Here is a 121,896-nt window from a genome sequence, read left to right as displayed (position 1 = left end):
GGGCAAGTCAATCGCGTCGCCGAGCTTCTAGGCAACTTTTTTGAGTGTTTGTGCTTGAATCACAACTGAGGAAGCTAAGAGATGCCCAAATCTCGATTTTTACCCTGAATCTGGACCCTGGGAACTGCATTAACCTTTTTATACAGGAGTATAGGAGTGGCCACGCGTCAAGGGGGCAAAAGGTTGGCCTTCATCGGCACCATCATGACCTACCAAAAGTTACTTACCCTGATATCAGGTTCTGTGCCATTTTCGTCGCTTTTTCTTGCCTTTAAAAGAGTTGATTTTTCGACTCTCCGGCACTCCTTCGGCCTTCCTCAGGTCGCATACCCTGAGCTGAGGTCTGTAATTTATAGTGCTCTTTTGGGAGATGCTAATTACACAACAATTGACTTGTTGCCTATTTTTCCGACTACGTCAGTTCGCCTAACCCTGAATTTTCTTTCAGTGTATTTTAAAATTATTATTTGATTGAAAGAATTTACACAATTTATGCCCTATTTGTATAGAAGTTCATTTAAGGTGGTTTTTATTATATTTGTTCCAGCTGTATCTAAAAAAGTTAAGGAATTTGTTTTTGTAAAGTGGCAAGCAAACTTCATTACATTATTGGGAAGAATTTATATAAATAAAGATTTTAAGACATATACACGTGATGAGTATAAAATAAATATAAATTATTCCAAGATAAAATTCCTCTTTGTGGCAAGAACTTCTGACAATGAGGGTTGAAATAAGCAATTTCTGGAATGAATTTTGGTTTAGAAAATTGTTACTTTCTGCCGTCGCTGAAATCTCACCTCAGTTTAAGAGTCGGAATCTCCTCTCTGGATTATTTTGTTGTTTCAAGAACATATTGTTCGAAGCGAATGAGATGCTCGTCAAACACCTTGTTAGTTAACTTGAGCTCTGAATTTGATGCAGAAAATAATCAAATTTGGTCCCATTTCGTCTTCCTAATTGCATCCTTACCTTCTAATATGGCTCTTAATATTTGTTCCCTCTCTGCTTCTGAATGGTCAGGATTTGGTTCATTCTTATTCGGAATGGCAGTATTTAAGAGCCTTCGAAATCTGTCTTGTATGACTTTGGTAAAAGTTAAATTTTTTTCTTTGATTAATTTAATAAATAAAGTTACTTGCGATGTTGATTGGACTCGCCTCTACCGGGCGAACCAAATTTTGTGCCTCGTCAGGCCTTGGAGAAGATGAGAATGAAGATGATGCACCAGCATCGGAAGTCGAATCCCTTTGGCTTTGAGCTCTATATTCGGCTAAAAAGTAGAATATATATATATATATATATTATAATATATATATATATATATATATATATATATATATATTATACCGATTTTAGGGCCTGTCATTACAATCAAGTTTCCAAGAAACACAAATAAGTCAAAGCCCTCGAAATAAAGAATCAATTTTCGAATTCTTACGGCTGCTCTTGTGTAAATTAATAAAACTGGCTCCGGACCTCCATCCTTACCTCGTTGCTGAGATGTTTGTGATAATATCATACTGCGGAATAAGCCGGAACAAAAATACATTTTTTTGATCAGGAATATAAAGAAATTATGTTTCAGACTCACTTTTCGCAGGGTTCAATCATGCTCTTCACCGTGTTGAGAAGGCCAAGTAAATCGGAATTGATGACTTGATTCCTATTTGCATTATCTGCCATTTTCCTCGGGAACAAAGCTCAAACTGACGTTTCTACTACGGCTGAAAGCAACAAAATGTGGCTGCTGAAATTTATGGGAATCCCTTGGTGTGGTACCAACAGCAGTAGAAATTTAAAAACAGCTCATTTTCAATAATATTGTTCGCTTAACGATTATTAACTCCTAATCGTACCACAAGGGATTTCAATTAAATTGCCAAACACTCTAATAATATTATTTACTATATACACAAAGTTATCTCATATTTACTCTCGAAACTCGAAAGTCCTCAACATCCTTTGAATCAATGATATTTTCAACAGAGGATATTTTTAATCATTGTGCAGTGAGCTGCGTTTCATGTAGATATTAATTATCTCCTCTAATCAATTATAAAATTTAAAATTATCAGAATTCAAGAATTAAATAAGGTGAAAAATAAAACAGTGCATGGGTTCATTTTTAAACTATTACTTTATTAGAAATAATTTACAAAATTTATGCTCTATTTATTGAGTAGTTCATTTAAGTCAGTTTTAGTGTATTTGTTGGGACTGCATAATAAATTCACATGAAAATATTCTATAAATAAAGAATTTAGACATGTACACGTGATTGTTATGAAATAAATAGAATTTTGTTAAAGATAAAAATTCCTGAAGGGTCGAACTAAGACATTCCTGGATTTTTTTAGAATTTTCTTTTCTCCTGTGCGGCCGAAATCTCACCTCAATTGAATAGAGTCGGAAATTATTTTCTCAATTGGATTACTGTGTTAAATTATGTACATGCCAAAAGACAAATAAAAATTATTATTATTATTATAACCAGCAGCATCACTGCCACGGCTCCCGCGATAGCTATTTTTTGTCTTGTGCGGCCAGGATTTGGTACGTTTTTAGTTGCGGCAGTCGAGACGTTCGCATCCAAGAGCAGGTTACCCGCATCTTTGTCTGCTTCGTTTTTCGTACCGGCAGCCGCGTCTTCATCGGAGCTCAATTCAGGATCTAAAAATTTAATTGTTTTTTGATATTTTCCGTTTCTTTGATTGCAATGAATAAAAATATAATTACTTTTGGGCTGAGCGTCATTCTCGGGCTGGCCCTCCGAAATTTCGCCATCTTCGTCCTTCATCATTGAAATGATGCGGTTCAAACTATGGAGTAAAAATATAAAATTTCATTAGTATAATTTAAAAAAAAAATCTCGGTTTACACTCACCGTGCTTGGCAATTTTTCACCATGCGTACATCGCATCTCGCATTGTCGCTTTGACATTCGGGCTCGTCGTCAATGTTCTTTCCTGACATTTTTCTTCAGGAACAAATATCGCAACTTTGCCTAAACTGATGTTTCTACTACGACTGAACGCAACAATCTATGACTGCTGGAATTTATACATATTTTCAATAGAGGATATTTTTTGTCCATTGTAAAAGTGAAATGAATGTATAATTAAAGTTGGTCGTGTCAGAAATAATCCTGAAAGAGCACCAGGAGGGTAACTTCTGCGGAGTTCTGTCCTGCGGCCCGAATTAATGCCTGGCTACGCCAAGGTTGCAACTTAATTTCTAGTTAAAAAATTCAAATTCTTGAATAATTAATCAGCCAGATCACTCCAGACTAAGTTGCAATTCACATTTTTTACGATAGATTGCGTCTAGGGCTGCGAATTTTAGACGATTGACTATTTTTTTCTAAGCTTCAGATCATATTGTGGGGCAATCGAATGAGCACGAATCATGCAATTTTTAAACCACACTTTAAATCTGAATTTTAGACAATTTTTTCGGCCAAAATAGTCGACTATTTTTAGACTGTTTCTGAAAGCAAATTAGTCGGTTTTAGATCGTTTTTGTCAATTTAGATGGTTTCATTTTTCATTGTTTCCTTCGCGTTTATTTTATGTATATCATACAAATTCATGTTTAAATTGTGTATTATTGATTCAAAGGATAATGAGGAGTTTCGAGAGTAACTTTGTATATAGTAAATAATATAATTAGAGTGTTTGGCAATTTAATTGAAATCCCTTGTAGTGCCATTAAGAGTTAATAATCGTTAAGCGAACAATATTATTGAAAATGAGGTGTTTTTCAATTTCTACTGCTGTTGGTACCATACCAAGGGATTCACATCAATTTCAGCAGCCAGATTTTGTTGTTTTCAGCCGTAGTAGAAACATCAGGTTGAGCTTCGTTCCTGAGGAAAATGGCAGATAATGGAAATAAGTATCAAATCATCATTTCCGATTTACTTGGCCTTCTCAACACGGTGAAGAGCATAATTGAACCCTGCGAAAAGTGAGTCTGAACCACAATTTCTTTAAATTCCTGATCAAAAATTGTATTTTTGTTCCAGATTATTCCGCATTAGGATATTATCACAACAATATTCTCAGCAACGAGGTAAGGATGCGGAGCTCAGGAGCCAGTTTTATTAAATTATACAAGAGCAGCCGTCAGAATTCGAAAATTGATTCTTTATTTCGAGGGCTTTGACTTATTTGTGTTTCTTAAAAACTTGATTGTAATGACAAGCCCTAAAATCGGTTTGAAATTTCTCTTCAAAGTGTTACTTTTTTAGGCGAATGTACAGCTCAAAGGCGAAGGCGTAGTAGGAGTGCTTCATCCTCGACCTCATCCTCGACCTCATCCTCTCCAAGGCCTGACGAGGCACAAAATTTGGTTCGCCCGTTAGAGGCGAGTCCAACCAACATCGCAAGTAATGTTATTTATTAAATTAATCAAAGAAAAAAATTAACTTTTACCAAAGTCATACAAGACAGATTTCGAAGGCTCTTGAATCAGAATGAACCAAATCCTGACAATTCAGAAGAAGAGTTGGAACAAATATTAGGCATATTAGGTGGTAAGGATGCGATTAGGAAGATGAAATGGGACCAAATTTGATTATTTTCCGCATCCAATTCAGAACTCAGGTTAATGGAGAGGGCGATTTGCGACTCAATCATTCTCTGGAGACGACATATTCGTGAAACAACAAAATAATCCAGAGAGGAAATTCCGACTCTCAAACTGAGGTGAGATTTCAGCGACGGGAGAAAATAACAATTTTCTAAACCAAAATTCGTTCCAGGAATTGGTTATTTCAACCCTCAGAAGGTCTTGCCACAAAGAGGAATTTTATCTTGGAATAATTTATTTTATTCTCATCACGTGTATATGTCTTAAAATCTTTATTTATATAAAATCTTCCCAATAATGTAATGAAGTTTGCTTGCCACTTTACAAAAACAAATTCCTAAACTCTTTTAGATACAGTCAGAACAAATATAATAAAAACCACCTTAAATGAACTTCTATACAAATAGGGCATAAATTATGTAAATTCTTTCTATAAAGTAATAATTTAAAAATACACTGAAAAAAATTCAGGCCTAGGAAAAATATACTCCTGCATAAAAAGGTTAACGCAGTTCCCAGGGTCCAGATTCAGGGTAAAAATCGAGAATTGAGCATCTCTTAGCTTCCTTAGTTGTGATTCAAGCACGAACACTCAAAAAAGTTGCCTAGAAGCTCGGCGACGCGCATGACGTGCCCATTTTGCACCTGCTCGTTTGGTGCCGAGAGTGGAAAAAAACAAAATTTCAAAAAATCACATTTTTCATCTTTTAAGTTGTTTTTCCTCCTTGGATTTTGATCGGATTGGGTCGTAATTGGTCTCAAAAGAAGCGAAGATAAATTTCACACATTTTTCTATTGCGTTTTAGAAAAAAATTACCCTGGACCTGAGCAGTTCCTGAAAAAAGGGCAACTGACGTGAACCTAGAGTAAAAAAATCCGAGGACTTTAATACTCGGCTATGTTTGACAACCATTCGATACCTGTTCACCGTGATTGTTCGAAAAAATCCAGAGCTCATTAAGATAACTAAGCAAAAAATTCAAAAATTCGACTGTTCGGTTTTTGCAATGAAAAAAAATTGCTTAAAACTTGGCAAATAGTCCGACTTTTAAAAACCATAGTAGAACTTGTTCAGGGGCTTCGAAAGAGATGCGTCGGGATCCCTCCCGTCCTACCCAGGCCCCAAAAATAGAGTTTCGAAATGTCCAAAATCGCTTTTTTACATAGTGACAAAAATGAATTTTCTTCAACAACAAAATTAAAAACAAACAATAAAGCATGAATTATTTTAATAAATTTCACAATAAATAGGGCGTAAATTATTTAAATAAATTGGAATTTAAATTTGCTCAGTACTTTTGATAAACGTCCTTGCGAATGCTGAAATACTATTTTTCACAGGTCTTTCTTTTCAAACCGAAACAGATCGAGGATTTTAATAAGTTTCTAGATTTGACAAAGGGAACAAATAGTGTGGAAAGAATCTTTGGAAAATTCAAAGCTTTTCCACAGAAATTTTGTAAAATTTTTGAATTTCCTCCTCGGAAAATTTCATAATTCTTGCAAGAATTGCTAAAAAGTTTGACATATTTATCGCAAAAGAGAATAAATAAATTCCAAAAGCGGCGCATTTCTCAAGAAGTAGAAGAAGCATAAATTCCTGGCATTTCAGCCTCAAGAAAAGACCACACTTTTGTATACGCAGCAAAGAACGTGGAATAATTCTTTGAATTTCTCGAATGTGTGGCGAACTGATGTCAGGGCAGCGCGCGGAGCGAGCAGCCAGATTGTTGCGTTCAGCCGAAGTGGAAACATCAGTTTGAAAAAGTCACAATATTTGTTCCTAAAGGAAAAATGGCAGGTGATGGACTTAGTTATCAAATCATCATTTCCGATTTAATTAGCCTGCTCAACACGGTAGAGAGCATGATGAGACTCGGCGAAGAGTGAGTCTGAACCAAAATTTATTTATGTTCATTCCTCATCACAAATTTCTTTTGGTTTTCAAGCAGATACCGTATGGCATTACAAACATCTCTGCAACAAGGTAACATTGGAGCAACTTCTATTATTTTTAAACCAATTTTCCCTTCAATTTGGCAGTATCTCTGGCCCAATGGCCTCGTTCAAATTTATTCAAGCAAGAAAAAATTCTGTAAATTGTACTCAAGAGCCATAGGAATTTGAGAATAAATTCTTTCAGGGGCTTGAGTTTTGACTTTTTTGTGAATCATGGAAACTTAATTGAAATTTAATTAGGCATTTCATCACATATTAAATAAGAATAAATCTTAAAAGTAACTTTTTTATATGTTTTACTTTTTTAGCCGGGTCTGAAGCTCGGAGCCAAGCAGGTTCGTCGTCCTCAACCTCTACTCCTCGAAGAACAAACAAAGCACAAAATTTGGATCGCTCTGTAGACGTGATTCGAATGAATATTGAAAGTAATTTTATTTATTAAGTTAATCAAAGAAAACACTTAACTTTTGCCAAAGTCATTCTAGAAAGATTTGAAAGGATGTTGAGTACTGCAGTCGCGAATCACGATGAGCCAAATCCTGGTCTCTCAGAAGCAAAGAAGGAAAATGACGAGGGGCCAAAAGCAGCCATGAAAGGTAGATAAGAATTTGCGAGATTTATTAAAAATGATGAGATATGGGAGAAACTCTGGCTACTAGCCTGATTGTCGTCAAAACTTGTATCCATGAGGATTACAAAATTCCGTAAATTCTTTAAATTGAACAAGTGCCTTTAGAAATATTATCGATTCTTTCAGGGACTTTATGAAGTTTTAACTAACTTATTTGTGATTCGTTGAAACTTTAATGTCATAAAACAACTATCCAAATCAGAGTAAAATTTGATTTTGGCTTTCAATTAAAGAAATTTATTTATTTGCCTTAAAAGGATCGGTCTTGGAGAATTTAAGGTTGAGGATAGACCAGCTTGGCAAGTTGAGCACCTTTCACTTTGGATTTCAACCTTGCCTGTGAAAGATCCTGCTCAACTTCCCAAGCTGGTCTATCCTCAACCTTAAATTCTCCAAGACCAAGTGGGGCACAAAATTTGGATTACACGCACCAGGCAAATCCATCCGACACCGAAAGTAATTTTGTCATAGAAATATTTTTTTTCAAAACATTGTTTACCAAAAGAAAAAATATATTGATTGCGATTTATAACATTTCTAAATTATTTTTTAAGGACCTGGATTGAGCTCATTGTCAGCTGCCGAACCAGCTGCCGCTGCTCCGAGTCAGAATGAACCAAATCCTGGCCCTTTACTAGCAGCGATGGAACACATATTAGGAATATTAGAAGGTAAGGATGCAATTAGCAAGATGAAATTGGACCAAAATTGATTATTTTCTGCAACCAATTCAGAGCTCAGGCTATTGAAGAAGGCGATTTGCGATTTTATCATTCTCTTGACAAAATGTATTCGTGAAAGAAGAAAATAATCCAGAGAGGAAAGTCCGACTCTTAAAAACTGAGGTGAGATTCAGCGACGGAGAAAATAACAATTTTCTAAATCAAAATTCTTTCCAGGAATTGCTAATTTCGACCCTCAGAAGTTCTTGCCACGAAGAGATATTTTTATCTTTTACAAAATTATATTAATTTTATATCAATCACGTGTATATGTCTAAATTCTTTTTTTATAGAACATTTTCTTGTAAAATAAGAAGAAGTTTGCTTGTCAGTTTACAACAGCAAACTTCTTCATATTTTTTATGCAGTCTAAACAAATACACTAAAACTGTCTTCAATGAACTACTCAATAAAAAAGGCATACATTTTGTAAATTATTTCTAATGAAGTAAGAGTTTAAAAATGAACCCATGCAGAGTTTTATTTTTCACCTTATTTAAAAACTTAATTTTTAAATGCTTGAATTCTGATAATTTTAAATTTTATAATTGATTAGAGGAGATAATTAATATCTACATGAAACGCAGCTCTCTGCACAATGATCAAAAATATTATTGATTCGAACGATAATGAGGAGTTTCGAGAGTAAATAAGAGATACCTTTTTGTATATAGTAAATAATATTATTAGAGTGTTTGGCAATTTAATTGAAATCCCTTGTGGTACGATTAGGAGTTAATAATCGTTAAGCGAACAATATTATTGAAAATGAGCTGTTTTTAAATTTCTACTGCTGTTGGTACCACACCAAGGGATTCCCATAAATTTCAGCAGCCACATTTTGTTGCTTTCAGCCGTAGTAGAAACGTCAGTTTGAGCTTTGTTCCCGAGGAAAATGGCAGATAATGCAAATAGGAATCAAGTCATCAATTCCGATTTACTTGGCCTTCTCAACACGGTGAAGAGCATGATTGAACCCTGCGAAAAGTGAGTATCTGAACCATAATTTCTAAAAATTCCTGATCAAAAAATGTATTTTTGTTCCGGCTTATTCCGCAGTATGATATTATCACAAACATCTCAGCAACGAGGTAAGGATGGAGGTCCGGAGCCAGTTTTATTAATTTACACAAGAGCAGCTGTAAGAATTCAAAAATAGATTCTTTATTTGTGTTTCTTGGAAACTTGATTGTAATGACAGGCCGTAAAATCGGTATAATATATATATTCTACTTTTTAGCCGAATATAGAGCTCAAAGCCAAAGGGATTCGACTTCCGATGCTGGTGCATCATCTTCATTCTCATCTTCTCCAAGGCCTGACGAGGCACAAAATTTGGTTCGCCCGGTAGAGGCGAGTCCAATCAACTTCGCAAGTAATTTTATTTATTAAATTAATCAAAGAAAACAATTTTAACCTTTACAAAGTCATACAAGACAGATTTCGAAGGCTCTTAAATACTGCCATTCCGAATCAGAATGAACCAAATCCTGACCATTCAGAAGCAGAGAGGGAACAAATATTAAGAGCCACATTAGAAGGTAAGGATGCAATTAGGAAGACGAAATGGGACCAAATTTGATTATTTTCTGCATCAAATTCAGAGCTCAGGTTAACTAACAAGGTGTTTGACGAGCATCTCATTCGCTTCGAACAATATGTTCTTGAAACAACAAAATAATCCAGACAGGAAATTCCGACTCTTAAACTGAGGTGAGATTTCAGCGACGGCAGAAAGTAACAATTTTCTAAACCAAAATTCATTCCAGGAATTGCTTATTTCAGCCCTCAGAAGTGGTTGCCAAAAGGCGGAGGAATTTTATCTTGGAATAATTTATTTTATACTACTCACGTGTATGTGTCTTAAAATCTTTATTTATATAAAATCTTCCTAATGTAATGAAGTTTGCTTGCCACTTTACAAAAACAAATTCCTTAACTGCTATTTTTAGATACAGTCAGAACAAATATAATAAAAACCAACTTAAATGAACTTTTATACAAATAGGGCATAAATTATGTAAATTAATTCAATAAAATAATAATTTAAAAATACACTGAAAAAAATTCAGGGTTAGGCGAACAGACGTAGTCGGAAAAATAGGCAACAAGTCAATTGTAGTGTAATTAGCATCTCCCAAAACAGCACTATAAATTAAAGACAGTGTGGAAAGAATCTTTGGAAAATTCAAAGCTTTTCCACAGAAATTTGGTAAAATTTTTGAATTTCCCACTCGGAAAATTGCATAATTCTTGCAAGAATTGCTAAAATGTTTGACATATTTATCGCAAAAGAGAAGAAATAAATTCCAAAAGCGGTGCATTTTGCTCGACAACTAGAAGCAGAGAAAATTCGTTTCATTCCGGCCTCCAGAAAAGACTACACTTTTGTATCCGCAGCAAAGAACGTGGAATAATTCTTTGAATTTCTCGAATGTGTGGCGAACTGATGTCAGGGCAGCGTGCGGAGCGAGCAGCCAGATTGTTGCGTTCAGCCGCAGTGGAAACATCAGTTTGAAAAAGTCGCAATATTTGTTCCTAAAGGAAAAATGGCAGGTGATAAACTTAGGTTTCAACTCCTCATTTCCGATTTAATGGGCCTGCTCAACATGGTAATGGGCATGATTAGTATCTCCGAAGAGTGAGTCTGAACCAAAATTTATTTAAGTTCATTCCTCATCACAAATTTCTTTTGGTTTTCAAGCAGATACCGTAGGGAATTACAAGCATCTCTGCAAGAAGGTAACATTGGAGCAACTTCTATTATTTTTAAACCAATTTTCCCTTAAATTTGGCCGTATTTCTGGCCCAATTGCCTCGTTCAAATTTATTCAAGCAAGAAAAAAATTCTGTAAATTGTACACAAGAGCCGTAGGAATTTGAGAATAAATTCATCAGGGGCTTTAGTATTGACTCTTTTGTGAATCGTGGAAACGTTATTAAAATGTAATTGGGCTTAATCAAATATGAATACATATTAAAAGTAACTTTTTTATATGTTATAATTTTTTAGCCAGCTCTGAAGCTCAGAGCCAAAGCGGTTCAACTTCCCAAGCTGGTGCGTCCTCCTCAACCTCTACTCCTCGAAGAACAAACGAAGCACAAAATTTGGATCGCCCGGTAGACGTGATTCGAAAGAACATTAAAAGTAATTTTATTTATTAAAATAATCAAAGAAAACACTAAACTTTTGCTAAAGTTTTTCAAGAAAGATTTGAAAGGATCTTGAGTACTGCAGACGCAAATCAGGATGGTGAACCAAATCCTGGTCTCTCAGAAGCAAAGAAGGAAAATGACGAGGGGCCAAAAGCAGCCATGAAAGGTAGATAAGAATTTGCGAGATTTATTCAAAAAGATGAGATATGCGAGAAACTCTGGCTACTAGCCTGATTGTCGTCAAAACTTGTATCCATGAGGATTACAAAATTCCGTAAATTCTTTAAATTGAACAAGTGCCTTTAGAAATATTATCGATTCTTTCAGGCACTGTATGAAGTTTTAGCTAACTTATTTGTGATTCTTGGAAACTTTAATGTCATAAAACAACTTTCCAAATCAGAGTAAAATTTGATTTTGGCTTTCAATTAAAGAAATTTATTTGTTTCCCTTAAAAGGATCTTTTAGAGGCAAGGTTGAAATCCAAAGTGAAAGGTGCTCAACTTCCCAAGCTGGTCCATCCTCAACCTTAAATTCTCCAAGACAAAGCGAGGCACAAAATTTGGATGACACGCACGAGGCAAATCCATCCGACACCGAAAGTAATTTATTTTATTAATTTTGTCATAGAAAGATTTTTTTTTCAAAACATTGTTTACCAGAAGAAAAAATATATTGATTGCGATTTATAACATTTGTTAAATTATATTTTTAGGACCTGGATTGAGGTCATTGTCAGCTGCCGAACCAGAACCAGCTGCCGCTCCTCCGAATCAGAATGAACCAAATCCACAAGCAGAGATGGAAGAATTATTAGGCCTATTAGAAGGTAAGGATGCGATTAGAAAGATGAAATGGCACCAAAATCTTATATTTTCTGCATCCAATTCAGATCTCAGGTTAATTAAGACGAAGATTAGCTACCATATCGTTCTCTGGAGACAATATATTCTTTTATCAACAAAATAATCCAGAGAGGAAATTCCGACTCTTAAACTGAGGTGAGATTTCTCAGCGACGGGAGAAAATAAAAAATTTCTAGACCAAAATTCATTCCCGGAATTGCTTATTTCAACCCTCAGAAGTGGTTGCCAAAAGGCGGAGGAATTTTATCTTGGAATAATTTTTTTATACTATTCACGTGTATATGTCTAAATTCTCTATTGATAGAATATTTTCATGTGAAATGAAGAAGTTTGCTTGTCAGTTTGCAACAGCAAACTTCTACCCATTTTTTATACAGTCACAACAAATTCAGTAAAACTGACTCGAATGAATTGCTCAATGAATAGAGCATAAATTTTGTAAAATATTTCATTGAAGTAATAGTTCAAAAATGCACCCATGCAGTGTTTATTTTTCACCTTATTTCATTCTTGAATTCTGATAATTTTAAATTGTATAATTGATTAGAGGAGATAATTTAAATACAACAGGAAATACAGCTCTCTGCACACTGATCAAAAATTAATATCCTCCATTGAAAATATTATCAAGAGAATAAATTTGTTTTGTTCCTATCGATGACGTAACTTTGTATGTAGGAAATAATATAATTGGAGTGTTAGGCAATTTTAATGTGAAGCACTTGTGGTATATACCATTAGGAAATCAGCTATCGTTAAGCGAACAATATTATTGAAAATGAAGTGTTTTTAAATTTCTACATACTGTTGTTGCAAGGGATTCACATTAAATTCCAGCAGTCAGATTGTTGCGTTCAGTCGTTGTAGAAACATCAGTTTAGGTAAAGTTGAGGTTCGTTCCCGAGGAAAAATGGCAGATAAGGGAAATAGGTACTACGAAATTCTTATCCTGCTCGACTGCACAAAGCGCTTGTTAGGTACCTGCGAAGAGTGAGTTGGAACCAAAATTTATTTGAATTCCTGATCAAAAAATTTCTTTTCGCTGCAGCTTGATCAAGAGATTAGAAATATCTCAGCAGCAAGGTAAGGCTTTCTCAGTTTTATTATTTTTAAGCCAATTTTCCAATTGATTTTAAACCGAATCACATCAAACATTTATTCTAGGAAGAAAATTTTCTTCTCTTTTTAAACTGTACCAGAGCCAAAAAGGAATTTGAAAATAGATTCTTTCAAGGGCATACGGTTTAAATTATTTTAGATTCTTGGAAACTTAATATTGCATTACTTAAATCGGTTTGAAATTTTTTTTAGGCATTTAATTAGCAATTAATTCTGAATTATACTTTTAAAGCCGAGTCTGAAGATCAAAGCCAAAGGGATCAGACTTCCCAAGATAGTGCATCCTCAACTTCTGCAAGAACAGAAGAGGAACAATATTTGGATCGTTCGGAGGAGGAAAATCTATCGGACACAGAAAGTAATTATTTTTTTGTTAAATTAATCTTAAGATAATGTTTTATTCCTAAACAATTATTTATTATTATTTAGGATCGACATTGAGCTCAGCTGCCGCACCAGAACAGGATGACGAACCAAATCCTGACCATTCAGAAGCACAGAAGGAACAACTTTTAGCCATGCGTAAGAATGAGATTAGGAAGATAAAAGGGGACAACAAATTTATTATTTTCTGCACAAAATTCAGAACGCTGGAATCATCGGATGAGGTCTCTCCACGCAGCCCGTTACTGGCAACAATATTCATGAAACAACTCAATAATCCAGAAAGCAAATTCCGACTCGGATGACTTTATACAGCGACAACAAATATAAAAATAAGTATTACTTTGAATGAACTTCTTAATAAATAGGGCATAAATTATTTCAATGAAGTAATATTTTAAAAAATACGCCCATGCAGGGTTTTAATTTCACCTTTTTTCAAATGCTCGAACTTATTGCTTCTCTTAATATTTTAAATTGTATTATTGATTAGAGGAGATAATTAAAATCTCTGGGAACTGAACAACTCAATTATTAATTTCATTTTTAAAAATTAATCGAAAGATTAATATGATATTTTTTGTCATCACTTCGATATAGCAACAGTATTAGTCATTTCCTTTTCGTTTAATGTGAAGAAATTCGAGAGGCGCAATATTCAATAATGGCGCCACGCCGCGCATCGTGTGATTTTGAAGACAAGCAGCCGTTAATGGAGGCGTAATTAGCTGCGGTTTCTTGACGCTAATTAAATTTCTGAATTATTTTAGTCGCGCTATATGAGTAGCAGGAGAGGGAGCGGCGTAATTATAGCACTCTCTAACATTAGAAAGCAGCTTTGGTTTAAGCTCAACGCCAGCCGTATCACTTTACTCGCGGCTAATTATTTTGAGCAACACTTCACCTCCCCCAAAAGCGTATCACGCCCCGAAACGATTTGCTAAAGTCAAAATAGGACATTTGCGACAACATTTTTATAATTTTCTTGGCAGATTTCAATTCCTCTCGTCGACACCTGTCCATTAACATCTGAACCCTTTTAGGGAAACTCTTTGTTGTGAAATAAATTAGATTTTCAAGTAAGGAGACATTCCCAGTAAGGTAATTTTGGCTTCAAATGAATCCTAAGGGAAGAATTCTTGCATTGTTTGTAGTCTAATTGCAGCTAAAGAGTTGGTTTATTGATTTATAATCACAGAAACAGTGAAAAGTTTCATCAAACCGATTTAATTGCGAAAGAAAGACGGAAATCATCAAGAATTCTTTGCTGGAAGAATCCTCGACGCTGATTGGCTGACGACGCGCATGTCAGCATCTCCCGCGCAATTCACAACGCAAATTAGGCACCAAACATCGGTAGCAGAATGCTAAAGCGTCTTACAAGAGGCATTTAACATGAAATTCTTTTGGCGGGAAAAGGCGTTTTGTACATATGGTGTCAATTGAAAATTATTTGAATTGTAGGATGCAATAAACAGTTTGTTTAAACAATTTGCAATATTAAAAAAGGTCCTTGCTACATACAAAATTAGAATTTTTCAAATTTTCTTAAAAATTTCATGCATTTCCAGGATTTTGCAGTATCAATCTTCTTTAAATAATTGAACACTAAATGGAAGTTTTTCAAATGAAATTTTAGTTTTTTTTGTTCAGCTCGTCTTTTGCAAAGTTTCTAAACTGTTTTGTTTATTTTAATAGCAACATTTCCCTCTTCCCATCCTCCCATATCATATTAAACGCGAAAAAGAGCCGTGAGAAACTGAGAAGCGTGCAGCATGTGATCCCGACGGCGCCGAGAGCAATTGCGGCAAGTGCGCCTCATTACCATTACAGCCCCATCTCCGCGCACAAATTATTTTCTCACCCCGTTCACGACCAGCAACCCCATCTGGGTGTTTAGCGGGGAAAATGCGTTTGCTGCCCTGGCTGGGAGCGCCTCGTGGCGTGGAAAAGTCGAGGCTGAAGCTGGCTGGAGCGAAGCGAGGAGGCGTGCGTGGGCTGGAAATCGGAGCAGTGTCTGCCAGAGAAAAATAATGAGCAGCTCTCGAGACTGTCGGCGGGACGGGATCCGGTGGCTCAGACCATAAATCACGTTTGATAATTATTTTTCGCCATCCAGCCAGCCAGCCAGTCAGCTTTGATCAGACTAAATTGGTTTTGCCAGCCGCGAAAATCCCTCTTTTATTCAATCATCACGTCGCGCAGGAAAAAAGCAAAGAAAGAACAATCTCCACTGGCTTGTTACAGCAATCAGTTTGATGGAAGGAAAATGTCTGTTTTCACTCACTGAAATATTATCCGAATTTTATGAAAGAGAGAGAAAGAGCCTTTTATTTTTTGCGTAGGCAACCGGCGCGGCACACGTGGCGAGCGGGTTGCCTGCCTACCTCCGTGTTGACCCGCATCCACTTGACAGGACAAGACGAAAATAATGCCTCTCCAGAAGTTAAACGAGCACCGCGCGGGCCGAATTCACTAGGCGTCTGGTAGAAAGTTATAAAATTGGCTTGGAAAATTAATCAGCACCAGCTGATTACGCTGGTAATTGGCGAATCGACCGTTAGATGGCACATCAGACTAACGGAAATGTAACAAATTACGCGGGAATTAAATTATTAGATCGGCACGCCTCTTTTTCGACGCATCTGATTAGCCACCATTATTTCGACGCCATATTGAATTCTGACCGGCGGGAAAACCAACACAGATCGCAACTTGGCCTCCAGTGGGAATTACGACTGCGCAGAAGGTTCTAATTCAGATCACGCATGCGCAGTGAAGAGTTTCGGCCTCTCTGTGAGATTTAAAAGCGATCTGAACACACTGCGCACGCTTGAGATGCGCACAAGTTTACTGCGCAGCTTCGATTCGGAGAGGGTTGTTATTGGAACAGAGAAACGCATTTTGCACAGTAAATTAAACTTTATTAATTCTTTGTCCATCATCATTTCGGTAATTAATGTTATTGGTATTGGCGCATTAATCGGCACAAGACAATTTTGTGTGTGTGTGTGTGTGTGTGAGTTATACGCGTGTGTGTGTAGGTGTGTGTTTTCACAATAACATAAATCGGAGGTACACTGAGGATAGAAGAAGAGATATGCTGTAAATCGCAGGATATGTGCCAGGCTGATATTTATAATTATAATATGCCGCGTTACTTGGTTAGGGATATGCGAGGAGCAAAGATCAGTGCGGTGGGTGATCGAGGTATTGCGGTCGAACCAAGTGGATATGCCAGGTGAAAGAGGGATAGTTTATTTTCGCACGCAGAGACGCAGAGTAGTGCATTGAAATAGAGAGAGAGAGCGAGAGAGAGAGAGAGAGAGAGAGATAGGATTATTGATCAATCTGTAGGTTGTGCGCCAACGGCACCAACAGGTGGCAGTTCCATCGTGCCCCAAAGTGAAATAATTGTCTGTAATTCTGATGCAGCGTTGTTATTATTATTGTTTCGCGTCACTTAACATAGCGGGTGGGTATAATAATTGTCTGCATTAGTATGTGTAATTGACATATTACTTGAAAAAGGCCAGCCTAGAATTTTTATACGTTTCCTCTTATTTTTTTTGTTCATTAAATATATATATTTATATGTGTATGCGTACAATTCAATTTATTATTTTTGTTTGTCTCTGTGTATTATTTTAAGATGTTCCGGCCTGCCACGGTTTCTCGAGCACCACCATTATTTCGAAACAATTTCGACAGAATATCGGGCGTCAACTAAGCCTACGTAGTGAGAAAGAATCTTTAAATGCAACAACAGAAATGGCGAACGGCTGCGGGGCTCGATTTTCGAAGGTTTTATTTTCGGTCAATCGGAGCGGAGCAGCGCAATGTGTGTGTGTGTGTTTGTGTGAGAGAGGGTGGGTGCGGGGATAAAAATAGAGTAATCATAGATAACAGTTAGTGTTACAATGTGTGTATATATATGTTAATAATTATATCTTATCACCCGTTGTAAATCTGCATCTGGTATTTCTCTGTCAGTGATGGTTTATTGGTGGCAATACATGCGAGTACGACACATACCTTACATGCTAGTGCTTATATCCATATTTTAAACGCTACTTATGATACATTTTACAATTCTTTAGTGTGTGTGTGTGTGTGTGATGTGTTGTATTGTCATAGATTCTCGACACGTTCTCCGATCTGCGGACAGGAGTCCCGTGCGTCCCGTCCGCAGAGCGGCACTCTTCAAAGGACAATCATATAATATGTATAATTGCGTGTGTGTGTATATATTATATATAATATAGCAAGTTCCAAAAAGTCGACATGGGGCTGGCTGGCTGTGTGAGTGAGTGAGTGTGTGTTTTTAAGAATAAATCGCGGTTAGTACAATTATTGTCACCATGCAATTCTGGCCAATTCGTCGTCGTCGTCCTAGTTTTTTTAAAAATACAAATTCGCGCGCCTTTTGTTCTTCATCTTCTTGTTTCTTTTTTATTATTGTCTAGTAAAAATACCATTTTTGTTTCAGCATATTATTTTGGCGTTTGAGTGGATTATTTTTTTTATTTTTTTTTGGAAGCCTCGTGAGTGTGTGAGTGAGTGTGTTGCGCTTCAAGCAGGCGGGCGGGAGCTGCGGGGGCGGGCGCGGGAGCAGCCGCCGCGACGCGCCGAGTCGAAACGGCTCAAGCGATTCGGCGCGTCGCGCGATTCGGAAACACAAAACGCGGGTTCAGCCTCAAACTATGCGGAACGGAAGGCGGAAGGGTGCGGGTGCGGCGGCTGCCACCCCGCTGGCTCACCTCGTCGGGCTGGCAGCCCCGCAGCCGCGGCGCCGACTCTCTCGTGCAAAATCGTCGCTTCCCGCGCCCGCGCCGATTAATTAATTAATTGTTAAATTTTAATTACGCGCGCGCAACGCCGGCCGTGCTTGTCGCACCTCGCGCGACGGGAGCGCCTCGGCAACCTCGCACCGCGCGGTGCGGCGTTGCCAGGCCGCTAATGGCGGGAAACGAGGGTGTTTCTCTTTCTTCTTAAAAACGGGGCCGAATCGCGGAATCCTCTCCGGAACGCCTAATGAGCGAGTGTTGAGTTGCGTCGGTCGCTGGATGCCGAAGAGAGGGTTGCAGAGGGGGTCGATGCTGCCGGTGCAGGGGCGGCGGGGAGGGCCACCTGGCTGGACCACGCACCCAGCTGGCCGGGCTCTAGCGGCGTACGATGCCACGATCCGAACTCATCGCTCTCTGAAACAGTTAGTAAACAGAAAATCGTCAGTTTGATTCCATACGGAGGTTATTTTTTTATTTTTATGAGTCAGTTTTTTTCCATTAAGGCACAATTCTTTCTTGATTTTGTTTGTTTACGCCCGAGGGCTAAAATAGTTGCTGAAAAATACGAAAATCTGTTAAATATTGTCACCTACAGATGGCGCCACTGCATATTTTTTGTAAATTATTAAATTTTAAGGCTTTCTCCGCTGTGATTTCAGACTTAAATCCAGTCACTCTGCATTCTTTACTTAATATGCTTTCTTTCAACGTGCAGAAAACCAAAATTGGTTCGGCAAATCGCCGTAGAGTCGGGAAAAACTATTTATTGAAATATAAAATCTTTTCCAACGTTTTTACGGCGAATAGCTGGACTGATTTTGGTTTTCAGCACGTCAAAAGAAAGCAAATTAAGTTAAGAATGCACAATTACCAGGATTGAGTCTGAAATCGCAGCTGAAGTGGATTAAAATTAAATTTTTTACCAAAGTATACGGTGGCGCCATCTGTTTACGGTTTTGTATTAAACGGGTTTTTAGCTTGATTTCGATCCCTCTCATCGCGATCTATCCAAAGGTGTGTGAATTTAGAGGAAAAATCCCTTAAATTGTGAACTAAATCGTTGTTTTACAGTAGGGAGACAAAAATGAAATGACAAGTCGCTAATAAAATTCAAGTGAAGGTTGCGAGGATTTATTTCCTGATTTTTTAACGCTAAACTTTAATTAGAAAAATATTTGGTTACGTGGATCAAAATTTTTTAAGTGTTTATCACCTGAATTTTTCGTAATTAGTAAATTGAAGTCCACCACCATGGAAAAAGCAATATAAAATGAGCAAAAATTACCTGTAAAATTTGAATTCGCTTCGATCAGACACGAAATTCGCATTAGCCCTTTGTAACGACGGTGCTTTGACGTTTTGCGAGGGCGCGCGAGCAATTTCGGACCGAGAGAGAAAGCGGTGGCCTGCTGTTAATCCGCAAACTTTAAACTGGGCTCGGCTGAAAAGCATAAAAGTAAATGAAATGGCTTTAGTGCCGTGCCGTGCGCCGGCGAAAGCGCAATAAAAGCGGGCCAAAATGCGGCTTTGTCTGCTCGCAATTCTCTCTCAGGTGGACATTTTTACAGCGTGGGCGTCCGCCGCCCGCGAGCCCCGAATTCTCCGGCGCATCTTTGAAATTTTCCGCAGTGCCTCGCTCGCCCGCTCGCAGGCCAATTTTCCCAGAAGCGAACGAACGAACGAACTTGGCAGCAGTGAAAGAGCTTCCTGGAAAAGCAGATCGTGTTTTTCTTTTTCGGTTTTTATTTTTTCGAATGCGAGGCGTCGGCATCTGCGTGCTGCGAGAGCCTAATGAAGCGTTGATGCAACAAATGATTGCGTGGGCGTTGTTGGCTGCCACGCAACTACCCCTCGCCTCGCCTCGCCACCAGCCACCCTCCACGCGGCGAAATATATACGTGCGGATTCATTTGAAATCGATTTATCCCGCTCCCACCCTTACTACAGGCTCGAAATTCTTTCATAAGGGGTCCTCATTCTTTTCCTTGAATTTAATTTGATTTTGCGAAAAAGGGATTAATTTATTTAAATCGAATTTCTAGAGTTGATTCGTTTGATAGAAATGTGAATTCTACCGAGAAATTGATGCGTTGCAACGCGAAAAAGTGGGTTTTCAAGTCAGAACCTTCATCTGACTCATAGAGGAATTAAAATAAATAAAATTAAAATGTTTTAAACTACGCAGATTTTGAGGCGGAGGCAACAAAGGTACCTTAAAGACGCAGAATTTCCCGGTGAGTGTGAAAAAGTTTGATTTTTCACTCTACAACCCATAGGAGTCGAGTTATTAATTTTCTAAGTCAAAAAACCACTATTTTTGTGACATTTCAAACTTTTGTTTTCGGGGTCCAGGCGGGGTCCTATGGGCCGGACGGCGCCGATTCAGGTACCAATCGATGCCCCTTAGTGGGGCGCATCAACTTGTGGGCAATTTTCTAAAATCTAAATATTTTTCGAATTTTTACGAATTTTTTTCGGTCCATTTATTGAAAAAGTTAAAATTTTGGTTTTAATTTAATTTAAATTCGTCCGTTTATCCGATCATCGACCAAGACCCCTCATCGGACAGGTCTTGTGCTGGGCTTTTATCTGGAATACGCTAACGACCTTTTTCAGGGTAATCCCACCTGAGATCCGCTCCAAAGCTGGTTTTAAATGTTTTTTCTGTACTTTTGAGCACATTTGGCGCTTCTTGGCAACGATTTTTTACCCTTTCCTATCTCCCACCTTCCTCAGGTTGCACCCATCTGAGGGCCCGATGGGCCCAAAGGGTGCGATTTTGCCGTATTTTTTAGAAACTCGGGTTTCAATTTAGAATAATGTGTTTTTTCGCCCCAAAATCTCTAATTTTAAGCACTTTTGGCCAGATTTGGATTCCTTTTGAATATTTTTGAGTTTTTCTAGGGTTTAAAACCAATCCAGGGGGTGAGTTTTGGTTAATAATTAAATTTTGCTGAATTAAACCGTCATTGGTGTCGTTTTTAATGTTTTCCACCCCTAAAAAATCAAATCTGAGGTCAATTTAAAGTTTAACTTGCTTCCTTCAGCTCTACATGACCTTGTCTGAAGCTGTTGGAGCAATTCCGGCGTGATTTTTGTCTCCAAAAAATTGGAAATTTATCGCTTTCTCTGATTTCCAATAAATAAATCAGATTTTAACGTATTTCAAGGGTAGTTCCGGGGGTGTATCGGATTTACGCGCAGCGATCGCATCAATCAAGGGGAAACAAAACCAAAGTTGCTGTCTGAGCAGGGAGGAGGTTGGCATGGAAATAAATATGGCCATCAATCAGCCACACATCCCGACACACGCACGAAACGCACCTGTTGGTTCGTCGGTCGCCTGTAGATTGCGCATGCCGCCGCCCGGCAACCCCGCAATCAATTCCAAATTCCAAATCAAATTGATTAGCAGGCAAGCCAGCTAACTGACACTGACAACAATAAGATGTTGCCGCGGTGGAGATTGAATTTCGGTTTATTTTCAGACAGGGAAAGCTATCCAATTAATTGACGAAAAGGGGTTTTTTCCTCCAAGCTAAGATTAAAAGCATGTTTTTTATTTTTATTTTTGAAAGCGACAATTTGATTTACAGTTTGCGTCACGACGGCGACGACGACGGTGACGGCGGCCTTTGTTCCGGCGCTCGCCTGAAAAAAGAGCGACTTCCTAATATCCAGCAACGCGCACACAACACAGACGTTTCTGTTTGTACCGAAATTTCCTCTTTTATTTCAGAACAGAAAACGATGTGCTCGCAAATGGCGCACCAGCTGACGCGCCTCTGCTTCTTCTTCTTCTTCTTCTCATTTTAATGAATTTCTTTTGCAGAACAAAAAACGGCAGAGCGTGGGCGGCGAAACACGAATTTCCATTTCCCTAAACAACAACTGTCAAAACAATTGCATTTATTATACTGTTGTGCTTGGGCAAATTGCTTTTGGTGGCGCGCGTCAGAGGAATCAAATCCACTTATGGTGTGCCGGCGTCGGTGACGAGAGCCACATATTGATCGCGCGCGCGAGAGAGAGAGGCAGACAGGTAGGTATTCGCAGCACGTTCGCCCTCGAGTGCAGCAGGTGTGCCTGATCTCGAGAACCATTAATTCTCATGCTAATTATGCCGGCTTTTCTTTCCTTCAAAGCCGACTGGCTTACTGCATGGGGTGCCAGAGAGAGAGAGAGAGAGAGAGAGAGAGAGAGAGAGAGAGAGCTGACTCCGACTGCTCAAACTTTGTGTAAACTCACAATCAGCGCAGCTCCTTCTTAATTTAGATAGCCTTGTAAAAGGGGAGAAACTTCTACTCAAGATCCTCCTCAATCTTATGCTAATAAGATAACAGATTTTTATTCATGACGATAAGAGGTTGAACATTGAAAAGAGCGAGTTTTGTTGTCTTTTATTAAAATTAAATTGTTGAATGGGATAAAAAACTTGTTCCACAATTTGCAATAACAAAAATATTTTTTTTTTTTTTTTACTTAAAATTTCCAGCGCTTGACCTGTCCAACAGCGTTTTAGGAAAAAATTTACGCTGCTACTCACGTAAATTTTGGCTTTAAATGAATCCTAAGGAACCCTTGGAACCAATAAATCAACATCCCTTCTATTTTAATAAAGAAAAAAGGGCACGAGAGTTGGTACAGCGTGGTTGCCGCAAAGTTGGGAAAGAAATCATGCAGAAATCGTGAGGCAGCGAGGCGTGCATAAATGCTTTTCAAAGTTTGTGCCTGCTCAAAGGTGGCGGGCGGAACGGCTCAAAGTTTGAAGCCGATCATTGTCCCCCATCTGCAAAACCGCTCTTTGATGTTCGTCCGGTGATCTGCGAAACCGCGATTCGGGACGCGGTTGCAACGCTGCGGTTCGATCAACAAGTTAGATCGGCGGAAAGACGTTTGCGCCGGGTATATTTATAGACAGGTCTGCTGGTTCATTTGTTGTCTCTCAGTCAGACGTGTGGCGAATCTCGCATTTCAGCACGACTTTCATTTGGTCGGCTTCGCAAAGCAAACGCAGTTTCACAAAAAGGCTGACAAGAGCAAATTTGCATTATTTTTCTTCTCTATGTGCGCGTCTGTGTCTGTGCCGCCGAATAAAATCAAGAGAAAGAGAGAGAATGGCAGACCGACGTCCATTCACTCATGCAGACGCGCGCTTGTTAATTAGTGGCTCGTCATCCTTTCTCATTCATTCTTTCGCTCGTTCGTTGGTTTGAATCAAAGTTGGACGGGTTATTATTCTCACACAAAAGCAGGCTGATGCTTCTTTCCTACAGCACAGGATGAGGTTCACAGTCAAACAATCACGGATTAGGCGCATTGTGTTTGTGCGAACAGCTGAAATTCGCTCTATTTTGCGTCTCATTGACTTTGAAAGCAAGAGGAAATTTATTCACATTGTCATTTCTGACAGTTCAAATCACTTTTATTTTGAATCAACGGAGGCCGGGTTGCGATCTGTGTTGGTTTCCCGCGTGTCAGAAGTCAATATGGCGTCGAAATAATGGAGGCCAATCAGGAGACAGTCCAGCGGCCAATCAGAAGCGTCGAAAAAGGGGCGTGCCAACCTAATAATTTAATTCCCGCGTATTTTGTTACATTTCCATCAGCCTGATGTGCCATCTAACGGTCGATTCGCCAATTACCGGGCTAATCAGCAGTAAGAAAAGATATAATATAAAAAAATATTAATTTATTTTCATGATAAACATATAAAGTTCTGTAATAAAGCTAAAGACTGGCCAAGAGGAAATAAAATCTTTTATTTACGACGAACGGACAGCATCAAGTAATTTGCCAATGTCCAAAATTGAATTCGAAAAAGTTGGTGGCCTCGGATTTGAATGAAGGGCCGGCAACTTTGGCCGATATTACGTGCGATACAGTGCAGCTGCCGAGCGAGCGGGGCACAAAGGCGAGAGCAACTTTCTTCGCCGGGCGGGCGGGCGATATTATTATCGCAAGTTTATCCCGGCCGGGTATTAAAAGTTGGGACGTGATCTGCTTGCTGCTCTCGGGGATATGCTGGCTGGTGGTGCCGAGCTTCTGCCTTCTGCCGGTAATTGGCGTAATTCAATCTGCATCGATCGCCGCCTACGGAAATATGACTGAACTTTGTCTTTGCGCGAAGCCTCTCCGCACTTCTTTTCATTAAATCAGCGCGAGGGCGAGAGGCGTGGGTGTCCCTATCATCGCCACCGCATGCAAGATTATATTTTCTATGTCACTCATGTAGGCGTCGCGGCAGAATTAATTTCAAGAATTATATTGCAAAGATATTAGCTTTAAATTCACTCCAAAGCCCAAAACCTTACTGAAAAATTGTTAGACAGTCGAGTCAAACAGTTGATTCAGCGATTTTGGTCTGAAAATCTAGCAAAAAAGCCAAAAGAACGCCGCCGAACAATCAGAGAAGGGGGCGTGAGACTCTGATTCGCCTAAGATCGAGACAGTAGCGCCACAGCGACAGTTAGATGAGGTTAACTGCTGGCTACCTCCTCTGGCTGTCGCTGTGGCGCTGCTGTCTTGATCTCAAGCTAATCGGAGAACCACGCGCCTCCTCTCTGATTGGTCTTTTAAAAATAAAAAGCCAAAATTATAGTTTTCAGTGATGAAAATATCGTCTTACGGACCTCTATTTCACTTAAATGTGTAATTTTGCTCAAGCAAAGCATTCACATTATTATTTTCCCAATGAGAAGCCGTTCCTGTTAGTACCTGATTGATGCAAATCGAAAATCTGGCAGACCCCCGTGCCCGTGGGCGTTTCGTGGAAGCACCTGGACAGAGTGGGCAGCGTGGACGAACACAAACATTCGGGACTCGAGGTGCAAGTCTGCTCGAGCACGGTGGCACATGGAGGAGGAATCTCGTCCTCGAGCACCTCGTCAGACGAGGGCGACGTCTCTTCTTCCGCGCTCTGAATCACACATTTCATCAGCCTCGGCGTTATCAGTTGCAAGGCTGGAGGCAGCAGCTTTTTGTCAAGCAGGCGGTTGTTTATTGAAAGCTAGGCATTTATCTTTATTTATTTATTAACAACATGCTGTTCTGCAGTTTGGTTTAGCCACACTCCCAGGTGGTTTATGGATTAAGCGAGTTTTATATATGTTCTCCGAGAGGACATACGAAGCAAAGCTTTTGGATCAGCCCAATTTACGGTCTGGTGCGACATTTTAATCTCAGGGGCACCGCAGGCCTTTCCGTGGTCGCTGGCTTAGTCGATGATTCCCAGTTCCGACAAAAACGGGCAGTTACAACCGTTTATTTTTTTAAAAAAGAAATAAATAATTGGTTTTCCTCCTTGTGGAGCGTAAAGAGAGTCTTTGACGAAGTTTCTGAGCACACCAATCGATTCCTGAGGGTCGAATTAGGTAAAGTGGACGTTTTTTCTGACCAAAAAGTGCAGCGCGACGTGCGAACTTTTTTCCCGCCAAAACAATATGAACGAATTTGCGAGAATTGCGCATGCGTCAGAGCTGGTTTGAGCACTTGCAGAGAAACTACCTGTGCGAATTAATTCTTTGTCACATCCAGCCAGCTCTGACGCATGCGCAGTCCTCGCAAATACGTTAATTTTGTTTTGGCGGGAAAAAAGTTCGCACGTCGCGCTGTACTTTTTTAACGGAAAAAAGATCCAATATACCTAATTCGACCCTCAGGAATCGATTGGCGTGCTCAGAATCTTTGACAAAGACGGTCTTATAGGATTATTTTTGCTACCGGTTGGAAAGCCATAATTTACAAACGAGAACATTTAATACGGCGAGAGTCTAAAATTAGAATTGCAAACTAGCGATCTAATTAATCAGGAAGGAAGCTGTAAGACAAGTGGCTCAAGACCGCACATGACGGATCTGGATCGATTACGGGCCGCCGACAACCAATAATATTCATTGAAGGCGGTTTGCGCGGCGGCGGCTTTAATTACGACTCGTCGGCCTGCTCTCGCTTGGCTGGTATTCGAGCGAAACTGGCTGGGATGCACCCCCGGGGGTGGGTTGGCAGGCAAAGCGACGACGGGTTCAAAGTTGGACCGTTTGTCAGCCGGCAAAACGGTCTCGTAATTATACAAGGATGAGGCCGAGCGCGCGTGTGTGTTCGTTCCGACTTCAAAGACTAATGAAATTCTGTCGCAAAAATAATGGCCGCCAAGCTCATTCATGTGACTGGCGCTGAATGGAGCAGTGGCTCGGCGCTGGCCGCGTGCCAACTTCTTCTCTGCTCTCCTTCGGACAAACTGTGCAGCTTCTTATCAGCCCGGCCCTCCCTGCCAGCGAAAAAAGGCTCTCAATCGCTAATCGATTCGGGCCTGAATGAAAACGCGCGCCTTTTTCCAGCCGGATCGATATTTATTCCACAATGGGAGCGCCGCTTTTTATATATGTGAGGCTGGCTTCATTATTTGTCGGGGTTTCAGCTCGAGATAGCGTACGTCTATTTTGACACTACTTTTTCAGCTTTGCGACTCGAGAGCCTTTTCAAAGTGGGGCCGAAAAAGTGTTTTCGCACATCTGTTGAAGAAGGAGAATGCTGGAGGGCGGCAAAATCATTTCCAAGCGTCAGCACCACAATTGATTCTCGCGACTATGTTTGCTCAATAGAAAGCAAAGCAGCAGGCTTGTATTTCCTTTTCCTCTTTCTTGACACACACAAGCCTTAAGCCTTTTTCACAAGCATTTTCGTTCGTTTTATCAGGTTTTCAGTTTTTAGCATTTCAATCAGGAAAATAAAATTATTCAATAGCGAGCGAGCGCAGCCTCAGGCTTTTATATGCGAAGGCGTTTAAGAAGGAAATGTACGGCTCAGCTCTTTATTGCGTTAAAGCTCGTAAGCCCCACATAAAAATCATAAAAATGTCCTTTTACTGGCTCTAGAAAAAGGATGGGGATGCAAATTTTCTTTTAGAGCAGAAATTTCCGCAAGCAACAAGCTTTTCTTTTAAATTCGCCTTGAGAAAAGCCAGCAATAAGTTTTAAGATAGCAATTTCAGATTCAAGTCTGCGTTCTAGAGTTAAAAATTTCATTTACCGCGATTTAGCATTTTAAGAATGCACAGAAACAGTAGCAGAGTTGAATTTGAAAGTGCAAGTATCTGGAAATTGTAAATCAACAGTGGCGCCATCTGTTGAGGGCTTCGGAACACTTAAAGACCGTCTTTGACGAAGTTTCTGAGCCCACCAATCGATTCCTGAGGGTTGAATTAGCTAAAGTGGCCATTTTTTCCGTTAAAAACGTCCAGTTTGACGTGTGAACTTTTTTCCCGCCAAAACAATATGAATGTGAGAAGTGCGCATGCGTCAGAGCTGGATTGAGCACTTGCAGAGAGACCACCTGTACGACTGACTTCTTTGTCACTTCCAGCCAGCTCTGACGCATGCGCACATTCTCGGATTCATATTGTTTTGGCGGGAAAAAAATTCACAAGTCGCGCTGCACTTTTTTAACGGAAAAAATATCCACTTCGCCTAATTGGACCCTCAGGAATCGATTGGTGAGCTCAGAAACTTCGTCAGAGATGATCTTGAAGGGTTTACGCAACTGGTGAATTTGATTTATGTAATTAAAAAAAGGGGGGCCTACCGTGTCTGACGCGAAAGGGAAAGTGCTGCTGGCCTCTGCCGAGGAAGCGGCCTGCGCGCTGCCCTGCTTGGTGCGCGGCGACGCTTTGTACACGCGCTGCCCCTTGGTGACGGACGACCGCTGCTTGGCCGCCTTGGCCGACAGCCGCACCGGTGCCATCTCCTCCTCGACCGGCGCGTACATTTCAGGCGGGTACGCTTCCTCCGTGAATCCTGCCTCGCTCGTCTCGTCCAGCCGTCCGGCGGCCGGCGCTAGAACGTCCGGGAACGAGAGCACGCCCCGGACGCGCGCCGGCTCCTCCTGCTTTCCGTAACGGAACGATCCGTAGGCGCCGTCGTCCTCACCGGCTGGTGGTAAGCTCACTACCTGCGAAGTCAGATTGGATTGCTTTAAAAAATGATCATTAAAACAGCGGAATAATCTCTACTTGCCGCTTACGAGTTCTTCTGTCGATTTACGAGCGTAGGAACGCATTAAAAGTTGATTTAAATCGAAAAAAATATGGTTGAAAATACAAAACTCGGAAAAATCAAGACGAATTCTTTGTTTAGAAAATCCTCGATGCTGATTGGCTGCACGCAACCAATCAACGCTAATGTCAGCAGCTCCCACGCAATTAACAACAAAACTATTGTTTGGTTGCTAGGCAACCGGCCAACCGCGGGAGCTGCAGCTTCTAATTATTGTAAGAATTATTCTTGTTGTAATCGCTTTAACATCCGATTTCCATGCAATTAAATCGGTTTAAATCAGTTTTTATTGCATTTCTGTGATACTAAATCGGTAAAAAAAATCTTTAGCGGAAATTAGAGACCAAACAATCGAAATTTGGCTCATCAAAATAGAAAAGTAAACAACGTCGAAACAGCAGATATCGGCCGCATAAGAGGGGGGCGTAACCGAGGGGCGAACTTGGCCGCTCATAGGGGGTGTGGTGCGCACTAAAATTGTATTCCCTCGGTTACGCCCCCCTCTTCAGCTGTTTTTACGCCGAATCTTACGATTTCACGCACATAATACCACGTAATCATTTTAATTTTGATTGATCTGTCTCACCATTTGGCCGTAGTTCTGCAGCGTGGGGTCGTCGGTGAGGCGTTGCTGCAATTCGCGTGCGCGCTCGGCGCGGACAATGTCCTTGAGCTGCTGGAAGCTGCCAGCCTGCGGCACGAGCGAGCCGTCGGAGCCCGTGTAGCGCAGGGTCTTGCGTGAGCCGCCGGAGCGACTCGAGCCGAACATCCTGGCCGTCAGCTCCTCGAAGGCGCGCGTGCGCGGCGAGTCGAAGCTCCGGGCCGAGCCTGGGGGCGGTGTGTGCACGATTTTTCCGTAGACCGGCCGCTGCCTGCGTCCGACGCTGCCGGTCGACGCGGTCTTGGTGCGAGCGCCGACGCTGCGCAGCGTGCCGGGGTACGGCTCCCACACGTTGTAGACGAACGGGTCGCGGTACTGCGGAATCTCGTTGGTCACCTCGGAGGCGCGCGCCTGGCGCTTCGAGAAGCGCCACATGGCGCGCAGCTGCTCGCAAGACGGCTCGTTGTACCGTTTGCCGCTCTCGGCAGGCACGAACTCGGCACCGAGTTTGCGGTACTCCTTCGCCTCGCCACCTCCGCAGATCACCGAGAGCGCTAGCAGAGCCAGCAGACTCCACTCCAACGGCCGATGCATTTATTTGCGCGTGCTGCTCTGCGGTGCTTTGGTGCTCTTAGCTGTCAACACACACAAAAATCACAAATTAATAATTAAATTCGATCAATACAGGGAGACATTTGAATATTATTTAAATTTTGGACGCAATAATAACAAAATATTCCAATTTTTCCACTTTCCTCCAAAATTTGCGCTGCTACTTAAGTAATTTGGCTTCAAATGCATCCGAAGGGGTCAGCTCATGCATTGTTTGCGGTCTAATTGAAGCTAAAGAGTTGGTTTATTGATTTATAATTACAGAAACAATGAAAATTTTCATTTAATTGCGAAAGGAAAGACGGAAATTATCAAGAATCCTTGGCTTGAAGTATTAATTCTCGACGCTGATTGGCTGACAACGCGCATGTCAGCATCTCCCGCGCAATTCAGAACGCATGTAAGCTGTTGCTAGGCAACCGCGGGAGCTGTTGACAAGCGTGTTGCGTCGGCCAATCAGCGTCCAGGATTCTTCCAGCAAAGAATTTTCTGATTTCCGTCTTTTAAATCGGTTTTAATCGACTTTTTATGAATTTCTGCGATTACAAATCAATGAATCAACTCTTTAGCTTCAAAATTAGGCACCAAACATCGGTAGCAGAATGGCAAGCGTCTTAAAAGAGGCATTTAACATGCAATTTTTTTGGCGGGAAATGGCGTTTGGTCTAATTTCCATAACCATTAAAGAATTGCGCTGGATTTGAGACTCTTTCAGTGAAATAAAAATCCTTATTTCTCTTTCTGTATATGATACCAAGAGTTTTGATGATGATAAGATGTAAAAAGATGAAAATTGCTCTTGTAGGGGCTACCACAGCGTGGCGCCACCGTCCAGCTGCAGCCGCTAGTGCAGTGAAAAAGTCAGACAATTCGTGCCGTGTGCATTCGACGTGACAATCAATTCCGCCAAGCGTGTGATACTCGTCTCCGACAGTTTTCTCAATAATTTGAACCCTCCCAAGGGGTAAGTTAATCAAAAACTTAATTAAGTGTTCAATCCAACATTCAGTGATCAAATCAATGTCAATTAAATACTATGTTCAGTCATTAAATGCTATTAATTCGCGATATTAGATGTATGTAATTCGGCGCCATATTAAATTCAGTATGTAATAATAATAATTCAAAATGTATAATTAATTCTTGAGCTAATTTGTAAATTCCAACAATCAAACTAATTGTAATTTATTTATTATTGTGATTCCTAAGACTGATTTTTATTGTAATTTTCCAGTTCAAGTGCGGAGTGAATAAATCTCCAATTCAACAAGAGACGAGTGTTTAATTTGGCTTCACGACACCCCAAAGTGGTGACCACCCGACGTTCTCAACATGCAGAACAACATTGACTTGGGGCAAGACAAGACGGAGGACGAGCTCGCTGCGGCCGAACAACTAATTCGAATGGTCCAGTCAGCTGCAAACCTGGTCAACAACCAGGGGACTAGCGCTGCTAGTTCCTCTCGTCGCTCCTGGGACTTTCCTGTGCCACCCTTCAACGGAACCCGCCTGGACACATACTTCGCCATGCTCGAGCGACGCTTCGCCAGCTTCGGGATCCAGGACGAGGACACCAAGTACATGGTACTTTGTGATGCCGTATTCAATTACGACAAGCTACCTGAGTCAGTCAACAAATGGATTATCACGCAGCCAACCAATGCACCATACACAACTCTCAAACAGTCCATCATGGAGTCGCTGAAGCCCTCCAACTACACAGTCATCAAGGCTAAGATGCTGACCGAGGTCTGGGACACCAACATGCTCCCATCCGAGTTCTTACAGCGTCTCCGTACTCATGCCGACGAGGAGACGGCTAAGAGCAGTATCTACCTGGCTGACCTCGCCAATGTGTGGCTTTGTGCGCTACCCAAAGCCTGGCAGCCGAGCCTGGCTAGTGTGGCGGCTGGCGATATTGACGTAGCCGCTAAGACTGCAGATAATATTCATCGCTTTTCAAGTATGGATGCTGCTAAGTCTCCTGGCTCCCAACCACCAGGCATTTTCGCTACCGCCGCCCAGCCCAACATACCTGAAGTCTCTGCTGTCAGTAACAATGCTGGAAAAATTGACCCATCTGTTGCCGCGCTCATCGAGGTCGTCAACAAGCTGATGGCAAGACTCGACTCAGACCATCAAGGCAGGCAACAATTCAGAGGAAATAGCCGAGGACGTGGATACGGTCGTGGCCGAGGCCGACCACGCAGCCGATCACCAGCCGAGCTGATGCATGAGCCTGACCTCTGCATCTACCATCATAAATACACCATGGAAGCCCGCCGCTGTGTTCCTGCCTGTAAGTACCATAAACAGTTTTTGGCCGTGCAGAAGATGGCGGAGGAAGAAGGCAAGCCGGAAAACGCCCCCGGGGAGGGCAAGTAGAGGCGATTGCCCAGCCCCCCAAACCAACCAAGCCTCGCCGTTTGTTCATTGTTGACCCAGCCACCAGCTACAAGCTATTGGTTGATACGGGCGCCGACCTGAGTGTTCTGCCACGCAGCCTGCTTCCCCAGTTTGTGACTGAGTCTAGCTTCAAGCTCGCTGCTGCCAACGACGAGCCCATCCGTACCTATGGTTATCACACTCTCACCCTTTCCCTTGGCCTGCGCCGTGACTTTGAGTGGGTGTTTGTTGTTGCGGATGTGACCAGCGCCATTCTTGGAGCAGACTTTCTTGCCCATCACAAGTTAGCAGTGCATTTAGACGATATGGTGCTCGAAGACAAGGTGACCGGACTAAAAACTCCTGGAGTTATTAGTGACCGTGAATTGCCTGTTGTGAAAGTGGTGGATTCAACAAATAAATTTTTCCTCTTGCTGCAACAGTACCCTGAGCTGTTTAAATCTACTACACACCGAATTGCTGTGAAACACGATACTGTGCATACAATTACGACTACGGACGGACCTCCTGAAAATGACCGATTTCGCCGATTGGCGCCCGACAAACTCGCCGCAGCCAAGAAACTTTTCCAAGAGATGGAAGATCATGGTATTGCGGTGCGAGGCCAGAGTTCCTGGGCTTCCCCCCTTCATATGGTTGCCAAGAAGGACGGTACTCTGCGGCCAGTCGGGGACTACCGCAAGCTCAATGCTCGCACCGTCCCAGATAAATACCCTATGCGTCATCTTCATGACTGCAGCGCCTCCCTTTTTGGATGTCGTGTCTTCTCCATCATTGATCTGTCGAAGGCTTATATGCAAATTCCAGTGGACCCAAAAGACGTCCATAAAACCGCGGTGACGACACCATTCGGTCTGTTCCTTTTCCCGATGATGCCGTTTGGGTTGAAGAACGCCGGTGCCACGTTTCAGCGGTTCATGGATCAAGTGCTTCAGAACATGCCTTTTGCCTTCGTGTTCGTTGACGACGTGCTGGTCGCGTCCCCGGACGAAGAAACGCACAAGACTCATTTGCAGCAAGTATTCGAACAGTTATCCAAACATGGTCTGGTGGTTAACGCTGAAAAGTGCATCCTTGGCGCGCCCACCGTCCATTTCCTTGGCTACGAGGTGTCTGCACTTGGTTTGCGGCCATTGCCTGACCGCATTCAAGCCATTGCAGATTACCCCGTCCCTAAAACGCGAGAAGATCTGTCGAGATTCCTCGGAATGGTGAACTTTTATCATCGCTTTTTGCCCAGCATCGCTGCCCACCTTGCTGCTCTCCATGTCTTCCTCGCTGGTCCACGCAAGCCAAAGAAAACCCCCATCCAATGGTGCAAAGAGGCCGACAAGTCCTTCCAGGAAGTGAAGCAAGCTATGGCCAACGCAGTCTGTCTGGCGCATCCCAAACTTGACGCACCACTTGCCCTCGTCACCGACGCTAGTGGCGTAGCTATCGGTGGCGTGGTGCAGCAGTTGGTTGACGACATCTGGCAGCCACTCTCTTTCTTCAGCCGCAAACTGAGCCCTGCTGAGCGGAAGTACTCAACGTACGACCGCGAGTTGCTTGCCATCGTCTGCGCCATCAAGAAATTTAAATATTTGGTCGAAGGAAGAAATTTTTCCATCTTTACGGACCAGAAGCCGCTCGTGGAGATGTTCACAGCCAACAAGACAGACCGCCATCCTCGCCAGGAGAGGCACATTCAATTTGTGAGCGAATTCTCCACTGACATCCAATACGTTCCTGGCAGCGCCAACGTCGTGGCGGACGCTTTGTCGCGCATCGAAGAGGTGACAGCGCAGCCCTTCACCTTTGCAGCCATCGCTCGTGCCCAGCTGGACGACGCAGAACTCGAGAAGTACAAGGAGCCAACCAGCCCTCTCACCCTGCGCCTCTACCCTGTGGAAGGTTCACCTGACCTGACCATTTGGTGCGACGTCACGACTCACCAAGCTCGCCCATTTGTGCCTGAGCAGCTGCGACGACAAGCGTTCGACTCCCTTCACGACCTCGCTCATCCAGGTATTAAATCCACAGTCAGACTCGTTTCAGACCGGTTTGTGTGGCCTAGCATGCAGAAAGAGTGCCGCCAATGGGCCCGCTCTTGTCTCTCTTGCCAGAAAGCAAAGGTCACGCGCCATACCAAGGCGCCATTGCATCAGTTTCCGCCCACGACAGAACGTTTTTCCGTGGTGCACATCGACCTCATTGGCCCCCTTCCGCCGTCTGAAGACTTTAAATATTGCCTGACCATGGTGGATCGTCTAACTCGCTGGCCTGAAGTCACCCCTCTGAAGTCCATCACCGCCGAAGACGTCATTCGCGCGTTTAAAGACTCTTGGATCAGTCGTTTCGGAGTGCCGAAGACGGTGGTGTGCGATCAAGGCCGGCAGTTTACTTCCCAAAAATTCCAGCAGTTCGCAGAGCTCGCAGGAATTGACGTCCACTACACTAACAGTTATCACCCCCAAGCGAATGGAATGGTGGAAAGGTTCCACAGGACCCTGAAGGCAGCCCTGACTTGTCACAAGACTCCCTGGTCCATGGCCTTAACACCAGTTCTACTTGGACTGCGCTCAGTGTTGAAAGAAGACCTAGGCGGATCCCCAGCCCAGTTCGTCTTCGGTGAAGCTATTCGGCTGCCAGGCGAATTTTTTGTTCCCCCCAAAAATGAACTTTCACCTTCAGAATTGCTTTCCAAGTTGCAGGCCCACACCAAGAAAATTTGCCCCATGCCAGCGTCCCACCACGGTGTTCCTTCCTGTTTTGTTCACCCGGAGTTGGCCAATTGCACGCATTGTTTCCTTCGAGTAGACGCGGCGCGACCTGCACTCACCCAGCCCTACTCTGGACCACACAAAGTATTGGAGAGAGGCCCTAAGACGTTCATTTTGGAGGTGAATGGCAAGCAGAAGTCGGTGTCAATTGACAGGCTCAAGCCGGCATTCGTCCTCGCTGCCCAGCTTCCCGAGCCAGCTCCAGCAGCACCTCGACTCATCCGTTTGGCCCCACGACGACCTCTCGCCGAGCCAGCAGCCGAGCCAGCTGAGCAACCTGAGATGCCACCTGAGCAACCTGAGGTGCCACCTGAGCAACCTGAGATGCCACCTGAGCAACCTGAACAACCTGAGATGCCACCTGAGCAACCAGCAGACCAACCTGACCCACAACCAGCACTAGTCGAGCAGCAGCCGACAGCAACCGCACCGACGAGCCGGTCGACCGACCAGGCGCCACAGCAGCCGGTCCGAACGACAAGATCAGGTCGTCAAGTGCGCTTCCCTGCCAGATTTGTGTCCTACCAAACTTCCAGTTTGTCGGAGGGGACTCCTGTAGGGGCTACCACAGCGTGGCGCCACCGTCCAGCTGCAGCCGCTAGTGCAGTGAAAAAGTCAGACAATTCGTGCCGTGTGCATTCGACGTGACAATCAATTCCGCCAAGCGTGTGATACTCGTCTCCGACAGTTTTCTCAATAATTTGAACCCTCCCAAGGGGTAAGTTAATCAAAAACTTAATTAAGTGTTCAATCCAACATTCAGTGATCAAATCAATGTCAATTAAATACTATGTTCAGTCATTAAATGCTATTAATTCGCGATATTAGATGTATGTAATTCGGCGCCATATTAAATTCAGTATGTAATAATAATAATTCAAAATGTATAATTAATTCTTGAGCTAATTTGTAAATTCCAACAATCAAACTAATTGTAATTTATTTATTATTGTGATTCCTAAGACTGATTTTTATTGTAATTTTCCAGTTCAAGTGCGGAGTGAATAAATCTCCAATTCAACAAGAGACGAGTGTTTAATTTGGCTTCACGACACCCCAAACTCTCTTAAGAAGTTTCCAGAAATAAAACAGGGAGTGGAGTGCCTATTATAGCTCGACTTCCCTTTTATCTCATGATCAGAGAAGTAGCTCTATATTCTATCTACTTTCCTTGAGTGCAACTATATTTAGAACAGCTATTCTGGTTTAATCCAGAAGTGTTTATTTTCCTTCAAGCCCCTTTGTAGTGCTACTTTTCATCTCATTTTTTTGACTAAGAAATGTAGGAAAACGGATTTCTTTTCCTTCCTCTGTTATCATCAGCAAAAAATGGGAGGGACGAGAGAAATAATTTTATTTTGATCAATCCTGAAAAATTTTCGGAGTAGGAACCGTAAAGGTTTTAGTCGGTTTTTTGAAACATATTTCTATCCCAATTGACACAATTTCCCATTTAAATTTTGCATTTTTCCAATGTGTTCTGTATAAACGTTAAAATTTCATTTCCTTGACGAACAGGAATGCTCCAAAAATACTAAAAATTCAAAATAAAAAACTCACTAAGGGCAGAATATTGCACAATAATTAATTTTGTTTTTATACCATTGAGAAATATTTCACTTTTATATCAGTAAATTAAATAATATCAATTTCCTTATTTTTTAACCCTGATTTTTGGACTGCAATCATATTAATCACATGCAGTGGCTGAGAGGCGAAGCGGCTCATTCACGAAGAGAGCGCTCCGGGAATTTTGGTAAACACACGCAGCCACTTAGCGCAGCCACAGGTGGATGAGGAATAATCGCGTAAACTAGGCGCAGAATGAGAGGCGAAGGGGGGCGCACCCGGCCACTTAGGCGCCGGCCGCTTGGCTGTGTGTGTGTGCATACATATATGTGGGGGTGCAACACTCACTCTCGGCCGGCAATAAAACCAACTTGAGCTTCGCCCACTGAGTGAGCGAACTCTCGAGTGTACACTGCTCTCTCGGCCTTCGCACAGACGAGATCCTTGCAGCAATAAAAGTGGAGAGTGAGAACGCAGCAGCATTGACATCATTTCTCTTCTCGCTGCGCCACGAGAACCGACAACCCACCCCCCGGCCCTCCTGTATGTGTGTGCAGTGCGGAATTTTGCAAACGCGACCCGAGCGGAAATAGAGGACACACGACACGAAGCGCAATATTCTATACTGCTGGGTGTGTGTTTGCCGTCCTTGAAAATTGTTGGCCAATGCTCGGCCGGGTCGACCAGATTATTTGTTTGCTCCCTTGTCGGCTCTCTATTCACGTCGTTTTGGCCAAAATAAAACGGATATTATATTTGTCTCTTTGCTCTGCGAGTCTGCGTTGACTGCCGTCAGGAATATTTTATTTTTAAAACCTGTTGAAGTGTGAATCAGATTTGTTTCCAAATTTAAATTGATATGGCGTATGGCGGGAAAGTTACAAACGTAAAATTTAAAAACTTATCATGAAAATAGCTTCAGCTCAATGAAAATTTTCGTATTATTTCTTTACTACCTGCTGATTTACCCGTTTAATTGGTGAATCAACCGTTAGGCTGCTGGAAATGTAACAAAATGCGTGGGAATGAAATTATTAGGCCGGCACGCCTCTTTTTAGACGCTTCTGATTGGCCGACTGGACCGTCTCCTGAATGGCCTCCATGATTTCGACGCCATATTGAATTCTGACCGGCGGGAAACCTAACACAGAATTCAACTTGGACCCCGGTGGGAATTACGACTGCGCAGAAGGTTTTGATTTGAGTCACGCGTGCGCAGTTAAGATTTTCAGCCTCCCTGTAAGATTTAGAAGCGATCTGAACATACTGCGCATGCTTAAGATGCGCACAAGTTTACTGCGCAGCTTCAAAATGGAGGAATATTAAAAAAACTATAAATTTCAACGCCATATTGACTTGTGACCGGCGGGAACATCAACACAGATCAGCAGTATATTAAAACTCATCCACAGTATGAGAGCGTGTGATGTTAATTTTATTTTACAATTTTCAACTAGTAAAATCAGTAGAGTTAGATATATTTCCGTTCTATTGGAAGACTGAATCAAATCAATCCTTGAGAGAATAAAACGAGAAACAGGAAAGCCAATCTGTTCCTGTCAAGAAAATAAAATAAAATAAAATAGCAGCACCCGACAGAAACTTGAGAGCTGAGCCGCCCTTTTTAATCTCGTATTTTTCTGCCCCTGTTAGCCCATTATACCAATCCCTAGAATTTTGCGACAAATCTTTTAGGAGAAATGCTTTTAACCATTTGTTTTATTTGGGAGTAGGCCCATTAAGGCGCCTCTTTTCAAATTCGGCGCCTCTTAACGACACAACAACATCATTGGGGATGAGGGCTTACGCTGGCAGAGCTGTTTTTTTTCGCAGAGAGACAATTAATGATATAAATCTACTTCTCGGAAGTCGATAAGGAGCGTCTTCCCGAGAAAGGATTATTTCGAAAAGCGAGAGATTTAAGCGAGGATCATTATTCAAATGGTGAGCGCGTGTGCCAGAATTTCGGTCCGTTTGATCCCTATTATTTGACTGGTTAAAATTAAATTAGGTATACGCGCACGTCGGATGCAGCGCCGATCTAGAAAGAGGCAACAACATAATTTCCGTTTTGACGTGAAAATATATGGGCCGCTCAGAAATAGCCATCTGCGCCGAAATTTCGAAAATAGAGCAATAATTGCGAGCATCTTGTCTTTCAGCTGGAAGGAAATATTATTTCCAAGAATCTTTTTCCAAGTCGGCCCGCTGCCAGAGTCGAGTGTCTCTTCATTCTATTTACACGGAAACGGGGGTGCGTTTGACGTCAGCCAGCGCACGGCCAGCCAGCGGCTTAACTCGCTCACGTGTCGCTGCTTCAGCTGACGGCGACGGCACCCTTGCCTAACACGCACAATAGACACACCCGTTAATAGACGGAAATACAAAAATAAATAACAGTCAGGTGGTGCAGAGGGGAATCCCTCAAATTCGTCTGCGACATCAACACGTGACTCGCGCTCGCGGCACGAAAATATAATATACATATTATACCAAGCCACCAACTGCGTGTATTCGCGCCGAATGCTGCAATTATTGCATTACATACATAAAGAATTATTTTTTCTTCTTCCAGACCTCCAGTTCTTTATAATTCTAGGATAATTTTTACAGGAGTTGGCTAAGAGACTGTTCATTGGTTTTTTCCGGGAATAACTTGTGTTGTTCTAGCGATTTAAAATCACAGAAACACATTAAAAGTTGGTTTAAATGCGATTAAAATTAAATTAAACGGATAAAATAGCAAGAATTCTTTACCTTTAAAATCCTCGACGCTGATTGGCTGAAGGAACACGCACGTCAGCAGCTCCCGCGCAATTTAAAATACATTGCGTGCCGTTGCTAGGCAACCATGGTAGCTGTTGACATGCGCGTCGCGTTCAGCCAATCAGCGTCGAGAATTTTGAGAGCTAAGAATTCTTGAAAGAATTCTTGCTGCTTTATTTGATTTACGTGTTTCCAGTCACAAATTATGTCAACTCAATGATTTTAAATCGATAGATCAACTCTTTAGCTGCAAGTAGAGACCAAACAATCGGGTTTCAGCTCATTAGAAGCATTTAAACCGATGCAAATGCGATTGAAAACACGAAAATCGAATATAGCAGCAAGAATTCTTTGCTAAAAAAATCCTCTACGTTGATTGGTTGTGGCTCCAACGGTTGTTTAGCGTCAGCCAATCAGCGTCGGGGATTTTTCAAGCAAAGAATTTGAACTGCTATCAGAAAACCAGACTTTTCTTGCTGTTTTTTCGATCCTGCTCTTACAACGCTTCGATTTTTTTAAATCCACAATATATAAATGTAAGCGAAAGCATGTTGTGGAAGAATAGGCCTATAATATCAATGAGACAGGTGTATTGTGCTCGCAGACACGTGCCTGGTGAAAAGCCTTTTTGTGCGCGACAAAGGAATTGGCGTCTGGGAAATCAATCAGTCTTTTGCTGCATTGTGTGCGTTGAAAAGAAAAGGACGGTAGAGAGAGGCAGGGAACACGCGTGTACAATAATATCTATTTCTGACCGTCACCGCACGCACGAACTGTGTCCGAATGGCCGCAAAAAGTGGCGGCAAGAGAGCAGTATAGTGAAGCGTGTGCCAGCGAGTGCGTAATGCTGGCGCTGACGTCAGGTTTTCGACGCAAAACATTGCCACCGCCACTTTATTATAAACGCCGCCGCCGTGTTCGTTTGCAAAGCAGCTTTCTGCCTGACAGCCCGCACACATATATAACTCTAATAAAACGGTCGCTTTCCTTTCTCCGCGCTCTCTGATTGAAATTTGAGCAGCCACTCGCCGGCGAAGAAAAATATTTACCCAGTGTAGCGTGCACGTTTTGCAACGCCAATTCGTTTCTCGCATTATCTCGTCTCCACTCCGCGAAAGGACGCTGCAGTGATTTTTATTGCTCGATTTCGCATTGCAAATCCAGAAATAAATAAAAGGAGAGTCTCTGCTGGAGCGGTATATATTTCTCCCGGCCGTTTGTTTACGACGGATTTAGGCTGGGCTATCTTTGTCCGCGAGGCCACTCTGATTTTCGAAATTGAATGTTGATGAGAAACTCACTCACTCAGCAAGGCAGTCGCCTCAAAGTGGATCGATAAAACGCTTTTTATTCGCCTGTTCTTTGCAATAATGTTCATTGAAAGAGGCCAGAAATGAATGGAAACATGTGCAAAAACTCTTAAAATCGGATTTTTTAGTCCTTTTTTGGTGGTGATATTTAAAAAGATGTTTTTTACATTATTTGGTTCTAATGCCCCTTTTGTTGCTAAGAAACTCGTTTTTAATTATTAAAATTGAGATTAAAGTTGCTTTTAATTCATTTTTTGGTAATTTTTACCTTTCGTCTCTCATTTTTGTCAGTGCCAATCGATTCCCAAAGGGTCGAATCAGGTTTAGAAGCCCAGAAATTAGCGGAAATATAAAAACCGTTAATTTGGCGGTATTTTTTGAAGCGAAGGCAGCACCACAGCGACAGCCAGCGGCCAACCTTGTCTCTTAATTGCGGTGGCTGCCACTGCGGCGCTGCTGTTTAATCTTTTGATGGCCTAAAGCCTTTTCCGAAGCATTTAATAGCAATATTTTGCCATGAAAGCCAGTTTGCAGCTGAATAAAGCCTTAGAAATGAGTTAAGTCTTTGAATAGAAGCCGCGCGCGGTAATCACGGTGGGCAATTTGAGGCGCGGTTAATGAGAGCTAGTGAACCCTTTTCCATCAACAGGGCAGCGTTTTCGGCGTGTTTTTCATGCGGCTCACGCTGCTCTCGGTGAACAAACCGCGCATTTTGCCCTCTGGCAATCTATCAAGCCTGCGGAAAAAGCGAGCGAGCGAGCGAGCAACACCGTTTCCGCGCTGAATGGGAAATCGATCGCTGGCATGAATGGAAAGCATAAAGGCGGATTAGTGCCAGGGTCGTTAAAAATAATGAGATCTCAATAAGTCCACTTGACAAACGTGCGAGAGACTCGGTCTCACTGGCCAACCAGATTAAAAAGGAAGGCTGGCTATTTCGCAGGCTGGCTCGGACTTTGAGTAAGTGTATTGTGGCCGGTGGGGGCAAAGCAAACTCGGCTTACACGCGCTGTGCATACAGATCCGGCCCGCCGATGAATGGACGGAAGAGCGAGAGACCCACCCGAGGCTGCTGCTCTCTCACCAAAGGAGATTCGCTGAATATAAACGCGGCGGATTGCGCCCAACACACACTGTGCTTGCTTTCCTTTCGGCCTCGTTCTTTGCCAACGCAGCCTCCATTTATCACACGCACGCCCCCGCTCATTGTTCAGCAAAAGACCAACTTTCTTTTGCGCCAGAGGTCCGAGCCTCAAAGTAATTTATTCCGAACGCACAGTGAATTCGGTTTTTCGTATGCAACTCTCGTGTTCCCCTTTTAGTAAAATATAAATTACTTTCTTTGACAGCCAGCAAAGATCTTATCCTCAGATTGTGCAGATTCGCGGATTGTACTGGTTGAAACTGGTAAAAGGTAAAGGTCAAAAGCTTTGGGGTTTGATTAAAAAAAATCTAATTTCTCGATTTTTTGTGTTTTGCGAATATTTCCAGCTCCAAATCTCGGGTTTTAGCCATCATAATTGTGAAAATTACGCGTCGTTAGACTCGTTTTGACCTCCCCAGATCAGCTGAAGGGTTTAAGGGGTGCTTATTCTTCACCCCCAATCGCTACAATATTTTTTAAACTGAGAAAAATGCTGTAGAATACATTTTTACGAAAAAGATTTAAAAGGGGGTTGAAAGGGGTGGATAGTTAGCAACCCTTAAAATGTTCAGCTATTCAGGGTAGGTTCATAAGAGTCTAACGGTGGATAGTTTTTGCGTTTCTGATGGTTAGAACCCGAGCTTTGGAGTTTGCAAAACGCCTAAGTCGAAAAATTCGTAATTTTCGTGTTTTGCAAACATTTGAAACTCCATATCTCGGGTTCTGGTCATCAGGATTTCAAAAATTACCCATCGTTGTACTCTTCTTGACCTCACCTGACCAGCTGAAGGGTTTAGAGGGTGCCTACTCTCCACCCCCCATCGCAAAAATGTTTCTAAAACTAAGAAAAATGCTTTTGAATACATTTTTATTATAAAAAATTTTAAGGGGGTTGAAAGCGATGGATTTAGCAACCTCTAAACTCTTCGGCTATTCAGGGTAGGTTGAGACGAGTCTAACGGTGTGTAGTTTTTGGAATTCTGATGGTTAGACCCCGAGATTTGGAGTTTGCAAAATGCATAACTCGAAAAAAAATCGTGATTTCGTGTTTTGCAAACATTTAAAACTCCAAATTTCGGGTTCTAACCATCAGAATATAAAAAATTACCCATCATTAGACTCGTCTTGACTTCCCCTCACAAGGTGAAGGGTTTAGGGGGTGCTCCCAAGACAGGAATCTCTACAAAACTCTGATTAAAATAATAAAAATTTTAATTATGACCAAGAATTGCAAATAAAATATTGCGGACGTGACACACAAATTATTATTCTAAAAGCTGTCAATTGACCTGGGAATTTTATTTTAGCTCCTCTCTAATTTAAAATAATAGTGATTTGCTTTAAAATCTTGACTTTCTACTAAAACCCTGGAAAAATTCAAGCCCTTTTTGACCACACAAGTAGTTTACCTCTTCATTTATTTAAAAAAAATAGATTTCTTAAGCTGGAAACAACTATATTGTGATGATTTAGAGCAGAAGAACAAACAGAAAAAGCAGCCGACCAACCGCATGAGTTGCTATTTTCTGCGCCGGAAATTTCTTTCTAAAAACAGTCGGCTGCGGCGCAAACTTGCTTTCAAGTAAAAGCCGATCCGATTTTCTCTTTTTGTTGGCTCGGCGTTTGTGCTGGCGGCAATAATTGATCCGAGGACTTACCAGTGTGTCTAACAAGAAGCGAGCGCCGGCGGCGGCACAAAGAAATCGCGAGCCACCTGCAGCTGAGAACGGACTGACTGAGAGGAGCAAAGACCGAGTTGGCCGGCGACGTGCGCGCGGCGGCGGCGGCGGCGGACTAAAAGCCGACCCACCGACCCACCGACCGCCGGCCGACACACGCCTTGGACGACGGCCAGCACCGCTCAATGGAATGGACGCCTCAATGACTCATTGTTGGCGCTCCACCCATTGTTACTCGCGAGAGCACTTTGTAGCATTCGTCTGTGTGTGTGATTAACGCCGGGCAGTGCATGAATGGACGCGCCACGCAGCGCGGGAAATTAATTCCGTTTTTACTAATTTTTTTGTCAGATTTGGATAATAAGAAATGTCAGGATCAAATTGAATGCTCAAAAAAATTTAATCTAGACCTCTAACTTTTTTATTATAAAAATATTATCGAAAAAAATATTGATATTTACGGGATAATTTTGAAAAATAATTTCCTCTTGCAAAGTTCCGGATTTAGGAATTTTTAAAATGTGTTATAAGTTGTTCCATGAAACGTCTGAGCCTGTGTGAAAACTCTATAATAGCTTTTATCATTTTAGTTCTAGAGATAATCCACTTCAAACACGAATTTTTCTCCTTTTTCGTGCTTTGCAAGAATTGCCAACTCCAAATCTCGAGTTCTAACCATCAGAATTGCCAAAATTACCCATCGTTAGACTCGTATCAATCTTCCCTAGCCAGCCAAGGGTTTATAAGGGTGCTTACCCCTTCAATTTCAACCCTTAAACTACAAATAACAAAAATTTACTTCTCAACCTCCTGTCTGCTTTCTTCAGGGCTTCATAGTAATTTAAAAATTAAATTAAAATTAAATTCACCCTGAAAAATCCTTCAGTTTGTAAGTGGAGATCAATACGAGTCTAACGGGGGTTAGGTTTTGCATTTCTGATGTTTAGAACACGAGATTTGTTGTCGCAAAATTGACGAAATTTGAATAATTCCTATATATTTACGTGTTTTTTTGGATCTTTGGAATTCCAAATCTCGATTTCTAAGCATCAGAATTGCAAAACCTACCCACCTTTGGACTCGTTTCAACTTTTTCTGAGTCGCTAAAGGGTTTAGGGGTGTTTTCTCTGCACCCTTAAGTTGCCATTCAGCTTTCAAAATGCAACAGTGAGCGGCGCAAGGAACGTTGGTCGTTTTTCGTCAAAATTTAAGCAATGGGGATGAAAGGGGGTGAGTGTATGCACCCCCTAAACCCTTCAGCTGCTCAGAGAAAATTGAGATGAGTCTAACGGTGGGTAGTTTTTGAAATTCTGACGATTAGAACCCGAGATTTGGAAGTGCAAAAGTCCCTAAAACTCGAAAAATCGCTTTTTATTTAAAATAAAATGGAATATTTACCAGCCGCCTCAATAACAGCGTGAATAATTTACAGCATTTCAATTTGAATTTGACGTGTGTTGTTTACAAACTTGTCCTAACAACTATCTTTAAATATAGACCAATTGCAACTCACTTGATGGTCCAATCTACAATCTACAAGAGTTAAATTGCCGATTTGGTTCGTAGCCAAGAAGCACAATACAGCACGTTCATTATTCTAGCTGTAACGAGCGACGCAATAAAACTAAAGTCATTGCTTACGTCTTAATACTTTCGCAATTGAATCGCACACTGCCCTGTAGAAACGCGCGCGGTCAATGAAAGTTCGGCGGCTCGTTTTTTTTTCCTCTTTGAGAATGTGCTGGTCACTTTATTTAGCAATCAAAGGAGCGCCGGCGGCGGGTCACGTAGGCTGGCCCCGAAATACTACAAAACGGCATCGACGGACGGACCGACGGCCTCGGATCGCGCGAAATTACATAACTTGCCAGTTTCTCTGTTTGCTCGCGCGCACAGGCACGGATTATGGCGAATCGCACTGTTTGCTTGGGACGTTTGTCTCGCAAAGACAAACACAGCCCCGGCGACGATGTGGGTGGGTGGGCGGGTGGGAAGGCGGGTGCAAAGGAGCCGCCCTGACGCATCGCCACAATTAATTAGCTGCTCTCGCAATTACGTTCGTCGACAGCTCGTGTTTATTTGCACAGATTTCGACGCGGTTTAGCGACAAACTTTCTCCATTTGCTATTACAGTTGAAATGATCAGACGTCGAGTTTCGTCAAGACGCTAAGTTTTGGCGTTTGGCAGAGTACGGCGGGAAATGAATATTTTTGTTGTTATTTCTTTAAAAACAGCTGATTAGCCTGGTAATTGGCGAATCGACCGGTCGATGGCACGTCAGGCTGATGGAAATGTAACAAAATGCGCAGGAATGAAATTATTAGGTCGGCACGCCCTTTTTTTACCCTTCTGCGGAATGTCTCCTGATTGGCCTCGACTATTTCGACGCCATATTGAATTCTGACCGGCGGGAAACCAATACAGATCGCAATCCAGCCCCCGGGGCTACAAATCAAGAGTTCAGGGGTTCTTGAAATGTGAAAATTCGCAAATCAGAGACTAGTTATGCAACCTGCGCATCAACTTGACCGTCCGCGTTGCATATCTCGCAATTTCACAGGGGCGTAGCACCGGAATTAATTTTTTGACCGCATCAATCGACTCCTCAACAGCCGAATTTTGCAGATGGCAGTTTGAAACAATTAGTAGACATGTAATAACCGATATCTTAGCAGTTTTTGGACTCAAATCCAATCAAAAAGTGCGACACAAACGCCAGCGACCAATCAGAGATCGTCTTTTTGACGTAGCGAGGGCCTAAAATCGAGACAACAGCGCCACAGCGACAGCCAGCGCAATTAAGCTGCTTTCTACCTTATCTGGCTGTCGCTGCGGCGCTGTTTTCTTTATCTGGCCAATCAGAGAGGACCGCTCCCTCCTCTGATTGGTCGGCGGCGTTCTTTTGTAACGTTTTGCTTATTTCAAACCAAAAACCGCCGAATTAACGGTTTTTTCGAATTATCTAACCTAATTTGATCCTCTTAGGCCCCATAGAAACCCATAAAATTGAATATCAAGACATTAGTAACCAATTTTTATCTCATTCCTCAATTTCAGAGCTTAGACCTTCGATCAAGAGGAGGAAATATGAAGGACACCTGGCTTCTTTTGCAAGCGGAATCGGATTTCTCACGAATTACTTCCTTCCTCAAGCAGTGGAGCGATCAAACAGCAGGCGGCTCGGCTCGGCTCGGCTTGGCGGAGGTTCTTTAACGCTGCATCAGATTCGATTTGGCTCGATTACGATCGGCCTGCTGGGAGCTAGGCCATAATTCTCGGGCGCAAGTCTGTGGCGGTGGCAGCCACGCCAGATTATACATAAATTTGGAACAGGAGACCGACGCGGCGGGCGGGCGAGCGGAACTGGCGATCCCGGCTGCTCGGCTGCAGCGCCATAAAAATCGCATTAAATGATAAAGAAGTAATTCCAGAGAAGGTAATTTATGTGTACAGATCGATTGCATGACGAACGCCCGCCCGCCCGCCCGCTCGGCACCGCAGCCACCGACCGGATTTTGACGTCGACCCCGCATACCAATGGACAAACGTGGGCACAAACTAATGGTCTTTTTGGCAAGCCATCTGTGAACTGAATAAAACGCCCCCGCAAATCACGCCTCCATTGTTTCCACACACGCTCCGCATCCACATTTCTGTTTTCGCCGGAATCTAATAACTGCGGGTCCAGTGTGGGCGAAAATATTTCACTAAATGAGGATTGTTTTGAGGAATTTATTGATTTAGGTGGGTAATGCGCATGAGGAAATACATTTTGCGTTGTTTTATATGTAAAATTAGCTCATATTCCGGGAAAACCACCAATGGAAATGAATATTTTTGTTGTTAGTTATTTACTAACAGCTGAATCACCCGGTAATTGGCGAATCGACCGTTAAATGGCACATCAGGCTGATGGAAATGTAATAAAACACGCGGGAATGAAATTATTAGCTCGGCACGCCTCTTTTTCGACGCTTCTCATTGGCCGACTGGATTGGCCTCCATTATTTCGACGCAATATTGAATTCTGACCGGCGGGAAAACCAACACAGATCCCAACCCGGCTCCCGATGGGAATTGCGACTGCGCAGAAGGTTTTAATTTGGGTCACGCATTGCGCAGTGATGAAGTTTCAGCCTTCTTGTGAGATTTAGAAGCGATCTGAACATACTGCGCATGCTTAAGATGCGCATACGTTTACTGCGCAGCTTCAAAACGAGCGAATATTCAAACAAATCTATTCAACGGATTTTTCAGCATTCAATCACGATTTTGACAGCTTATTCCAATCACAACTCCCTTTCGCACTCAATGAAGTAGAAGTGAAGCTGTGATCCATCATTCTGACTGTACATTTTGCGCGCAATACCTCGAAAATATAATCCATAAACTTAATTATTCATCTGCCACGAAAATCGAGAAGAAAATATTCTCTGGCAACTTTTGAACTTTAATTAACGAAGGAAGTCTCGTCGCTTCCTCCTCCTCTAGGGACATTAGACGGTTGAGTGGCGAAAAAAGTTAATTATCCTTCAAAAACAATAAAAAAAGTGGCAAAGGGTGCGCGCATCCCGTCCTTGCTTGAGCGTACGGATAATTAAAAATTCCAGCAGGCGCGCGCGCATAGCAAAAGGCAAGGACGTAAATTTTAATTACACTCTGCGAATTAATTAGCCTGTCGAGCGGTCGTCATATTAGGCGGCGCTCGCTCGTTCCTGCTCAGAGCCGGCTAAAACATGGGAAAATGAATTTGCGTCGGCGGCGGATAGATGTGGTCGTGCGGCCAGCGCTCGCTCGCTCGTTTTCACCGTGGAAAAGCTGGTTTAATAATAACGCCGGCCAGCTACACAGCAGCCTTTTTTTGTGTGTGGCATGTAGCAGGATAAAAGCTAGTGCTTGAAATATCAAACACACGCTTTTACGACCAACAGATTTACGGAAAATAGAACTGTCTGTGCTGTGAAAATTGCGCTGTTACACGAGAGGCCAGAGCTACTGGGCGTGTCTTTTTTTGTTTGACATTACTAATGAGGAAAAATTGCACTCTTTTTGTGTTTTAAAATTAAATGCCGGGGATTTTTGAAGAGTTCACGATTTTTATATTGAAATTCCTGACAGAAAAGTGCTCTAGGAAATATAATGCAGAAATGTAACGGCTTTTCGCGTCCTGCAAAGCTTGAATAAAACTTCTCCGAGAATTTTCCAGAGCAAATGTAAAGATTTTTAATCTAGCAGCTGAATTATACAGCCTTTGAACAGTTTTTCCTCGTTTCAAATAGGTTTGTAATTGCACATCAATATGCTGAACTCATCAAACAATCCAAGCAAATGTTTGGAGTGCAAACATACTTTTAATAATGACGTCAATGCTGATGACGTATTTTGTTTAATGTGGATCCATACAGGGCATGATTAGAAAAATATTTGAACTGTTGGATGTAATAAAAATTCAAATTGTGCCAATTTTCTCCAAAATTTCCAAGTTTTGACCACACTTTCTTGCCAGATTTCGATTCCTCTCGTCGATATCTGCATGAAAACATTTTAGGAAAACTCTTTGTTATGAAATAAAATATAATTTCAAGTAAGGAGACAGTCCGCATCATTTACTGCTCTACTTAGCTCAATTTTCAAGCAAGTTCCCATTTATATTCGCATGAAAAGTCTCTGCTTGTTTATAAAAAAACACACAACCAAGCGCGGAGTTGCTAGTTTTCCATTGGCAACTTCTTTTTCAAAAGCAACTGCAAGGGACTGTGTTCATTGTGCATTGTTCGCCGTAAGACTGTCATTTCGTTGCAGCAATGCAGAAGGGAAAATTGCGCAATCCGGCGGGGAAGGGGAGCAGAAAAGCTCATCTCCGTTGTGCATTCCGCACAACAAATGATTTGAAAATAACAGCACTCGTCCGTCGTCTCTCATTGAAAAAGTTTGCGCACAAGCACGTGTCTGAGCTGCTTTTGCTTCGCATTTCCCAGCGGAGCAAAAAGGCGGCCGGTCGAGAGGACTGAGAGCAGTGCATTATTATCGAGTATTGTCAGCTTTGCGCGGGTGGGTTGCCTACCGCCCTCGCACCGCACACACGCCCCCGCAACATAATGAAATGTGAAAAAATCGCTCAACTTGTCGCCAACTCGGTCCAGCGGTTGGGCAAAAGAAGGGATGACGCAAGAAGCGCCGAGCTTCGATTGAAAACCGCGATCCGCATCTGGCAAACACAACTTTCCAAACGACAGTTATTCTTACTCGTCGGCCTTTTTTCCTCCCAAAAAGATTTATGGCAGTTGATTTTGTCTTTGCATTGAAGAGAATAGAAAAATTAGATTAGTTTTCACTTGACTTCGGCTGGGTGGGCCAAATTTAAGGAAAATTCATCAGCACAATGAATGTTTTTGTTTTTATTTATTTGAAAACAGCTGATTGGCCCGGTATTTGGCGAATCGACCGTTAGATATGGCACATCAAGCTAATGGAAATGTAACAAAATGCGCGGGAATGAAATTATTAGCTCGGCACGCCCCTTTTTCGACGCTTCTCATTGGCCGACTGGATTGGCCTCCTTTATTTCGACGCCATATTGACTTCTGACCGGCGGGAAAACCAACACAGATCGCAATCCGGACCCCGGTGGGAATTACGACTGCGCAGAAGGTTTTGATTTGGGTAACGCATGCGCAGTGATGCGTTTCAGCCTCCCTGTGAGATCAAAGAAGCGATCTGAACTTACTGCGCATGCTTAAGATGCGCAAAAGTTTATTGCGCAGCTTCAAAATGGGCCCAATTTAAAATCCCAAGAAGCACTTTCTTTACAAACAGCTGATTTTAGCCCAGTAATTGGCGAATCGACCGTTAGATGGCACATCATGCCGAGATGGAAATGAAACAAAATGCGCGGGAATGAAATTATTAGCTCGGCACACCTCTTTTTCGACGCCATATTGACTTCTGACCGGCGGGAAACCAACTCAGATCGCAACCCAGACCCCGTTGCTGAAATTAAACTCGCGGCGTGGTGCGTGCCGAAGTAAAGAGGGCTAATGGCCGTGCGCGGCGTGGCTTCCACTTCCATTAACATCATTTGTCCGAAAACGAGTGTTGACAGGTCTCGAATCACAATTTCCTTTGTGTAAATTGGTTTTATCGGGGTGGAGCCGGAGAAAGAGAGCGGCGGCGGCGACGGCGGCGGGATCAAATTTCCGCAATTTTCTCGAGCGTCGGCCACCGCAAGCGGCTCGTTTTCCACCCGCGCTGTTTATTTTTTTTCTTTTTTTATCGCCGCCCCAGTCTTGAGCAGGCGAAAAGTCATTAATTTCAAGGAGCATCCGCGCGCTCGTGTGATTTATCTCCTTGCTTGGCTTCCATATTTTCCTTACATAACGTGTGGGCGTGCTTAAATTGGCTTTTTGATCAAATTCGCCGCCGCCGCCGCACACTCAACGCACATAATGCAAGCGCAGTGGACTTTTCCATTAGCGTGGTTAAGTGAGCGCCGCTCCCGCGCCACTTGTGCCAAAAATAAATCAACCCTAATCCTCGCCAGGACAACAAAACCAATTGTTTTCAATAAGCAGCTTCCACGCTCACGCAGAACAAAGGGTATAATAAAACCTGTCTAGACGGGGTTTTTTGTTTTAAATCGGAAAAAATACTTGAAAATCTTATTGTTAAATTTTCTTTTTTTATTATTGCATCCAAACAATTTAAATAATTTTCAACTGTCGCCCTGAATGGATCCACCTATTTAAAATCAACTTGTTGTGTATAATGTAAAGCTGCTTGCTACACAAAACACATTTCACAATAGGCGCAAGAGACAATTTTAGCCACTCTGTGCCTGTGAAGAGATTCATTGAAGGCGCGCGCGACCCGTCGGCTTTCGCTTTGTCTAATTCCGCCAGAATTTAAGCGTCTCTCTCTCTCTCTCATTCTGAACTCGAACACGACACTCAACTCACGCAGCCAAAAGCGGCAGCCACGCGCGCCCTTTCTCTCTCTCTCTCTCTCTCTCTCTCGCAAACATGTTTTTGTTTGTTTGATTTGTGTGTCGCTGCTTGGATTAATATGATTACGGCCTCGCCGGAATTTAATTAATTTCGCACTCGCGCGCTTTTCCGCAACACATTTCAACCGCACGCAAATGTTTCACCGTCGGGCACGAATTAATTTCGGCTATTTAGCCGTCGCGTCACTTCGGGATGATTGAGCCGCAAAGTTTGATTTGCAAAATTAATTGCAATTCGACCGCACAAATTGTTGCGGATTTTTCCTATTGACAGAATTGTTATGATAAAAAATAAACAGATTTTGAGAAATCGACGAATTTATTTCAAGGCCCGGTCACGTGACGCGGGCGAGCGCGCTGATTGGTTGCTGGCCGCGCCCACTTTTTCAGTCACAAAACAACAAAAATTCTTGGGAGCGTTGAAATTGCGCTCAAAGCTCAACAAACACTGTAATTTTCTTTGTCGAATTGATTGTTGTCCTTTTCTGCATGGAAATTTGAGTTTATCTGCTGATTTATGCGCAGTTTCCGGCAATTTCAACGCTACCAAGAATTTTGGTTGCTGTCTTGACTGAAAAGTGGGCGTGACCAGCCACCAATCAGCGCGCTCGCCCGCGTCACGTGATCACACCATCTCCTGTTTATGTGAAAAGAATTCGCTATTTCCCATTCGTGCCGATGAATTAATTTTATTTTCGCTCAGCGAGAGAATTCAACCTTTTTTTATTCACAGTCTACGTTTCAGATAAAAAAAGCAATGGTTAAAAATTCCGTCTGCATCGATTAGCATTAAGAATGCGAGTGTTTTGTCTTGGTTGGTGTCTCTCTCTCTCTCTCTCTCTCTCTCTCTCTCTCTCTCTCTCTCTCTCTCCCCTCGGTGTGCGAAACGGAGCAGCGAGATTAGCAACAGGGAGCAGAAAGGGAAGTCGTAAAGAGCGTGGCGAATGGACGCGCGGGGGCGAAAGCTACTTGTGGATTCAGACTTGTGATTAATGCACCCCGATTGGATGGGGTGGGAGCCACAAGTAGTCGGCCGAGCAATAAATCATCCAACAAACAAAGTGCCAACAGCAGATCAAAGCTCTGCTGCTACTTTCTTTTTTACTGCTGTGCCAAATATTGCGCCAATTGAGCAAGAAAGCAGCCGGCCGCTTCAGCCAAATCGATTCCGACACACACACAAAGGCAGTTTGTCGGTCGGTCGGTCGGTTGGTCGGTGCCTCAATGGAGGCCAGGCAAAATTGGAACTGCACTCTTGCAGCCGACGCACTCTCGGCTAATAGAAACTCAAATTCGATCAGGAAGAAGGTGCCCCAGCTCAAAATTGCTTGTAATCAGGAAACCATCAAGGGGTGAAATTTAATTATTGCATAACCGAATCACATGAATAATTCTAGACTTGAAAATAGAGCTAGGAATATCCGGATTTTTATAATTTTAAATTTTGGTTAAATTCACCGGGGTCCGGGGTGCGAATTGTGGCGGTTCCCGCCGGTCAAAAGTGAATATGGCGTCGAAATAATGGAGGCCAATCAGGAGAAAGTCCAGCGGCCAATCAGAAGCATCGAAAAAGAGACGTGCTGGCCTAAAAATTTAATTCCCGTGTATTTTATTACATTTTCATCAGCTTGATGGGCCATCTAACGGTCCATTCACCAATTACCGGGCTAATCAGCTGTTAATAAAGAAATAACAACAAAAATATTCATTGTGCTGAAGCGATTTTCATGATAAATTTCATTTTCCCGCCGTACTCTATCAGACGCCATATCTGCGCGTCGCGTCAAACTGGCCCCCGGTGGTTAAATTGGAAATTTATTACTTTACTCAAGTATTTATAGATGACAAATCCTTTTGTTACCGTTATTTGAAATTAAAACTATCTAAAAATGTGGAAAAAGCTAAAATTTCCCCGGTTGCCGTTTAAATTATTGAGAAATTGGCTTAAAAATTTGGATTGTAACCTCTAGCATTGCCTCCCTACTGTAAAAAACCGATTTATTTCACAATTTAGGGAAATTTGACTCATAATCGCGACAAGAGGGATCGAAATCAAGCAAAAAATCATGGAAAATTATTTGACTAGCTTTGAAATATTCGATTTTAAGTGAAAATAATTCAAATATTTAAACCACTGAAATTTACAGAGTAAATTAAATGGTTTTTGAGCTGGAAAATTCAACATTTGGGGACAGAGTTGTAAAAAACCCACGATTTTTTCATAATTTGCCCTTTTTTGTTTGCACCTCAGTTCTCAATACTTTTCTAATTATTCGCTCATGACCTCGACTTGGAAAAACCTGCACAGTAGAGGAAATTCTGACTAATCCGACCGTAAATTCTAGATTTTTACAGGCGAAATATGGAATAAATTCATTGCTTGCGTAAGAAATTGTTGAAAATACCCGGATGGAAAACAAATGCGGCCCTGGAATGAGAGTAAAAATCGACAGTGAAATGCGATCTTCGCTATCATCATGAGCAGCAATTGGTCCTGGTCCCGGCAAAATTGCGTAACTTTTAACAACCAAACGGGAATTTCCTTGTTGCAAGAAAAGGTCAACAATCAATTCGACAGTGAAAATGTGGGTGTTTGTTGAACGTTGCGCAATTTTGCCGGGACCAGGACGAATTATTATTAACAAGCGGGTGCTTTTTCTAATCAGCCAATTAGAAGGTAATAATTGCCACCCGATATTAATGAACAATAACGCGGCGAGATGCTCGTGAAAAAGGCGCAGTTGTGCAGCGGGCGCGAGTGGGTCGTTGCATACTTTTTGCTCGCACGCAGCCATCTGTGCGTTCTATTGATTCCAACTTCTTGGAAAACTCTTTTCCTCTCCAACGAAGCTTCTCGGAAAAACAATCCTACAAGAAAGAGAGCAAACGGAACCGCAGATCTATAAAGTAGAAAATTGCTGAGGACGGATTTCGACACCCTTTGAAAGAAAGAAAATCCTGAAACGAAATAATTGGGGGAAAAAAATAATAATTGGCCACGCGATTCAATTTGAAGGAGCCGTTTAAACGGTTCTCCGCCTTTTATCGAGTGTTTTAGAAGCATCGCTTGTTTCGTGATTTGTGTGTTTGGTGCTAAATTCGTTGGTTTTCGTAATTGAAATTCAATGTAGAATTTAATAACAGCAGGAAATTAATTAATTTATTACATTTCTTCAAATTTTATACAGTTTTTTAAGCTTGTAAACCTTAAAATTGCTATTTAATAGGTTAAAAATCCATCAAAATATTTACAAATTTAATTAGCATGCAGAACAAAAGGCCCTTTTAGTGTTTGGAGCCGCCAACAGATGGAGCCACCGTATACATTGGTAATAAATTCAATTTTAAGGCACTTCCGCTGTGATTTCAGACTCAATCCTGGTACTTGTGCATTCTTGGCTTAATTTGCTTTCTTTTGACGTGCTGAAAACCAAAATCGGTTCAGCCAATCGCCGTAGAATCGAGAAAAACTATTATTTGAAATTTAAAATCTTTTCCAACGTTTCTACGGCGATTGGCTGAACCGATTTTGGTTTTCAGCACGTCAAAAGAAAGAAAATTAAGTGAATAATGTATAATTAGCACGATTGAGTCTGAAATCACAGCGAAAATGCCTTAAAATTAAATTTATTACGAAAGTATACGGTGGCGCCATCAGTTGACATCTTCGAAATTCGAACTTTTTGAATTTTCTTTTATAAATTAGCAATTAAAATCAAAAGAACTACCAGAAACAATTTTTTCAACATATAAATAAAATAATCAGCCCTCTGTAAACTGTTGAATGTCACGCAGCATAGCGGCAGGGGCTGTCGGGGGTGAAATAATTTAAAATAAAAAATTTAGAGACTGACCTGAGAGTTGGCGGGAAGCGTGTGGCTGGCTGGGGTGCGAGAGAGAGTGTGCTAGTGGTGGCTGCTGCCCGGCTGGCGGCTAGTCCATGGCGGGTCGGCGGCGGGCGGAGTGTGGGTGCTGGTGAGCGAGCGGCGAGCGAGGTCGGTCTCTCTCTTCGGGGTGCAGCTCGCGACGCCACCTGCTGGTGCCTGGAGCGCGCCCGCCCCACCAGCCTAGTTTTATAAGTGCGGCGGTGGCGCTGCCGGGCGCCGCCGACTCATTGGCCCGCCGCGGCCCTGCCCCCGCCGCCCACGCGCCCCCGGCCGTCGATCGATGCCCGCTGCGCCCCCGCCGCCCGCCCGCCCGTCCACCCGACCGACCCCCACCCCCGCGGACTCGCACGCCGCATTTTTCATTCATCAGCGCGGCCCATTCATGCGACCCATTCAACTCCGTCGGGGCCCTGCTCCTCGCGGGGCCCCTCATTTAATTTTTTTGTTCCTACCAGCGCGTTTTTTGTTAATTAATATCGCCAGCACGTCTTGTCAACAAGAACACGACCATAAGCAGCTACAAAAAATTGGGACAAAACAAACCCTTTATAATTTTTCACCTACGCTTGGCTAATATTTTTCTGGCAATAAGGAAATTTTATTAATTTCTGGTTTTGAATTACAAGTTTTGGTGTTAAATATACTTTAAATCGTCTAATACCGTGTAAAACTGCCAAATTTATCTAAAAGTCGTCTTATAATGTTCTACAAGCCGTCTTAAACTCGTCTAAAACCGTAAAACGATATCTGATGCAAATCCTTTACAACAAAGGCTATTTCTGTATTGAATAAATCGAATTGAACAACTAGCAAGGCACAAAAGGGGATTTGCACGGGTTATTAACCGACTAGAACGGTATTAGACAATTTTTTCTTCAATTTAAGCAGCTTATTAAAACAACGTACTTGACTTAAGCTTTCGCATAAAATAAATCGACGACTGAATGAAATTCATATCTTTATATAGAGCTAGAAATAGGAAAAATATTTGAATTGTTTGTTCTTTCCTCGCGTTACGACATTTCCAACAAAACGATTTCAATAACAGAGGGCAATCAAGAGCAATTTGTGCCTGTCGAACACGAACGAACATGCTTTTTTCCTTGAAAAACGCGTGCAACTCTTTCTTGCATTTCCTCGTCGAGACGTGTGTGCGTTTCAATTGTTCTCGTCTGATGGAGCGAATTTAGCCCCGAGGGGCCTGTCTTTCTCTCTCGTCCGACTGCCACTTTTGACAAATGACTTGCACACACGGAAAAGCGTTTCCCAACTCTTGTTCACCACGTTAAAACTATTTCTAGCTTGGCCAGCGGATATTTTTAGACTTTGTCAAAGGTCGCGCCCATGTTCCTTGTTAATTCAGACCCGAAATGTTTCACTTCAAAAGCCTGCTGGCCACTCGTCCTATTTATCTGATCAAGTGCGACGACCGTTTCATTCAATTTTACTGCAGAATCCTATTTATAACTGCCAATTAGTGCTAATTCCCATACAACTGACGAGTACCATCATTACAAGTTTTAATTTAATACCTTCCTCGATCATTAACAAGCTCGAAACTATTGTATCATAAGTTGCATTTGAAGAGGAAGAAATAAGCTGCTCAACGATGTCCCGTTCGGACGTGTCGGTCGCTGCTTTTCTATACTATTCCGTCCAACGAACAGACGTATGTCAACAGAGCTGAGGGAAAATTTGAGGCCCGGGGCAAAAATTCCTCAAAGAAGATGGGATCAGCGGCGCAGGGTGCGCGTGTGTATTTACGTTACGCCTCTCAGTTTGGAGGCAGCTCCAGTGTAGCAAAAGCGTTATTGACATTTCAATCTGGCTCCCCGATCTGGATTCCTGGCCATGCATTCCGAGTTTCGGCAGGAAACGTATTACAGCATGCGGAATGCGCACCAGCCTCATTTTCCACCTGAGCGGCGCCTCCGATAATTTGCTACAGGCGTATGCCGTGTGCGCCCCAAGTGATTTTTGCCATTTCTCCACTCGCAGACACGGAGCACAGGAATTTGCAAGCCAAATCTAAAATCGATTCAAGTTTAAACTCGAGATCTTACATTTTTCTACAGTGCCAATCGATTTCTGAGCCAAAGAAAATGTAAAATGCGATCTGTGTTGGTTTTCCCGCCAACCAGAAGTCAATATGGCGTCGAAATTTATATTTGTTTCAATTTTAGCCCATTTTGAAGATGCGCAGTAAACTTGTGCGCATCTTAAGCATGCGCAGTAGATTCAGATCGCTTCTTTATTTCACTGGGAGGCCGAAACTCATCACTGCGCATGCGTGACCCAATTTAAAACCTTCTGCGCAGTCGTAATTCCCACCGGGGGCCTGATTGCAATCTGTGTTGGTTTCCCGCTGGTCAGAATTCAATATGGCGTCGAAATTAAAGGAGACGGTCCAATGAGAAGCGTCGAAAAAGGGGCGTGCTGACATAATAATTTCATTCCCGCGCATTTTTTGTGCCATCTAACGGTCGATTTGCCAATTACCGGGCTAAATCAGCTGTTAGTGAAGAAATAACAACAAACCCGATTTTATAGCGAATGCCAGAGGATTTTGACTGATGGTTACCTCCTCTGGATGTCGCTGTGGCGCTGCTGTCTCGATCTTAAGCCAATCAGAGAGGACCGCTCCCTTCTCTGATTGGTCACCGTGGCATTCTTTACTAAATTAAAAAAAAAAAACGGTTTTTCCAGACCAAGGCACTGTTGTAAACAAGGTCGGTTTCAGAGTTTTGGCAAAGCACAAAAAATACACATTGTTAGGTCGGAGGTGCACGCGCGCGCGACAAAGAGACACAAAACACACCACTTTGTTCCTCCCATGTGTGTCGCCTCTCTCTATTGTTTTCGGGCCTGTTTGTACCCTGTTAGGGAAAAAGGACGACTACTGGGAAATAAATAAAAAACACCTCTTCTTCCTAATCATTCGTTGGCGGCGACGTCGGCACGTGTGTGTGCGTTTGATCACTGGCAAACCACAATGGGAGGAGGAACTTGAGTGATTGCACCTTAGAGCAAGGCTATAGGGGTGTAAACAAGCTTGTATGCGTGCTCGACGAGACAGTTTGTTTTTGTGAAATAGATGACGAGATATCCGACACTCGAGTTTGATCATTAGCAGCAAGTTAACTGATTCTACTGACGGAAATAGCATTTCCGACATGCTAGAACAGAAAGTGAGGCACGTGTACTGTACGCCCACAAACCCACCAACCAACGAATTTATTTTTATAAAAAAAAAAAATCAATACAGAGAAGAGTCAACATTTGATAGACTCGTGAATTATATGTGTTTTATAGTGAGTGGCGTTGCGGCAACGGGTACACAATACATGAAATCTGCTGCAGATGGCGAAACAGAACACAGGATTATTCAGCCATCAAATAAAACAACGAGAGAAGCCAACTCGACTGGAACGACGTCATGGCAGCCGATTTCGGCAAACGCACTCGAACGATTACCAAGAGCTGCAGACCGGAACACTTTTTGTTCTTTTGTTCTGGGGGTTTGTGCACAGCATTAATCTATTTCTCTGCAAGAATAATTAGATCACAAATAGGGCTGTGAAAATAAGATTGGTTTTTGTGGGAGATTTTTGAATATTTTCGGACTGTTATTTAGTGCAAAATAGACGGTTTTTTAGACAAGATTATAAGTTTTTCGGCTTTTCTACATTTTTCCGATGTAACTGATTGAATTTTTTTAATATTTATTCATGCTGAAACAATCTTTCTTTTGTATTAAAAATTTCAGATGCTGATGCAAATCCCTTTTTCCCATCAGAAAAATATCGAGTTGATGGATTCTTCAGGCGCGCATATTCGGACGCTTTTTTCTACTCAATTCAAAAGATTGGCTTGAGCGGAGCTCGAAAAATAACGATCATCAATATATTTCAGCGTGCCTTTCATAAAATCAGACTGAAACATATCGCTTCCTTTGCAGCATCATATTTCTTTGCGTATATGCGGCCGTCTTTTGAGCTAGCGTTGCTTTGGCATGAAACCGAATCACGCGCCGTTTTGTGTCAGCGCGAGCTGATATTGTGTGTGCGCTGTCTGGCGCATACCTGTCGCGCGCATTCCGATTTTATTGGTGCAATCTATATGGTTTTCCAGGCATACAGCAGAATATATTACTCAAATTTCTGACATTATCTCAGGCTGCACGAGAAAAGGTGCCTGGGAATATAGTCACACTTGTGCAAAGCCAGACAAATGGGAGCTATAATTTTATTTTAATTAAAAGTTGGCGTTTCAGGGAGTTAGCTTAAAGATAAATTGATAAATAAGGTGTCTAAAAATGATCTACATTAAACGCCCAACAACTTTTCCACGTTAACAAACTTCCTTGGTCAACGGTCAAGGTCACTAAAATTCGACCTACAAATTCAAAAAATTCCTGGATATCGAAGGTAACAAAAATGTTATTTTTGAGATAGCCAAAATGTGACTAAATTAATAAGAAAAAACTTATAACAAAATTTGTGACACAGTCTTGAATAGTTATAAGTTTTTCAGGGGGTTTCAATCAACCGTCATACCTATAGGGAGTTAATTTGGCTTAATTCACTAGCTGCATAAGCCCTTAGTGTTCGAAAGCCTCCAACAGATTGCGCCACCGTATACTTTCGGAATAAATTTAATTTTAAAGCACTTTTTCTATGATTTCAGACTCAATCCTACCTTATTGTGCATTCTGCACTAAATTTTCTTTCTTTTGACGTGCTAAAAACCAAAATCAGTCCAGACATTCGCAGTAAAAACGTTGGAAAAGATTTTTTATTTCTAAAAATAATGATTCCTGATTCTACTGCGATTTGCTGAACCGATTTTGGTTTTCAGAACGTCAAAAGAAAGAAAATTAAGTGAAGAATGCGCAAATAGCAGGACTGAGTCTAAAATCGCAGCGAAAAAGCCTTAAAATCAAATTTATTACGAAAGTATACGGTGGCGCCATCTGTTTGCGGCTTTGAACACTACAGACTGGTGTATACATTTAATTTCACTAATTTTAACCGTCATTGGTGTCGTCCCCTATGTTTTCGACCCCAAAAAAATCAAATCTGAACTCAATTTTACGTTTAAATTGCGTCCTTCAGCTCTTCATTATTTATTTAAAGCTGAAGTTGAGAAATAAATTTAAGTCTCGTAATTTTCAGCCTTTTCTACGCAAGTCAAACATGTGAATGGAAGTTTCCGTTGAACTCTGAATGAGAAGCAGCCCAGATTAATAAGGCATACACATCTTAGCAAGTTGTTCCCCCATCGCAGACTGCAGAGAGTGAGTAGGTGGAGACGCGCGAGTTAATATAGAGCAGCGCACGAAGGAGCGATTACGACACGCCGTTTGTTTCCGCAGCGTCGATTATTGTCAAGTAAATTCACTGGTGCTGCGAAAGTGGTGTGCAATTTGGTCTCTTTGGTCGGTCTGCCGGGTGGGTTGGCGTCTCGAGAGCGCGCGCGATGCGATGTTGCTAGTTTAGCGAACGAGACATCTGGCCTAATCCACGCCGGGCCGGGCTGGGCTGGTGCGGGGCGCGTGTCAGCCCGGTTCAGAGAGAGAGGTGATGAGAGCGGCAGCTCGGCGGGCCGGCTTAATGGAGTGCCGGGGGCAACCTAGCTGCAACATCATCCCCCAGACTCTCTCACTCACTCACTGTGCAATCGATTTGGGTTTAAATGTTACAACGCAAGTCGTGCGCGATCACTTCCCTCTCTTTCGCGCATGAAACATTTATTTTTTTTTCATATTTTTCCTCTGCTGCTCGCGCCAGATTATTCTCGCAGAGAGGTGAAGAGTGAAGTGGCGGCTAAGAAAAGACATGCACGCTCCAGCGCGGCCAACTGACGTTTCGAATCGTGCTTTTTATTCAAACAACGCGCATTCTGCGAGAGGGAAAATCGCGCGCCACCACTATACAACGGATTTATGTGTGGGAGGCACATCTGCACAGCTGCTCTGCGGCTTTACTTTTCTTTTTTCATTGCGAAATGGTAGAAATAACGCATTGAAGTGGATTGAAACGAGTTATTTCTTTTAAAGATCATCTTTGATGAAGTTTCTGAGCACACCATTCGATTCCTGAAGGTCGAATTAGGTAAATTGGATGTTTTTTCCGAGAAAAACGTCCAATGCGACGTGCGAACTTTTTTCCCGCCAAAACAAAATGAATGCGAGAAGTGCGCATGCGTCAGAGCTTGACAAAGAAGTCATTCGTACAGACGGTCTCTCTGCAAGTGCTCAAACCAGCTCTCACGCATGCGCACTTATCGTATTCATTTGTTTTGGCGGGAAAAAAAAGTTCGCACGTCGCGCTATACTTTTTTAACGGAAAAAACATCCACTATACCTAATTCAACCCTCAGGAATCGATTGGTGTGCTCAGAAACTTCGTCAAAGACGGTCTTTAAACTAAAAATTAATTATTCTTGATTTTCCAGTATCAAAAACCTCTTTAAATCCATATTACGATCAATTGCGTCATTTGTAAAGGTAGAACAGAGGGACATTGATCATTATTAATTTATTCCTCCTTGCACAATATCTATTTCAGTTAATTTAATTTGTACGCCTCTCATGAAAGCCTAGAAATCTGTTCTGATCACCGAGATGCAAGCTACGTGTATACGCAATCAAACTTTAAATGTAGCACAAACACTTGAGAGCTGATGTGAGCAGCTGTGCTTGTTATGCTTCCCGCGTCTCATCAGTGCTCAACTAGTTGCATACATTAATTTCCCGGGAGTCGAAACAGCGCCGACGAGATGAGTTAAAACAGTTCAAAACAGCAGGACTGGCATTAATTAACACGCAGTGCGGAAGTGACGGAGGTACAACAACAACAACCCCATTGTGCGCAATAAATTCGATTCATTGTTATATATACACAAAGCACGCATATTTTTCTATTTCAGACTTGTGTTGCAATAAAATTAAATTACATTTATGCCTCCGTACAAATGAGAAATGAAATTCTAAACGGTTTGTTAGCCTCATTCCAAGGTTTCCCGCCACCAGCAGCAGCCACGAGTGCTCATTTCTCATTTCACCGCCCTCTTGTTCTACGGCACGCTTAAGAAACAGCAGGGTTTGTTGTGGAATGAGTTGGAAGAAGAATTCCCAACGAGCCGGCGCATTCCAAGAGGCGAATAAACTGAGAATATACTCTGCTCGTTGGCTTAATAAGCCTTGCAAATGGTTTCTACATTAATTGGCTCATTTAAAGAGGATTGATACTGAAAATTCATGGAAAATCCTTATAGGCAATGCAAGAAATCGTTCCTTAGGATTCAGTTGAAGCCTAAATTGAGCCAAAGAACAGTGCAAAAAGGGTGAGGACTGTTTCCTTACTTGAAATCTTATTTTATTTCACAAAAATTAGTTTCCAAAAAGGTTTTCATACAGATCTGGACGTCAGGAATCGAAATCTGCCAAGAAAATGTGGTCAAATTTTAAAAAACTGATTATCAATTGAACATAATTAAAACAATTTTCAATCATTGCCCTGTATCAAATTGCAAATTGAAGGGAATCGATTGAGCAATTCCTTAGATCGGCAACATTCTGGGAGAGAGCCAAGCCAGCGCAGCAGGCGAGGCGAGGCGAGGAACAATAAAAAATGACAAACGTGCGCTGCTGCTGCTGCTGCACAGCAGCTTTATGAATGGAGCGAGCGGGGACCTTGCCATGGGGCATGACAGCCGAGTGCTCAATCAAAAGTGTTTTCAGTCAGTGTATGACGTCAGCTAGGACTGAGAGAGCGCGACCTGGCAAACAATGCCACTTGCCAAACAGACGGCCAATAACTCGGGGTAACATTCTGCGGGCCAATATCACACACACACACACACACACACACACACACACACACACACACACACACACACACACACACACACACACACACACACACACACACACACACACACACACACACACACACACACACACACACACACACACACACACACTGCGGATCATCATCTTCTGCATTTTTATTGCTTGTCGTATTACTATATGTCGCTGCTTGTTATTCCACCTGCGAGGCGCACCTCCGCAACGCCTACATAAAAGTGATAAAAGTATAAAAGTGTATGGCACGAAAGGAAATAGACACAAGGGATGACATGTCCATAAAAAGGCAGACTTTTTTTATTAAAATGAAGACATGAAGTTTTGTTTGAGTAGGAAAATTTATACATCGCCGGAAGCCGGATATTCACGCGACGCGCAAATATGGCGTCTGGTAGATTACGGCGGGAAAATAGCTTCAGCATTATGAATATTTTTGTTGTTTTGTCTTTAAAAACAGCTGATTAATCTGGTAATTGGTGAATCGACCGTTAGATGGCACATCAGGCTAATGGAAATGTAACAAAACACGCGGGAATGAAATTATTAGGTCGGCACGCCTCTTTTTCGACGCTTCTGATTGGCCGCTGGACTGTCTCCTGATTGGCCTCAATTATTTCGACGCTATGTTGAATTCTGACCGGCGGGAAATCTAACACAGATCGCAAGTTGGACCCCGGTGGGAAGTACGACTGCGCAGAAGGTTTTGATTTTGGTCACGCATGCGCAGTGATGAGTTTCAGCCTTCCTGTGAGATCAAAGAAGCGATCTGAACATACTGCGCATGCTTAAGATGCGCACAAGTTTACTGCGCAGCTTCAAAATGGGCGAATATTCAAACAACTATAAATTTCGACGCTATATTGACTTCTGACTGGCGGGAACTAACACAGATCGCAACCTGGCCCTCGGTGCTATCTAGCAAAAATTTAATTTTGACTTTTAGATGTCATAGTTGGGGGCTGAGACCCACCCCTACCCCCGGGGGTGGAATTTTATTATTAAAAAAACTTGAGCGCTCTTGGTGTAGCATTTCATTTATTTTCTTGAACGAAAAACTTAATTTTAGACTGCATTTCATCGTATCAATCTGAGAAAAGAGACATTTTTCCTTATTTGACAATTTTATAAGGATTTAATCAATTTTCTACCTTGCAAAAGAGTGAAAATCCTCAGCACATTTGCCTCAAGACATTTATATTTATACGTTTTGCGCGCGTGCATGAGAGCACTTCCTCGAAACGAAACCTTAGGAAAGAAGAGGTTCCAAATTTAATTGTGCTCGTTTGCAGCCCTATCAGGGCCTTTATCCATAATTTCGCATCCACCCTATAGAAGCAGAGAACAGAGATTGAAGCCGTATATATGGAAGTCGCGGCGGCCGGGAGCGTTGTGCGGAAATTCCTGAGGCGCCGCGGGGGAGGCTTTCTGCTCTGCTCTGCAGTCGAAACCGGGGCAAACTTGTGGATCAATGATGCAACAAGCGCGAGGCGGGCAGCACACAGCGCGTCACATTATCGCAGTCAGTAGTCGCACAGATGGATGCATGAATGAATGAATGGCTGGCTGAATGGCGCGGCGACAAACTTCACCCACCGCACCTACGTCAGCCGAGCCGAGAGAGCCGAGAGAGCGCATCCCCTGCCTGTCCCGGCCCGGCCGCCGCCGCCGCGCCACCCAAGGCACCCTCGCCTCGCCTCGTCACGAAACTTTTATTAATCCTAACAATGCCGCTCTACTTTAAAAGCTTTATCTCATCGGCACAGATTGACACTCCGTTGTGCGAACAGGGAATTCAGCAACCAGCAACGCAAGGGTTTGCTCTAATTTCTTATCTAACAGCGGTGTTCAGTTACGTGAATTGCACTGCTATGACCTGTTTAAATAAATGGAAATACGCAAAACAATTTTTATACTGTGGGTTTTTCTGCAATTATTCCAAAAACACGGGATTTTTAAACATAAAACGGGACCAAAAAAAGGGATTTATACAAAACCGGTTTGTGTCAGAAATGCGAGCTTTGTGTCTAATTTTGGGTAGAGAAACCAACAGTTTTTTAAAATATGGATAGCCAATATAAAAAATCAGCTTTTTCTGTGTCGGTGAAAAGTTAAAAATAGCACAAAAATTGTTGAAAATAAAGCTTTCAATGACTATGTATTTCTAAAGATGGAAAATTGAGGACGGAAATTATTCAATATTATTTTTAAACACCTGCTTTCACCCTCTAATTAATGCAATACCAAATATTTAAATTTTTATTACCGTTTTATTATTTTTTTATTTCATGTAAGATCGACAGTTGAAAATTATTTAAATTTCTGGATGAAAAAAGAACCTTGCTAAAGCAAAAATTCAATTCTGTCACAATCATTTCAATATTATTAGGTAAATTTTATTTTCAACTTAATTTTTTTACGTAAATGAAACGAACACAGAAAATTTTGTTTCCAAATCCGTTCCGAATGATCCAATTTATTGTGTCAACTCAGCCATGCCATCAAAAGTAAGACATAGTAGTGTAATTACCGTAATTGCTGTAATTTCCAAAGGAAAAGGTGGACCAGTCATTGGACTGATAAGTGGAATAGTTTCCGTAGACGGCGCTCCAGTTGTAATTCGGGAAAACGGTGGTGAAATTGGTTTGGTAGTAAAATTGCGGCCAAGAAGTATAATTTTGAACGTTCTCATAGGAAGGCGAGAAGCCAGGAGAATATTCCTGATTGTACTGACTATAATTGTAATAATAATTCGCCGTGCTATAGTAATAGTTCTCCGTGGTGTAATTGTTGTAGTCGTGCTGGTAGAAGGTGCTCCAGTTGTAGTTGGGGTAGTAAGTGGTCCAGAATTGATAGTAGTCGATCGTGTAGTTGTACGGACTGACCGTCTGATTCCACTGCTCGGAGCCGGGCCAGAAAGGCTGCTCCGGACTGGGATTCCACTCGGGCGTTGTTCGTGTCGACAGTTTGTTCAAGAAAATTGGCCTTTTGATCGGTTTTCTGGGCGGCATCGGAGCGAACACGACCATCATTCCGGGGGGCAGCTTCTTGTTTCTGTTCCTGTTCCTGAGCGGAATTTGCGGATAGGTGTCGTCGTAATTCGCGTCGTAAACCGGCGTCGTCGTTCGTCTCCTCCTCCTCCTCGGCGTGGTTCTTTTCCTTGGGGTGGAAACGCGTTGCTGCACCCCTTTCCTACCGTCGCTCGCCTTCACGCCACCTGATTTTTGTGCTATGCCAACAGCTGCTTTTTTCGGCTCCGAGGAAGAATTTCGTAATGCATTTACAGTCCTGTTTTTCGGCTTTTCTTGCTCGACATTGGTTTTAGGGGCTGCGGCTTTGTTTTTTTTACCCGCAGCAGCGCCGAAGGCGACGGCAAAGCACAGGCCGCTCAAGACAACAAGCACCAGCACCTGAAATTCATGATATATGTGATAGAGATATATTCAAGAAAGGGTTTTCTGTTCCTGTTTTTTTCTTTTTAATTCAAAATTATATATTTTTACTTTTTTAACGGGAAAAGTGCACGCAATTTTAAATAGATTCTATGCTCTATCAGGGTTCATCAATTTTACAATGCTAAAAATTAATCATTCGCATTTTACAAAAAAAAAACGAGATTTTTGGGTTTTTTGCACCTCCAACGGTGAGTAGTTCTTTCAATTCTGATGGTTAGAACCCGAGATTTGAAGTTGCAAAACTCACCAAATATGAAAAATTTGTATTTTTTCGTGTTTTTTCGGTTCTTTGCACCTCTAAATCTCGGGTTCTAATCATCAGAATTGCAAGAACTACCCACCATTGGACTCATCTCAACTTTTTCTGAGTAAATAAAGGGTTTAGGGAAGTTTTTCATCCACCCCTAAGTTGACATACAACTTAAAAGATGCGACAGTGAGCGGTGCCTGGAACGATGGTCGTTTTTTATCAAAATTGCATCAATGGGGATGAAAGGGGGTGGGTTTATTCACCCCTTAAACCCATTAGCTGCTTAGAAGAGGTTGAGAGGAGTCGAATAGTGGGTAGTTTTTGCATTTCTGACAATTAGAACCCGAGATTTAAAGGTGCAAAAATCGCAAAAAACTCAAAATATTCATTTTCCCGATCCTTGAAAATAAATAAATAATCTCTTCAAAACCCTTTTAGTATTGTCGTCTTCTTAAAGTGGGTTGATTTATTAAAATTTTTTACAAATAAAAATTAAATATCTAGGCGGTTGGTTAAAGTAAAACATTTTTAAAGGAATTAAAGATTGAAAAGATCCTGAATTTAAAATTTTCAAAAAATTGGGCCTGTAACACACCTTTTTTCCAGGATGCATGATGTGTAGACCTTGCAGCGCAAACTACGAGGCTACGCAGGCAAACGAAACCAGGCGACTGCATGCCTCAACTTCCGCTCACATCAGCAGAACGCTTTTACGCCGAATTTCAATCACCAATCGCGCGGCCATAGTTTTATTCGGTTTTCTCTGAAATCTGCAGCACTAAAAATTCAAAGAAAAAATTAACAGCTAGAAATTAATTTCAAAATAATTTACGTATACCAAGCTGCAGTAAAATAATGAACTGTGTATGAAATGAAAACAAGCAAGGCACACACACACTCGACTCGTAAACAGCGGTTGCGAGCGAATTGATCGCGTTCGCTCGCTCGCTGGCTGGCTCGCGGCAGCCGGCGCAGTCAGCCGAACAATTGTGATTGTGCTCGCAGGTGATTTGCACACATGTGAGGTGCTTTTTAATTCAGAGCCAGCCTGCCGACAATGCCGGTTCATTGTGTCAGCCGGGCGTAATCGTGACTGCCGGCTGGGTGAAAAGGCAAAGTTGAAACGCTAGAGCTCTTTGACAAAAAAAAAGGCACCGATATTTTTCGCCTTTCTATTTTTAGTGTGCCGTGCGAAACTTTTTGCGGCTCAAGTTTTATTGGCTTGGAAAAGAGTTTTTTTTCGTATGGTGTGATGCAATTTTTGGTCATGAATGAACTTTATATTCACCATTCGTCGGCTGCGCGTGTGGGCGAATCGATTTTAAGGCTGATGCATGGTAATTAGTCGCGTTTGCACCTCCACGCCGTCTGTCCCCATCTGCTGCTGCTGCTGCTGCTGCTGCCTGAGCAATCGATATCTCAAGAAATGCTTAACACACACTCACTGTATCTCGAGAAATCTGGGATTAAATTGGGAAAAATCTAGTTTTTCTCTGCGTGTAGTCAAGATTTGTAAAAATGCGATGAAATTTCTGGTTCTGTTACTTAAAAATGTATTTTAATCATTGAATCTCTTTACAGGGCAAAAGGGGGTAGTTTTGGGGAGGATTTTTATTAATTTTAGAGAGTTGTCATCAGGGAATAAGTTTGCAAAAAATGATTTTTTTAGTTATTACAATGCATTGGGTGGAAGGGGGTTGAGGGTTGATCACCCTAAAACCCTTTGGCTGTCTAAAGGAAATTGAGACGAGTCGAACGGTGTTTGGTTTTTAAAATTCTGACTCTTAGAACTTGAGATTAAGCCTTGGTAATGTTAGCAAAAATTTAAATTTTCATTTTTATGCCAATATTGTAATTGCCAAATCTCGGGTTCTAATAGTCTGAATTGCAAAAACCTTACACCATTCGACTCGTTTTAACCACCCCTAGACAGCCAATGGAATTTGGGGATTTTTTTATATTGATTTTAGTTAATCAGTTTGCTGGAAACGATTTTTATCGTTATTGCAATGCATGGGGTGGAAGGGGATGAGGTTTGATCACCCCCAAAACCATTTGGCTATATAGGGGAGGTAGAGACGAGTCGAATGGTGGGTAATTTTTACAATTCTGACAATTTGAACCCGAGATTAGTTGTTCAGAATATTGACAAAAAATGAAATATTTCAATTTTTTGCCAACATTGTTATCGCTGAATCTCGGGTTCGAGCCCTCAGAATTACAAAAATTGCTTACCATTCAACTCGTGTAAACCTCCCTTAGATAGCCAAAGGGTTGATCGCACCCCCCACCAGCCCCAATCACCCTTTTTTCGACTTCCAAATGGTGGTAAAAATGCGATGCAAAATTTCTGTTTCCTTTTTTAACCTTTCGATTCTCTATAAAGGGTAGTTTTTATTAATCCGCAAGTTTTGATCTGTGAATATTGACTGTCTGGACTTCTGTTCTGTGCAGCTGTGTACGTCACTCGAATTTCGCGAAAGAGCGGGTTTTTCGTCCGACTCCGCGAAAAGCTCACGTTTTAATATCAGTAAAACGCAGATGGAGCAGATTTCGCAACGTGTATTGACTTGCTGAAAAAGCTCGTGGGAGTATAAGATCGCGCAGAGATACTTTTTGCTCCTTTTCCATCCGAGCTACGTGACAGGCAGATCAAAGCTGCTTTTTGAGAAATCCGGACAAGAGAAAAGTTGCGTTCGCTCTTCTGTCTGCGCGCTTCAAGGTGGTCACAAGGATTAATAAGGCGCATTTTCCACACTGACAAACGCCAAAGTAGCACTAACACAGCAGTCTTATCTGCCGAAAAAGCCAAAAACTTGCTCTTCCGTGAAGACTAATGATTAATCCGGATCAAGATGGTCTTCGATGGAAAATTCAACCAGCTTCCAATCTTGTCGCTGAATTTTCCTCAATTTAGTTTGACGAGTCGATACGTGTTTCAGCCGGATTTATACAAATAAATTGCCCCTTTCAACAGTTCTAAATGGGGAAAGATGAGTAATTTTTTTAAAACTATTCAAATGCGCAAGAAATTAGATAAATTCCTTGAAAAATTCGAAAAATTCATTTTTAAATTGGCCTATTTTTAAATTAATACCCAGAATCAATTTTAACAAGAGGAATTTGTCTTATTTGAAAATTATTCATTGAATTAATAATAGTTTTTGCATAAAAGAACCATTTTTCAATTTTTTTGGGGAAATTTTGGAATTATTAAAAATTTTTAAATATTATTCCCCTATGACATGAATTTATGGGAAACATAATCTACACACTACGTTTAAATCGACGTGAAATTTATCTGGGAACATTTTGAGACCAAATACGACCTGATCCGATCAATTTTCTAGGACTAGATAGATTTTGAAGTTTGAAAAACGTGATTCTCGAAATTTCTCCTTAAGGATAACAAGGGAATTAGAAAATTCCTGTTTTTTCCCCAACGGTGGACATTTGAAGGATTTTATCAAGTTCATCGCACGCGTAGGTTCAACGCCGGTCTAGAAACCGATTTTCAGATTTATTGCTCCCATAGAACAATTAAAATTAATTTTTTTCCGATGTTTTCGGCTTTGCGACGCGTCAATGTTCACGTGCGAAAATGGTTTTATTTTTGTTTAAATTCGACCGTTCGTCCGATCTTTGACCACGACCCCTCATTGGAAAGGTATTGGAAAGGGCTTTGACCTGGGGTACCCTAACGACCTTTTTCAGGGTACCCCGACCTGAGATCCGCTCCCAAGCAGGTTTTTTATGATTTTTTCAGTAATTTCGTGCACTTTTGGCGATACTCGGTGACGATTTACGACCCTCAACGAACCTTCATCAGGTCGCGCGACCTGAAATCGGGCTCGGACTGTTTTTTGCAGGTTTTGCCGCTTGTAATGAGACTTTTGGTCAATATCCCTGCCCTGAAATTCAAACAAAAGCAAATTTAGCATTTTGCGAGCTAAAAAGAGCGCAGTCTTTCTTAAGAAACAAAGAAAACTCTTTTGCGAAGGAGCGAAAACAATTAGGAAGTACGGAGGCTGCTCTTCACAACACTGGCGAAGGGGAAAGAGGCAGATTAACGCCATCCGGTCTGCGATTACGAAAGGTAGCGACGAGACGAAACGAGACGAGAGAAGGTGGGCGCTTACACCAAGCAGGCGTGAAATTGCAAGTTTACTTCTTGGCAGGCGAAAGACGCGGAAAAGCGGATCCTCTCACGCGGAATGGAGCACACGGCGGAAGGAATTTTCCTCTCGAGCAGTTTTCTGCCTGCCGACGATGTGTCACCCCGCCGCCTGAATATTTACGATTGCGAGCTGAATGCGAAAGCAGAAACGGCCGCCTATAAGTGCAAACCGTTTTAACAATTTCACTAAATTCTTTTTTCCACAGAGCGCGCTGTCTCGATTTTTTAAAACGTGTAAAGCTCTATGCTAGAAATACCTTTTTGCTAGGAAAAACGCCTTTAATCGAATGAACTAATTACCCTCTCCGAGAATTACCAGCTACCCACTTTGGCTTAATTCCTACGCAATCCAACAGTCTTTTGTTAATTTGATCTTCTCATTTTACTTTGTGCACTTAATTAATAATGTAGCGCAATATTCAATTAGTGCGTGTGCCAGGGTTTGCTATTTATAAAGCTTTAGAAACGTTTTAATATAATAAATATCAAAAGTAACATGTCTGAGCTCAATTTGAATTTTAAAAAGTGTCGCCACGTTGTCAGTATTGGAGTTGTTCGTCTCTATTTTTAATTGGATCGATCAGGATGATAATATTATTGATTGTTTGGCAGATATTGTGACATCTGACAGCAGCAAATTCCCATGAAAAATATTCCTGGCGTGTGCAAAATATTTTAATGATCGCGAGAGTAATTTAGGAAACTTTTGGAAGCCGCGTCTGATTTATCTCGAGCCGGAGCAGCGCCGGTTCATTGCAATTTGCGCTCTCTAATCACGAAGCGCTTGTAGGGCGCGCGTGAGTTGAACTAACGAGTCCATTCGGCGCTTTTGTGTAACTGCTCGGCGAATCGAATCGGATTCATTCAGAAACGAGCAGAAGGGACGCTTGAATGGAATGGCGCAGGGTGCATGGGCGACGTGACTCTGCTCTCCATCCCACTTTGCTAAATCAGCAATTTTCGCCCGGGGTATTCTTCTGTACGGAAAAACGTTGAGTCGGTTGACATTTGAGACATATTAGCAGACGCAATGGATTATTATAAATTATGTTTAAAAGACCAACTTTGGCGTTGTTTCTGAGCGTACCAATCGATTCCTGAGGGTCGAATTAGGTACAGTGGACATTTTTTCCGTTAAAAAAGTGCATCGCGACTAGCGAACTTTTTTTCCCGCCAAAACAATATGAATGCGAGAACAGCGCATGCGTGAGAGCTGGTTTGAGCACTTGCAGAGAGACAACCCGTACGAATGACTTCTTTGTCACATCCTGCCAACTCTAACGCATGCGCACTTCTCGCATTCATATTGTTTTGGCGGGAAAAAAGTTCGCACGTCGCGCTGCACTTTTTGAACGGAAAAAACATCTACTCTAACTAATTCGACCCTCAGGAATCGATTGGTGTGCTCAGAAACTTCGTCAAAGACATTCTTTAAGTAAAGAACACGTGTTTACTGAAGTAAAAATCGAATCCAGAACGAATTCCCGAATATTCAGATCAAAGCAGATATATTAAGTCTAGACATCTGCAAAAATCTGATTAAATCTAAATTTCTGCCATTGAATAAGAGTCAGCTTTTGACGGGCGAACAGCCGAAATTACACCGAGGGAAAGAGAGTTATATTTTAATATATTGATGCTGTGATTTCAATCTTGGTTCTCAGTTAGCCAGACGTAAACGATGTCGGCATTGATAAGCAATATAAATATAAAGGTTTTCCCACGCACTGATGAAAACAAATTACTCGGAATTCAAGATACAAAAACTAAAATGCAATGAAGCGAAGAGTTTTATTATATTAACTTTGACTGCTATTTGACCTTCTGAGCAAGTGCGTGTATTCGTGCGTGTCTCATCGTTGACTCGATTCAATAGCTCGCAGACTATTCCAGCGCTCCTGATTGAGCAGAGAATTCCATTAGACTGAATATATGCGCCGTTTGTGCTGCGTACATAATTGTGCATGGCCTTTGAACCGCTTCACTTGCCCTTGATCAAATCACGCGCGCGCACGCATTGCAATAAAATTACCAACTTAATCCAGCACGAGACAGAGATGCTTTCTCGCTTTGACAATTGCAAATTTTCTCGCTATACTTTTTCTGCAAACACACACACACACGTGCGCCACGTTTTTGCCGTCGCGTGGGCTGCAATATTATGCTTGGCGTTTTTTATAGGCTTGAATATTTTTCAGAAAAACAACTCGAGGGATATTATAAAATAAAATCCTCTTTACCACGAAAAGCGTCAATTTATTCTCCCAATTCGGCTTAACATTATTTGATCGAAAAAAAAATCCAATTTCTGTTTTCCTTATCCTGAAATAAATCGTAATCTGGAGAAATTTTGTAATATATCCTGTTCTTTTTTATTTTGTGTCGAGTAGGGATAAAATTGACGCTTTTGGCAACAAGGAAATTCAATGCTGTGTTTTTTTTTATCGGATCTTTTCTTTAAAAAATTGAATAACGCCAGGACGGAAATATTTAGAAATGGCTTCGGAAAGTTAATTATTTTACGCCTGTATGACCAAATATAGGATCAAAATTCTCAATTTTAATTAAAAATGAGCAGGAAAGTCATTTTCAAAAAGGCCTAAATAATTTGTTTGTGCGTAGGTGTGGTTATTGCAGCCGAAATTATATATAATTATGAATTTATACAACAAAGACGGCAGTAATTAAGAATTAATGTCCCACGCTTCGCGCGCGCTTCCTGCATCGCATTTAAATTAATTATTTATACACATTTATAACCGGTTGTTTTCAAGAATAATTTTAGCATCCTTTAAGGCTTAAAGAAAAGCTAGTTATTAATAGGAAGCTATTAATTAAACAAAGAGAGATTTCTACATTTTTAAATTAATGTATTTTTGGAAACTTGAATTTCACGGAGCAATTTCTTTCATCAAAGCAAATGAAGCCATTGAAGCTATTTTTGGAAAGAATTCAAGACTTCATTTTCTTGTAATTTTACTTGAATGAAAAGTTTTTAAAGAAGACCTTAGCATTTTCATTCATTGTTTCGAGGGAAAGTGAATAAGTTTTAGCGGTGGTCTTTCGCTCTAGTCTGGAAAACTTGGCCGTTCCAACACCGGTGTCCAGGCAGATCCAACAGTTGGAGCCAATACAGAGCGAAATTAATGGGAATTTAATTAAATCGATCGATCGAAGTCCACCCTGACACCAGAGCTAATTTATTCCCTTTTCTGATGGTCTTTTCTAGCTGCAGAGGTGTGATCTCCAGCATAGAAATCAAACAACCGTGTAATTTTGATTTTCAATAAAAACATCTGTTTTTTAACCTTGGAGCCTCTGTAATTCAAAAAATTAAAATATTTACACCTTCCTAAAATTTTCTAGGCATGTTAAACAGTTTTAATTTTATTCCATCAACCTGATAAATTAGTTTGGGACGTTAAAAATAAAATACAATCAAATTTGGAAGTTTTAAAACATATGAGAGTTTGTGGCCATCTGAATAGGAATCGTTTGGCATTGGAACGCGAGATAATCTCAAATTTGGAAGCTCCGAGAGGCTGATTCTCCCACTTTTCACCCCGAAATTTTCCGAAAATACGCATTATTTTTCACCAAAAACTACACGAAAAAAGGAAATGAGTATTAATGTTCATTTCAGTGATTTAGAACAGACCCAATACACCAGTTTCGAAAGCGCTTAGTGTTCGAAGCCGCCAACAGATGGCGCCACCGTATAATTTCGAAATAAATTTAATTTTAATTCACTTCCGCTGCTATTTCAGACTCAATCCTGCTAATTGTGCATTCTTCACTTAATTTTATTTATTTTTACGGGCTATAAACCAAAATCAGTCCAGCAATTCGCTGTAGAAACGTCTGAAAAGATTTTACATTTCAAAAAATAGTTTTTCACGATTCTTCGGCGATTGGCTTAATCGATTATGGTTTTCAGCACGTCAAAAGAAAGAATTTTAAGTGAAGAATGCACAATTAGCATGATTGAGTCTGAAATCGCAGCGGAATTGCCTTAAAATTAAATTTATTACGAAAGTACGCGGTGGCGCCATCTGTTGGAAGCTTCGGACACTAAGGGCTTATACAACTGGTGTATCAAATCAGTTGAAATGAAAAATCAACGCGTGACAATGTGTATCGCATTCACATTTCGCGAGTATGCCACTCGCGGGGGCAGTTCTCCGTTTAACACGAGCGTACGCTGTCCTGTCCTGCCGCCCACACACACGAAGGAGATTAGAACAGCAGAGAGCGAGTCGGATCGTCGCTGGCGAATTTCAATTAGCATCGCTTTTCCAGGCCAGGCCAGGCCAGCTCGCCGCATAGTAATGTGCCAAATGCCAAGGGTCGGCCGCCACATTTACAACCCGAAATATGATTAAACAGCAGGCACAAAAGTTAGGCGCGTTGATCTCTGCTCACTAATTACAGATAAAACTTCTGGCTGCCTGATAACTTTATGAAAATTGCTTTTATTTATTCCTTTCAAACAACATGAACAGAAACTCATCATGGAGATAATATTATTTTTTTGACAATATATTGTTCAATTCTAGGATTATATAATAATTGTTGAGAATTTGATGGTTTAACTGCTAATTACTAGCTACATAAGTCAAAGTTTAATTAAAAACTTAAGCTATAGAGGGAATGATTACACGGCTTATGTATTTTGTGTCGACAATTTTCCTAATTTACGGATTGATTAATTTTTTTATATAAAGATTTTGTGGCATGAATCGATTAATTACATTCAAAGAGCACTTGAGCAAGAAGCTGATGTCATATCATAATCTCTTTGAGGATTTTCTTAGACTTTGATCTCATTTAAGACTAAAAATCGTCTTGTCTCATTAAAACTATATCAACGCACGACTTAACAAGTACACAAATCCAATTGAACACAATCCCCAGTAATAGAATATCCCATAACAATTTAAAAATTCCCCTTTAACACGAACAATTTAAATAAATCAAAACCTGCAGCGCCCTAACAAACTCATTAGAGTGGAATGATAGTGATTTTTTAATTTTAAAACTAATTTTTGAAATTTTATCGGTTACGCCCTCTTTTTTCAGCAAAGGAAATTAAATGCTTCCGGGCCGATAAGAAAACTTATGAAAATTTAATTTTGACAAGATACAAAAAGCACTTTTGAGTCTTGAAAGTGATTTTTTAATTTTTAAAAAATTGTAGATTTTCAAAAGGGTTGTGCGTTTGGCCTCATTAAAATTCACAAGTTGATAGAAGCATAAAAAATTGCCTAAATTCAGAAAGCTGATTAAATTCCTATGGAGAAAATTTTTTCTCAAGTTTACTATTTTTCGTACAAACTTAGTCTTAAAAATTTCAACTGGCCGTTCGAGAACCTTTAAATTTTTTAGGAAAAATCCAAATACCCGAAATTAATTTGATTTATTCGAGAAGCATCAGAGAAAAATTAACTATCATTCCTCTTTAAAAGAGACTAAAAAAATCACAAATTAATCAACAATCTACTTGGACTGTGCGGCCGTTTCGTTGATCCACTGGCCAACGATGGTGGCCATCGGTTTGCTGTAGTTGAGTACAAATGCGTGTCTGTATCCGTTGGTGCAGGCTGTCGCTCGGGCGTCCGGCACTTTGTCCTTCAAGTTGCGGTAGTAGGCGAGGGGACACCAGCCGTCCACCTGTCCGTAGTAGAATCGCAGCTTGTCCTTGTGTTTCTCGATCGTGTCCACGTCCAGCTCCAAAATGCGATCCATTTCGTCAGCTGCCAGCGAGAAAATGTTCTTGAGGATGGTGGGCCGCAGCAGCTGCATGGTGGCCGGCACGTTTTTCTGGTAAGTGCCTTCGATCCAGAAGTAACCTTTGACCAGCGCGCTGCCCACGGCGTTCGGCAGGCAAGACACGAATCCGGCCAGAATCACCACGAGCCACAGAAAATTGTTGTTCACAAAGCTGAAAATGAACAAAATAAATAATCAGTCAGAAACTAAAATAAAAAATAACACGTTCGTGTCGCGGAAATTTGGCCCATAGTTTGCCACGCCCCCTTCTATCCTCCTCTCCGAGGGCGAACTTCGCTCTGATTAGCTAACTCGTTCGTCAAAAATATTTTTTCGCATTTAATTTGCTCAGCAACAACTGTAGGGCCTAGGTTGGACCTAGGAAGGTTGAAATCAACCTTCAGGGTATGTAACTGACTGGACCTTGAGATACAAAATTTCGAAAATGTCCAATTTCATCGACTTTGATGTCTTTTCATAGGGTTTCACTGCTGTTAAGCTTAAATAAAAAGCTAAAACCACTGAATTACAGTCCCTAAACTATCCTTAAAATAATTTTGGCAGCCATTGACCCTGACGTGATGTTAAAAATTGCTAAAAATCATTTCGGAAAATTTCAAATAATTTTTTTTCATGCCCATCTAATTAGGCGTCTTTTGTGACCAAATCGGAGTTTCTAGCTTAATTACAACTCGAAATATTAACCAATTTGTCAAGACTTTTCTTTTATACCTGAAAAACTTGCCGTTGGGCGAAGCTCCAATTCTTTCAATGGCCGGGAAAAGCATGTAGTTCATGTAAACATGGTGTTCGATCAGTTTGTTCTTGAGCATCTTCAGGATGATGTAAGAGCCGACGGAGTGGCCGATCAAATGGATTTTCACATCATTAGGCACGTATCTCTTGATAAACTCCACCTTGTGTTCGACTTGACCTTCCAAATTGTACAAATCAGGATTCTCTGCAGGTGGACACAATAGAGAATTAAATTTGCTCGAGAACTAAATTTAAAACTCACCCTTCGGACACGGGATTTTGTCTTCGAACTCGTGTCCGGCGTGGCTAACAGCCCACACTGGAATTTTGGTTTCCTCGTGCAGAAGATCAATAAATTCTTCGTAGTATGACGTAAGACCAGGGTTCCCTGAATAAATGATAAGTAATTAAATGCTGAATTTTTCTAATAAAACTGATTATATACCGGTGATGATAAAAATCAAATCCTTTCCGGTCACAAAAGCGTCTTGCAGCCATCCTCCTGAGGACACAAGCCTCGTGGGAACTGTCCGCACCTCCACATATCCACTCTGCACCATTTTATGTACTTTTCGCAATTAGTTAAGGCTAGAACAGAATTAGATTGAAATTAAGCAACAACAATCAATGTTCCCAATAAATTTTTTAAAAACACATAAATCGTCTTAAAACCTTGTTTTCCTTCAAGCAAAATTATAAATCGTGAATTATTATGTAATTATAAATCAATTGACACGTATGGATAGGTAATTAAAGTTCAGTGTCCAATGTTCAAACGTCCAAAAGTGCATGCGAATGGAAAATTCTGAGAATTCACCAGTTCTTTTAGTAATTTCAATGTAATACTGACCTTTTTCATTTATCACAGAGTCGTCTGCTCATTGGAAATTTCTCACTAATTCCTGAACGACTTGAAGTAAAAAGAAAACACCGATTTTCTCTTCTCTAACACCATTTAAAGATTTAAAAACCGCATGAGTACGAGATCACTGCAAGAAGCTGATCAGCTGTTTCTTGTTTGCCATGGTAACCAATGGGAAAGCTTTGATAGCAAAATGATCAACCAATCAGAGTGCTTATTATCTTGCGACTGCTTCTGGCGCGTTGCAAAGTTCATTCAGAGATTTTTTCGTCTAGACGGTTCAAAAGTAATTTAAATCCTTATCAGTTATTGCACTTTGAAATAAAACAGCTGATGACAGATTAGAAAACATCGTTGGATCATTAGAGGTCAACACTGAAATTCGCGGAATTCGGCAGAAAAGACGCCAAAACCAAAAGTGCCTAAAGAACGCCGACGACCTATCAGAAAAGGGCGTGGTTTTCTGGTTGCCAGAGCCTTTTTATTTTGATGGATTCCGACCAAAAACACATTTATTTTCGAGTAATTTAACCCTCAGGAATTGATTGGAACTGTCAAAAATAAATTACAACTTGATCAATAATACGAAACTCGGGCTTTTTACATTTTCATGTCACTACAAATTTTATTTTCGACTTTTTACAATAACGCATAAGTTTATGGTACATGATGTGTGTTCTGCGTATAGTGTGAACAATTTTAAACACGACGTACGACGTTCTACAATACATCATTAAACTTAAACATACTGCAATAAAACCAAGCTCACCGTGCTCTATGCTGATTCATTTAAAAACTAAAATCACATAGTCACATTAAATTGATTAATACAACATAAAGAGTAAAATATAATTACGATGGTATTCATGCAATAATTTTAAAATACATTCTGATTTCACTTTTATGGCCGCACAGCAGCAGATTTTTTGTTGTTTTTTTGCCTTATTTCATTAATTGGAGTATCCAGTTAAGACCGCAATAACTTGAGCCAGATTTGTTAAAATCAACTGTGGAAGCAGTGTTCATAGAAAATTAATGAAATTGAAAATAAATGTTTGAAAATGCTTAGATTCTGGCCTGGATTCGATCAAAAGATCTATAGTTTTGGAGTATTACGAACATTGACCACACAATGTACACACCTAACTATTAATTATATAATTATTATGTTTCTTGAGGCAAATGGATCGGTTTTTCATGGAATGGTTAAATTTTCTCTTATTGGAAGTAGATGTGAGGGAGTAAAACCTTCATTTTGTACTCTGCATTCATCGGCTAATAAAATGCGCGGACTTCGGGAAATTACACTTTCTGAACGAACAGATTTTCTACATTATTTTCTCTAACCCATCAACATAAAACTGAAAAATCAGAAAAGCTTGTCTAAAACTAACGGTGCAGAGTAAATTTCTTTTATCTTGAAGCGGTGGACGACGTGCTGGGAGCCGTCTGCTGGCTGTTGCTCGACTGCAGGCTTGACAAAGACCCCCTGAAACACATAAATAAAATATTCAGTTTCAATTTCTAATTGTATTCTCTTTTCTATTAGAGGTCTCAGTCAGCTGCGAGATTAAAAACAATATTCGTCCAAGTTTTAGAGCACGCCAATCGATTCCTGAGGGTCGAATTAGGTAAAAAAGATGTTTTTCAAGACCAAAAAGTGCAGCGCGACGTGCGAACTTTCTTTCCCGCCAAAACAATATGAATGCGAGCACTGCGCATGCGTCAGAGCTGGCTGGATCTGACAAACAAGTCATTCATAGAGACAGTCTCTCTGCAAGGGCTCAAACCAGCTCTCACGCATGCGCACTTCTCGCATTCACATTGTTTTGGCGGGAAAAAAAGTTCGCACGTCGCGCTGCACTTTTTGGTCTTGAAAAACATCTTTTTTACCTAATTCGACCCTCAGGAATCGATTGGTGTGCTCAAAAACTACGTCAAAGACGGTATTCAACTAAAAAATTCGGTAAATGTGGGTGTGGTTCCTAGGAACTTTTAATTAGGAGGCGTGGCACGTGTTGCAAAGAATGCAAAGATCGGTATAATCGTAAAATTGTGAGAAAATCGATGGAATTTTGGAATGGAGGGCGTGGTTTTTATGAAAATTACAAAAAGCAGGCTTGAAACGTGTCACAAAGAGCGAGAAAATAAACAAACTCAACTCAGAATTCACGGAAAATTTCCAAATGGGGGCGTGGTTATCCGGAAAATTTAAATTGGACGCTTAGCATGCGTTGGGAAATCCGTAAAATTTTACAATTTAACTGAAAAATCGCGGGAATTTTGAAATGAAGGCGTGTTTCCAAGGAACTTAAATGAAGGGGGCGTGGCAAGTTCTGAAAAGCGCAGGAAAATCGTTGAATTGGCATTTTTACAGCCTCTTAGAAAAAATCAAGCCTCAAGAATCTATTTGTGAGCTCAGAAACCTCGACTAAGACGGTCTTTAAAGGTAGCGGCTTAGCCGAATTCTTTGCCCGGCGGCGACTGGCCATTTTCATCGGTTGCTGGCGGCTGGCGAGGCCGACAATATTTAAAACATGAAGTGCTCAACGGCCCGAAGGGCCGCAAGACATTTTTTCCCCGGGCACGTTTTTATTTATTTATTTTATTTTCACCTGCTGGCTGGCCGAGAGCTCTATTTTGATCTATTAATCTATGAAAAGAAGGCACTGACTGACCTGTAGTGCTCCGAGCTGAGATGTTCTGTGTAATACATGATGTGGGCCTTCTGCGATTCAGACGCGCCCTGGCTACTGTTCTTGTGAGGCGCCACGTGGAACTTCCACTGCAGGATGTAGCAGCCAGCGTGCGCCGTTACGTGGCTACCCTGCACGCTCTCGCCGTCGTGACAAACCAGTTGGCTCTCGACAAACTCGTACTCTTCGCCACCAGTCGATAGACGCTCCAGAATCGAGGTTCCTGAGAACAAAAGGCAGAAAAAATATATAAATTAGCTATACAGTCTCTCCATGAATAAAAATGGGAGCTTGCTACTGTGAAAATTCAAATTTTCTCCGAAATGACCGCGCTTGAGCACATTTTCTCGGTAGATTTTGATTCCTCTCGCCGAGATCTGTCTGATAGCTTAATCAAGAAAACTCTTTGTTGGGGAATAAAATAAGATTTCAAATAAGGAGACAGTCCTCGCCATTTGAAAGGAATGCTAAATTTGCAGACACTTTTCTATAAAATTATTTCAGTTCTACTCAGGTCCTTTTTTATTTGCTCTTTTATTCCTGTCCGAGGACCGGGAAGGGCGCGCACTGCACTAGCACGAATGCTGACACCTGAACTGAATCCTAAGGGAAGCAGGGGTGCAAAAAACCAGATTTAAAAAAAAATAAAGCAGTGCAGTGGTATATAATCATTTATTTTTAAAATTTCCTGCAGGCAGTTTTCGCACGTGTTTTAAATAACTTTCTAATTATTTGCTCTTGACTTTGACTTGATAAAGTGTCAGAGAGAATTTTTTGGAGAAATCTGAGGCAATTAATGACGATTTAAAAGAAAAAATCTGCACAGTAGAGGAAACTTTGACCAATCCGAAAGCAAATTTTAGATTTTCACAGGTGAAATATGGAATAAATTAATTTCTCGCGCGAGAAACTAGTAAAAATTGAGTGGTAAAAATCAGAGGAGAAAAAACCTGGGTGTTAGCAAATGAAACACTGCAGGGATGTGTTTATGCAAGGATTTTGCAGTATCACATTTTAAGAAGCTTTGATTTATAATATCGGACAAGCGAAAGCCGAGATAGAGAGCTTTAGACGTTTCTCGATAGGTGGGAAAATAGTTTTTTCCCAGTTTCAAATGCAGATGTAATTAAAACAACGAAAACCTGCAACGAGAATTTTTCTACACGTTTGTTCCGTTGTATTTAAAGAAAAAAAATCTCGTTTATGCAAAAATTCAGCGGCAGGATGTTCTATAACATCTGGCACTGGACTTGGAAGTGAAAATAAATAATTCAGGAAATTAAATTGAACTTAAAGCTTCATTTTTTTAAACAAATGCTTCATTTTCAGCCTCAAATCAATTGTGGATTGTGGCTTCCACGTCTGGTGGTTTTCCTTCTGCTTACAAAAATAACGAGAGGAAACGTTTTTCTGGGTGTTTGAATTTTATTGCTGGAGCTTTTGCAGCAATAAAATTATAAAGGCATAGGAAAAAAAGGTTTTATACGCTGTTTGATAGAGAGAAATCGTAATCTGCGTCCAAAATTCGGTCAAGCGCTGGACATTTAGCAGAAAATTGGAAAAATTGTAATTTTTACTAGTCCGTTGTTGATCCATTTACAAGACAAAAAATTCTTCGTCTTACCTGACGTGATAGACTCCTCCTCAATGCGAGACTGAGTGAAGATGACACGAAAACTGATATCATGCTTCATAACATCAAAGTCCCAGGTTATGACGCTGCCTGCGTCCTCGCTCAACAAAATAACCTCGTGGACCTGTCCCTTTGTCAAGGAAACACAGTGGTAGATGCTGTCTTCCTTCAGCGGACGCTCCCACTCGGCGTCGTCGGTCAGATAGAGCGACTTAGGAACCAATTCACCCTCCACTATGCGACTCTAGAAGAGAGAAAAATTCGATAATCATGGAATGGTTTTGTGACATAATGCAATTTACAGAGCATGTTCCTCCCAAAAAGTCTGGAAGTATCTCCTGGGGGATGTGAGCCATCAGGCCGCCTTCTGCTTGGTAATCGTTGCCGCCGTAGAACAAGAACTTGCTTCTGGTGTTTACATCTGTGGATATCGATTTATCAGCAAGTTTATCCCTTTGAGGATCTCCAAATCTCACCAATAAAGGGACTGACTAAAGTCCACAGGATAGGGAACACCCTCGGGGCTCGGACGGTAAAAACTCTGCCCATGGTTTCTGGATAGTTCGCCTCGACAATCTCAATCACTCTCAGAAGAGCCTGGATTATTGATTAGATTGATTAGGTTTCAGTTTGAAAGGTAAAAAAGTCGGCAAACCTTGATTCCAGGCCTCCAAAGATGCCTCATGTTCAGCCCTTCGAGATCGATCAGCAAAGACCAGTTGGAAATCGGGCGACCCTCTCTCCTCGTCGCCTCGTCCAACAGCTGGAGGCCTTCTTCGCACACATGAAGGGTCTGAATTTACATAGAGGGCATTAAAAATTTACAGTTGCAGTCCAAATCACTCACCAGAGTGAGAAGACCATCTTCTCCAATGGTTTTAACCAGCCCTTTCACGTCCATTTGGCCCAATCGAAGGACGTAAAGAGGTCTTCCCTCTGCAAACCAATTAAATCAAACATTTAGGGGCGTTTCCTTCGACTTTTGGCACCAGGATAGTGGAATTAAAAAAATACTAGGTTTTTACATGCGCGAAACCGAAATATTCAGCATCAAAATAGCCAAAGAAGGGGGCGTAACCGAAGGAGTACAACATTGGCCACTCATATGGGGGCGTGGCACGCTGCCATAATGTATTCCCTTGGCAACGCTCGCCTCTTCCGCCAGGTACTCAAAGTATGATTACTATTTTGCCGATTTTTTTATTGTGTAAAACTGAAATGATCGGCGTCGAAACAGCTAGCTAACGAGGGGGGGCGTAACCGAGGGAATAAAATTTGGCGGTGCACCACGCCCTCAATAGACGGTGCTGAGCAGTGCACTCTGGCCTGCCGTGCAGTCTTCCCTCTTTGGCTGTTTCGACGACGAACAATTCAGATTCACGTAAATAAAAAATACTGGTATTTTTAATACCGAAAAGCCGGTTGAAGGCAACATCCATGAGCTAACCTGAATCAGTGTGGTGCCAGCCACCAGGAAAATAGGTGGTGACCACCTCAGGGCAGGTATATTCACTGAGAATCTTGTCAACCTGGTACTTTTTCCTCCACTGCAAGCTCTGGCACAAACTTTCCCTGGCCTTCTCCAGATTGAATTCCCTGGAGCGCAGGAAGCGGAGAAGAGTGCTGTCCGGTAGGGCCTAGGACACCTTTGGATTAGCACTTATTTAAATTTAATTAATCCGAAAAGCACCTTGCCCTTCTGCAGCTCGGCCATGCACTCCCGGAGCTGGACCAGTTTGGACTCCTGCATCATCGTCAGCTTGCCCAGGTACATCTGAATGTGTAGTCGTGGTCTAACTGAAACGATTTGTGGTCGCCTGAAATTTTGATTAGTCAACGAATGATCGATCGACAGTTTGCAGAGGACCCACCACTTCCGAGGCTTTGCGACACGCTGTGCCGGCGAATAAGATCAGACGCCGAGGCACCTAGGGTCAACTCCTCTGCCAGCATCACCTGTACCTCTTCCGCGTTGGGTGTTTGCCTGAAATTAAATGGTAAAAAATGGCTTAAACTTAATTTAAAATTTAATTACATTTCTTCGTTTCGAGATTTTTCGTTCGTCTCGTCGCTTCCAGCTTCGCTTTTGGTTGAACAAACATCTTCTTGCCAAACGGGAATTTCTGTTACGCCTTCTTTTGCCAACTCCTTGATGAAATGCTCGATGATTTCTTTTCCCTGGATTTCATTGGTTTTAAATATAGTCAGAATTAAGATACACACAAACCTTGGCAATGTTTGCAGAATACTGCTTGATGGCTACTTTCTCAATGGCGTTTTCGAACCCCAAAAATGACTTGATCTCAAAGTTTGCCACTTGCTCGAAGCAAGTCCAATCATTACTCTCCGGATGAACCTTGACAAACAAAAAAATTCCAATTTTTCGATAACCAACAAAAAATAAACAAACTCTTACAAAATATTCACAGGTTTCAAAAATTTCGACACGATTGGAGAACGTCTCGTTCCAAGCCTCGATCAGAAGTCGTCTCTTCCGCCTGTTGAGCGTGTTTCTCTGAATGAAGTAGACAAAGTCAACGCCGATTATTTTCTTCAGCAGGTACGGCACGTCGACGTTGAGTTTGCAGCGGCGTTCGATCACCGTCTCGGAACCGTCAGGGCTCGTCTCTTCCCTCACGATTTCGCAAGAAACGAAAATGGGGATGAGGGGACACGACGGGAAGCGACGCTCGTACGCCTGTGAAAAGAAAGAAATAATATTTTATAATTATTATATAGGTTTGCTACGCCAAAGGCAATGTCATCAGGGCAATTATTGCGATAACCTTGCTGCACTCTCGGATATAATTATTTGCTGACGAATATGGAAATTATTCATTGATGGAAAAAGTTTGCCATCGAGGTATAAACAATAAATAAAGTTGTGCGTCGCATGGGAGGTCAGAGTTCGCGTGCTTTCTGCGTTTTACTCTGATGATAATCTCATTAATTTATTACTGCGGAAGACTAGTGTGTCGCACTCGCACTGCCTGCCACCAGAGACCAAAAAAAGGACTAATTTTGTTGTGGATAATTATTATTAGTAGGTCATAACCGACCAAATTAGTCTTAAAATCTCGTGATTTCTGTCCTAATAAAAATCAAGCGTATTTAAATTAAATAATTTTCATTTTCCGCTTCGAGAACATTCGTAAATCTTAATTTAAATGTGTAAAAATCGTTACGGCTGCGGCACCAATTTCAAATGCGGACAAGTCGGACGCGATCACAGTCAATATAACTTCCGATTAAAGCTATAGCGCTGGATTTGGTGCAAGCGGCAGAGAGAGAGAGAGAGAGAGAGAGAGAGAGAGAGAGAGAGAGAGAGAGAGAGAGAGAGAGAGAGAGAGAGAGAGAGAGAGAGAGAGAGGAGAGAGAGAGAGAGAGAGAGAGAGAGAGAGAGAGAGAGAGAGAGCAGCTCGAAAATTCAAGAAGGCCAGAAAATCAATACATGAATGGAGCCGACAAACGATCGCGCATCGCGTGGGATCCGATATTATGCGGTTTGTAAAGAATAAAACGCAGAGTTGAAAACATGACGGAAATTCTGAAAGTTTTGTTTTATTCTGCTTTACTAAATAACGATTTAAAAATAAACAGACTTAAAACCAGTTCTTACGCAAGTTCACAACATAAAGAATTTAAAAAATAATTTTTATTAATGTCTATGAAATATAGGTTGAGAGGTTTTTAATAAAAGTTTACCGCATACCCAGGAAGAAAGCTACATATTGTAGGGTTTTCCGATAAGAAAGAGCCAACAAATTTCAAATAAAAACACTTCTTTTCCTTTCTGTCTTTTTAAATCTTAATTAATAATTTACATTCAGCTATCGACCATGTTTTTTGCCTACTTGTAATTAAATAGTTGCTATATCGTTATATAATCGCAGGAACACACGAAAAGCTGGTTAAGTTGCGAATTTAAGCACGCAAATCGGAGCCAATCAGCGTCAAGGAAGCTTCTAGCAAAGAATTCAAACTGCTTTCTCCTATTTCCGTGATTTCATTCGCGATTAAGTCTCAAGTAAACAAAAAAAAACGGGTCCTCGTCCATTGACCGCAATAAAATTAATAAATAGCGACTTCCGAGAGGGTTTTAATGAGAGCAAAAAGTCGCTCGGCGACCTTTTGGGCTCCGCTTATCTCTCTCTTCAACTGTCATAAGATCTATTTCTTTATTTTTTGTAAAACAAAGAGGGCAAGGCCGTTTTCGTCTGATTTTCTCAATTCTTTAAGGGAAAAAAATGAATTTACGGCTCGTGAAAATCTAAAATTGGTCAAAATTTTCTCGACTGTGCAGATTTTTTCTTTTAAATTCCTATTTTCTCTCCCACAATTTTCTAAATCGAGGTCATGAGCAAAAAATAAGAAAATTATTAGGTGCAAACTGCAAGAAACTGGTAAAAAAAGTTTTTTACAACCCTGTTCTTCGGCCAATAAACCATTCAAATAAAAATACCGAATTGTGAGACTTATAAATATAGTATTGAACTTAGTGCTTTGATCTTGATCGCGATAATTGGCCATTTAGCATTCAAGATCAGCTGTAGCTTTCTTTAAGCGAGGAAGAAAACACGAGTGAGTGAGTGCACGTGCGCGAGGCCTTCTTCTATCTGCGCTGCAAGGCCGTGCAGTGCAGTGCAGTGCAGTGAATAGTCATCTTAAAGACGTAAGCTGCATTCAAATCCAACCCTGATTACTCAGAGCGATGATTCAAAGCGAAATACAATTTCCTATGACATTATAAATATTTAAAATCGCGTCCTGTACACACAAAAAACTGTTTAAAACAGCCGTTGGCCTGCTTTAGGTCGACGTCTCTAGTCAACCAAGGTCAAAACCTGATTAAAATTTCATATTAAGTCTACTCCACAAGTCCGCGCTTTCTCATATGTATAAATTGTATCTTCCTTTTTCCGGCCGGCTGCGCAAGGCGATCGCAATCAAATTAGGCGTCAACTTTTCGACCTGAATAAACTATTTCCAAATTGGATCGCCGCCTGTGAGTTATTTTGGGATAAAACTTTTTTAATCGGCTTTACGCGGGGGAAAAGTTTGCTCCGCCGACGCGACACAAAGTCAACAAGTTCATTGTATCGCTCGTTTTAATGGAATAGCAACAGATAAAGGCCAAGGTTTTTACTTTGTGTGTTTCGAAACAAAGATAAACTTGCCGACGGGAGCTGTTTATTTTTTGCGACTTTTACTACTTGGAGACATATTATGTGTGTGAGTGCTAAATGTTTTGCGCAATCTCACTGTGACAATGGATTTCTTTTGCCCTCTATGTCAATTCTTACATTCGCAGTTTAGCAAGCATTTATGAATATGTAATCCAAAGAGAGGAAATTTCGTAAGATATTGATATTCAAATCGATCCCATATCTAGAAATGATTTGTATTCATGCGCAACACTGCTATTTCCACAATAATTCCATTTTTTAAATTCAAATAGTTGAACAATTCAAACAATGATATCTTTCCGAGTAAAAAGAAGCTGAAACTTGTAACAATCAGCCATTGTTTATTCACTCAATGTCAAAAGGTCACGGAATCCTCCAGTGCTTGTTGGGCAGCAACACAAACTTCAAAAATCCGAACGTAATGAATGCACTGGCGGTCAGGAAAAAGGTCCAAACGGCGAACCTCACGGACAAAGAGAAGCAGGAGTACGAGCCTTCGTCGGGGCTAACTTCGACCCAGCTTTCTTCTCCGACATTTCGCTCGAGCTCAATCATCGCTGCTTTAGATTTTGACTCCAAAGAAACGTTTCCTGACTTTGAATCGTGGGTTTATAAATTAATTGTTGATACACTAACAATTACAACAACCGGAAATTTTTATTTTTGGCATTTCTAATCGATTCCTGAGGGTTGAATTAGGTTTCAAATCAAAATTACTATAGGTGAACAATAAGGATTGCAAAAAATAAAAATTAAAAAAAATGCGAATTTTTACCATTTTACACCTGTTTTCAATAATTGTCTAATTATTTGCACATGACCTCGACTTGAAAAACTGTCAGAAATAAATTTTAGGAGAAATTGAGGAAGAAAATGGCAGTTTGAAAGAAGCAAATCTGCACAGTAGACGAAATTTTGACCAATCTGACCGCAAAATTTAGATTTTCACCAGGGAAAATGGAATAAATTTATTTCTTACGCAAAAAATTGGTCAACACCGTTTAAATCCAGTGGCCACACTGTAAAAAATTCTTAAAAGTGTCACGTGAACTCCGATGACCAATCAGAGAAGGGAGCGGTCCCCTCTGATTGGCCGAAAATCGCGACATTAGCGCCACAGCGACAGCCAGAGGAGGCAGCCAGTTGTAAAGCATGTTGCTAAATTCCGCTGGCTGTCGCTGTGGCGCTGCTGTCTCGGTCTTGATCAAGAATTATTACTCAATCCTGATTGGTCGGTGGCAATTCGGCTTCGATTCGAATAGATCTTAATTCTAGTTCTCATTATTGCTTCCGTTTTTGATTAACCGACTTAGAATCCCATTTAAACGTCGTTCTGCGTTGATACAAATCATTCCACACATGTGAGCGGCCTTTAATAAAATTGCTCGCTCGCAGCTGTAATCAACGCGCGATTTGTGTTATCTAACCGATCTGCGCATGGCTCGCAGCGATTTCTTCAAAGCGACTTTCTCTTTGCCTGCAGTACTTTGAATATTGGTCAAGATTTAATGGAGTCATAGATAAACAATTTGAAGGTATGAGACATCAAAAGGAATTTATATTATGTTGTAACTTACCGCCATAACCAGTTCAAAGGGGTATTTGTACACCCGCAAGGGGGAGTGGTACTTCTGGACCATCTTTGATTATTTAAAATCAAGACGATCTAACAGGCAAAAGTAATTTCCTTGACTGTTATGCGCAGAAAGGAGGTTTTCTTCTCATTTCGCCTCTTGCAAGTACCTGAAAATTAAAATTCAATGCGTTATTAATAACTTTCCTAATTAAATTTCCAAAAAAATCATCAATATTATGAAAATCACCACTGTTTAAAATCAAAACGGTGTCAGGGCAAGTGGTTTGAAGGTCAGAATCGCATGACAGGATGTTCCAGGATTTCAAGGACGCAACAATTAGCCGGAAAAGAACAACAACATTGAACTGATTCCCCGCCCACACACACAAACTCACCGAAAACGAGATCAAAATTTGCCCGTATATTTCATTATGTAACTTACTTTGAACGCTGGCTCGGGACGACAATGTCAAGTGGTCGCTTCAAGGGGCCGAAGAACAGAGAGGGAATCCGGAGGTTGCAAAAACAACACTAAAAACTAAGTTTGGTCGAACGCAAATCACCGCGTCAGCTCCGCCAAACTGAGACTGGCAGCGGCGATTCACAGGGTGAGCATATGACAACAGCGCCGCCGACGCCTCCCGCATGAAGCTATTTAAGTCACGTGACTCGCTGGAACGTGTGACGTCATCGGCTGTTTCATTAAAGCGCTGTGTGGTTGTAGTTCACAAGGCCGCCGCTGCTACCGTCGTGGCGAACAAGTGCATTAGCAGACGGGCCAGACGGGACGGGGCGTGGGCGTGGGGCGAGCAAACGAACCAACAATAACAAACAAGAGAAAAGATTTTTTACCAAGTTAAAGGGACTGAAGACAGTATTAAATATACCACCGCAGTTGAAGACAGACGAGCTTTTATGGATTGTTATTAGAATAGAACATGGTAAGAATTTTATAACTCGTCGGTTTGGTTGAGTTTTCCTTATTATTTTCTTACAGAATATCCGAATTGAAATGAGAGGAGGAATCCAGGGTCTGCGACAGTTATCAACCTTGGTAGCTAACAAGACTGACAAGTCACTGAAAACCCTTAAAGACGTCCCTGGACCGCCGACCCTTCCTCTTCTAGGCAACCTTTACCTGTACAAACTGGGTAATTGACTCAAGAAAACTTTGTTTATGTCTTAAAATTTTTAATAGAAACACAAATAAGGTATTTTCAAGGTTGACAAGTATCACAAAGTTCTGGATCAGCTCCGAGCTAAATACGGACCTGTGGTTCGACAAAGCTTTGGCTCCGAAACTGTTGTGCACGTTTTCGACCCAAATGATGCCAGAAAGGTTTATCAAACAGAAGGCAAGTGGCCCAGCGTAGCGCCACTTCAAGAGACTGTCCAATTATACAGAGAAAAAAGAGGTCTTTCGCTTGGACTTGGAAACCAGTAAGATAATAAATTTTAGCGTTAAATAAAATTAAAATAAAAAATCGTGTTTGTCAGGAATGGAGAAAACTGGTATCGTCTTCGAGCTGCCACACAGCAGGCTATGTTGAGACCGTCTGCTGTTGAACAGTATTTGCCTCTAGTAAACCGTGCTGCTCTCTCCCTGGTTCACAGAATCGAAAAGGAAGTCGGGCGAGAAGGCGGCGAAGCAAGAAATTTGAGAGATTTGGTTGGAAAATGGTCACTGGAGTGTAAATCGCGTCTTAAATTAATTTATTTAGTCTTGTTCTAAAGTGAATTGAATTTCAGCTGCTGGAGCAGTTTGCTTTGAGAGAGAGCTGGGCTGTCTTGATGAGGCAGAAGGAGAAAAGCAGGCGCAACAGATGGTCGACGCGAATAAGTCGATCTTCAAGATCTCTGGCGAGCTCAAATTTTCGCTGCCGATTTACAAATTAGTCTCGACGCCCAAATGGAATAAACTTGTGGAGGCAGAGGATTTGTTTTTCAGGTAATTCACACGAAATTCACATGTAAAATATTGCAACGGCCCAAAGGCCCCTCGACTAACCACGATCCCCGTCTGCGCATGAAAAAAATCGGCAAAGTTGCGAATTTCAATGCAGAACCTGAGCAATCTACTCAATTTATTGCTAGAAGGCGTATTTTTTAGTCAAAATCTGAAACCGGACCATAAGTGAATTTAAAATAAATTAATAAAACCAAATATTTAAAATTAACGCCCATTTGTGGGCCGTTAACGGCGGTGGGGCTGAACAGTGGTGGGCATCGAGCCTACAAGACGCAGAATTTCACAGCAGGTCTAATGAACTTTAGTATTTTGCTCTATAATCCATAGGAAACAAGCTATTAATTTTTTAAGTAAAAAAACGCGATTTGTTTTCGGGGTCTGGGCTGGACTCTATGGGCCGGACGGCGCCGATTTTAGTACTAATCAATGCCACTTAGTAGGGCGCGTTTTCCAGTGTGTGGTTTTCCAAACTTGGACCATTTTTTGAATTTAAAATTAAAATTTTCTGTCAAATTTTCGGAAAAGTCAAACATTGTACATTGAAACAGATTTTCCTGGTTTTCCGGCTAGAGAAAATCTGAGACAGGCATTAGACGGCGCAAGCTTTGTGAAAATATAATTTTAAATCGTTGAATTTGAATATTTTTCAGCTGAAATTTTTGGTTTTTACGACTAATCCCGGCTTTTGGTCAGCATATCTCGCGAATAGGGTATAAATTTGGCACACCACACTTTAAAACTAACGCAAAATTTATCTGGGAATATTTTGAGACCTAATACGACCCAATCCGTTAAACATTCTAGGCCAAGATAGATTTTGAATGTTGAAAAATGTGATTTTGGTACTTTCCCCATAAGGATTACATGGAAAATCGAAAATTCGCGAATTTTTACAAACGGAGGCAATTTGAAGATTCTTACTAAATCAATTGCACGCGCATAACCGCTGCCGGTCTGGAAACTGATTTTCATATTTTTTACTTCCATAGAAAAATTAAAATTAATTGTTTTCGTTTTTTTCTTTTTTTGGCACCGGGTATTTGAAAATTTGTGATTTTTTCCAAACGGAGGTAATTTGAAGGGTCCTTTCAACTTTATCGCATGCATATAATTGCTGCCAGTCTGGAAACCAATTTTCAGATTATTCGCGCCCATGGAAAAATTAAAATTAATTTTTTTCAATTTTTCATTATGTGACGGATATCCAAAATTCGCCATTTTTTCCAAACGGAGGAAAATTGAAGGGTTTTACTAACTTCATCGCATGTGCTAGACCACTGCCGGTCTGGAAACCAATTTTCAGATTTTTCGCGCCCATAGAAAAATTAAAATTAATTTTTTTTCGTTTTTTTCTTTATTTGGTGACGAGACTTCGAAAATTTGTGATTTTTTCCAAACGGAGGTAATTTGAATGGTTCTGTCAACTTTATCGCATGCACATAATCGCTGCCAGTCTGGAAACCAATTTTCAGATTATTCGCGCCCATAGAAAAATCAAAATTAATTTTTTTCACTGTGATGGATATCCAAAATTCGCCATTTTTTCCAAAAGGAAGAAAATTGAAGGGTTTTACTAACTTCATCGCATGTGGTAGACCACTGCCAGTCTGGAAACCAATTTTCAGATTATTCGTACCTATAGAAAAATCAAAATTTTTTCGTTTTTTTTTTTATTTGGTGACGAGACTTCGAAAATTTGTGATTTTTTCCAAACGGAGGTAATTTGACAGGTCCTATCAACTTTATCGCACGCGCATTACCGCTGCCAGTCTGGAAACCAATTTTCAGATTATTCGTGCCCATAGAAAAATTAAAATTAATTTTTTTCGTTTTTGTGACAATGCGACGCTGCTGTTCGCAAGCGAAAATCAATGCCACTTAGTAGGGCGCGTTTTCCAGTGTGTGGTTTTCCAAACTTGGACCATTTTTTAATTTAAAATTAAAGTTTTCTGTCAAATTTTCGGAAAAGTCAAACATTTTACATTGAAACGGATTTTCCTGGTTTTCCGGCTAGAGAAAATCTGAGACAGGCATTAGACGGCGCAAGCTTTGTGAAAATATAATTTTAAATCGTTGAATTTGAATATTTTTCAGCTGAAATTTTTGGTTTTTACGACTAATCCCGGCTTTTGGTCAGCATATCTCGCGAATAGGGTATAAATTTGGCAGACCACATATTTAAACCAACGCAAAATTTATCTGGGAATATTTTGAGACCAAATACGACCCAATCCGTTAAAAATTCTAGGCCAAGATAGATTTTGAATGTTGAAAATCGTGATTTTTGTACTTTCCCCATAAGGATTGCATGGAAAATCGAAAATTCGCGAATTTTTACAAACGGAGGCAATTTGAAGATTCATACCGAATCAATTGCACGCGCATAACCGCTTCCGGTCTGGAAACTGATTTTCATATTTTTTGCTTCCATAGAAAAATTAAAATTAATTGTTTTCGTTTTTTTTACTTGGCGACGAGAATTCGAAAATTAGCAAATTTTCCCAAATGGAGGAAAATTGAAGGGTCTTATCAACTCTATCGCACGCGCATTACCGCTGCCAGTCTGGAAACCAATTTTCAGTTTTTTCGAGCCCATAGAAAAATTAAAATTAATTTTTTTCGTTTTTTTTCTTTATTTTGCACCAGGTATTTGAAAATTTGTGATTTTTTCCAAACGGATGTAATTTGAAGGGTCCTATCAACTTTATCGCATGCACATAATTGCTGCTGGTCTGGAAACCAATTTTCAGAATATTCGCGCCCATACAAAAATTAAAATTAATTTTTTTCTTTTTTTCATTATGTGAAGGATTACCAAAATTAGCTATTTTTTCCAAATTGAGGAAAATTGAAGGGTTTTACTAACTTTATCGCATGCGCTAGACCCCTGCCGGTCTGGAAACCAATTTTCAGATTATTCGCGCCCATAGAAAAATTAAAACTAATTTTTTTCTTTTTTGTGACTAAGCGACGCAGCTGTTCGCAAGCGAAAATGGTTTTATTTTTATTAAAATTCGACCGTTCATTCGATTGTCGACCACGAACCCTCATTTCAAAGGTCTTGGGAAGGGCTTTGACCTGTAGTTCTCGAATGACCTTTTTCAGGGTGCCCCGTGACCTGAGATCCGCCCCTAGACCTATTTTAATAATTTTTCATTAATTTTGAGCAAATTTAGCGGTACGTTGGCGACATTTTGTTCCTCTTTCCCTTCACCGACCTTACTAAGGTTTTGCAACCTGAGATCTGACCCTGAATAGTTTAATTGCGTCTTCTTGTCAATTTCGCCGTGTTGACGGACAGTTTTCTGAATTTTTGATTAATTTTTCCTATATTTTTTTGCAGCCTGGCTTCTACAATTGTGAAGGAGACCATAGAGGAAATTAAAAAGCAAGACAATAGCAGTGAAGAGCCGAGAAAGAAAAAGAAATTCAGTTTTATTGGCCATTTGTTGTCGCAGCCAGGCTTGACAAGCTCTGACGTGGACATCATTACACTCTCCCTTTTTGGTGACGGCCTAAGTACTGTGAGTCCAGGGTTATAATTTAATTTCATTCATCAACGCATTTAATTTCAGACCACGCCCTTCTTTTTAAACTGTCTGCGCTGTTTGGCAGAAAATCCTGAGGTGCAACAGAAACTCAGGAATGAAATTTCCGGTGCTGTAGACTTAGATGGCACATTGAAGCCGGAAATATTCAATAATTTACCGTATCTGCGAGCGTTTATCAAGGAGGCATTTAGGTCGGCAAGAAATTATTTTAAAATGGTTAATTAATTTTTATATTCATTGCTTTATCAGGGTGTACCCGAATGGAACTGAGGTTTCAAGGATATTGCCCGAGGATGTCGAACTTAGCGGCTACCTTTTGCCTGCAGGGGTAAATAAAAATTATTTGAAATTTCTTCATTTTCACCATCGGAAAATGCATAGTGTTGCTCAAGAGACCATCAGAAGGTCTGTATAAGCAAACCCTGGCATCAGGGTAGCCCTGAAACAAAGAAAATTATAACTATGCCCATATTTTTCCACTTTTATTGGTTCAAATTGTTAAATTTGCCCACCGTTAGCACGGCCAAGTTGACGGCTTTCTGATTTCATGGAATTTGACCCTTTGAAGTCCCTCAGGGTGTACAGAAAAAGTATGCAGCTCATTAATAATGAAATTTGCCCACAGACCCACGTGAATCTCAACATGGGAGTCAATTTCATGTCAAGCGAATACTTCTCGGAGCCTGAAAATTTCAAACCTGAGCGATGGCTTCGCGGAGAAGGCGAAAAAATCAAACAGTTTGTCCTTACGCCGTTTGGGCATGGCGCTCGAACCTGCGCAGGTAATTTGATTATTTCATCATTGTTTGTAAATATAATTCAATCTCAATATTTGCAGGCAGACGATTTGCAGAGCAAGATTTGCGTGTTCTTACTGCACAAATCCTGAAAAACTTTGACCTTAAGTTGGTTGCCGAAAAGCCACTCGAACACATTTATGAAACGCTCCTCTTCCCGATAGAACCGATCGGTGTTAAATTTGTGCCATTTTAAATGAATTAAAATTATTTAAATTGTTACAGAGCCTAGAAGCAGTTGTTTGATTGATTTAAATTTTATAATTGTTAAAAAAGTCGCAATGGATATCTTGTCTAGTAAATTGACTTTCTTGACGGTCAAAATTCGCCAAAAAATTAATTCTAATGCATAATTAAATATTTTATTGTTTAATTCATGATTATCTGAGATATGCAATACCAAAACCCTTCAAATTAGTGTTTTTTCTTGAATTTCACATTACCACGTGGATTAGAGACACGCTCCACTCTCCATAAACGAGCCAATGGAATTAAATTTTTGCCATTTTTAATGATTTAAAATTATTTAAATTGAGACGGAGCCCGGAGCCAAGAAGCAGTTGTTTGATGGATTCAAATTTTATACTTGATGAAAAAGTGTTACTTTTACAAAAAATATAAATATTTTTAACCCTCCCAATAAAAGAAATGGATATCTTGTCTCTTAAATTGACTTTCTTGACGGTTAAAACTCGTCAAAAAATTAATTCTAATGCATAATTAAATATTTAATTGATTAATTCACGAATATCTGAGATAAGCAAGATTAAAATCCTTCAAATTAGTGTTTTTTCTTGAATTTCACTTTTCCACGTGGATGATACGGGCGACGCTCTGCGCTCCTTAAACAAGCCAATATGGAATTAAATTTGTGCCATTTTAAATGAATTAAAATTATTTAAATCGTTACGGGGCCTAAAAGCAGTTGTTTGATTGAATTAAATGTTATAATTGATCAAAAAGTGGTAATTTTACTAAAAATAAAAATAATTTTAACCCTCCAAATTAAATAAATGGGTATTTTTGTCTCTTAAATTGACTTTCTTGACGGTTAAAACTCGTCAAAAAATTAATTCTGATGTATAATTAAATATTTAATTAATTAATTCAAGATTATCATCCCATAATAACCAAAAACACTTCAAATTAATGATTTTTCGGATTTTTTTTTAATTTTGAATCGCTATAGAGGGTTTACAATACAATCTCATCCCTTAAAACCAATTAACCAATTCATACACTTGATGAACGGCATTTAAATACAGGGACGGTTACATCCGTTAGGCGTTTAAAGTTTTAAAATCTGGTGATGTTTTGATTTTTTTCGATGATTGGGTTTTAGGTGCATTCCTGGGTCTCGTCTCTCCGTCTCCAATCCTGAGAAGTGAGAGAGCATTGTGACGCCGTTTACTCTGAAGTCAAAAGCATACTAAGGTTCATTTTCCCGCGGCGTAACGAAGAAAATCGCCCTTATCGCCATCAGCTAAAAATTACACTCAAATTTTTCTCTTTAGACTCGATTTAATTCAAATTAGGGAGCGGTTTTATTAGTTTGTTAGTTAAATCTAACAGGTGGCACACTCAATTGTCAATTGGCAGCGATTTTAATCCAGAAACATCATTCCGTTTGACTAGCGTGGTAGTGAGTTTTTGGGGGGAAAATCTACAAGTGAACGAGACTGGAAAGGCCGCCATATTGAACTGCTTCTCCTGCCTCACAATGCTGTGTGGCTGCATCAGCTTGAAAGTACGCGCGCTTTTTCGATATTTAAAATGGCGGATACAGGGGCCTCCTTTGAATTATTACGCTTAAAACATATGGAGCTGTAGCGTTACCCGCGTGAGCTGTGCGCGCCGCGCGGCATTGTATTTTCTGCTATAAAGTTGTGCAGTGCAGTGTCCTCGTCCTCACAATCGTCCCGCCAGTCTGCCAGTTCAGCAGCCTCTTTATCTGCTCCAGTCTCTGCACAAACACACACACACACTCGCACAATGGCTGAACGTGATTTTTTTCTGGAACAGCAACAGAAATTTTGGCAGAGCCACCAACTTGAGTGGAAGCAGCAATTACTCATGCAGCGACAGCATCAAGCCGGCGCCGGCAGTTTGCCTGCCGAATCCACCACCCCGACGAGATGCCAGAAGAGGCATAGGACTTCAAGCGAGGCGTCCACGGCCTCGTCGACGACTCCCACTGGGAGCTCTGGGGCGAAGAGAGGGCGGCCCTCAGCAGAGACCGTCCAAAGACTGATCGAGGAGGGTTTGAGCAACCCTGACGCCAAAAATAAATGTGAGGTGTGCGGCCGCAGTTTCGATCGTGCGAAGGCCCTGAAGAACCACGTCATGGCCCACAACCGTAAGTCTTAAATTTTCAATCAAGTTCAAATTATCTTCTTGCCATTTCTTGCTTATTCATGAGTTATAATCTCTTCCGTTTTATGGCTGGATTTTTTTTCATTCATTTTCCGTGTTGAACTCCAAAGAATTTCGTAATATTTTGCTATTAAATACAAGAAAATTTGGAAATAAAATCAAGCCCTAATATTCTTTCTAATAATTATTAAAATTCGCATTTAAAAATTCCGGAGAGGGGATGTTTTGAATGAATAATTTAAAAATCCCTCTATGGCCGACACAACATCCCGCTCCATTTAAATCTGTCTTTAAATACCTTCCTGCGTTCCCGCGCGCGCGCGACTGATGCTCCCACACGCACTCTCCATTTATTTAATTTTTAAATATCAATTTTTCTGGAGTTTTTTCGAGTCAAATCATAAAATTGCCTTTTTTCTGATTATATTTTTCAGGTTTTTGGTTTTTATTCGTTTCAAAAGTTAAATTATATTGTGTAGAAGGAAAAGTGCAAATTAAAAAGGCGTCAGAGCGACGCGAATGACGTAATTGGCGAGATAAGGTGTCATTTTAAAAACTTGATAGCCATCTACGATATTAAAAACACGAATCGTGAATTTAAATGTTTACAAATTTGTTTTAGGCATCACCCCACACCGGTGCACCTTTCCTGGCTGCAGTAAGGTTGCCACTCAAAGTGGCAACAAGAAAACTCACGAGAGGCGCCACGCGGGCGACTACATGTTCATCTGCCCGCATCCCGGGTAAGTTTATTAGTCATTTAGAATATTTAAAGTGAAATTATAAAAACAGAAAATTTTCTTTCGCATTTCTACAACGATACAATTTTTATTTTACAGTTGTGGCAAAGAATACATGCACACCAACCGGGAGTGCCCGCATGAGGTCGAAGGGGCTGACGGCGTAAAGGAAATTGTGAAAGTTGGGGTGGTCCTTCGCCCGGACAAGTTCAACATGCTTCGTCCGGACCTGAAGGAGTGCGTCACTCCGGAGCAATTTGAGTGGCTGGCCGAGTAAGTACTTTTAAAGCATTTGTATTTATTTATGGTCTTTTTTGACGCGCTGAAAACCAAAACCGGTCAAGCCAATCGCCGTAGAAACTAATTTTTGAAAAATAAAATATTTTTCGACTTCTTGGGCGAGTGGCCGGACTGACTTTGGTTTTCAGCACGTCAAAGGAAAACATTTTGAGTCAGGCTGAAATCGCAGAGAAAGTGCCTCAAAATTAAATTTATTTTGCCGGCTTTGAACTCCCCTATTTCTATGATACCATACTAAAGTGAGGGATAGTTGCGGCTAATGTAACCCCAGTGCCACCATTGCACGCATGCGTCAAACCTCCTATTTTGTAGCAAAGCAGCAATCTGATGCACTCTCACGGCCCCCCAACGAGCATTACAGCGCCTACACTAGAGTGTAAGTTAAGGAGTAGTAGAGTATCAGCTCTGATGCCTTTGTCGCTTGCTGGTATTTACTCTCCTTTCCTTACACTCCAGTGTGGGTGCTGAAATGCTCGCTGGGGGGCCTTGAGAGCGCATCAGATTGCTGCTTTGCTACAAAACAGGACGATGGCACGGGGGTTAATTTAGCCGCAATTATCCGTAAGTTTGGGCTTTTTACAAGCGCATTCTCACAAAAAAAAACATAAATTAATAAAAAACAAATTGTTTTCATTTCAGATACGCCAAAAAAAACAATAAAATATATGTACCTCCGTCCACGCCTGCCCGACCCGTCGACCCGGTTCCCCCAGCCGCCGTTCGCACACCAAAAAAACCGCAAAGGGCACGCAAGGAACTGGATGTGGACACCCAGGAGAACATCACCCCTCCTTCTAATGAGCCGAGGGAAGAAGACGTACAACCCGCTCCCCCAGCCGCCGTTCGCTCCCCAAAAAGGCCGCAAAGGGCACGCAAGGAACTGGATGTAGATATCCAGGAGAACATCACTCCTCCGTCTATTGAGCCGAGGGAGCAAGAGCAGGGCGGCACCTTCGCCTGCAAGCTGAAGCGGCGATGGCTCATCCAAGCCCATCAGGAGTCAACTCGACGCCTTGCTGTGCCCCTTGAATGGAGCGAGCCGAATCAGGACGAAGTCCAAGTTGCCAACCTCTCGCGCCCGACTGTGATTGTTGGTGTTGAGCCGATCAACGAGTCCGACGATGAGCAGAGGGCTGCTCTCGCGCTTATCGCGCTCTCTACGGCTGACTCGCCGGCTAACCGGCTCTCCAACAGCCCCAAAAAAATAGATAATAAATAGATCCGAGGGTGCAATTCTGGAGGAAAAACACGCTACGCTTTATTATCTTTAATCGCGTTATTTCCTCGTCTTTATATACTTACTTCTTTTCCTATGTGCTATCAACCATACAGGGCACATTTCGCATTTCGTTCGGTATGAGTCTGAATTCTATGAACCCGTATCGGCCCACCAATCGAATTTTTACCATTTTCTAAAATGTGACCTCTTTAGCAGGAATTGATTTTTGAATAATTTGATGTAACTGGTAGTGTTTTTAAAATTTTCTGTTACGGGCGACAACCCCAAACAGATTTTTCCTTCCACCTTGTAAGATACGGTGTTTATTTGATGCTTTCAAAACAAATAAAGTACTTTTATATTAATTCCTCTTGAAATAATGCCATACGACTTGAGAGTTAAGAAATAATGGATGCTTAAAGAGAGCTAGTCACTTGGCAATAATAAATACAGGCTAGAGGAACATCTTTTCAACTTAAGAGTTAAGAATTCTGATGATTTCATATTGAGCTTTACTGTAGACGGTTATTCATAATTAATGATCCTGTCGAACCAGAATACTCGTGCTGTAAGCATTAACTAAAATAATGTCTTTCATATCTTATAATAAAAAAACATAAATATATTTCCATGAATTTTATTTTAATTAAATTTCCAAGCAAATAGCTCAAGTCTGATTTCCAACAGAAATAAATAAGAAAAATCATCGTTCAGCCCGTAGTTAAGCAATTCTTTTACTAACTAGCTCCAATGAAGCTATATTTTAGCTACTCTGCTCTCGGAGCTGCTGCTGCAGTGAAGACGGTTGCAGCGTTGCCAATTCGCATGGCTGCCTGAGGAAAAGGTGAGAAGCAATGACCACGCCACCCCGGTCGACGAGTGGGACGAAATTTAATAATTAAAAAAGAAATGAGGCTCAAAAGCTCGTAAATATTCAAAAATGGAGATCAAATCTCAGCATAAAAGGCGTACAATTAGTGTGACTGCAATCGGAGTTAAATTTTGGTAGAAGGTGGAAAATTTAGACTTTTTTGAAAAATCAGCAGAAATAAATTCGTTAAAATTCGAAAATTAGTCCGATTTTAAAAATTGGCACACGGCCTGATGCGCCCCGAGGAGGGGCTTCGATTGATGCCAAAATTGGTACCTTCGGGCCCATAGGGCACACCTGAGCCCAAAAAACAAAAAGTTTGAAATGTCACAAATCGCGTTTTTTACTCTTCAAAAATTAATAACTCGGCTTCTATGGGTCGTACACTGAAAAACCAAAGTTCAATAGACTCGGCATAATATTCTGCATATTCTAGACCCTTCAGCCACCCCCGTTCGCCCCTCAATTCTGGGCAAAAATTCGGAATTTGGTTTTATTTTATTTTTTAATTCACATCCTGGCCAGAAATATATTGCGAATGCTTCTTAATAGCTGTAGATGATTTTAGGATTGGTTTTAATGGCTTAAAATTTATTCATTCGCGCTCATTTAATTTTCCACCAGTGAGATTTGAGAAAATTTCAATAATCGTCCAAATTTCACAGCCCTACAATTAAATAATCATAAAAATCTGATCGAAATATTCGTAAAACTATAATGTTATACCAATTAGAGTTAAATTTAGAGCCAAAATTAAAATAAAAATTCGTTTGAGGTGTAATTTTGGACTTTTTAATCATTTATTTTAGCCAACACAAAAAATTGAACTATAAATAACTTGTGTTGCCTCCAGCCCCAGTCTCAACACAGAAAAGCTACTAAAAATATGGTCCGCGACAGCCACAAACGCGGGCCGCTTGAAAGCCAAAAGTTTTGGAAATATTGGGCGGTCAGAGCGCCTTTATTTGATGCATTCTTTACTTGTATAAAATTCATTCTTTTGACGTGCTGAAAACCAAGCCAAGCTGCACGTGATCTTGCGACGGACCTTGCTTGATTGTGTTGTATGGGTATTGTCCGAAAAAAAGGTGCAGGTGGAATGCGCGGATAACATCAATATATTGATGTGTTTACGATGCGTGAAAATTGGATAGCCAACAATGCGACCGCGACAGACCATTCTATTATTACCAACCCCTTTTCTGCTGACAATGAGGGGATTATAGAAAGGGGCACCTAACATGAATTGGTCAAGCGAAAGGATGCTTTTATTATGCGTTTGAAATGACCACCTGCAGAGGCAATAATATATAAAATGTATAAGAAATACTGTACAGGAATGCAGGCATGATATCCGCTCATTGGTTTTGTTAAGGACCTGCTCCACCCAGTGAGCTCATAGCCCACGGCAAGTGCTGCGTGCAGAGGCTCTAAATAAAAAGAAAAGCTTGCTAAAAATTATTGCAAGTATATTTCTTTTTATTATGACTTTTGAAAATTTAATAATTAATTATTTTGCTGCTCGGAAGCGGGAGGGGGAGTGTTTGTGCGGCCCTGTGTACGTGCTGAGTTTAGTTGTTTCAGCAAAGGGAAAAAGGAAAAATTATTCCAGCTGTGCAACGTCTCAAACTTGAAAAGATATGTCAAGTTAAATTTATAAAATCTAACGATCATTTTGAGGTATTGATTTATTTTCCAGGTCAAATAAATTTTATTTTCCTAGTGTAAAAAACGATTCCATTGAAGTTCTCAGACTAAAGAAACTATATAATTGGTACAACAAAAATACAGTAAATTAAAATGTAAAAGAAGCCAGCAGCAGAGAATTGAGATCTAATACTGGGAAAGCTGCAGATGGAAACAATAAAATTATTCTTGCCAGGAACCACTCAAGGCCTCAATATATGATGCATAAAATATCGCGATCAGGACTGGGAGCATTGAATTTTTTTAAATGTATTTCTACTCTTTTAACCGAGTGAAATTCTGAAACATATATATTCGAAAAGAGATTTGAAATTTATATTTTTCTACAAGAGGCACTTTTGGTGAGCTACAAAATTTAAGAAAGATGTGTACGTTTGACTCCTGATGATGCAGTTTAAAAAAAATAATATTTGATGGGTGTGCGTCTATTTTAATTGATATCATTTGAATTAAAAATTAGTTCCCATATCAATCCCTTATCACAGTTGAAAATAAATATATTAATGTATACTTTAAATCAGTTTTATTTTGTTGTATATTCTAGGAGAAAGCAGACTAGAATCTACGATATGGATAGAATTTTCACGCAAACTATACAGAAAAAATGTTGCATTTATTAATTTATTGAATACATGTTTAAGAAAACGCACAAAATCAGTTGCATTTGCGAATTTCTGTCAGTGTTCAGTGTCTGTACCTTTCTGCCAAATATATATTATAAAATATTTAAACAATAAATTAATAAAAAAAAATAAATTAATTGATTTAAAAATACATCCAGATATTTTTACTTCATTCTCCTCGTTTTTCTGAACTTGAAGCTGTTTTCACCATTTAAGTACAAAAATCTGATCCTCAACCGCATGTTAGCAGCAGTGCAGTTCAAAAGCGAATGCGAGAAGCCTGTCAAAGTAGACACTTCGAATTTGAAACATTTTATTTCATTTTATATTCTTAACGTTTTAAGTTATTTTCAACATTTAGCTAAATCCAACAGGAGCGAAGATAATAATAAAACACGTCATTTTTACAATTATTTTAAAAAAGAGTCAATCCAAATGGAGTAAGAGTGGTTTGACAACATTACATGTTAATTTAAATTGTTACAATTTTTGTATGAATAAAGCAATATTTTTCTTCAAATATTTCAAATTTTAATGAATTATTCAAACTTTAAATCCGATTTTGATAAGTACCAAGCGCAATAAATAATATTTAAAATTCACCTTTAATTTCGTTAAATGATACACTTATTTTTAAGCTATAGTGTAGGGTTGAAACCTTAATTGCGAGCTTCTTTTTCTAAATTATACGTAAATTTTTAGTGCGCGGCGTGTCTATTTGCCGCGCCTGGCCTGGCAGTACGTTTCACGAGAATAAGAGGCTGCCGCGCGCGCGTGCAGCCGTTGCATTGGTCAACACGATGGAAATTTTTAAATTAAATAATCAAACCGATTTCGGTAAATCTGGCATTTCAAATTACAATCAAGATTTATTATTGAAGGGATTGCCTGCTGCTATTTATTTCCTTGCAGATTGCCAGCAAATTGAACGCTAGAAATGCCGTTCGTAAAATTAATTCAGGCATGCTGGAAAGGTGCACTGCACAGTGCACAGCAACAAAATAGCAAGTCGTAAATTTTAAAAATTTCACTCTAACGAAAGCATTGTTGCGGTACTGAAACTAATTCAGGATTCTCCTTTAGAAAATAAAATTTTTTAATATGCAACTCGGCTCCTACTCAATTGTCATAAATAGGGCGTTGGACACAACCATAATATGTTCAATAATAATATTCAAAATGAGATTACGAGCATTAGAATTAATCATATTTAATATTATTTAATCAATCGTAAAAAATCACTCATTGCCAGAGTGTGTGAAATCCTTAACTTGGAGCTTTGGTCGACTTGATTTTTTTTTCTTTTAGTCTCTTTTGTTGCGAGGAGGCTATTTGACCCTCTTCCCTCGCCTGGCATCCCGCTGTTACCGCGCTTTGTTCATGTAGCGCAAACACATGTGCTGGCTTGAGAAACCAATTTCGCTGCCCCGTAATATTAAAAAGAGAGATTGAAGCGACGGACGGCAACACTAACGCATCCTGCAGGCCATTATTTCGAACCATCTTAAAATTTAACACTCCTTGACACCCTCTTACTGACTGACAATATAGGCATATCTGTGGCGAAAAACTGCAACGACTTTAAAAATATTTTTTATATTAATCGATTTGTTTATTAAATTAAATTATTATTTCTCTTAAAAGACATTAAAGTTAACCTTTTTTATATGTGTACATTTATAATAATAATTCAAGAATATTAAAAATTCAACTAAATTTCATTATTTAATACATTTTATTGAACTAAATTATATTATATTAAATTGTAAAAAGTTGAAGTTTTGAAACTATTCTAAACTATCAGACTCGCAGCCAGTTTGTTATAGTTTTGTGAGGTCTGTTAATTGTCTACGTTGATTAACACCGGAGTTACGAATTTTTAGATTTTGAAGAAAAAATCTGTGTCTGCTCTTGAGTGAGAGCAAAGCGGCTTGCACGAGAGCGTTGGTTTTATTCGAAATATCAATTTTGCCCAATTTCCTCGTTCTCTATCACATTGATTTAGGGGATATTTTCACACAAGATTTATATCAAAATTCTCTATCAAAAAGTTCCTATCGACTTTATTGAAAAAAGTTCAGACTTTTTAGTTATTTTGAATTTAATTTTTTAAAGTGAAGCTATTGGCTGTTTTAGTAGATTCAAAAAAGCATACAAAATTTTGCGAACAGCACGAATAAGTGGGAACAAAATTCAAGGGTTGTTTTCCCAATCCTTATGCTACTCAACTAAAAAATAATTAAAAATACTAAAAAATCGGGACGAACATGAAAAGCTGCCGGGCTCAATATCTTTGCAATAAGCTATTGGATTAACACCATTTTAGTCAATTTTAGTTTCAATTCGAATTTGGAAACGACTAATAATAATTTTATCAACCTCTGAGGTCAAGGTCAGCCGCTGCCCTCTTGGCAAATTCTATGCCCTTTTTTAATATCTGGTCACAAAATAATATTTGGGCATTTTATCGAAACAGGTCTACTATATAGTCATATTTAAATTCAATTTTAATTAACCACTCTGGAAATAGTTGATTCATTTGAGATAAAATTTAACTCGAATAGCAAGCAGTGCTGGCTCGAGAAGGGAGATGCACTTGTCACTTCGTGCGGCTCTTGGCCCGCTCGCCTGCATCTCGCAGCGGGTGAAAGCCGAGAGCGGAACAAAAGGCTCTGTTTCGCCGCGCATCTGGCGCATTGTGATTGCAGGCAAATCGGCCTAAAAGCGGGCACTCGCCTCATCGAGGGGTGTTTGAGGGAATAAAAATTTTGTCAGGGATAGGGTTGGGAAACTTAGACGATCGACTATTTTTTTCTGTGCTCTATTTCTTTCCAAAAACATGAAATCTTCACGAATCATGAAAAATGATGACGATTGACACCCACTTAAAATCGTCTAAAACCGTCTAAATTGCCGAAAATCGCCGTCTAAACCCACCTGAAACAGTCTTAAACCGTCTTAAATCCCCCAAAATAGGCCGTTTGCTGGGGAAATTCTCACATTATACAATATAACAGAATGCAACGTTGATTTGCCGCGATTATCTAGGCTCCCAGAGCCATTTCTGCACGGGTGGATTTTTTTTCACCCGCACCCAGCCACGGAATTCTAAATTTTTCACCCGCACCCGCGGTGACGTGTGTTCCAAAAACCCGCAACCGCATTACCGAAGCCCCGAATCTTCATATTATAAATTTTGCTATTCACCATGCAGTTGCATTGAGCCCTTAGTGTTCGAAGCCGCCACCAGATGTCGCCAGCGTATACTTTCGTAATAAATTTAATTTTAAGGCACTTCCGCCGCGATTTCAGACTCAATCCAGCTACTGTGCATTCTTTACTTAATATGCTTTCTTTTGACGTGCTGAAAACCAAAATCAATCCAGCCATTTGCCGTAGAAACGTCGGAAAATATTTTAAAATTTATAAAATTGTTTTTCACGATTCTACGCCGATTAGCTCAACCGATGTTGGTTTTCAGCATGTTAAAAGAAAAAAATGTTAAGTGAAGAATGCACGGTGGTAGGATTAAGTATGCAAGTGCCTTAAAATTGAAAGTATACGGGGGCGCCATCTGTTGGCGGCTTCACAGAATATATCATGGTTTTTAGTGCATATAACCCGCAACCGCACCGCACCCACCAGAAATGACAAAAAATTAAACCAACCCGCTACGCGGTGCAGATAACCGCGGGTTTAAACCCGCTCTCTTACACCCGTGCAGGGCTCTATTAGATGTGTCGTCGGTGGTGTCATTTGTGTGACAAAAATAATAAAAATTCACTGTATAAGTAACATTTTCCCGCTTTATCCAAGGAACTTTGGTAATATTTAATTGAATTATTTGGCCCATAATTTGAATAATTGAAAGAAAAACTGAAAAAATATTGAAAATGCATGAAATTGGCACCAGAAATTAGCCTTCACAAAACAGTCTAAAACCGTCTAAATCACCAAAAACCGTCTAAAAAACAGTCTTTTTGAGGGCGAAAAGCGTCTAAAAATAATCGACTATTTTGCACAATAAAACAGTCTAAGTTTCCCAACCCTAGTCAGGGATGTACCGGCCGGCCAGATGCAACAGCACCATTCAAGGCAGTTGCTTTCATTGAGTTGCACGAGGCAAGATGTGTGTGTATATCGAAGCCGGCCTCCCGCGTTTTGCCGGGTCAGTTTTAGCGCGCAAAAAAATGGTTCCGCAGAAGAGTATACAACGCCAGGCTTCTCTTCAAGGTAAGAACTTTTCACCAATCGCACTTAAAAATTATTTTGAGCTTTGCCCTGAACAGAAAGGAGAAGAAAGAAGGTTTCGTTTTGCCGCTCATCGCATCCGCGCCGGGTTGCACTTCGCGGAGCCACCGCGGCCCGGCAGCAGACCTAGCTACGCTCCTATCTGAACCCTGACCGGCCGACCCTGGGACCCTACCCTGACGAGAAGGTAAAAAAACCCCGTGTTTTTAATTGCACTGTCAGAATCTCCCCCCTGCCCAAAGAGAGCAGGCCCAACGGGATGTGATTATTGTCCGCCACCCGCCTACGCTCTGCCCGCCTGCACGCTTAAAATATTTAATCGGCGCTAAAATCTCTGTCGGAAGGTTGCTGGCTATTGATGTGCGCACAAAACCGATGTTTGATAAAAAGGGTTGTACCAGCAATCAGCCAAAGTTGCCCGAAAAGCCGCCAAAATCTGGCCAAAGTAAAAACTCAATTAAGCATTTGATGCAACTTTACTAGAAAATTCATAATTCAATCAGGCTTTTGTTTTATAAAATAATGATAAATAAAGGCACTAGACCATTTGAATTTTTACCTATTTTCTGATTAATTTATAAAATTATTTTAATACTATTTGTGTTCATGATTTATATTTCCTCTGTTACTTACAGGTTGCTACTCATTGACGTAAAGGAGTACAACCCTGAGAAAACGTGCCAACTTACTTTTTCAACAACCTGCCCAAACGACTCAAAAACTATAAAAGTAGGTGAGCTTTTTTCCCTTGTGAAGAATTTCGCAAGAAAATAAATTAATGCACGTTTAATTTTTGTACGACAAATTGTTAATTATATTGCGTTAACCTCTCTGGAAAGCAGAATAAGTTTTAATTTTTAATTTATGGAACTTTATATTAAAATGCAATTATTTTTTTTCAGCGTTCGTGATAGGCTGCAGCTGATTGAATTGCAAACCTGACAACATCAACGCAATAACCATCAATATGAAAAAGGAATCTCGCTACAAATGAGAGAAAATATTAGAACGACCCAAAATCAAAAGGAAATTTCTACAAAGGTAATTAAAAGAATTGCATTGATCGATAATATTGCTAATAATACGAAAATATTCATAGAGCGCCAGTGTTGTGACACTTCTTCGGCCTAATCAGACCCAACGTGCGGCGCGCGGCCGCCAGCGACCGCAACCCAAAAGCCGTATTTTATTGAGAGCAAGCAAGACAACCGATAGTTCCCTAATCTAGTATTGTGGCAATAATTATTACTCTAGTTTGAGTGGGCCCCGCCTCGGTGAGCATTCAGAAGGTGGATCCCTCAACGGCCTCGACGCTGTTCAATTCTCTTCTTCGTGCTGCATGTCGCCTGTGCGCAGCGTCTACTTCAGATGGAGTAGGGGCCGCTGGGCTCTGTTCCTGGGCAAGTTTGGTGCCCATCAGTGGTTTTGCGTCGTGCTGCTCAGCTTGTTGGTTGACGGTGCCGGCCGCGCACGCAGAATAAGTGTCTGCTGTCTCGGTGCGGCGGCCAAAGCAAGGCACCGTCAACGAGCAAGAAAAGCAGCACGATGCAAAACCACCGATGAGAACCGAACCTCCCTACGAGCAGAGCCCAGCGGCCTCTTCTTCGTCTGAAGAAGACTCTGCGTACAGGTGACATGCGGTCGCGGCCACGAAGAAAAGAAGTGAACAGCGTCGTGACGAGATCCACCAACTGAAGACTCAGCCCACTCCGACTAGAGTAATAGAATTGTATCTTCAATGGTAGATCAGGGAAAGCTGAGTTGCAGAGAGCCACAACAGCCTAGAAGAAATTTGATACCACTCAACGACGAGCGCGTGAAAACTGAATTGAAGTAGTGGCTAATTGAAATAAATAATAATCCAATCAATACGTGCAGCTATCATTTTGATAAATCACCTTTTCTAGTAAAGAAATAATAATATTAAAAAATAAAATGTATGTGTAGGGTACCTACATTCCGTCAAACAATGACCATTCTGGAACACACAAATTCACACAACAGACAAATCACATTGTTTGACGAGCATATATAAACCGACGCGACGCAATTCAAGAGAGAGAATTCCTGCAGCAGCCTAGACGACCGGACCATCCCTGATTGTGAGGACAAACTGGACGAGGACCCTGTAAGACGTAAAGATCGCCATCGCAGCAGGACGATGTAGCTTCCGTCCCCGATGTTGTCGATCGCACGCCTGGGCTTAAGCGGTACCACACTTCGGATGCTGCGCCCCGCTTCACCGAAGTCCCTGACGAACCCACTCGGACGCGTCCCGAGTCTCCAAATATATAGGAAGGAATTACGATGCGCAGTGGTTTCCTATATTATGAATTTTATTAAAGATGATGTTGTGGGCTGCGTGTGTCAACTGCGACTTTGTGGTAGATGGGACGACATCGGAAATGAATAGACTTGGCTGTGTGGCTGAATATGTGTAGTGGTGAGGCTCGGAGAATGGGACGGAATAAAGACTCGGGACGCGTCCGAGTGGGTTCGTCAGGGACTTCGGTGAAGCGGGGCGCAGCATCCGAAGTGTGGTACCGCTTAAGCCCAGGCGTGCGATCGACAACATCGGGGACGGAAGCTACATCGTCTCGCTGCGATGGCGATCTTACGTCTTACAGGGTCCTCGTCCAGATAGTCCTCAGGGTTGGTCCGGTCGTCTAGGCTGCTGCAGGAATTCTCTCTCTTGAATTGCGTCGCGTCGGTTTATATATGCTCGTCAAACAATGTGATTTGTCTGTTGTGTGAATTTGTGTGTTGCAGAATGGTCATTGTTTGACGGAATGTAGGTACCCTACATACGCCGCTTTGAATTAAGAGGGTTATGCAACCGGCAGTGCTGATCAAAGGAAGTTATATATGCAACCAGCTCATCATGTTAAGTGCCGTTTCTAGCCTGAAGGGTGAAACCGGTACGAAACCGCGTTTCAGACCATTTCGGATGGTGCAATTTAAGCACAGTGTTTTGCTATACGTTTCATGCCATGTTTTGTTATATGTTTTGTTACAGTTTTGGATTACAAATTTTTGTTAGGGACTGCTTGGTCTGATCTGCCCAACATGCGCCTGCAGACACAGAGCGCGGCGCGCGGCCACAAGCCGCTACATAATAACCACCGTTTTATGCATAAAATTGCCATTTCTTCATATTTCGTTAGTTTTTAAAAAGTGGTACTATATTTGCACCAATAATAGGCGCGAATAGGGACTGGAGGCCACGTCGTCAGACTCAACTTATATCCACGAATATATATTTCGCAAAATTTTGTCTTTGATCATAAAAGTCTGGCTTGCAAATAAAACAAAAAAGCTTCAGAGCCAGTCGCGCTACTTAATTTATCACGCAGCCAAATTCAAAATGAATTATAAATCCAATAAATCCATTCAAATCATGAGTATTTTTTGAAAAAAATAAACCTCTCTTAAACCAATTGAATTAATTTCTATTTATAATTTAGATGGAGTCAATTGTCGATGGCTTCCCTGATCTAAAAACACCAGCTGAAGAAAAGAAACGCATCATCGGCATGCTTTTATGCGCACAGGATAAGGATGCAAAACTCTAATACAGAAAGTGCTGCAAACAGCTGTTCAACTGCTTCCTGACTAAAGAAGAGATAGTCACTCTCACTGCAGCTGGATCAGGGGAACGCAAGGGAGTTGACAAGAAAATTTTGGATGCTGTAGTGGGTAAATTAAACTCTATTGTTCTAGATATAAATTTTTATGCCGTATGGCTATGATATAACTCACTCGCAAGCTACACAAGAAATGTAACAATTTAAATTATTTTAAAAGCCCATTGGATCATTCATAAAAATTGTGGGGTTTTACCTGATAAATTTATCACAGTAGAAGGTGGGATGCCAGTACAGGAGAACAAGATTCTTTAGGGAGGCTCAAATATTTGGAAATTCTCAACATATTCACACAAATTGTGGAAAGACGTAGCAATCAAACATCCGAATTTATATAAAATTCTTTTAAAGACGTCGATTTAATTATAAAGACGTTTCAGCCAAATGATAATTTCAGGGGTTCGTCAGTACAATATTACACATTCATACTTATCAATACACAAATAAGGCGTTTGACATGAACGTTGGACTTCACTCAGAGTCTTGCACTTTAACGTTTCGGAACCGTTGGTACAAGGTCCTCTAAACTCAGATCTTCCGCCGTCATCACCGAATTATCCTATATCAGTTTTGTAGTCGTCACATGGGCGCACTACAGCCAGTTGGCCAGGTATCCTTTTTAACAAATCATTTATGCCAACATCAAAATACATTCCAATAAACAAAATCACAACAGAGACTATTTTTGAAGTACAATATTACTTACAAAAATTTGGGTAGATTGTACAATCAACTTGAAATGGTTTATATCCGCAACTCAATGCGAAACCGTTCTCGTGGTCTTGGCCCATCGTGGCCAAGCCACTCTAGGCGGAAAAGTCGTGCTGCACTCGGCCAGCTACACTCTCCTTATGCCGAGCTGAGCATAAAGCCCCTGCTGGCTTACAAAATAACACAAATTCACAAATACAATTCTTTCTCAAACGCCCTAACAGATGGCAGAAACAAATCAACTAAACGAGTATCCAAGTACTCGTTACAAATTATTGAATAATTAATGTCGTGAGACTTCTCAGTCTGATCTGACAGGCGCTTGTAGACACACGGCACGGCACGCAACCGCGACCCAAGAATCACCGTTTTTGTAAAAATTGGCTTTTCAATTTGAAAAGCTATATGCACCGCGCACGTTGGAAGTGTATGTTAGTTGTCTCGGTGGTGGCTGGTGGCCGCCAGTTAATCCCTGCAACGCCGAAACGGTGGTTCTTGTGTAGCGGGCGCGCGCCGCGCGTTGTGGCAGATCAGACCGATTAATGTCACGACACTTGAGGCACTATTTTTTTGCTGCTCAGATAACAATGGTTTACTTCATTTTATTTTACCACTCAAAACATTTTACATTTTCGGACTGTAATTTAAGAACCAATTTACCAAAAAAAAAATTAAAATCGCGTCAAATCGACCTCCAAATTCGCAAAAACTTCTCAGTGGGTTGCTTTGTTGATTATAAACATATTAAGCAACGATAATAAATTCAATAATTATTTAAATTTGCCCATGTTGATATTTAACAGGACAATTTTTAACTTCCCAGAAGATTGTAGCATCAATATTTCTTTCAATTATCCTTTTTTAGAACCTTTTTGTAAACATGATGTATGAACCAAAGATTTTTTTTCAAAAAGGCCCCTCCTTGTATAAATAATATTTCAATTTGGACTTATTATTTATATTTAACTATATGCTTTGTATAAATTTTCAGCGTTCATGCATAAACACGGCGGCACGTTCAAGAGCAAACCTAAAAGGATCACCGATTTATTCAACGCGGTGAAGAAAAACATCGTTTCTTCAATGAAATGCAAGACTGACCTCGTGTTCCGTGAAAAACAAAAAAAATCCGCCAAGGAGGTATAATTAAACCCAAAGAACTTAAACGTTTCTAATAAATATGAAATCTTGCAGAGCAACCAAAAGAGACGTGAAGCAGCACGACGAGAGCGTGAGCAAGCAGCACGTGTCGGAAATTGAAATGTATTTTCGGCAAATTGCAATAAATAATGATCCAATCAAAACGTGCAGCTATCATTTTGATAAATCACCTTTCTATCAAAGCAGTAATAAAAAATAGAATGTATGCAACCCGCTATGAATTAAGAGGGTTATGGTAACCGGCAGTACTGATCAAAGGAAGCTATGCAGCCAGCGCATCATGGTAAGTGCCGTTTCTAGCCTGAAGGGTGAAACCGGTACGAAACCGCGGTTACGACCATTTCGGATGGTGCAATTTAAGCACACTGTTTTGCTATACGTTTTCTGCCATGTTTTGTTACATGTTTTGTTACAGTTTTAGATGAAAAATTTTTGTTAGGGAAGGTGTTGTGAAGCGAAACATCAAAAAGTGGCTTATTAAAAATCGAATCGACTCTCAATGACGACACTGCATTAAAAAATATTTGATTGATGTAATTGCACACTAATGTACTAATATTATGCTGCCTTGTGTAGCAGAATAAGCACCAGCCGTTAATTCTCCGGAATTGGCTCGACTTCTGTAGCTTTCAAAATAAATAATTTCTTTAAAAAAATGTGCTTTTCTTGTAATTCAATTTCAAATGAGGAAAATTTTATCAAATACCTGAAAGATCCATCTGTCAAATGAATTCCTGGTTCTGAAATTTATAACGCTTAGTATGTAATTTAAAATGATGGATGAAATAAAATGCATTGCACTCGATAAAAAAACTTTGCGCACCCGAATCTCAGGTTGTGGTGGTCCTATTAACAAAAATTAAGTACCGTTTGACTCGTTTCGAAGTGAACTAAGTAACTGAATTGGTTTCAAGAGGACAATTATTCGTCAACGTCGTGCTAAGGTGCTGAAACAGACAAAAAATGCTAAATGTCAAGTTATTGAGGGGGTTAAAAGGGGGTTGGGGGTTGGTGGGTCTCAAACCTCTTTAGTGCATTTGGGGACGTCGAGAAGAGTCTAACGGTGTGCAGTTTTTTTAAAATCTGGTGATTATAAGTCGAGATTTAGTTGATCATCGTTTTTTACCAACCTTGAAAAACAAGGGTTTTCGAAGTTTTCATTTTTTATTAAAAAAATGAGGGACAACGCCATTCCAAATTTTAACTTTTCAAACTTAATTTTTTGTGCTCAACAAAATGGGTACGAAAAAACAAAAATTTAACTATGTTCAGCGAAAGTTTCTGAATGTGCGAAGGAACGAGATTTTTAACGATACTTCAATGCATGGGGTGGGAGAGGGATGAGGGAGGGTCACCCTCAAACACCTTTGGCTATCTAGGGACGATTAAGACGAGTCGAACGGTGTGCAGTTCTTTAAAATCTAATGGATGAAAAAATAAAAACAAAGCAATTATCGACGACCAGGACTGTGTAGGTATGGCGGAACAGCATCGCGCAAGGGGCTGAGCCACCAGAAAAGTGATGCTCTGGAGCGCTCTGGGAATTTTTTCCTACTATCTACCATTTTCAGATGGTAGATAGGTGTGTCTAGAGCTTATGGATACAATAAAAAATTTTCTGTCGCCATGTGAGATGGGCCAAAATTTCTGTTGGAGATTTTGCCCTTGGGCCAAAAAAACAAATTGCAACAGAAAGAGATGGGCCAAATTTCCGCGGCGTGAACTTCTCACTTCTCAGTAAGATCAGTAAAAAATTCACCAGAAAAAAGTTAGCCCAAAAGAGAACACGTATGAAATTTTCAAAGAAATTCTCGATTCACAAGACGAACTACCGTCTGGAAAGACGTTGATTAGACTTTTAGTCGTTCAGTCGCGTCGAGCGGGCTGCACAATCACTCTCTTTCTTTCTTGGCGGAGCGGAGCACGCAAGATTGATCGCTCCTGCAAAACGACAATTTCAGCAGTGCAGGCTCTCTCTCTCTCTCTCTACTCTTGGTGGCTGTTGGCCCAGCAGATTGTGATTATCGATGCTGGCGGTTTATTGGCGGTAATTATACAGGCGGCCCCATTGATGGCGCAATCAGCAATACGCAGAATTATTAATCGTTCCAGGTGGGCGGTCGTCAATGCTATGTTTACTAAACAGCACTCAAATTAAATTGCAAAATGTTTGCTTATATCATCAGTTAATTGAAAGACTGCGACGCGTCAAAATTTCCCTCCCTGTGTTGTGAGAGTGTGATTCACTTACACGCAGTTATGCGCAGTTCCTATGGTCGCAGCTAGGACGTGCGTGGGCGACAAATAGGCAGCCGCAGGTAATGCAGTCACCTCAGGTGCACTCGACTGCTCGTAAAGGACGGTCTGCTTAAATGCTTATTATGACACAGTCGCACATTTTTCATGATCCTACCCTTATCGCGCTATAACATTCACCAGATGTTGATGAGTGCAGTGTTTTTAAATAGCTTGTACTTGCATGATGTGTGCTTTGAAACATTATTAGTTTTTTTAGAAAAATAAAGATAAGGAGTGGTATCAAATAAAATATTTGTTTAAAGTTTATCAAATTTTTATTTAACTTTTAGATCTTTAGTCCAACATCAATTTGTTGAACATCGTCAAAACCTCTTTAATCAAAAACTAGAAACAATAAACTAAACAATCACTTCATCATGAAATTTTGCCAAAAATGGTCAAAGTCCTTCACACTCCAAAAATGGCAATCGTCCACCGAGCATGTTTCATTAGCAGTTGACAAGGACAGCTCAAATCTCTCAGGTGCGCTGATGGATGTTGCAGTCGAAGACGGATTGCCTCGCTATAACATATGTTTTTGTACATTTATAAAGGAGTAAAAAAAATTAAATTGAGTAATCGCCCAACCACAATTAATGCTTTTGCTATTTATTTGCATATTTATTACACATGGAATTAAAAAGCAGTAATAAATAGAAAAAGTAGACGAAACGGAAAAATTTGATTAAATGAACTCACATTTCCGGTGTGAACATTGCTGCCTTTGGCTCCTTTTTTGTCAAGTTCAGTGGTTATCTTGACTTCTCCAAAACTAGCTGAATTGCTCGTGCTGGGGTCACGGGCAACGTGAGCAGTATTGCATCTCTTCGATACCTTTTGTGACGCTTGATTGCAAGGTGGAGCGCGACGCTAAAACAGATTAATTGGTAATTAAAAGCAATGAAAAAAAATTTCTTTAAGAAAACATTGAATCATATGAACTAACCTTTCTGGTTGGAACAGTTTTTTCCTTGGCATTCAACTCGTCATATTTCTGAGTGGTCCGCCCGCCACTGCCGCCACTGCCGCCACTGGTGTTGATGTCGTCTCTTTGCAAAATGCGGGCTTGGACTTGAGAGTAAGCACTTGGACCAGCGGAAGACATTACTGTCTTGAAAGTGCTACTTCTTTCCTTACTTGCAGCTACTTGGCTGTGTTTCGGGATGATGGTGGTTTGCGAGGTGCTTGAAGGCAGGAATAATGGACTTTCAGGGGTACGTGCAACCACTTTGCTGGGGCTTTGGCCGGATGACAGCAGTGTTCGAACATTTTTCTTGCTGATCGCGATGATTGCTGATACCGATCGACCTTGGTCCGGCCGTTTTCTTGGTTGTGTTATTATTATTATCATTAACATAGGAATTTGGAATTCGGATTTCGCGCCGAAAAAAATCTTTTGGGCCGCGATTGCTGTACCACGCTCTTCCGCCCGGCCAACAGGCCCTGCAAACCGATTTTGGCGGAGATTCGGCCCATAGGCGAATCACGGCGGAGCATTGAAAATCCGCGATTTGCCCCAACACGCAAATGGCAAGGCTGAAAATACGCGCGGCGCCGCCGCGGAGCCGCCGGGCGCTGAATCTCGAATTTGACCATCGCATACCCACGACTGAGTGCGCGGGGGTCTGAAACCAAATTTTGACCATTGTAGCTCTGCCCAAACCCATTTTATAGGCGATTTTCGGTTTTTGGTGAGCAAATCGCGTGCACGGCAGAAAGAGCGAGCGGTGCGGCAATGTTCCACACACATTTATTTTTGCCAAAATTCGAGTATTCGCCGCAGCGTCGACCGCGACCCCTCATTCGAAAGCACCCGCCGAGCGCTTCAATCTGGCGTGGTCAAACGACCTTCCTCAGGGTCCCCCGACCTGAGACCCTTCCGCAGGCCGAATTTAATTGCGTTTTCGGAGTTTTGAGGCAAGTTTGACGTTGCTTTGCGTCGACCAGCCGCACTTCCAACCACCAACCTTTCCCAGGTTGCCCACCCTGAGCTCTTTTACTGCGCGATTCAGCCGGCCGCAACCACTCATTTCGCTTCTTTCGTCGCATTTAGAGTGCGTTTAAGTGCGCATTTCATACGCGGAAGCGGCGCAGCGTGCACTGCAGGCGCATTTCGCCCGACGACCGGACCGGCGGAGCGATTTTCGCGCGCGACCCTTTCCCCGGCGGCGTCTCGCCGGCGCGCGCGCACCCCCTCCCCCCCCCCCAACTGCCCCGGCGACCTTTCTCAGGGTGACATTTCTCAGCGAGCCGGCCTTCTCGGCGTTTCCGGCGCCGCCGCCCGCGACCAGCTTTGGGGCGAATCCGAGTTGGCCCCCGAATCGCCCCCGACTAGGAACTCAAGTGCGAAGTGCTTGTTTTTATATTATAAGTCTCTGCGATAGCCATAAAAGTCCGAGTTTGCCTCTGAAAATCTTTAAATTATTAAAATGAAAAACAATTTTTTCTGAGAAGATTCTTGAATAAATTAACTTAATTTTGGGTATTTTTATTTTTCGTAGAAAAAAATAAACATACTTTAACGGCCAGACGATTTTTTTTTAAAGAACAGATAAAACCGGCTGGAGATAAAAGGGGTATAGGCAGGCGACGCCGGCTGTCTCTTTGACTACAAAGAGCTGTTTACTCTGGCCTCCCAGGAGCCACATTACTGTGAGATATATCTTTCATTTACAACAACAACCCCTAACACTTGAAATTTATCTGACAACAGCAGGCACAAGAACTGCGTGTACAACGCACTAGCAATAAGCGAACACACAGCATAAAATATCATGATTCGTATATTTATTCAATGGTGCCGCAAAATGATGCTGTGGCCCTCGACAGCTCAATATCTCATATTTCATCCCTCGGGACACTCACAATACAAACGAATGTTTTGTGACAAACATACATGCACAACAATAATACCAGACGAAAATTTAAACTTGCGTGGGACAGACACATTCCTTTTAAAGCAAAACACACACAATTTATTGGAAAAGAAACTTTGGTACGTACGTTTCGTAATATGGGACTGTGGCTGGAATTTGCTTTTGGAATATATAATGCGACCTGCACTGCACTGCACTGCACTGAAGACGGGCCTTGGCTGCGGATTTTGAGCCAAAATATTTGGCGCGCATAATTTGCCGCTCGCGATTCTGCCCTGTTTTCACGCAACAGCTTTTGCAGGATCTCTCGCCCGGATAGATGGCGCGAAAATCGCTCCGCCGGTCCGGTTGTCGGGCGGCAAACACCTAGGCGCTCTGTTCGAGGGTTTCAGGTCGGGGGACCCTGAGAAAGGTCCGCCGGCTGCGGCAGGTTAAAGCGCTCGGCGGGCACTTTCGAATGAGGTATCGCGGTCGACGCTGTGGCGAATACTCGAATTTTGGCAAAAATAAATCTGTGTGGCTCGGCGCACGCTCTTTCTGCCGTGCACGCGATTTGCACACCTAAAACCGAAATTCGCCTCTAAATCGAATTTTGGAAGAGCTACGACGGTCAAAATTTGGATTCAGACCCCCGCGCACCCAGCCGTGGGTGTGCGATGGTCAAATTAAAGATTCAGCGGCGTGCGGCTCCGCGGCGCCGATGCGTGTTTTTTTAGCCTGTTCATTTTCGTGCTGGGCAAATCGCGGATTTTCGATGCGTCGCCGTGATTCGCCTATGGCACGGATTTCCGCCAAATTCGGTTTGCGGGGTCTCTTCGCCGGGCGGAATATTATGGCACAGCAATCGCGGCCCAAAAGAATTTTTTTCGGCCCGAAATATGAATTCCAAATTCCCATGTTAACCTTATGGGAGGCGAAAAACCCTTCCGCGCCGCGCGCCAAAGACTACTCGTCCCAGGGTTTTCATCCGATCAGGTCGAATTTGGTCTTAAAATGCTCACCGATAAATTCCGCGTCGACTCTAGAGGCCCTTTTTTTGAATTTTTGCCCAGGTCCGAAGTTATACCTGCCGAAAGGTGCGGACCGGAAAATGGGCAAAATTTGCCTGTTTAATAACTTTTTCGGTATGGGGCGGAAAAATCTTTTCCGGACACCGTTGGCCTCCTCCAGTCGTCGCCTGCACGAATCTCGAGTTTGGGGGCGCTGGGGCCCATAGGGACCCCGCGGGGGGCCCCTAGTACCGGAAAATCGCGTTTTGCAACTTTGAGGGGTCACCGCTGACCCTGAGGAGGTCACCCGGATTTCATAATCGCTGTGCCTTAGTTTTTTGGGCAAACTTAATTTTTGGCTATCTTGGAATTTTGATCCCAAACAAAGTGGGCTCCCGCGTTAAAATCTTATGAGGATTTCGACTTTTGCCTGTTTTTAACCCTTTCGGCCCTTCCACCTTCCGCGCGGTTCAAGCAGGATGGCGGTACTACCCGTCAAAATAAAGCTAATTGCAGCCTCTTTCGAATGAGAGGTCGCGGCGGGCCGTCGGACGTATTGGGACTTTGCGGGGGCTCCTCAAAAAAAATAATTATTGTCCAAACCACGTTTTTCGGCCTTTGGAATTTTATATCTCGGCTCCTATGGGACCTGTGGGCCAAAACCGGTGTTCATTAAATCCGCGGTTAAATTCTGCAGCCGATGGCGCCGGTTTCAACCCCCCAGCTCCCCCGCTGCCCCCGTGAGAGCGTCGAAAAGGCCCTTTTTGGTTTTATTTTTTTTAAATTCGGCTATGGAAGGAATCCGGGCTTGCACACCTGAAAACGCGTTCGTGGGCGACCCTGCGTCGGCCACCCGGGTGTCGCCCCGATCCGCCCCGAAACAACCAGAATACATACGCGTGTGTGTGCCGTGTGCCTTCGCTCGAGCAGGAAACAAACTTAGCTCGCTCTCTCGCCTGCCCCGAAGCCACCTCCCGGCGGGAGACGGCTGCAGCCGACAATTCGTGTGGCGTAGAATTGAAAATACCATCAATATTAATTCTTAATCGATTTTATTGGATTTCAATTCTCCCGAGAGAAAATGAAAACGCGGATGTGGAACTGCGACAGCCACCACCAAAATAAAATATGTGCTGTTTATCCACGGCTTGAAGAGCATAACAAAACTTGAAAACGAAATAAATAGATCGATTCTAACAGTTAGCATCCTTTTGATCATTTTTTCTTTTGATCAAGAACTGCGTATCCTTCTCTTATAAAAGAATATGTTGTTGTATGTTTTTGTACATATTATCGCGATACATTTTACTGTGCGTGCGATATTGTTATTTTTTGGGAATATTTCCTTTCCATTTTTTCAATTTGTTGTGTGTTAACAATATGAGGTGGAATGCACGTTGGAAATACATCGCTTTTGATGTGTTTACAATGCTATACTGACCATCAAACTCATTCAATTCAACGTCAACCGAAATATACGCGGAAATGTAAAAAAAAAATACCTTCGCAGCGGATTATATTGTGCATCGCCCCCAATTCATCCGCCTTGCATTCCAGAATGACCGCATATCAGGGGGAGAAAAATATATAACTCTGCTCTCTGTATATTTTTAATTATATCTGCGGGTGGTCAGCCTGATATTTGTAAAGAGGACTCACATGCGCGCGGGCATGCGGAAGCGCGGCTTTTTCAGCGCGCGGCAGGGTGAACAAGAGACTTATATATTTTCATAAAAGGATCTTCCCCAAAAATCCTTATTATAGGCGTTGTAATTGAGTGGTTCATTCTTTAGGCACGAAAATGGAATTGGCCCACGATGCCTCAACATAGATCAAGTCCCTTGCGTGCGTGTGAGTGACAAAAATACAGAACCCTGGTTTATTTCCTCTAATTCGACTGAAAATGCGGTTTTTTTCCAGTAAAAATAATTTCTGCTCGCTGTGCTAGTTCCTATCACCCATAAAAAGTCATTAACTCCCGGATGTGATAGCCAACCTTTGCAAAATCATTTATTTCCTGCCGAGCGTCAATCTTCTTTCATCTTATAGTTTGGTGTTTCGTGTGCACCCTGTCACGTGACTGTTTCCAACCAATCAGAGAGCGTATCTGCCTCGCGTGCGAACGCTACTGGACCGGGCTGTACATTTATTCTCTCTTCTTCAGCAAATGATGACGCCGGCAGTGTGTAAAACTTGTTCCATTCGCTATTTATGGTAGCATGCGTAGGGTGCACATGCGCAGTGTTAAGTTCGTGACATGAAATGAGTTTCCTTGCCCTCCCCTAGTGCTTCGTTGCTGCGTGAATCGCATAGAACTTTTGCAGGACTTGTTAAAACGCGGTATTTAAATCAATTCAACAAAATATCACTCGCGACAGCAGAAATTTATATTGTCTTGAAAATATTCCGAGAATAGTCTGACGACTTTGTCTAAGAATATTTCGCGGATCATTTTATTTACTATTTTATAAATTTTTAAATTATTTGAGCTCATCTGATTACTCAGAGACGGTTTGAATAAAAGCCCAGAAAAAGCCAGTGTTTCAAATTCAGACTTTTCCATCCGCAAAGCATAGAATAT

General features: G+C 41.3%; 7 protein-coding genes across 9 annotated transcripts; 3 read left to right on the top strand and 4 right to left on the bottom strand.

Annotated features, from left to right (window-relative positions):
- Window positions 1-16,330: 16,330 nt before the first annotated feature.
- On the bottom strand, window positions 16,331-55,136 carry LOC135939787 (uncharacterized). Of its 3 annotated transcripts, none has more exons than XM_065484354.1 (5): window positions 54,976-55,136; window positions 28,856-29,505; window positions 27,800-28,165; window positions 24,935-25,136; window positions 16,331-18,631 (listed from the first exon to the last, which is right to left on the bottom strand). In XM_065484354.1, the coding sequence occupies exons 2-5, from the start codon at window positions 29,462-29,464 to the stop codon at window positions 18,462-18,464; spliced, it is 1,347 nt and encodes a 448-aa protein (XP_065340426.1). In that variant the 5' UTR covers window positions 29,465-29,505; window positions 54,976-55,136; the 3' UTR covers window positions 16,331-18,461. The 3 variants fall into 3 exon arrangements, with proteins under 3 accessions (XP_065340426.1, XP_065340427.1, XP_065340428.1); XM_065484355.1 differs by lacking the exon at window positions 54,976-55,136 and adding an exon at window positions 43,098-43,240; XM_065484356.1 differs by lacking the exon at window positions 24,935-25,136 and having other exon boundaries at window positions 18,457-18,631.
- LOC135940718 (uncharacterized) lies at window positions 30,815-35,298 on the top strand. The gene is made up of 2 exons (XM_065485732.1): window positions 30,815-31,859; window positions 31,928-35,298. The coding sequence occupies exons 1-2, from the start codon at window positions 30,815-30,817 to the stop codon at window positions 35,296-35,298; spliced, it is 4,416 nt and encodes a 1,471-aa protein (XP_065341804.1).
- A 10,188-nt stretch (window positions 55,137-65,324) lies between the features above and the next one.
- LOC135939963 (uncharacterized) lies at window positions 65,325-67,324 on the bottom strand. Its single transcript, XM_065484589.1, has 2 exons — window positions 67,176-67,324; window positions 65,325-66,285 (listed from the first exon to the last, which is right to left on the bottom strand). Exons 1-2 carry the CDS (start codon window positions 67,191-67,193, stop codon window positions 65,377-65,379), a joined length of 927 nt encoding a protein of 308 aa, XP_065340661.1. The 5' UTR covers window positions 67,194-67,324; the 3' UTR covers window positions 65,325-65,376.
- A 7,878-nt stretch (window positions 67,325-75,202) lies between these two features.
- On the bottom strand, window positions 75,203-78,277 carry sturkopf. Its single transcript, XM_065485183.1, has 5 exons — window positions 78,133-78,277; window positions 77,728-77,870; window positions 77,545-77,670; window positions 77,259-77,487; window positions 75,203-76,698 (listed from the first exon to the last, which is right to left on the bottom strand). The coding sequence occupies exons 2-5, from the start codon at window positions 77,840-77,842 to the stop codon at window positions 76,254-76,256; spliced, it is 915 nt and encodes a 304-aa protein (XP_065341255.1). The 5' UTR covers window positions 77,843-77,870; window positions 78,133-78,277; the 3' UTR covers window positions 75,203-76,253.
- A 461-nt stretch (window positions 78,278-78,738) lies between these two features.
- Window positions 78,739-89,832, bottom strand: retm (real-time). Its single transcript, XM_065484440.1, is given in 16 exon segments — window positions 78,739-79,633; window positions 80,823-81,063; window positions 82,465-82,717; window positions 82,776-82,894; window positions 82,950-83,070; window positions 83,129-83,266; window positions 83,321-83,409; window positions 83,921-84,110; window positions 84,164-84,253; window positions 84,256-84,290; window positions 84,345-84,457; window positions 84,509-84,651; window positions 84,701-84,829; window positions 84,890-85,171; window positions 89,237-89,402; window positions 89,678-89,832. Coding segments are annotated over 15 exon segments (2,082 nt in total). The 5' UTR covers window positions 89,300-89,402; window positions 89,678-89,832; the 3' UTR covers window positions 78,739-79,557.
- A 187-nt stretch (window positions 89,833-90,019) lies between these two features.
- LOC135939853 (probable cytochrome P450 CYP44) lies at window positions 90,020-95,786 on the top strand. Its single transcript, XM_065484441.1, has 10 exons — window positions 90,020-90,176; window positions 90,233-90,386; window positions 90,447-90,675; window positions 90,733-90,926; window positions 90,985-91,183; window positions 94,548-94,728; window positions 94,780-94,946; window positions 95,005-95,083; window positions 95,381-95,537; window positions 95,594-95,786. The coding sequence occupies exons 1-10, from the start codon at window positions 90,174-90,176 to the stop codon at window positions 95,746-95,748; spliced, it is 1,518 nt and encodes a 505-aa protein (XP_065340513.1). The 5' UTR covers window positions 90,020-90,173; the 3' UTR covers window positions 95,749-95,786.
- A 1,642-nt stretch (window positions 95,787-97,428) lies between these two features.
- LOC135939530 (uncharacterized) lies at window positions 97,429-100,809 on the top strand. The gene is made up of 4 exons (XM_065483989.1): window positions 97,429-97,908; window positions 98,548-98,668; window positions 98,765-98,938; window positions 99,605-100,809. Exons 1-4 carry the CDS (start codon window positions 97,545-97,547, stop codon window positions 100,182-100,184), a joined length of 1,239 nt encoding a protein of 412 aa, XP_065340061.1. The 5' UTR covers window positions 97,429-97,544; the 3' UTR covers window positions 100,185-100,809.
- Window positions 100,810-121,896: the final 21,087 nt, after the last annotated feature.

This window comes from Cloeon dipterum, chromosome 3 (genome assembly GCF_949628265.1).
Source record: "Cloeon dipterum chromosome 3, ieCloDipt1.1, whole genome shotgun sequence".
Classification (NCBI taxonomy): Eukaryota; Metazoa; Arthropoda; class Insecta; order Ephemeroptera; family Baetidae; genus Cloeon; species Cloeon dipterum.
The sequence above is the reverse complement of the archived record's forward strand: the minus strand, read 5'-3'. Positions and strand labels throughout refer to the sequence as shown.

Coding starts and splice junctions, on each gene's coding strand:
- LOC135939853 (XM_065484441.1), top strand. Junction 94,729..94,779: donor TTGGTGACGGCCTAAGTACT/GTGAGTCCAGGG, acceptor ATTTAATTTCAG/ACCACGCCCTTCTTTTTAAA. Junction 95,084..95,380: donor GCTACCTTTTGCCTGCAGGG/GTAAATAAAAAT, acceptor ATTTGCCCACAG/ACCCACGTGAATCTCAACAT.
- LOC135940718 (XM_065485732.1), top strand. CDS start 30,815: ATGCAGAACAACATTGACTTGGGGCAAGACAAGACGGAGGACGAGCTC. Junction 31,860..31,927: donor GGAAAACGCCCCCGGGGAGG/GCAAGTAGAGGC, acceptor TTGTTGACCCAG/CCACCAGCTACAAGCTATTG.
- LOC135939530 (XM_065483989.1), top strand. CDS start 97,545: ATGGCTGAACGTGATTTTTTTCTGGAACAGCAACAGAAATTTTGGCAG. Junction 97,909..98,547: donor CCACGTCATGGCCCACAACC/GTAAGTCTTAAA, acceptor AATTTGTTTTAG/GCATCACCCCACACCGGTGC. Junction 98,669..98,764: donor TTCATCTGCCCGCATCCCGG/GTAAGTTTATTA, acceptor TTTATTTTACAG/TTGTGGCAAAGAATACATGC.
- sturkopf (XM_065485183.1), bottom strand. CDS start 77,842: ATGGTGCAGAGTGGATATGTGGAGGTGCGGACAGTTCCCACGAGGCTT. Junction 77,488..77,544: donor CAAAATCCCGTGTCCGAAGG/GTGAGTTTTAAA, acceptor GTCCACCTGCAG/AGAATCCTGATTTGTACAAT. Junction 76,699..77,258: donor CCCAACGGCAAGTTTTTCAG/GTATAAAAGAAA, acceptor GTTCATTTTCAG/CTTTGTGAACAACAATTTTC.
- LOC135939787 (XM_065484354.1), bottom strand. CDS start 29,464: ATGCATCGGCCGTTGGAGTGGAGTCTGCTGGCTCTGCTAGCGCTCTCG. Junction 28,166..28,855: donor TGCAGAACTACGGCCAAATG/GTGAGACAGATC, acceptor CTGACTTCGCAG/GTAGTGAGCTTACCACCAGC. Junction 25,137..27,799: donor TCCCTTTCGCGTCAGACACG/GTAGGCCCCCCT, acceptor TGTGTGATTCAG/AGCGCGGAAGAAGAGACGTC.